At 41.1% G+C, this 144,179-nt stretch overlaps 1 protein-coding gene across 4 annotated transcripts; it reads left to right on the top strand.

Moving 5' to 3' along the window:
- Positions 1 to 29,507: 29,507 nt before the first annotated feature.
- Positions 29,508 to 117,673, top strand: creb1b (cAMP responsive element binding protein 1b). 4 transcript variants are annotated; one of them, XM_072578583.1, is made up of 9 exons: positions 30,152 to 30,336; positions 39,483 to 39,551; positions 67,540 to 67,656; positions 78,024 to 78,167; positions 88,150 to 88,250; positions 104,611 to 104,750; positions 112,745 to 112,927; positions 115,029 to 115,185; positions 116,194 to 117,673. In XM_072578583.1, exons 3-9 carry the CDS (start codon positions 67,552 to 67,554, stop codon positions 116,336 to 116,338), a joined length of 975 nt encoding a protein of 324 aa, XP_072434684.1. In that variant the 5' UTR covers positions 30,152 to 30,336; positions 39,483 to 39,551; positions 67,540 to 67,551; the 3' UTR covers positions 116,339 to 117,673. The 4 variants fall into 4 exon arrangements, with proteins under 4 accessions (XP_072434685.1, XP_072434686.1, XP_072434684.1 ...); XM_072578584.1 differs by lacking the exons at positions 30,152 to 30,336; positions 39,483 to 39,551 and adding an exon at positions 29,508 to 29,590; XM_072578582.1 differs by lacking the exon at positions 39,483 to 39,551.
- Positions 117,674 to 144,179: the final 26,506 nt, after the last annotated feature.

Raw genomic sequence — 144,179 nt, 5'->3', positions numbered from 1 at the left:
CCCAAACCCATGTTCCTAAACATGCTCTGAGTTCATCAGCCTTACCTCCAAGACTCCTTGCATTGAAATATTATACTGCATTTATTTCAGAGTTACTTTATTCTCTGACTTGCTCTGTCTTTTCTAATTAACTTCTTTTCAGATTCTAAAACATCCTCATCTACCTATGTACTCTGCTACTTAGGACTACCCCCCAACATAACAGTTTATAGTCTCCCTTCACAGAATTAACAAACCTCCCCGCTAAGATAATAGTCCCTTTCCAGTACAGGTGAAACCCATCTTTTTTGAACAGTTTTTTTCTGCCCCAGCTAAGATTCCAAGATCCCGAATCCCTTAACTTTACGCCATTAATTTTCAGCCATTAATTTATCTCCTTTATCCTTTTATTCCTTCCCTCATTTGAGCTTGGTACCAGGAGTAAACCAGTGATTACTACTTTTTAGGTTCTCTTTTTTAATCCTCTACCTAACCTCTTATGTTCACTCTGTAAAGCCTTAAACTTTTCCCTAGGTATTAATTCCTCCCAATGTTTACAATAACTGCTGGTTTCTCACTCTCCCCTTTAACGATATGCTTCAAACATTTTGAAATGTCCTTAACCCTGACACCAGGAGAGCATCATTCTTTCCTAGATTTACATTCACTGCTGCAGAATCTCCTGTCTTCTCTTTGGCAGGAGATTCCTTATAACCATTATTCTTTTAAATTTTGTCAAATCCTGCCTAACGTAAGATTCATTCTCAGTGCCCAAGGTCTGACTGCCTCTTCTATTTCCTTCTGAGAGACTACCCTTTTCAACAGTACCCAAAACTGTGTATTTGTTTGAGAGATAAATAGCCACAAGAGACTTCTGAGCTACCTTTTTACCTTTCCTGACAGTCATTCATCTAACTGACTGATCCTGCTGTGTAGCCACTTCTCTAAATTGACTAGCCATTTAACTCTGTCTCGTGTATGCCCCCAATGACATTTAGCCTAAAAAGAAGCAGCTTACAATAGCACCTTATACATAAAATAAACTGCCTTTCTTTACCCAAAGAATTAACATTAAGCATGCAAAAAATAAAAACTAAAAACATTTAAACATATAAATCTTAAATAAAATCAACCACTGAGCTGAACAATCAAATTAAAAACAATTTCTCCTCAAGTGGTCCAGTAGATAGCTTTCAATCTTCTAATAAAGAAAACTCATTCCAGATCTGTCCACGTGTAGGCCTCTTCAAAAGCTCTAGTAAACCAACTCCTACTAACAAAAACTTTCTTCGCAATCTAAAAAACCTCTCTCTAACAATGTAAAATAAAACTCTCCTTCTAAGCATATAATTTTTCTTAAAAAAAAGCCATCCATGTGTAGACCTCTCCAAAAGCTCTGTTAACATAACTCCATTTGAAAAAAACTCCAAGTGATTTTTTTTTGTTTTTGTTTTGTATTTGTGACTCTTAAAAATCCAAAAATTAATCAAAATTAAAATCTTGTCATATAGAAATGTAATAACTGTAAGAAATGTATGAGTAAATCTAGAAGTAAGCTTGCAATCTCAAGAGCAGCTGCAAGATCCATTCTACTCTCAGTCCACCATTTTCAGGGTTTGTAGATCGAGCAGGAGAGCTATCTCTACCTGTTCTGTCATCTTTAATGACTTATGTACATAGGTCTTTATACACCTGCAAACCATTTATAATAGTACCACTTATTTTATACTGATTCTCCATGCATCACTTCACACTTCTCCACACTGAGCTTCATATGACACCTATCCACCCACTTTACCAATGTGACGTTGATATTTTAACACGCTATACTGTCCTCCTCATAGTTTACAATTGTCCCAAGTCAGCAAATTTTGAAACTGTCCCTTGAACGCCAAGCTCAAGATGATTTATATATGGCAGGAAAAGCTAAGTCCCAATACCTTGGTGAACTCCTCCACAAACCTTCTTCTAGCTCACAAAACACCTATTAACCATTAATCTCCATTTCCTAACTGTCAGCGACTTTTGTACCCGCATTGTCCCTTTCATTCGTGACCTCACAGGTTTGTTGTATGTCATTGTCTCAAACGTCTTTTGGAAATCCATGAACTCCTTTAAAGAACTCGAATGAATTAGTTGAACACCATTTCTCTTTGACAAAACTATGGGGATTATTCCAAATTAAAATGAGTTTTTTCTAACTGTGCAGCTATAATCTTTTTAATGATTCTAACACCTTCTCCATGGCAGAACACAAGCTAACTGTCCTATACTTTCCTGTTTTCTGCCCCCATCCTTCTTGTGGGATTATATTTGCCACTTTTCAGTCCAATGGAATTTTTCCTGAATCTGGTAAATTTTGGAACATTAACACTTATGTATCTACAACCACATTATCAAGGTCATCACTAACTAATGTAGTGATACCATCCTTAATTAACAGAGTTGCCCCTTCACTTTTTCATATCTTCCTATTGTTGTGAAACTTGTGCAACTTTACAAGGATGTTGCCAGGATTGGAGGATTTGAGCTATAGGGAGAAGCTAAATAGGCTGGGGCTGTTTTTCCTGGAGCGTCGGAGGCTGAGGTAAACCTTATAGAGGTTTACAAAATTATGAGGGGCATGGATAGGGTAAGTAGACACAGTCTTTTCCCTGGGGTCAGGGAGTCCAGAACTAAAGGTGAGGGGGGAAAGATATAAAAGAGACCTAAGGTGCAGCTTTTTCACGCAGAGGGTGGTACGTGTATGGAATGAGCTGCCAGGGGATGTGGTGGAGGCTGGTACAATTGCAACATTTAAGAGGCATTTGGATGGGTATATGAATAGGAAGGGTTTGGAGGGATATGGGCCAGGTGCTGGCAGGTGGGACTAGATTGGGCTGGGATATCTGGTCGGCATGGACGGGTTGGACCAAAGAGTCTGTTTCCATGCTGTACATCTCTATGACTCTATGACTTTTCTTGAATGTCATTTCCCCCCTCAATATTTCGGAACCAATCCTTGTCATCATACAGCCGTGTCTCCATATTGGTCATAAGATCATATTTATTTACTTCAATGTACTCTATCAATTTGTTTACTTTGCTATGAATGCTATATCATTCCGATGCAAAGTTCTTAGTTTTGTCTTTTTTGTTATCTTTGTAACATCTGGTCTTCATTGTTGGTGTATTCCTATGTGTTTCTCTCTGCCCCTTTCCTGACATTTTCTGACCTGCATTTCCCATATTATGATTTTCCTGTTGTACCTTATCTCTACACCTTTAATATATTACATCTTTTCCCATCTGATCGCTTGCCACTATTATTTCATTTGAAACCCTGTTTACCTCCCTAGATTTAGTTTGCAAGAACAATGGCCGCTGCATGGTTCAGGTAAAGACCATCCCAATGGTAGCAACATATAATTAAAAAATTAAGGGACATACTACTGAGTCCTGTGGGATCCTAATGGAAACAGTTTACAGACACAAATAAGCCTGTTGACCATTAATTTTCGTTTCTAGTCACTGATCTAATTTTGGTCTCAACTTGTCAATTTCATCCAGATTCCACAGGTGTTTAATTTTCTGATCAGTTTTCAATACAGAACTTTGTCAAAGCCATGTCAAAATCCATATAGACCACTACAAGTGTGACACTCTTATTGATCCTTCCTGTTAGCTTCCCAAAAAACTTGATGCAGTTAGTCAGAGTCAACTTTCCCTTTACCAATCAATGCTGATTGTTTTAGATTAATTCATGCTTCCTATCTAAATGATGACTGACATTGTATCTTTCAGACCTTTACCAATAATTTGCACATCACCAAGGTTACACTAATTAGTCTGTAATTGCTGAGTGTATCCCTTCCTCCAGAAGCAGTGTAATATTAGTCTGTAGCCTAAGAGGATTGCAAGATGATATTCAGAGGCTCAGTTGTTTCCTCCCTTGCTTCCTTCAGTAGTCTGACACAAATTTCAGCTGGGCATGGTTACTTCTGTGAAGGTAGATATTAATTTTGTGCACATTAAATTCATAACATTTGTCAAATTGTCCAACGTATGAGCTATAAGGAGAGACTAGAAAACTTGGGTTGTTTTTCTGGAGCAGTGGAGGCTGAAGGAGTCTATAGGGTTATGAGATGCATAGATAGGGTTGACAGTCTGAATCTTTTTCCCAGAATTGAAATGTCTAAAACTAGGGGGCATACATGTAAGATGAGAGGGGGTAAGTTCAAAGGAGATGTGAGGGGCAAGTGTTTTACACAGAGAGTGGTAGGAGTCTGGAATTCTCTGCCAGGGGTGATGGTAGAGGCAGATACGATAGGAGCATTTAAGGGACTTCTAGATAAGTGCATGAATATGCAAGGAATGGAGGGGTATAGACCAAGGGCGGATAGAAGGGATTAATCTAATTTGGTGTCATGTCCAACACAGCATCATTGGCCGAAGAACCAGTTCCTATGCTATACTGTTCTATGCTCTAAAATCCTCAAAATGCAAAATCCACTCATTCCTCATTTCCACTGCACCTGTTACTCCAACAGATTGTTCAAACATGATTTCCTTTTCATAAAAAGATGTTGACTCTGCCTGATAACCTTGAACTTACCCAAGTGTCCTGCTATAATGTGTTCATCTTGTCTTCTATCTCCCTATTTTAATGGATAAAGAAGTCACATTTGCTACCTTCCAATCAAATACAGCCATCAAGAAAGTTTTGGAAAATAAACATCAATGCATCATCTCACTAGCCACTTCTTTTAAGATGGAAAATGTCCTTCAGGACAAGATAACTTGTGAAACATATCTTCCATGATCCTGTTGATTGGCAGGATGAGGGGCTGAATGGCCTACTTCTGCTCTTAATTTATACATTCAGATGCAAACTGAAATTCTATCCTGGCAACTTGCTTTGACTTATTTTGCAAATTCATCTTCCAGCTGTGACCACATGCTATGCTTTCCTCTATTGTCATACTTAGAATCATACAGCATGGAAACAGACCATTGCATCTGACCCATTCATGCTAATCAGATATCCTAAATTAATCTAGTCCCATTTCCCAGCACTTGGCCCATATCCCTCTAAACCTTTCCTATTCACACACCCATCCAGATGCCTTTTAAATGTTGTAATTGTACCCAGCTCCATCTGGCAGCTCATTCCATATACACTCCACCTTCTGTGTGAAAACATTGCCCCTTGGATCCCTTTTAAATCTTTCCCCTCTCATCTTAAAGCTATGCCTTAAAGTTTTGCACTCCTGTACCCTGGGACAAGGGCCTTGGCTATTCATCCTATTCATGCTCCTCATGATTTTATATACCTTATAAGGTCACCCCTCAGCCCATTCAGCCTCCCCCGATAGCTCAAACACTCCAACCCCAGTAACAACCTTGTAACTCTTTTCTGAACCCTTTCAAGTTAACAACATCTTTCCGAGAGCAGAATTGAACATAGTGTTCCAAAAGTGGCCTAATCAATGTCCTGTACAGCCACAGCGTGAATCAATACACTGACCAATGAAGGCAGACAACTTCTTCACCACCCTGTTTACCTGCCATCAGTGCAGCATAAGATCAGCATTACCATTTAAAGCCAGCCAATCACTTATAGTGATCATTAAGACAACAGGCTGAATCAATCAATATAGGTCGGTGCAGTGTGATCGTGGAACAGAGTGCAATAATTGAAATTTGCTGCAGGTGGAACTTTGTAGCAGAAGGGGAAGCAAGTGCTTCTGTTGGCCTCTGGTATTTGTAGTGTTTATGTCACTATAACACATTTAATTTAGTATGCCCATGAAACACAAAGACTGGTGGAGTTGTAAGCCAGAAAAGGGCCAGTATGGTGCCTGGAATATTTGCTAGTGCGATTGTTGGAGAGGGTGCAAACTAATTTGACAAGGGATGGGAACCTAAGATTAGAGAAACAAAAGGGATGGAAGTTTCAGGAATCTGAGCAACATAAGTTATAGTCATAGAGTCATAGTCATAGTCATAGAGATGCACAGCACAGAAACAGACTCTTCGGTCCAACTTGTCCATGCTGATCAGATATCCCAACCCATCTAGTCCCACCTGCTAGCACCCGGCCCATACCCCTCCAAACCATTCCTATTCATATACCCATCCAGATGCCATTTAAATGTTCCAATTGTACTAGCCTCCACCGCTTCCTCTGGGAGCTCATTCCATACACATACCACCTGCTGCGTGAAAACGATGCCCCTTAGGTCTCTTTTATATCTTTCCCCTCCCACCCTAAACCTATGCCGTGAGTTCTGTACTCCCACATCCCAGAGAAAAGACTTTGTCTATTTATCCTATCCATGCCCCTTATGATTTTACAAACCTCTATAAGGTCACCCCTAGTCTCTGTCGCTCCAAGGAAAACACCCCCTGCCTATTCAGCCTCTCCCTGTAGCTCAAATCCTCCAACCCTGGCAACATCCTTGTAAATCTTTACTGAACCCTTTCAAGTTTCACAACATCTTTCTGAAAGGAAGGAGACCAGAATTGCACACAATATTCCAAAATAGGCCTAACCAACATCCTGTACTGCCACAACATGACTTCCCAAGTCCTACACCCAAGTCCAATAAAGGAAAGCATTTGATGGTTGATAGTTTTAGCACGACCTCTCTATTGCACTAACTTACTGAGTATGTATTGGAAATACAAATCCACATATGCTTATAACTCAACCATTTACCAGCAGAAAGCTGTTGAGGCTAGTTTGTTAGATATATTCAGGAGTATATTTAACGAACTGAACATATCTAGTAAACTGGCCTCAAACAGCTTTCTGCTGTAAATAGTTGAGTTATTAGCATGTGGGGATTTGTATTTCCAATACATACTCAGTGAGTTAGTGCAATAGGGAAGTCTTACTAAAACTATACAAGGCACCAGACAGAACACAACTCTGGTCTCCTTATCTCACGAAAGATACAATGGCTTCAGAGGCTGTCTACAGAAGGCTCAATTGGTTGATTCTGGGTATGGATGGATCTTCTTATGAGGAGAGGTTGAATAGGCTTGTACTCATTGTAGTTTAGAAAAATGAGAGGCTTCCTTTGTTTTTAGACACTTTTAGTATGGAAGGGCAAAATGTGTCAGCATGGGCTTGGAGGGCCGAATGGCCTGTTCCTATGGTGTATTGTTCTTTGTTCTTTGACCTTACCACAACCTAGATACTTAGAGTACTTGACTGGGTAGATGCAGAGAGATTTTTTTCCCTTTTTGGGAGAGTCCAGGATCAGATGGCATAGTCTCAGAGTATTTAACATAGTGACAAGGAGAAATTTTATTCTCTCAAAGCAGGGCAAATTCTTTACGACAGAAGGATATTGAGGCCGGATCATTGAGTGTATTCAAAGCTGAGATAGACAGATTTTTAATCAATAAAGGAATCGAGGGTTATGAGGAAAAGGCAAGAAGGTGGACCTGAGCATCCCCAGATTAATCATCATCATTGTCAAATGGCAGAGCAGAGTTCATGGGACAAATAGTCCAATTCTGTTCATATGTCTTCTAGTCGATAAAAAAAACATTCACAGTTCCTGTTCCTCTCATTGCTCTCGAACCAATGTCAATAAGGCACAGCTCAGCAGAACAGCAGTCATGCAATTGTTCTCAGATTCCTTTATGCAAAGTAGGCAAGGAATATGGGAGGCAATGGAGTACTGGTACTAGCGCTGGACTGTTAATCCAGAGACCCAGGTAATGTTCTGAGGACCTGGATTTGAATCCTACCTCAGCAGATGGTGGAATTTGAATTCAATAAAAATCTGGAATTAAGAGTATACAGATAACCATTTGTCGGTTGTTGGAAAAACCCATCTGGTTCACCAATGTTCTTTTTGGGAAGGAAACTGCCATCTTAGCTCATCTGGCCTACATGTGATTCCAAACCCATTGCAATGTTGTTGACTCTTTACTGCCCTCTGGACAAATAGGGACACTCAATAAATGCTGGCCTAGCTAGTGATGCCTACAACCTGTGAATGAATAATCAAAAACATATCCCATCTGACTTGATTCATCCTGTGTAGACTGCAAGGTTACAAGTAAGGAAGCTGCACTTCTAGCAATGTGGAACAGTACATATAATTATCACTACAATATGTGATAAATGGCTGTAATGACCTGTATGGCATTGTACAACAAACTGAAAATTAGAGCAGCCCACATATTATGTGGCCAATTCCTGCAGTAAGATCAAACAAATTCCTCAGCATGAGAACAAATATTTGTTAGCCTCAGAGCAACTCCACCTATACAAAGTGGCCTTCACATTAAGAGCAACTCCCTAACCCACCACCCTAAACAATGGATGGGAGAGTGCTATCATAGCTGAAAAATGTGTTGCTGGAAAAGCGCAGCAGGTCAGGCAGCATCCAAGGAGCAGGAGAATCGACGTTTCGGGCATGAGCCCTTCTTCAGCCCTTTCCAGCCCAACGTCGATTTTCCTGCTCCTTGGATGCTGCCTGACCTGCTGCGCTTTTCCAGCAACACATTTTCAGCTCTGATCTCCAGTATCTGTAGTCCTCACTTTCTCCTAGAGTGCTATCATAAACAAGAATGAAAAACTGGGGGGTGCAACCTCCAATCAGTCGTTTGTTGTTGTTTATATTGGTGGCTATCAGGACTTTTGACTCAGAAATTAGTCTAGTATTTTATTTGGGCTTTGATCAGGCACTGATTTAGATTTTATATGTCAAGTAAGTTTTCCAAGGATTGGCATGTTCAGCAGTCAAAATGAAGCTGCAGCTATTGGCTCCATAAGGTACGTTCCTGTGTCAGCATTCTTTGTGGGAAAAGAGGAACAGGAATGCATTTTCCGATTAATAAGGAGCCTTCAGCTTCCAAAGTATATTCTGCAGCCAGTCAACCCTGCTTTACTGCAATCCCTGATATCATCGTCAGAACCTGAACAGCCTCATTCCCTCCAGCTAATCGTGCCTAATGTAACCTCCTTCCTCAACAATATCAAGGCAACAATTTTTTTTCTTAAAAAGTCATGTAAAGTGTGCTTTTTATTTTTGAAATATGCAAAATAAAAAATCTAGTGTTCTGAGCACATCATAGAAACAGAGAAAATAGGTGCAGGAGGCCATTCGGCCCTTTGAGCCTGCTCCACCATTCATAATGATCATGGCTGAACATCCAAGTCAGTACCCTGTTCCCTTACCAATACCCTTCCGTACACGTTTCTCCCCATACCTTTTGATCCCTTTAGTCCTAAGAACTATATCCAAAACTTTCCTGAAAGTCTTCAGTGTTTTGGGCTCAACAGTTTCCACTGGTGAAACTATTCTCCCAACCTGCACTGTGTATTTAATGTTAACATGCCATAACTTCTACCTTGGTGCTTGTTTGGAGATAAGATTTAAATATCTGGATGTTTCTCATTCCTTTTGGCTTTACTTGTTTTATTTCTGCTGTTTTTGTTGTTCCAGTTTTATAATTAGATTCCCTACAGTATGGAAACAGGCCATTTGGCCAATAAGTCCACATCAACCCCCCAAAAAGTAACCCACTCAGACACATTTCCTTACCCTATATTTACCCATGACTAATGCACCTAACACTATGGGCAATTTTAGCATGGCCAATTCGCCTGAACTGCACATCTTTGGACTGTGGGAGGAAACCCACGCTGACACGGGGAGAATGTGCAAACTCCACACAGTCGCCCAAGGCAGGAATCAAACCCAGGTCCCTGGCACTGAAGCAGCAGTACTAACCACTGAGTCACTCTGCTGCCCAAGTGTGTAACCAAGATGGGGCCACAGAATGGCGACTTTGTATACTTTTCACTGCACACCTGTATTCTGATACTTGAGTACACGTGACAATAAAATCTAATTCTAATGTAATCTAATTCTAAAATTATTTCTTTTGTTTTCTGCACGTACCAAGGGGATGTTCACAGTGGTCACATTCAAGAGGTCTGTCCTGCAAGACATGCCCTCCTCTACCTCTGAGGAAGAGAGCACAATGGCTCGGAGGAAGCATCGGTAACACAGTCAGCCCAGGCGGGCGAATATCCTATGATGTCAGCGCTTCACAGAAATGCACAAACAGATAGATGAGCAGCAGGCAGGTTTGTCGGCAGCACCAGGCAAACTGAAAACCAAGGCTGCAGGACTTGCAGCAAGTCTCCTCTGTGGACAGATGGGCTGCTGCCTTGGAGAGCCAGATCCAGCAGTCTCCATATCAGCTGGATATGAATACAGATCAGCTCCAAATCTCTAACCACTGGGGTCCAAGGTGAGAGCAGACCAAAGGGATCTACATTTCAATCCAATTTCCCCTTACACAGAAAGAGGTATTGGTTGGTGCTGGTAGGCACCCAAAGGAGGAGGAACCACACAGGGGAGGAAACTCTCATTATGCTCCTGCGGTGTTTGAGGCCTTCAACCTCCACCTTCCCTCTCATTCTCATCCCTGTTGGAATTCAAGCTGAGGAAGGTGAACCTGTCTTTGGGCAGGGCACACTCTGGCCCTTTAATTAGAAATCCTGCTTGGGGTGGGGGGAGGGTCAAGCCAATGTCAACAGGCACCAGTATAGGGCAGATTCCCTCCACACTGGCAGTGCACAGTGGGACTGCACTGAGACATAGTGAGAAGGAAAGAAAAAAGATCTTCTGAGGGCACATAGTTGGCACAGGTAGCAAGTTGCCGAACATAAGTTTTCACAATTGTAAACATATATTCGCCTTCCATCATCGTCTGTGCATTTGAGTGTGTGCGCGCCCATCTGACTGTTACTTTGGCAATTATACTCTATTTATCCAGTGAGTCATATATTGTCAAGCATTTGTGGTGTTTATTCATTATCTTGTACAAGTGTACTGTACCTGGATTGGAGATGTGCCATGAGAGTGTGGAGAGGCCTGCACATGCTGAATGCCAGAGTCCAGTGGTGGTGTAGTGGACAGTGAAGAAAATTATTTCAGAGTACCGATGGGCTAAGGAGCGGCAGATAGAGTCTAATTTAGATAAATGTGAGGTGTTTCATTTTGGTAAAACAAATCAAGGCAGGACTTGGACTTATAGAGGTTTATAATATCAAGTGGGGCATGGATAGGGTGAATAACGAAGATCTTTTTCTCAGGGTAGGGGAGTCCAAAACTAGAAGACATAGGTTTAAAGTGAGAGGGGAAAGATATAAAAGGGACCTGAGGGACAACTTTTTTCACAGGAGTGTGTGTGTGTGTATGTGTGTGTGTGTGTGTGTGTGTGTGTGTAATGAGCTGCTTAAAGTAGTGGTAGAGGCTGGTAAAAGTACTACATTTATAAGGCATCTGGATGGGTACATGACGAGGGGGCTTTAGAGAATTGTGAACCAAATGGGACTAGATTAATTTAGGATATCTGGTCAGTGCAGACAATTTGGACTGAAGAGTGTTTCTGTGCTGAACAACTCTGCCTCTGCAAGTTAGGACAGGAGTAGTGGCTGCTGATGTCCAAAGTGGAGGTCTGGTGGAGCAAAGTGACCTGGGCCCACCAGGTGCTTGCTTTGACTTCTATGTTGGGAATTCTTGGTGTCTGGATTCCATCTAACATGGGAATCTGCATATTAGTGAGCAGATTAGGTCATAATGAGGGTGATAGTGAGTGCTAATCCTTGTTATAGGCCTCTTCACTACTCACTAATATGAATTTTGTCTCAACAGCCAAGATTTGATTGAAAAATATGGTTTGTTGCTCCCGATGTAGAGAAATGCCTTGCACAATACATTACACAATTCTCCTAAATTTCTCCTCATTAATCATGTCATTTAGAACCTGGGAAGACTCTGTCCTATGACTCTATGATTAGAAGAAATTTTTTTGTCCCCAAAATTACTGCATTTTCTACATAGCAACAGCAGTTTTATGAAAAAAATGCTTCCTCGGCTGTGTATAGTGTTTTGGGATATCCCGAAGTCAAATACAGTTTACATTTAATTTATTGCACTGAGATAGGCCTTTCTGGTCAATGTCCATGTTTATTTGAAATTTGTCTCATTTCATATTACCTCATCCTATCAACATTTTTTTAATAGTTTTAAAAAATTCATTCATGAGGTGGAGGCATCATTGATTAGGTCAGCATCTATTGCTCACCCCTAATTGCCCAGAGTTAAGAGTCAACCACATTGCTGTGGGACTGGAGTCACATACAAGTCAGACCAGGGAAGGATGTCAGATTTCCCACCCCAAACAATATTAGTGAACCAATAGGATTTTACAATGGTTTTGATTTTAAATACACAACCAACAGTACTTCAATGGTTGGCATTAGACCAACTTTTTATTGAATTTAAATTTCAGCATTTTCCATGGTAAGATACAAACCCATGTCCTCAGAACATTAACCTTGAGATCTGGATTTCCAGGCCAGTGTCAATACCATGATGCCTCAATCTCCCCTGAGGTTATCCCCTAACTTATCAAGCATTGCAGTAAAGTTGTTTTTTTTAAATGCATCTTGCTATTAAGTAATTGTATACAATACTTGGTGTTCGGAATCTAGTTCTAAGTGACCCAAACTATTCCTTGAATTCTAATTTGTTAACACCTACATGTTGCACATAATTTGAACATTTACACTCAAGAACTTCTAGCAGTCATCTGATTTAAGAGATGACATCACTGGGATGGGATATTTATACATTTCATATTTTTCACAAAACAAATGCAGATAAAGTGCTCTCTATATAATAGTTATGGAGGTTAAAATGCTGCGTATAAATGGATGATTTGAAAATTGATGTTATTATTTGCCTGTTGAAGTCATATTATTTGGATTCAGGACACCAGGGAATTAAATTTTTAATCTAAGGCTGGGAACCCTACACCTAGAACATTTCTGGGTACTGCTCACGAGTTGTTGTCATCAGTGATTTTTAAATGTAACTTGCCTCATTTATCCAATATAAGTTTGGTGCTTAATTAACAGTGCCAACAGCAGCTTGAGGCAGGATCCAGAAATTGTGAAAAGGTGAGTAGCAACCTTAACTGGGGTTGACAATCGCTAAGGAGATAGCTTGGGAGAGTTTACAGAGGGCCAGCCTTAACACAGACGGGCAGGTGCAAGGTTCTCAGTTGCCTCTCTTGAGATGTTAACTAAGGCAGTCACTGAAGCATGAGATATTGTTCTTAGTGCCCAGTAAGTAAACTCTAAAACCCCTCCCCACCCCTCCACCAAGACATCAAAGGGCTTAAATTGAGGTTTTACAAAAGTCAGAAGTAGAAGAATGACCAGGAGGACATGGATCCAATATTGCAAAATAGTTCAACGGATCGGTAAGATCTGGGGGAGTGAGTAGTAGCATCACCCTTTGACCAATCTCCAAATCTCAGCCACATATACACTAAGTGAGTAGAGTGAGAGCAAATAGCTCTCCCTTACATGGTCAAAGCAAGTCCTAGTTGAATTACTGCAGAGTTAATCATCCTCCCATATGGGGTAAAACTGAGAAGGAGGCATTCCTGAAGAGCACATCACAAGTGAGCTAAAGGAAGAGAGTAGAGTCAGCTATGGGAAGTCTCCTTCAGAGCAACTTACAAACATCTCAACCAGGATCAGAAATAGGCCATTGGGCCGCTTGAGTCTGCTTCACCACCTGACTGACCTGTTTGTGTTATAAATTCCACAGGTTGACAGAGGACAGATACAGCCAGGCTTTGCTGAGAAAAGAGGCTGCTCATAGAATCATAGAATCCCTACAGTGTAGAAGCAGGCCCTTTGGCCCAACCAGTCCACACCAACCCCCCAAAGAGTATCCCATCCAAACCCATTTCCCTACCTTATTTCTCTACATTTACCCTGACTAATGCAGCCAACCCACACTTCCCTGAACACTATGGCCAATTTCCCATGGCCAGTTCACCTAACCTGCACTCCTTTGGATTGTGGGAGGAAACCAGAATACTGGAGGAAACATACAGACATAGGGAGTATGTGCAAACTCCACACAGACAGTTGCCTGAGACTGGAATTGAACCCAGGTCCCTGGTGCTGTGAGGCAGCAGTGCTAACCGCTGAGCTACTGTGCTGCAAAGATCCCAACTCTGACACTTTGGAACCCCACTCCACTTTGTTACTGCCTCTTTCATTCCATGGTCCTTGGCTCTTCCTGTAGATCTTGAGCCAGGTGAGTTCCTGAATGTTGGAGATCCTTCAGACACCGCGAAGTGATTTGCAGACAATCCAACTCGTGCAGCGTTCACTGTTTTTGCTTAAGATTTCTAGTATTTGCAGGATTTTGCTTTGATCTACAAGTTTATATTGTTTTTCAATGTTCTTCCTTCTAAAATGCATCACCTCACACTTCTCTGCATGGAATCAAATTTGTTGCCCATCAATCCATTCCATCAACTTGTCTATGTCCTTTGGAATTCTACACTGCCTTCCTCAACTACTATCTTCAATTTTTATGTCATCTGCAAACTTTGAAACTGTCCTGCCCACCAAGATCTAGATCATCAATATGTATCAGGAAAAGCAAAGATCCCAATTCTGACACTTTAGAACTCCACTCCACTTTGTTGCTGCTCCTTTCATTCCATGACCATAACTTTCCCTACATCTTCCCTCATAGATCTGTTGTATAGCAATGTCTTAAATGTCCCATGGAAGTTCATGTATACTGCATTAAAGGTGCAATCCTTATTTGAGCCTTTCTGTCACCTCCACAAAACACATTGGCAAATTAGTCATGTACCATTTCCCCTTTAGGAATCCATGCTGACTCTTCCTAATTAACCCACCTTTTCCCTAATAACTCTATCCCAAATAATTGCTTCTAGAAGCCTCTCCATTACTGAAATTAAATTGACAAGATCTATAATTGCCAGCTTATCCTTGCAACCTTTCTTGAACGAGGCCGTAATGTTTGCAACTCTCCAGTCCTCTGGCACTTTCCCCAAACCGAGGGGATACTGAAAGTTTTTGACCAATGCCCCTGTATGTTCCGCTCTCACTTCCTTCAACATCATTGGATACATCCTGGTGTCTTGTAATCTTGAAGTAAGGACAGTCTATCCAACACTTCTTCATTTTTCAATTTTGAATCCTTCTGGAGACAGAGGAGGATGGATCCTCTATCACCATGGCATCGCCCGCTTTGATAATTACAGATGCAGAGTGCTCATTTAATACCTCAGGCATTTCTCCTGCCTCTATGTCTAAATCCCCATTTTCTTGTTTAATTGACCCCACTCGTCCTTTTGCCATTTTAAAAACTAATTTGTATGCCTACAAAAGACTTTGGGACACCTCTTAATGTTGGCTGCCAGTCTTTTATTATAACTTTTCCTTGCATCGCTTATTTAATCTTTCCCCTCCCCATCGGTTCTGAATTGCCTTATGTACTTCACTTTTTCTTCTTTATCTTAATTTGTCTTGCAGGAAGCTCCGGATTTGATTGTTCTAACTTTCCCCATTGAGGGAATATTATTGTTCAGTCACAGTTTCTCCCACCAACCTTGTTCCAATCTATCCTGCCCAGCTCTATTCTTGACCCATTGAATGTAGATTTCTGCTAATTGATATTTCCTATCCTGGACTGACTAATGCCATTCTCTACCATCATCTTGAACCTTACAACATTGATCACTGCCTCCTAGTTGTTCCCCTATTGACACAATCCACTTACCCCACCTAATTTCCAAGAATCAGGCATTGTAGTCATTCATTTCTTGTTGATCTGGACACATATTGCTGCAGGAAATTCTCCAATCTGGGAATTTTTGCCTCTCGTAGATACTTGCAGTAACTCAGTTTATTTTTGGGTATTAAGTTCTCCATGATAACTACTTTATAATATTGACATCTCGTTGTAATTTTCTGGCAGATTTGTTCCTCTGTAGCATTCTCACTCATTGCTAGCTTATAGACATTAATGATGAAGAGCTTATGCCAGAAATGATGACTTTCCTGCTCCTCAGATGCTGTCTGACCTGTTATGCTTTTTCCAGCACCACACTTATCGACTCTGACTCTCCAGCATCTGCAGCGTTCACTGTTTCCTGGCCTATAGACTACACCTAGCAACAATACTGCACAATTTTGTGAGAGTTTGATGGAGAAGTCAATGTTTTGGGTGTAACCCTTCTTCATGTGGAACTGGAACATTGGCAGTTATTTGTACATTCTAAGGAGTCATTTGGGTAAGTTCAATTGTGGTGGACAGTTCTGTTACAAGACTTCAAACTAATTGCAACTTGGGAAGAAAACGTGAAGAATTTACTGGAAACTACAAACAATGAACAGTACTAAAAGATGCTGTTTAACTTAGTTGGTCCAGAATGATGTTTATGCTCAACAATCCTCCGCCTGCCCATCCTCATCTAATCAGCATGAAGTTCAAAGAGCCAAAAGGCCAACTTCTGCTCCTAAGTTCTCCACATGGTGGCCTGGAAATATTACATGTTGTATTAGATTTGAATATCTACAACTCCAAAGTGATTGGCATATATGAAAGCTAAAATTAATTTATCGATGGAATGTGGGTTTTAAAAGTCATCTGATTTTAAACTCAATTGATTCCAATTAAGAGTAATAACCTCATAGGGGTTGGGATAAGGTTGATGATCCATGTGATACTATTCCCCAAGTTATGCTGAAATTGTCTACTCCACCCACTGTTTTATTGAACAAAAACAAAGTGCAATTTGCCACTTCTTGAATCTTTCCTTCTGGTTAGTCTTCAGACATTAAACCTAAACCTACTTTCACTATTTATTTCCCAATTTATTTGTACTCGCCTTTTGCTTCAGTGGTGCCCTTTCACCTGGAACCTGGTCTTTATGTTTATCCATTTTTTTCTGTGCTAAGTTGAAACATTTTGTGTTTGAAAGAGTTAACCTCACCTGGATTCTGTGCAATTTGTCAAAGAGGCCACAATCCGAACACCCTGACATGATCATACATGCATGCATGCATCTGGAGCTCCAGGCTCATGTTTATAGCTAAGTTTTGGCACTGCCAAAGTTAAGGAGTATTCTGGTCTGTTTCTTCCAATTCTATAAGGTTAGTTCACTCAGATTAGGGAAAGTAAAAACTTTCTTCAATGTCAGACTGACATAAGATCATTTGGTTTGAAATATTAATGATATTAGATAGATATAACATTAACTAATATATTGTGGCTGACATCATGCAAATATGTTTCAATTGATATTATAAAATATAGAAAGATGTGTATTTATATAGCATGGCAGCTTTGGATTAAAAAAAAAATGGTTTATAGCCAAATAAATGCCCTTGTAATAAAGGAAGTACAGTAACAAATGGCAAGGTCCCACAAACAACAACATGATAATGTCCAAAGTAATCTTTTTAAGTATATATCTTTTAATATGGGAACTGAGGGATAAATAAAGGCTTGAATACAGGGAGAGAATACAAAAATTAGGAACTGGTTTTCCACAGAAATCAGTGCTGCTGCCACTTCCATTCATAGAATCTCCATAGCGTGGAACCTATTAAAATTAGGAGTAGGAGGAAGCCATATGACCCATCAAGCCTGCTCCACATTCAATACAATCATTGCTGAACTACTGCATCAGCTTTCACTTTCCTGCCATATTCAACAATCTATTGATCTCAGTTTTGAATATACTCAATGACTTCCAAAGATTCACAACCCTTAGTGGAGAAATTTCTCCTCACCTTAATCCTAAATGGCTGACCACCTATCATAAGCTATGAACCACTGGCAGGAGAAATAGTTTTTCAACAGCTACTCCCTTGAGGTTTCAGAAATTGATCAAAGACTCAACAAGATGACCTGTCATTCTTCTAAATTCCAGAATATAGACGCATACAACTCAATCCTGCCTAGTAGGATAGTCCTGAAATTCCAGCAATCTTTCAAATCTTCATTACATCTCCTTTACGACTAGAATGTCGGTCCTTGGGTAAGTAGACCAAAATTGAACAAAGCACTTCATTAATACTCTCACCAAAGCCCTTATATAATTGCAGCACCCTAACTTAAATGTAACTTCTTTATCCTCATTTTCAAGACTTAGCCCCTCTCAAATCTCCAAAATATCTGGTCTATTGTGCATTCCTAATCATTATTTTAAGACACTTTTTTAAAACCTACTTCTTTGACCATGGTTTTGGTCTTCTATTGCCTTACATGGCTTAGCATTGTACTTTGTTTTATAATAATTCTGTGAAGAGTCTTGGAATGTTTCATAACTTTAAAGATACAATAAATTAATATAACTTGCAATTGCATGCCATGCCTGGATGTTCACCTTCCAAGGTTTTGTACTAGGTTCACCAAATCCATCAACACCAACCTTTACTATTCTGTCACTGCTGACAGAAAATCCACTTTTCCATTCTCATCCTACCAAATTGCATAAGTTCACACTTAACCACATTATACTCCATATGCTATCTTTGCATCTAATCAATTAACAAATCAATATTCCTTTGATCCCTCTCACAGCTAACATTGTATCAGTAATAAGTTTGGTGATATTACACTTGATCCCCTCATTTGCAGCAACGATTCACATTTAGGAATCAAAATAAAATTTTTAAATTTCCAGATGACATTGAATTGGGTGTGATAACTAATACAAAAAGAAATGGGATAAGTATAATATATGGGTGATGTGAATACTGGACAGTATGAGGACTTAGTGTTATAGAGTCATATAGCACAAAAACAGACCCTTAAGTCCAACTTGTCCATGCTGAATCAGGTTTCCAAAGCTAAACTAGTCCCAGTTGTTGCATTTGTCCCATATCCCTCTTGCCCTTTCCCATTCGTGTAACTATCTAAATGTCATTTAAAAATTATAATTGTACCTGGATCTACAACTTCTGCTGGCAGTCATTCCACAGATAAACCACCCTCTGTGTGAAAGTTGCCCTTCAGCTCCCTTTTAAATCTTTCTCCTCTCACCTTAAAAATATGTCCTCTTGTTTTGAACTCCCCCACTTTAGGGAAAAGACCTTTGCTACTCACCTTATCAATGCCCCTTATGATTTTATAAACCTTAATAATGTCTCCCTCAACCTCCTGCACTCCAGTGGAAAAAGTCCCAAAGTAACCAGCCTCTCCTTATAACTCAAACTCTCCTGTCCCAGCAACTTTCTGGTAAACCTTTTCTGAACCCTCTCCAATTTAATAATATCCTTCCTATAGCAGGATGACCAGAACTCCAAAAGTGGCTTCACAAACTTCCTGTATAACCTTAATATAATGTCATCAACTCCCATACTCAACGGTCTCAGCACTGAAGGCAAGCATGCTGAATGCCTTCTTAACCAACCTGTCTACCTGCGACGCACCTCTCAAAGATCTATGAACCTGAACCCCTAGGTCTCCCTGTTTGACAACATTACCCAGGGCCCTACCATGATAAGTCCTGCCCTTGTTCATTTTTATCAAAATTGCATTTGAATTGCCAAAATTTATCCAAATTTTATCCATTCGCTACTCCTCAGCCCATTGGCCCAATTGATCAAGATTCCTTTGAATCTTAGGTAAGCTTCTTCACTGTCCACTATATCACCAATTTTGGCGTCATCAGCAAACTTACTAATGATGCCTCCTAAATTCCCATCCAAATCGTTCATCTAATGACAAACAACTGTGGACCCAGCACTGATCCAAGGCCTCTAGTCCGAAAAACAACCCTCTACCAACACTGTCTGTCTCCTACCGTCAAACTAATTTTGTTTCTGATTGCCAAGCTCATCCTGAATCCCTAACTTTACTAATCAGTTTACCATGTGCAGCCTTGTCAAGGCTTTACCAAAGTCCATGTACTCAACATCTACCGTTCTACCCTCAGCTATCTTTTTGATTACATTCTGAAAAAGCTCAATCAAGTTTGTGAGACACAATTTCCCACATCAAAGCTTACATCAAAGCACAAGGCCAGAATCAGATTCTCACCATCGAGTTCAACTTTTACCATTAAATCCTCCCTCCTTATGAGATTACTTTCACACCAGCAAGTGAGAAGCCTATCGGTATCTGTTTTTGCATTTCATTAATTACCCCGCTTGCCAAAATTAAGTTCCTGCAATTGAGATGCTCAGCAGTTCAGAAATTCAGCTGTATAAACCATATACACACCTGGTGACCTTTGCTGCCTCTACTAATGCCTTTGCAAAGCTCCTTTTATTTACTTTAATAACTGCAATAACTACAGTAGTTGCCTCCAAGTTAAGTAAGGCATGATGGATTTCTGGTTAATTGCTCCACCCAATAGCAGCTAGATCATAATTACACTCTAGACATCCAGGGAACTGCCACAAATTTTACATCCTGGACCTCTCACAAGTGTCAGCCACTTGAAAGGCCCTCAGACTTCCAAGGAAGAACGTTGGGCAATAAGGGATAACCCCTCCATAAGATATTGTCAAATTGCCACGAGGAGAGGGACAATGCTGTCCATGCCGCAAACAAGTCCATTGTGGAACAAAACATAGTTTTCCTTAAGGGGAGGCATTGATGCCTTGAATCAGTGCCATCTAATATACCCAGCCAAGGTATTGTCCCATTTCATTGTAGTGACCTGTGTCTTGTACAATCTCAGTCATAAAGGCAAGATCTGTGGGGTGAGAACATGAAAAAATGAGTGGAAATCTCTGAGGAGGAAGATGAGGGTCAAAGTTTGGAGATGGGCTAAGAGGGGTGTCATAGAGAGGAAGACAATTCAATTAGTTTGCTAAGCCCTAGAGTCCAGATATAATATTATCGCCAGCAACATCCAGTATGACTGACCTGTGCTGAGACTTTTTTTATTCCTGCTATGATTTCATTTGTGCACTTGGATGCAGATTTTTGCTCACCGTATGGAACATTTCTCAAGATTTGACTGGATTTGGGTTTGATTGTTTACTTTTTCCTTTTAACTATGAGTCTGATATTCTCACCACCTATGGACAAGCCTTCCTATGGACAGGCATTAGTGCTAAAGTACATGTGACAATGTCAGCACTTCCGTTACCTCATTATCATGGAATGTCTGCATTAAAACTGTCCTTGGACAAAAGATGAGGCCCACTGAGAATGTGTATTGGGTATAAGCAGGCAAGGAAAGAGTTAAGTTCTGACTTTTGTGAAACAAAAGGCTCAGCTGAGCATGACTCAGGTCAGGTAAGAATTTACAGTTAACAATGGGGTGCTGGAGGCAAGGGTGATGAGTTAACCTGATGGAAAAGCCGTCATTATGTTGAGCCATTTAACAATATTGGAAACGCACAGTACTGGGATTAGAGTCCCCTGGGGGGGGTTTGGTTGAGGTTTGAGCCCTCTGTGTTTAATTGGGGTTCGAGTTTTGTGTTTAGTTGGGGTTCGGGTTCTCTGTGTTTAAGTGGGATTCGGGTTCTCTGTGTTTAAATGGGATTCGAGTCCCTGTGAGGAGTAAAGTGAGAAAGGGATTAATGTCCCCTCGTGGCTAAATTTGAGGCTCTGCGAGTCTTCGTTCTGAGAGAAGAGTGGCTTGGATTGCAGTGCCATGTGGTCCGCTGTGAGGGCTTTTTCCTGTAATAAGTGTAATTTCAATGAGAGGATGCAAAATAAAGAGAAATGCTGAAATTAAGGTTGTACTAATATTTGGGTTGAAAAAGGAAAGTTTCAATGTAAATTGTGCCACACTGAGAGTGTTTGAAGTTTAAATATGTTGGTTTGTTAAAATACTGGTTCAGAAAATCCTTTTAAGTAACTGTTTTGCCTTGTTTGAATCAGGATCTCAATTCAATGTGTTTTGTGGGCTATGTAATAGGGCAGATTTTGTTTTTACATTGAAATTGTACAATATTATGTCCTTTTTAAAATTATCAAACTTGCAACCTTAAAACAAATTGATTAAGTGCCTTGAGCCCCTGATTTGTTTCAAATTCTACAATGCCCATTTTTAAAAAAACAGTTGGGTCAGTGGTCATGCTTTAGCCAGATGTGAATATTGTATTACAATAACTTTGCTGCTGTGTTTTTAATGCAGAGTGCTCACAAAAAGAGTGCATTTTTAGTTTGATGTTTTGTTAAGATTTTCTAGAGAATATTAGAACTTGATGTTGAGCTGCTTAACTTCTGTTAATTATATTTAAGACTTCATTGCCCTCCTTCATATTGCAAATTCAAAGAATCTCTACCAAAGTTGCCAAGTAATTCCGACTGTTTTATTTGGGAAGTTTTATTTGGAGAACATATTTTAAAATATTCAGCATTTGTTTCCCATGAACATTTGAGATTTAAATCTGAACTGAAACTGCCTCTTCAATTGCTAAAGCACAAGATACATTTTGTTGTTTTCTTGCTGTTCCAGACTTTTGAAATACTTTTACTAACAGCCTCCACATTAGCCAAGTATCAATTTGTTAAAAGAAAATAATTTATGAATAACCTGAATGGAGGCACCCGAGGGTTTGATTTTAGGACTACTGATTGTTATTTATAATTGACTGAATTGTTTAGGTAGTACAATTTATAAGTTTATGGATTGTATAAAACTTAATAATGTCATAAATAGTGAACAGAGTATAAGACTACAGAATTCAAAGAATGTTGAAATAGGCAGACACCAGTTAGTGGGGTTAAATGTGTGACTGTCTTCATACTGACAACCACCTTGGCAAGGAAGGAATGAGAGAGGACATGCAAAGATACTTTCAGCAGCTAACATCTTCTCTAGGCTTTCTCGATTCACAGGTAAAGCACTCCTTTGGACCACCGTCCACCCCTCCACAACCTGATCTAACAGATTCAATCAGCTTTCCATGAGCACAAAATGTGAAGAAATTAACAGCGGTGAAAAGGAGGCTGGTACACTTTTTGTCAGTGACCTTGCTATGGACATTAAACTATGTGAGCTTTACCTTGTCTTTCGATCATCTAAGGGATATGAAGGTTCACTGATCAAGCTAACATCACAACAGCTCTTCCAGGCTTTGTTACATTTGACAGCAGAGCGGGAGCAGAAGCAGCAAAGAATGCTGCATTCACCTAACATGCAGTTGCAGCTGCTGCACTGCACACTCAGATGCACTAGTATCCTCCATCTGAAGCAACTCTGCAAGGACGGAAGTCTCATCAGTTTTGTGAAGCATTCAACTGCCCTTATCCAAGAATTCAGATTTCTCCGTGGAGTGATGCAGAAGTACAGACTGAATTTTGCTTTCTGGTTGGACTTTACTAAAGGAGATTTTGGAGAACTGGTTCATTTCCATTCGACTTGGAGGGGATGGAGTGGTCACTAAGGATTGTGGATTTAATAACTTTACTGGTGATTTTTTTTCCATATGGGAGGATTCTTCAAATTCTATTTACTGTAATGGACTTTTTGTTGTTATAATCATTGTATGCTGTGTCAATACCTCGCTTAAATTCTGGCTGTCAGAGTCTTATCAAAGCTGGTAGTGTCATCTCGGTGGTTATAATAAAATGATAAAAGGAGGGAATGGGAATGTGTATAGGGTATAGCAGGCAAGGAAAGAGTTAAGTTCTGAGTTTTTGTGAAACAAGAGGCTCAGCTGAGCATGACTCAGATCAGATAAGAACTTACAGTTAACAACGGGGTGCTGGAGGCAAGGGTAATAGGTTAACAAAGTGGAAAACAGTTATTATGTAGAGCCGTTTAACAATATTGGAAGCATTCAGTATGCAAGGTCAGCTGACAAGGGGAAAAGTATCCATTGTATGAATCCAGTTAACAAGGTTAAGAACATTCATTGTATAATAGTAAAGGACTTGGTGTTTGCTATTGATACTCATTGATTGTAACGGTCACCCAATTAATATGTATATTGCCTTATCTGGATGCTCCTCCCTGTAAAATGACTATGTACTTCATTAAGAAACTGCTCTTCCAGAGAAGACCAGGAACCCATGTCCCTGAGCACATGGGCCAAATGTTCTCTCTCTCTCTCCAGGGCCCAGAATAAAGATGAAGGAGGTAGAATTATACTGTGGCTCTCAGCATTCTGCTTCAACTGAGGGGGTGAAACAGGACAACACCGCCAGGAAGTTCACTTATGTCCCATACACCCTCACTATCCCCAAAGTGTTTCAAAATCCAATGGGCCTTCCTTGTATCTTGGCAATGCCTGAACATTCTCACTAACAACACTTGCAATTCCATGGTTGTGAAATGTGGGTACACTCACTCCATTTGGTTCCAAAGTGATGCTACATTGATATTTCTGTTATCCATTTCTTTCCTTAAAAATGTTGTAGTTGGCTTTGAGAACATGTGTAAACAGATGACAGATTCAGACATCCTATAAAGTGCGTGTGGAGGTCTACTAATTTGGCATCTCAGCCCTTGGCTCCTTTTTTATTATTGTTACCCTGGTGTCCCAAAAATCCATCTGTACTGCCTTGTCTGCAATCCGCAATTTATGTGTGTGGTTCCCTGATGGATGAAGCTATTTTCAGTCAGTCACTTTGCTGATTCTGAGAGAGGAATTAGGATGTGTCAATTCAAATGTAGTGCATCTTTTTGCAATATGAAGACACTCCACAGAACCTTCTCTGCTCTACTGAGACACTAAGATAACAATAAATGCTAATACAGTGCAAATGAGGATGTATTTACAAAAGAGCTTAACTTGTAAATCGATTGAACACCAAGGTCACTGATGAGCTTTTAGAAGGATATTTTTTCCCTCTTCATCCCACTACCTCTATATGCTGGCCTCCTCCCAAAGCTTGGGAGAAGGGACCTTGTTGACTTTGAGACTTTGGAGGGAATACACTGGCATTTTGGCTTAAAGGTCACTGGCTGCTGACAGTGTTCTGTACAGATGTAGGCTCACCCTCTTTGGCCTCAGCTTCTGGAGGCAATGGGTCACTGACAAAGGGGAGAGGAGAGGCAGAACACATCTGGATGTACTGAGATGGAGCTATCAGGGTGCCTGTCTGTTGCTTCTCCTCCCTGTGAACACCGCTGGCAACATGGCTACCTCCCTGAGGATGTGGGGAATCTGGAAGGAGGTTGAGGTGCCTTGTAACCTGTTGGCTCGCCACATGCTACGTACCCATAGCTCAAGTAGCAGAGTGCAGGACTCAGTTCATATCTAACCACTAAGGGTTTTGCTGGATCTCGGTCGCCAAGGTAGCTACCACACTTTTCAGGGAGGCTACCAAATGCTCATAGATACTGAACTCATTAAAAACCTGAGTGTGTGGACAGATTCTTCCGTCTTTTGTTCTAGCCTTCAGAGCCCCTCGAGCACATCTGCCTGATGTTCTCCTGCAGGTTATTGCCAAGAACAGAAGTACATTTACTGCATCAGGTCAGGTAGGTGCCTGGTCTCTAGTAGTTCTCAAAGTGTCATGGACTCAGATGTTTCTTCCTCGAATGGCTGTGGATACATGTCAATGATGTGTTCAGCAGTGTATGTCCCGTGGGTCTACTCCACTTAAATTAACACTTAGGTGACTGCCTCTGTCCTGTAGTAGATACATCCCTCGCCTTCCACCTCAGAGATGGTACTGATGCAGACGGTCTCAGGTTGTGGTCTCTTTTGATGTGTAGATTCCAGCATGGCTCTTGTGCCTGAGGAAAAGACAATAAATCATTAATCCGTGAAGATATTCCTCATATGGTGTGGTGACAGGGTTAAATGAAGGACGGGAGAAAGCTTGTGAGGTCAAACAGCCTTTTTCAGTTGTAGACCTTATGTAATTAACCTCTTCTTAATCATAATAATAACATGGGAACACTTACAAAGACCAAAGAGGAAAATGGGTTCCTGATTTAACATCTAATCTGAAAGCCAACACCTGAATGCATTGCTCCCTGTGTACTGGACTACGGTGAGAAGAATCATATTCCTGATGGAGGGCTTTTACCCAAAACGTCGATTTTTCTACTCCTCGGATGCTGCCTGATCTGCTGTACTTTTCCAGCATCACTCTAATCTTGACTCTAAACACCAGCATCTGCAGTACTCACTTTCGCCTGAGAAGAATCATATGGCAACTGCTGCAGGCTTATAACAATCATTATGGTAATTGTAATAAACCAAATATGGCACCACAACAAAGTGCAATTAAACGGCAAGTTTATGTGAATAACGGTTATTCTGCTAGTAGGTATTCAATTAGAACCTCACTAAAGACAAGTAAAGCACCACATAGCCCCAACTAGCTACACACCATTTTAGAATTATTCATGTTATTTTGAAATGGTATTCAGAAATTTGTCTTTTAATTTTGTACTTCTGCATTTTAAAAGATTCAAGGCTGCACGGTAGCTCCGTGGTTAACACTGCTGCCTCACAACACCAGGGAGATGGGTTCAATTCAAGCCTTTGGCAACTGTCTGTGTGGAGTTTGCATATTCTCCCAGTGTCTGCACCGGTTTCCTCCAGTTTCCTCCCACAGTCCAAAGATGTGCGGGTTAAGTGGATTGGTCGTGCTAAATTGCCCATAGTGTCCAGGGATGTGCAGGCTTGGTGGATTAGCCATGTGATGGGATAGGTCTTGGTGGGATGTTCTTCAGAGGGTTGGCGTGGGTACGATAAGCCAATGGTCTGCTTCCACACCATTAGAATTCTATGATTATGCTTTGCTCTGAGTTACCAACAGAAATCAAACAATTATTCAACACTGCTCCACAGTCCAACCTTAATCCTGCATTTAAATAGCATATTTCATGATCATAGGACATCCCAAAAGCTTTGCACCCTATGATGTCAATTTGAAGCATAGTTACTTTTGTAATGTAGGAAATATGGCAGCCATTTTTTCTCACAGCAAGCTCCCACAAACAGTAATGTGACAATGACTAGAAAATCTGTTCTTGCACTGTTGATTATGAGATAAACATTTGTCAGAACACCAAGGAATAATTTCCCACCCTTTTTGAGATCTGCAAAAGAGTACTTCTGCATTTTAAAATATTCAAGGCAGCATAGCACAGTGGTTAGCATTGCCACCTCACAGTACCAGAGATCTGGGTTTGATTCCCGCCTTGAGCAACAGTCTGTATGGAGTTTTCACATTTTCCCCATGTCTGCGTGGGTTTCCTCCCACAGTCTAAAGATATGCAGCTTAGGTGAATTGGCCATGGTAAGTTGCCCATAGTGTTCAGGGATGTGTAGGCTAGGTGCATTAGTCAGGGGAAATATAGAGTAATAGGGGTAGGGGAATGGGTCTGGAGGGTTGGTGTGGACTTGGGCCAAATGATCTGTTTCCACACTGTAGGGATTCAATGAAATGGCCTAACATCTCATCCTCCAATGCAACACTCCCTCAGAACTGCTGCTTCACTATCTCACGAATGACCTTGTGGGGTCAGTCTTTGTTTTTGAGCTCAAGTCCTAAAGTGAAACTTAAGCCCACAGCTACCCGAGTTTGAGGCAAGAATGCTATTCCTTAGCCATATATTGACTACTAGGTCCTAAAGAAGTCATAATGCCACCCAACAAATTTAACTAAAGTATCACTCCCTCATACACTAATCATTCTGATTTAAGAAGACTTAAATCATTCCTCTTATCCAAGCACTTTAGACTTCTTAACCTGACTTCAGGTGGATGCAGAAATCTCGGTTTTTATTGTTCATTCGTGGGACGTGGCTATCATTTGCTGGGCCAGCACTTATTATTACCCATCCTACTTGTCTTTGAGAAATTGTGAGAAGTAATGAGCTGCCTTCTTGAACTGCTACAGTCCATTTGCTGTAGGTGCACCCACAATACTGTCAGAAAGGGAGTTTCAAACTTGACCTAACAATAATGAAGGAATATCAATATATTTTATGATGGTAAGTGGCTTGGTGATGGTGGTGGTGTTGGGGGGGGGGGGGTGGAGATGACAGGTGGTGGTGTTCCCATGTATCTGTTGCCCATGTCCTTGAGGTCACTGAAGATGGTTGAACCTAAGACACTATTCTGAGGAACTCCTGCAGATGTCCTGCACTTGAGATGACTGAATTCCAACAACCATCACCTTTGTTTGTGCAGGTACGATTGCAACCACCAGTTTTCCTTCTGATCTCCACTGACTCCAGATTTGTTCGGGATCTTTGACACAACATGAAGGCAAATGCAGCCTTGATGTCAAGGACAGTCATTATTACCTAATCTCTAGAATTCAGCTTTGTACATTTTGAACCAAGCCTGAAATGAGGTCAGCAGCTGAGTGGCCTTGTGGAACCCAAACTGATCATCAGTGAGCATGTTTTGATAAACAAGCACTGCTCAATGGTACTGTTGATGACACCTTTCATCACTTTACTGACGATCGAGAGTGTACCAACGGTTCATTATAGTTGGGTTGGATTTGTTCTGTTTTGTGTACAGGACATAGCTGGGTAATTTTCCACATTCTTGTCGAGATGCTGGATGTTGGCATGGGGAAGGTATTGGTAATCTTCATTTTTGAATCATTGCAGTCCATGGGGGAATAGGTATATCCACAGCACTGTTAAGAAAAGAATTCCAGGATTTTGACGAGCCACTCTTAAGGAAGTGATATAGTTCCAAGTCAGGATGATTGTGTGGATTTGATTGAAACTTACAGGTGGTGCTATTCTGAACTACTGCCTTAGTCCTATTAGATAATAGAGATTACTGGTTTTTAAAGGCGTTGTCCTAGGAGCCTTGGCATGCTGCTGCAGTGCCTCCATTGTACACACTGCTGCAACTGTGCATGCACAATGGGGATGCCAGTCAAGTCGGCTGTAGAGAATATCATATGGGGAGACAGCATAACAGGGAGGTGTCATCATAGAAATACAGAAGCAGGAGCTACCCATTCAACCCCTTGAGCTTGTTCCACCATTCAATATCATCATGGCTAATCACTGAGTTCAATACCCAAATCCTGCCCTCCCCGCATATCTCTTTATGTTACAAGAGCTAAACCTACTTCCTTCTTGACAACATGACCTTTTGGCCTCAACCATTTTCTATGGTGAAGAGTTCCACGGACTCACCATTCTGGATGAAGAAACTTTTCATCTTACACCAGTGTCTGAGCTGAGATGTCAAATTTCTTTATAAAACATTAAGTTATCTCAGGCATGTGACTTGAAAGAAGTTCTGTGATTTACATATTAATGAATCAAAATCTGCAACCTATTCTAAAAGATGAAAGACTATGCAGCAATCTAGGTTTGTTCAATATACAGCATCAGTGTATGACATTATGATCTTTTGCTATAAATTCAGTGCCCTATGATCCTACTCCACTAGCTACCTGATGATGGAGCAACGCTCCGAAAGCTTGTACTTCCAAATAAACCTGTTGGATTATAACCTGGCGACGTGCGATTTTTAACTTTGTCCACAGTAAAAAGGACTACCCCCCCCCCCCCCCCCCCCCCTTCTTCAACTTTGACTTCTGATTCAGGACTTCCCCCTACTATCTGGAACATCCTTGCTGCCACTAACGTGTCCAGTCGTGTTAGAATTTCAGATGTTCCCGTCACAGAGGTGGAAGAAGGGAATATTACGAAGTAGAAACAGCAATGGTTAGGATGGGGTGGGCGGGAGAGCATGCCATGGGAGGGGGCGAGGTAAACTTCATATACGAGCGAGTTGTGATTTGAAACGGCGTAGGGCGGATCTCCAAGGGAGTCGCATTGCAACAGGGGCGCCGTTTTTAACCACTGTTCTTTTGCAGGGTCTCTACAAGTGAGTAAATATTTAATCCTCTCCAATGAAAACAAACACGGGGGCCAAGGAAAACCGCGCATGCGTACATTTATGCCTGGCCGTGGGGGGGAGGCCGCGGCGCGCACGCGCAGTAACCGGTCGGTTCCGTTAAAGAACCGTTTGCGCGTGCTCACTTTCCTTTGCCGGGGTTCACGTTTGTTTATTTTGTTTTTGTTCATCCCCAGTTACATACCCTGATGGTTGGGGGGGGGGTGAGAGAGAGAAAGAAAAAGGAAAGGGTGTCTGTTTTTTTCTAAAGAAAAGAAGCAGAACTGATGTAGGATGGGATTCGGAACCGATTCAAACAGCGTGTACCTGGCGTGGTTCGGCGCAGCCCCGAGTGGGAACGCGCTGGGGGCGGTTGGAGTTTGAAAAAGGGTTCGGGTGGCTGGGAGGGGAGCGGGGTTGCGCGCCTGCGCAGTTCGATCCGAAAGACGCTCGGGCCCATTGCTGCGGGGTTTCCGCCATGGGGGGTGCGCACGCGCAGTCGCTGGAAGATTGGCGACTGCGCACAAGTAGTTTGTTCCTTCCCTTTCCCCCTCCCCCCACTCCATCTCCTTGCCTTTCCTCTGTCTGCGCCGGGAGCGACTCAGTCAGAGAGAGAGAGAGAGAGAGTGTGAGTGAGTGACGCGGTGGAGGTGTAAGGGACTGACGCGGTGTTTACGTCTCGGTGTGAGTGTCCAGTGGCAGCAGAGAGAGCCGGGGACTTGAGGGAAATAAAACCGGTAAGCGAGATAAATCGAAAGAGAGAGAGATGGGTTGGTGTGGGTGTGGAGGGGCGGTGTTGAGGAGGAGGTGGTGGTGGTGAGTGAACAGCAGCTCGGATCCGAACAATGGCGGCTGGCTTGTTAGAGAACAGGGCTCCGAGATCGGAAGGGGAGAGAGTGAGCGAGAAGGGCTTTCTGGCTCTTCCCCCGTTTCTACTCCAGGAACAGCCTCCAGCAATGTTTACATGGAAATGAAAACACCCCCCTCCTTCCCCCTCAAACCAATCATCCCCCATTCTTCCCCACCCCCCGCTTTGGGGAAAAAAAAAGTCCCCGCCAAAAATCTTGTGCATAAACGACCACAGCCATTTCTTCCTCTTCCCCCCGCCCTCTACCTTTTGGCTTCTAAAGACATTTTAAGAAATGCATCTACCAGAGAAACTGGCTTGTTCCTATTGCAACACCACTTTTCTATACCCCTCTTAATTTGCTGCTTAAAAGAAAATGGGCGTCGCACCACCACTGGCAACAAGAAGTAAGAAGACCACGAGTCGGTGTTTCCTGTGCCATTGCTGTCATCTGTGCACGTTTTCTTTTAAGTCTCCCCCTCTCAAAAAAAATCGCACGTTGCCCTGCCCGTTTTTTTGGGTCTTGGTACGCAAGAACCCCCTGAATCCTGAGGTGCTGAAATGAAATTGGACAAAGCATGTTCCATTATTTGAATTCTTCTAGCAGTGCAGCAATCCCTTTACTAGTCTTCTAAAAGTGAAAGAATGTAGTTCAACCACTGTTACTGATCTTGTATGCTTCTCAGAATTAGCTGCACGAATAACACTTTTGCCATGATGAATGGTGCCACAAACAGCTTTTTTAAAGGGTGAAACTGATATAATTAATGCAAATTGAAAGTTAATAAAGTAGAGTATATTTAAACCCTTGTGACATATCATGGATTTCTTGCACCAGTTCAAAATTAAATTTTTAATGCAATACTTTGAAGGTAGTTGAAATATTTATTGTTTTATAGTAATCCTGTATATCTGATACAGTAACATGAATTCTGAAACAATTAACCAGGTGCAGGTATGCAAATATTCTTTGCATATTTCCTGTGGGATCTTCGTTTTAAATGCTGTGTTGGCCTAGACTTTCCTTTACTGTTTAGTACAGGAATAAACAAAGGACTGACTTGAAGTAATATCACTTCAGTTAGTTTTACCATCAGGCTTTTTGTTAAATGAAGTAATTGCTATTCTCACAATGCAATATTCAGAAGTCTCTTGACATATTTTTGGCTGAATTTTACATGTTTTTTTCTGACATCCTGATGTTATACAGCCAGGTGATGCTGTGCACGTTAGTCAGATTGTGAATCCAAATGGCCCACGTGTAGTAATTATATTTGGTTATTGATGTTTGTTCCAGTCAGTGCTTTAGAAACTCTTTATTTTAATGTGGTTTTTTTTTAGAAGAGATGCATTTACTCTCTTTAGTTACCAGAGCAAGAGTTGATGATGGGGGTCATTTGTCAAAGTTTTTTTTTTAAATGCAGGTAGGTTTTAAGTTAAAGTACAGTATCTATCTTTCAGATATTTTGATCAAAGTATTATTTTATTGTAATCTATCAAATAGAGATTTACTTAAGATACCTTGATGTCTAGTTTGTAACTGCAAAACTCCATGAAAACCCCATGGTCAGTAAATTGGTGAGATTGTAGAACTTGCTGCTTAGAGCCACACAGTGGCTAGGGCATGCACTACGTACAGATCTGTTCAGATCATAACAATCTTCACAGTCTCAATTTAAATGGTTCCCTCTCCTATCAGCAATTTTCACCCTCCCATTTCAATTGGATAATCTAGTGTCATTTGTTCACTAGCTTGATCCATTTTTGAATGAGTTTAAATGTCTTTTTGCTGAGCATTGGGAAGACAGCCCAAGGTCCAAAACTGTAATCTTCCCATCGCCGCCTCCTACTGTATGTTTGTCTGAAACAGATGGTTTCCAGCTTCTGCATTTCTCTTAAGTCCAAGGCTAAACTTCTGATCATGACAGCCACCTACATAATCATTCAAAGTGGCTGCCTCCATCTCAGCCCATGATTGGGTAAAATCTTCACATATGCTTTTATTGCTTCTGTATTCTGCTGAACTGCATCCTATCCTCTACAGTGCTTAACTTATACTCTTTCAAAAACTTGAGCTATTATCCTGTCACCCCACCTAATATTGCCTTTGTTTCAATGGTTGTTTGATATCTCTTACTCTTCTGAAGACCCTTAAAATTATTTTTTTCTGTTTTGAGCTAAGTAAATTCGTTTTGGGATGTCCATAGCTAGCAATTTTAATGACAAGTGTATGACTGAGTATTGTAATTTCAGGAGGTGAGGCTTGGTGATATGAAGCAGGTGATGATACTGTTGTGTATGAGATATAATCTCTACTGTATTTAACACAGATGTCAGTATCAAGAAAGTCTCTGTATTTATATGGATCCAAATTTATTATTAATGAACTCAGGACCATACTTACTTCCTTCCTGTTGCATGCTTCAGTGGTATGTCTAAATCCTGTACTTGGTGTTATTGAAAATGAATGGTTGTAAGATGTATAGGACAATTATTTCAAAATGTAAGGAACATATCCAGGTTGTCCTTGAATTATAGTGTGTGTTCCTTTTCATTTTGATATGTTTTGCAAAGAGCAATCAGACTTGAAGGATTATAGTGTACTAATCCTTGCAGTTAGGGAGATGAAAAGTACATGTTTTTTATGTGGGGTCTTTTCATGGCCACTATATGTAAAGTGCTTTGCAGCCAATGAAATAATTTTATTGAAGTGTGTTAATTGGTTACAACCTTTCCTGCATTACAACAGTTTACATCCAGAAAGGTCCCAGAATCGGCATTGTGATAATAAACAAATAACCTGTTTCACAAATGGTGCTGGAGGAATTTACCTGAGAGTATTCCGCAAGCTGTCCTCTGCTCTTGTTCAAAATTGTGCCTGACGAGAGCTTGAGCGAGTGCATCATTCAAAAAATGGCTTGTTTTAGATTAGATTACTTACAGAGTGGAAACAGGCCCTTCGGCCCAACAAGTCCACACCAACCTCCGAAGAACAACCACCAATACCCATTCCCCTACATTTACCCCTTCACCTAACACTGCGGGCAATTTAGCATGCCAGTTCACTTAACCTGCACATTTTTTGGACTGTGGGAGGAAATCTGAGCACCCAGAGGAAACCCACACAGACACTGAGAATGTGCAAACTCCACACAAACAGTTGCCTGAGGCGGGAATTGAACCCAGGTCTCTGGTGCTGTGAGGCAGCAGTGCGTGCCGCTGTGAGACAGCAGTGCGTGCCACTGTGCCGGCCACTAAATCCTGCACACTCTCTACTGTCCTGGTATGTCAGCCCTAAGGTTTTAGTTGTATATGCAAATAGGAGAGAATTGGAAATTATATCATTGAGACTGTCTATGAATTGTGGATGAATTAGCTTTGATTTTTGTCGTCTTTACTGTTGAGATACACAAGGGGATAATTGTTTGTTGGAATTCTATTGATTCCACTGATTGTGGAAAACCTTCAATTATGAAAGCTAAATGAATAAATTATTGAAAAGCAAATAAAAATTCCTTCCTTAGAAGTTGACTATCCTAGGTATCTTTGGTTTCTATTCTTACTCGTGCAGTTTATGGGCATGTTGAAAAGTTAAAACAAAATTTTTCAGGATTGTGAACTGCACAAAGGAATTTAATAAGTCATTCAGCTTAAGAATGGTTTGATTTTTTTAATATGTAAGTTCATGAGACATGAGGTCCACAAGGGTAAAGATATGTTGATCTTTAAAGGTGGATGAAGAAAAGGATTTGGTGATTATTAATAGTTTACTGATAAGAGTTTCACATAAACATATTACGATCTCCATTTGCTGTAATGATGCTCAAGGGCCTTTGATTGCGAGTTGAAACAAGTTATTCTAACCTTTATACATCTTTGATAAAGCCACCTTGAAATGCTATGTGCAGTTTATCTTCAAAAGAGTAATTGCTTGGTTAAGTGTGACAATAATTCCACAATTTGAGGATCCAAGCTATGAAAGGAGACTCTCAATTGGGCTGTGTTCACAAGAAAAAGATTGAGGCATGATGCATATTTTTAAAACACTGTGTTACATAATGCCTATGCAAATAGGTCACTTAGCTTGCACAGAATGCTAAAACAGGTTGAGAGCGTAAGACTATGACATCTCTGACATGAGGTTAAGAGGTCTGATGTTTATTTCTACCCTCCATAGACTTGTGAATTTATGGAACAGCTTTCCACATAAAGCACTAAGTGCAGTGCTTGTTGGTATCATGAAAATTCAGAAAATTCATCATTTGGGATTGGAGTTGGAATTTACCAATAGAACTGAATATAGATAGGTAGCTGCCTGCTTTTTTTGAGCATATTCCTGAATTTTGAATACCGCTTTGGGAATATGATGTCAGGCCATCATCTTGACCCTCACTAGTAGCTTACAGTTTTCGACCATTGATATTTAGATTTACAATTCTGCAATGGCTTTTTTTTTGTGTGAAAAGCATTTTTGTGTGGGCAGATTATTAGTCTGACTGTCAGCCCTTTTGTTCATGTATTCGGGCTGTACTGGAGAGACTTGAGCACAAAGTCTTTTTAGAGTCATAAAGGTGTACAGCATGGAAACAGACCCTTCGGTCCAACCAGTCCATGCCAACCAGATATCCCAACCCAATCTAGTCCCATCTGCACACGGTCCATATCCCTCCAAACCCTTCCTATTCATGTACCCATCCAGATGCCTCTTAAATGTTGCGATTGTACCAGCCTCCACCATATCCTCTGGCAGCTCATTCCATCTCTTTTACATCTTTTGTGGCACCTTGGTGCAGCACCGTGAATGTTCAGTGGTTGAGAACACCCCTCTTGCCCTCAGGTAGTCATAAAATCTTGTGGCACTACTTTGAATAAAATTAGGAGAGTTCTCCCTGGCTTCATGATCAATGTATGTCCTTGACGCAGCATTAGTAAAGCTGATTATTTGGTTAACACAGTTTGGCTATGGGCTTTGCTTTTCATAAATTGACTGCAGTGTGTCTTTCCATTAAAATTGTGGCTATACTTCAGAAAATATTTTAATAATTACAAAGCATTTTGGGATAACTTGAGGTTTTCAAAAGTGCTGTATAAATACAAGTCTGTTCATTCTGCATTTTTAATGGTCGTGCTGTCTGTTACTTGGCTCTGACCATTCACTCTTTCTGCCTTAGATGGCTTATGCTCTTCTCAGCGTAGCTCTCTAGGATTGTGATAGTATGCAAACATTGTTATCAGGTCAGATTGTAGTTCCCATGTCCTCAAGGAAGGGAAGTGACTCTGCAATCTTTAAATATATTCAGGAGTCAAGTAAGTCAAGCCCTCAGCCCTTATTTTCAAAGATTACTTACCAAGTACTGTTTAGAGAATACATGAATAAAACAGGTCTCAACACACTTTGAACTGAATGCTGAGAGATGTGAGATTGCAGTGTAGGGTCAGTTTTATAGTACTGTGTCCATTTATACTTTATACACTGTGCCATAAACCAATGAGAAGAGCAAAAGCTCTGGTTATAAGGACCTAAATGACGTTATTTTTAAGTCACTAAATATTCAACTCCTTTGAATTGGATGTCCACAGCATGCAGCTTTTAGTTATTTAACAGAAATTGGCTGTCTGGCTCAATTCATAACAATGGTCAGATGGAAACAGAATATGAGCATTGATAAAATGAGGTCTAGTTTTGTATTCGCGTCTTTTCACACTGATACAGACTTAAAGTCTTGTTATACAGTATGAATTCACAGGCTCCTTGATCCGAACATTGGAATTGTGAAGAAAATATACTGCAGCCCTTGTACTGTGCAGGTAGTTATGGTAGGTGTACATGATGCAATAATAATGGAGTTGTTGATGAATCATAGCAACCAATTAGTCTGCTAATTTGCATCAGAGCCAGATAGGATGCAAAGAAAACCTTTGGTGGTGAAGATGTTTGGGAATCGTGCACCAGGGTCACCTGTTCCTCCCAAGCATGGTTCACTAATGATATGATATCTTGTGTACATGTACAGTTTATCCAAAAATATTATTTTCTGAAATAAATCTTTTATATTGGCTCAAGAAAAATCTCTGTTGACCAACCTTCACTTTTTCTACGTTGCTGAACATTTGTTTTTATGGTGAAGGATATGTTTGCACTGTTCAAGCTTTATCAAAAATGTAGTTAAATGCTATGCATGCTAGAAATCTGAACCAACAAAGAAAAAGCTGGAAGTAGTTAGCAGGTCAGGCAACATCTGTACAGAGAAACAGTTAATGTTTCAGTTACGACCTTTCTTTAAAATTTTGGTGAAAGGTCGTCTTGACCTTCTCACCACAGATATTGCTAGACCTGCTGTTTATTTCCTGCTTTCTTTTTGTTTGGAGCTTAAAATAAATTTGAATTTTTACCCCATCTTTTGCATCCTAAAAATATACCTGATTGCAATAAATTGTTTTGAAGTGTAACCAAGGCTTCTCAGTTATCACGTGGCAGCCATTTTATGCACACAACAGCCCTTGAAGCAGCAATCAGATTGATGGATCATTAATTTGTTTTGATGGTGATTATTCAAATACAAATTTTTTTAAAAACTTTTTTTTGATTAAAAGCAGAAAAGGCTGAAACAGCAGGGCAGACAGTATTTGTGGAGTGAGAAACAAAAGTTAATGTTTCAGGTCAGTGACGTTCCATCAAAACTGCAAGATATTTGTGCAGTTTTGAACCAAGTGTGTAACTTTCTTTTTAATTTCATATTTCCAATATCTGCAATGTTATTAGTTAATTTCCCCTCCATTTTGAATGTAGTAGCACATCTGAGGGTTACAACAGGATCTGGACCAGATGGGCCAATGGGCTGAGAAGTGGCAGATAAATGCGAGGAGCTGTAGTTTTATTAGTTTTTTTTTAGATTACTTACAGTGTGGAAACAGGCCCTTCGGCCCAACAAGTCCACACCGCCCCGCCGAAGCGCAACCCACCCATACCCCTACATCTACCCCTTACCTAACACTACGGGCAATTTAGCATGGCCAATTCACCTGACCTGCACATCTTTGTGACTGTGGGAGGAAACCGGAGCACCCGGAGGAAACCCACGCAGACACGGGGAGAATGTGCAAACTCCACACAGACAGTCGCCTGAGGCAGGAATTGAACCTGGGTCTCTGGCGCTGTGAGGCAGCAGTGCTAACCACTGTGCCACCGTGCCGCCCACCACGGTGGCACAGTGCTGTAGTTTAATTTAGATAAGTATGAGGTGTTGCATTTTGGGAAAGCAAATCTTAGCAGGACGTATACGCTTAATGGTAAGGTCCTAGGGAGTGTTGCTGAACAAAGAGACCTTGGAGTGCAGATTCATAGCTCCTTGAAAGTGGAGTCGCAGGTAGATAGGATAGTGAAGAAGGCGTTTGGTATGCTATACTTTATTGGTCAGAGTATTGAGTACAGGAGGTGGGAGGTCATGTTGCTGCTGTACAGGACATTGGTTAGGCCACTGTTGGAATATTGCATGCAGTTCTGGTCTCTTTCCTATCGGAAAGATGTTGTGAAACTTGAAAGGGTTCCCGCGCTGGCCTATTACCTGCCCTCGACCCCCTCATTTCCAACTGCCGCCAGGACATTAACCGCCTCAACCTGTCGACCCCCCTCCCCCACTCCAACCTCTCACCCTCACAACACGCAGCCCTCCAATCCCTCTGCTCTAATCCCAACCTCACCATTAAGCCAGCGGATAAAGGGGGCGCAGTGGTAGTCTGGCGCACTGACCCCTACGCCGCTGAAGCCAAACGCCAACTCGAGGACACCTCTTTCTACTGCCCCCTTGACCATGACCCCACCCCCCATCACCAAACCATCATCTCCCAGACCATACAGAACCTCATCACCTCAGGAGATCTCCCACCCACAGCTTCCAACCTCATAGTCCGGGAACCCCACACTGCCCGGTTCTACCTCCTTCCTAAGATCCACAAGCCTGACCACCCTAGCCGACCCATTGTCTCAGCATGCTCCTGTCCCAATGAACTCATCTCTACCTCGACACTGTCCTATCCCCCCTAGTCCAGAAACTCCCCACATACGTTCGAGACATCACCCACGCCCTCCACCTCCTCCAAGACTTCCGTTTCCCCGGCCCCCAACGCCTCATCTTCACCATGGATATCCAATCCCTCTACGCCTCCATCCGCCATGACCAGGGCCTCCAAGCCCTTCGTTTTTTCCTCTCCAGACATCCCTAACAGTACCCTTCCACTGACACTCTCATTCGTTTGGCTGAACTGGTCCTCGCCCTTAACAAATTCTCCTTTGAATCCTCCCACTTCCTCCAGACCAAAGGCATAGCCATGGGCACTCGTATGGGCCCCAGCTATGCCTGTCTCTTTGTTGGCTATATAGAACAGTTGATCTTCCATAATTACACTGGCACCACTCCCCACCTCTTCCTCCGCTACATTGATGACTGCATTGGCGCCACCTCGTGCTCCCGCGAGGAGGTTGAACAATTCATCAACTTCACCAACACATTCCACCCTGACCTTAAATTTACCTGGACCATCTCTGACACCTCCCTCCCCTTCCTGGACCTCTCCATCTCCATTAGTGACGACCGACTTGACACTGACATTTTTTACAAACCCACCGACTCCTACAGCTACCTGGATTACACCTCTTCCCACCCTATCTCTTGCAAAAATGCCATCCCATATTCCCAATTTCTCCGTCTCCGCCGTATCTGCTCCCAGGAGGACCAGTTCCACCATATAACTTGTTTAATTGCAATTTTTTTTCTTGCTTTTCCAGCATCTGCAGTCCTTGTTTTTACCAATCTGTTCTCTTGGTCAAGTATGGTGCTATCATATAGCTTCAACCATCATGTTGGGTCAATTTGCACAGATCATGATGTTACGTGACAAGCCAGTGTGTATTTGACATCTGATGTTCTCATTCAGTTTTGCCCAAACTGATCTGTTGTATGGTATACAGTGATTCATCAGAATCTGCAGCTGATATCTATCCAGTAACCATCTGTACCTGCTTGTGCTTCCTTCTAGACGTACATTTGTTTGCAAAATAATTCAGCTTCTTAGTGAGAAATCTGCTTGCCCCATGCCTGAGGACAGGTATGTCGCCATCCTTGAATAGAAATATCTTTTGCCTTATGAATTTATTTGTCTGATTATATTCAGTGGTATCTTGTGTTGTATTGTGTAACAGATCCAGTTCTAAATTACTAGTGAGCATGTATTAATCTCAGGTCCTACAAATCTAGTCACCTTTCACAAAAGTGGTCAGCCTTTGGGGGTGGAAAAATGGAAAACTCTGAACTTTTTCAACTGTTCCTCCATAAGTAGGCTAATTTAAAAAGCAATGAAGTGTTCAATCAGCGATGATCATATTGAATGGTAGGCCAGGCTTGACAGGCTGAATGGCCTATACCTGTTGCTATGAACAGGGTGTGTTGCTACCGGGGTTGAAATAAGTTCTGATATTTTCAAATTTAGAAATTCAGTTCTGGTGCCGTACTGGAGCTTAGATTTCTTAGTTTTCAGTCAATATCTTGTGGTAGAGCTCACATGACTATGACAAGCCAAGAGAGACAGTGGTACAATATTGCATTTCTATCCCAAACACTGCCTCCTTTATTGGATGATTATTCATCTTTACAAAGCTTCGTTCTCCAGCCACGTTTTAATTTGGCAAAAAGGTATATTTTTAATACATCAATTCCATATGATTAATGCATTTTGTTATCTTGGCTTTCTCAAAAGGCCACACAGGCCTTTCAAATTATTTAATTAATTTCCTGTAAACACATGGTGTTCCATGCATTAAGTTTGACTGATGCAAAATCTATCACAATATCACTTACTTACATCAGCAAGTGTTTAAGGAACAGAGAGAATTACAAAGTTCAGTGATGTTAATATTCTCCTGTATTAGCTTGCCAAATTTCTCAATATCTTTTGCAGATATGTTTGGGCTTATACTGATTTCTGATTTCAAATGTGTTTGTAACTCTTTTTTTCTGTGAGGATTTGTGGGATTGTATTGAATAATTAATGTGTTAGGGTAAGCCATAATGTGTCAAATATGTCCAAGTGAACTTGATAAAGTAAATCTAGTGTAAGTTATGGTTCCTTTATGACTATCAATAGTCATCATATTACCAGGCAGCATGTAAAATCTATTTATAGTTGCTGTAGGTTTGAACAGGGTGTGTTGCTACTTGGTTGAAATAAGATCTGATATTTTCAAATTTAGAAATTCAGTTCTGGTGCCGTACTGTAGACTTGCTTTTAAACGTGCAGTGTATGTTTTTAATATATATTGAAGTAATTTGGAACACTGTTTAATGTATTAATACAAAAATGCTACTAACAACTCATCTGTTCACCAAAGTCAGTTGATAAAGGATCTGTCTCAGGTGGGTTAAAACCAAAGGTTGGTCAGTAAAACAATAACTGAAGAATGGGAGCCCTTCAGAAAGGACTTAGTTTGGCAACATACAAGAGCTTTATGATTGACTAAAAATTACAGTGAAACAGAAAGAGTCTTATGATGGCTGCCTGGTTCATAATTCAGAAGAGAATCAAGCAACTTAGAGTAAGTACTGAGTAGCATTGAAAAAGCAAATTAAGAGCAGAGAAAACTGTATGAATAGTTCATTAGGTCCCATAAAAGAGAACTCAAATTCTTACAAATGTGAATAGTAAAAAGGGAATCAAAGGAAATTTAGGACTGAAAGGAGATAATCTCTTCGATACAAAAAAAAGACTGGAGTACTAAATAAATACTCTGGCCATAATCTCTTTGTTAGGGGAAGAAATGTCACCATAAAGGAGGAGATATTCGATAAATTGGTACAGGTAAAAATAGATGAAGAGGAGCTACGTAAAAGATTTGTGGCACTCCAAAGTAGAAAAGTTACCTGTTTGGGCCTGGAATATCCCAGATTCCTATAAAGTGGATGAGCTTAAATTGCTGAGACTCTGCTCACAATCTATCTTCTTAGACGGAGCAGAAGCCAAATAGTGGAGGAATTCAGAGGTTACAGCCCTGTTTTTTTTTTACAAATAGGAGAGAAATAAACAGATGACCAACTAAACTTGACTAGCCGTATAAATGCTGTAGCGACAAGAGCAGGTCAGACAGTAGGAATCATGCAGACTTTAACTCACTTCCTAGTTCTCCAAAGCCTCGCCACCATCTACATGGCACAAGTCAGGAGTGTGGTAGAATACTCCCCCTTTGCTTAATGATAGTAGTTCCAACAACACTGAAGAAGCTTGACACCATGCAGTACAAAGCAGTCCACTTGACTGGCCTCACATCCACGCACTCACTACTTCCACCAGCAATATGCAGCAGCAATGCTGCACCATCTGTCAGAAACACTGCAGAGATTCACCAAAGCTCCTTAGACAGCACCTTCAAAGGCAATGACAGCTGCGATATAGAAGGATCAAGGCAGCAAATAAATGGCAATACCACCACCTGCAAATACAGCTCCAAGACATTCATTATCCTGATCTGGAAATACATTGCTGTTCCTTCAGCATTGTGAATCATAATCTTGGAACTCCTTTCATATTAGCATTGTGACAGTACCTATGCCATAGACAGACTGCAGTGATTCGAGAAAGCAGTTCACTAGAACCTTCTAAAAGACCATGCCAGATGGGCAATTAGTGTTTGTCCATCCAATGTTGTCTACGTCCCATCAATGAAAAAAAGTCAAGTCATTCTAGAATGCTTTACACCCAAGTACTGCTTAATGAAGTGTAATTCTGTTCAAGTAGGAAATGCAGCAGCCAGTGTGTAAGCAAGATGAAGTATTACTTAGTGAAAGTATTGTTCAGCATCTGAATCCAAATCCTCTGTACGAAATCCCCTCAGACATGCTCAGAGGGCTCATTCATGTACCAACCATCATTAAGCACAGATATATGCTGCATCACAGTTACAGAATGAGTAGTACCACCAATTTCCCAACAAGACAAAACATGTAAAGTGTAAGGAGAGGGTACCAGATTGGAACTTTACGCGAATGTCATTTTTAATATGGATAGTAAAAGTTCAGTAAATGGTCTTCAGAAACTGATTAAAATACATTCTGTGCTGTAAATATAGGAGGTTGTAAAACCTTAATACTTCCCCTGAAGTCTAATTGGCGTCAGTATTAATTCATATATTTACTGAGTCCCTCAAACTCCAATCTTGCTGAACCAGTTATTGCTTTCTTCACGAAGCTATTCCTACTCCGAACTTGTTTTCTTGTGTGTAGTGCATGTTAATTTCAGATCCAGTCTTTTTTTTTGTAAGCTATCAGTAGCAACACAGAAACAGTACTTTCAGCTTTCTATATGGTTCTGTTAACACTTGTGCAGAAGTACTAAATTTGCAATTGCTACAATATCACTGTGACATTAACTCCAGTTGTTCTATTGGATATCAATCTCTCCCCCCAAGTTTGATCCCATTTATTAAAGTCCTGAAATACTTTTTCAACCATAAGGTGTCAAACATTGCTCAATTGGGAGCTCACTTAGTCTGCACCAAATATATTATTAAGATAGTGCTGAGGGAGGTTTGCATTGTACTGTGCCATCTTTTATATGAAATGTTAAATAAACCTGTCCTTTTAGGTGGAACTAAAATGTTACATTATACTGTTTTTAGGAGTAGAAAAGTTCTTTGGTGTCCTGGCTATTCTTTATCCCTCAACTAACATCACAAAAGTAGGTGAATGGATCATTGCCACTAATGGGTGAGTGCCTGGCTCTTGCCTGCAGTCTACCATGTGGAACCATGAGAAGTTCAGCCATAATGACAAATTGTGAACTGGATTCCTGTTAAGATGGATATCCATGTTTGTTTAATCACAAAATAAAATGGTCTTGGATTCCAATCTTCATTTAGTTAAATACACTGCCAGCTCTCACGAGTGAAGAGTTGTGGTATTCCTAACACTTTGCATTGTTCACAGCATGAGGCATCTCAGATAAATTAAGGGATGCTCAACCAGACTTAGATGAATGCAGTTATTTTGAAGAGTGTTGGCTGCAAGAGTTAGAGTTCTGGAGAGTTAGTCTATGGAGGAATTGAAAACAAGGATGAGAATTTAAATGGATGAAACACTGTTGAGCAGGTGTGAATCATGGAGATGTACAGCACAGTTTAGACCCCTCAGTCTAATTTGTCCATGCTGACCAGATGTCCTAAATTAATCTAGTCCCATTTTCCAGCATTTGGCCCATATCCCTCTAAACCCTTCTCTTCATATGGAACTAGATCATGAAGTCAGCATGACGAAGGTGCAGAGTAGGCACGGTGCAGATGATGAACCCACAGTGACTGGTGGTCTTAGATGCATTTGTTTTAATGCAAGAAGTTTAGTAGGTAAGGCAGATGAACTTAGGGCTTGGATTAGTACCTGGGAGTATAATGTTATTGCTATTACAGAGACTTGGTTGAAGGAAGGGCATGATTGGCAATTAAGTATCCCAGGATATAGATGCTTCAGGTGGGATAGAGAGGGAGGTAAAAGGGGTGGAGGAGTTGCATTACTAGTTGGAGAGGATATCACAGCTGTGCTGAAAAAGGGCACGATGGAGGACTCGAGCAGTGAGGTAATATGGACAGAGCTCAGAAATAGGAAGGGAGTGGTATGAATGTTGGGGCTGTGCTACAGGCCTCCCAACAGCGAGCATGAGATAGAGGTACAAATATGTAAATAGATTATTGGAAGATGTTGTAGCAGCATGGTAGTTGGTTTTAGGAGATTTTAATTTTCCCAACGTTGACTGGAATTCACTTGTTGTTAGAGGTCGAGATGGAGCAGAATTTGTTAGGAGGATTTTCTCGAGTAGTATGCAAATAGTCCAACTTGGGAAGCAGCCATACTGGACCTGGCGTTGGGGAATGAACTCAGCCAGGTGGTTGGAGTTTCAGTAGGGGCTTACTTTGGGAATAGTAATCACAATTCCGTAAGTTTTAGAATACTCATGGACAAAGACGAGAGTGGTCCTAAGGGAGTGCTAAATTGGGGAAAGGCCAACTATACCGAAATTCAGCAGGAGCTGGGGAATGTAGATTGGAAACAGCTGTATGAAGGTGAATCCACATTTGATATGTGGGAGGCTTTTGAAGAGAGGTTGATTAGAGTGCAGGAGAGACATGTCCCTGAGAAAATGTGGGATAGATATGGCAAGATTAGGGAACCATGGATGGCAGGTGCAATTGTGAGACTAGCTAAGAGGAAAAATGAAGTATACATAAGGTCTAGGTGACTGAAGATAGATGAAACTTTGGAAGAATATTGGGAATGTAGGACCAGTCTGAAACTCGGAATTAAGAGGGCTAAAAGTGGTCATGAAATATCTTTAGCAAACGCAATTAAGGAAAATCCCAAAGCCTTTCCTTCATTTATACACATAATATGGAGCAAGAGGGTAACTAGGGAAAGGTAAAAACAAGGACTGCAGATGCTGGAAACTAGTTGTCCTTGATTGGGCCAACCCTTTCCCTAGTTAGGGTCTAAGTTAGAGTGGTGCTGAAAAAGCACAGCAGGTCAGGCAGCATCCGAGGAGCAGGAAAATTGACGTTTTGGGCAAAAGCCCTTCATCAGGAATAGAGGCAGGGTGCCTGCCGAGTGGAGAGATTAAAAAAAAATTCTCCACTCTGCAGGCACCCTGCCTCTATTCCTGATGAAGGGCTTTTGCCCAAAACGTCGATTTTCCTGCTCCTCGGATGCTGCCTGACCTGCTGTGCTTTTCCAGCACCACTCTAATCTAGACCCTAACTAGGAAAAGGGTTGGCCCAATCAAGGACAAAGGAGGAAAGATATGTGGAGTCAGAAAATGGGTGAGATACTTAATAAGCACTTTGCGTTGGTATTCGCCAAGGAGAGGGATCTGACGGATGTTGAGGTTAGATGTTTGATTACTCTAGGTCAAGTCGGCATAAGGAGGGAGGAAGTGTTGGGTATTCCAAAAGGCATTAAGGTGGGCAAGTCCCCAGGTTGGGATGAGATCCATCCTAGGTTACTGAGGGAAGCAAGAGAGGAAATACCTGGTGCCTTAACAGATATCTTTGCAGCATTCTTGAACACAGGTGAGTTCCCAGAGGACTGGAAAATTGCTAATGTTATCCCCTTGTTTAAGAAAAGTAACAGGGATAATCCAGGTAATTATAGACCGGTGAGCCTGATGTCCGGTGTAGGGAAGCTGCTGGCGAAGATACTGAGGAAAGGATCTATTCCACTTTGGAAGAAAATGGACATATCAGTAATAGGAAACATGGTTTTGTGAAGGGAAGGTCATGCCTTACCAAATTAATAGAATGCTTTGAGGAAGTGACAAAGTTGATTGAGGGAAGGGCTGTAAATGTCATATAGATGGACTTCAATAAGAGATTTGATAAGGTTTCCCATGGCAGGCTGATGGAGAAAGTGCATGGGGTCCAGAATGTATTAGCTAGATGGATAAAGAACTGGCTGTGAACAGGAGACAGAATGTAGTAGTGGAAAGGAGTTTATCAAAATGGAGAAGTATGAGCAATGGCGTTCCAGAGGGATCTGTGCTAGGACCACTGTTGTTTGTGAAATACATAAATGATCTGGAGGAAGGTATAGGTGCTCTGATTAGCAGGTTTGCAGATGACACAAAGATTGGTGGAGTAACAGGTAGTGAAGGGGACTGCCAGAGGTTACAGCAGAATATAGATAGATTGGAGAGTTGGGCAGAGAAATGGTAGATGAAGTTCAATCCGGGAAAATGTGAGGAGATGCATTTTGGAAAATCCAATTCAAGAGCAAACAACTGCGGTAAATGGAAAAGCCCTGGTGAAAATTAATGTACAGAGATCTGGGTGTTCAGGTCCATTGTACCCTGAAGATGGCAATGCAAGTTGATAAGAGTTGTCAAGAAGGCATATGGCATGCTTTCCTTAATCGGAAGGGGTATTGAGTACAAAGGTTGGCAGGTCATGTTGCAGTTGTATAATACTTTGGTTCGGCCACATTTGGAATACTGCGACAGTTCTGGTCACTACATTACCAAGAGAATGTGGATGCTTTGGAGAGGATGCAGAGGAGGTTCACCAGGATGTTGCCTGGTATGGAGGGCGCTAGCTATGAAAAGAAGTTAAGTAGATTAGGATTATTTTCATTAGAAAGAAGGAAATTGAGGGGGGATTCTGATTGAGGTCTACAAAATCATGAGAGATATAGACAGGGTGGATAGCAAGAAGCTTTCTTCCCCAGACTATGGGACTCTATTACTAGGGGTCATGAGTTCTAGGTGAATCATAGTGAGAGGGGAAAAGTTTAAGGGAGATATACTTGGAAAGTTCTTGATGCAGAGGGTGGAACAAGTTGCCAGCGAAGGTGGTAGAGGTGGGCACAGTAGCGTCATTTAAGATGTATCTGGACAGGTGCATGAATGGGCAGGGAGCAGAGGGATACAGATGTTTAGAAAATAGGTTTAGATAGATGATCTGCATTGGTGCAGGCTTGGAGCGCTGAAGGGTCTGTTCCTGTTCTGTAATTTTCTTTGTTCTTTGTATACCCATCCAGATAACTCTTAAATGTTGTAATTGTACCAGACTCCACTACTTCCTCTGGTAGCTCGTTCCATACATGCACCACCCTTGGGTCCCGTTTAAATCTTTCCTCTCTCACAATATACCTCCACCCTCTAGTTTTGGATTCACCCACCCCAGAGAAAATACCTTATCTATTTATCCTCATCCATGCCTCTCATGATTTTTTTAAACCTCTCAGCCTCCGACGCTCCAGGGAAAACAGCCCAGCCAAATCAGCCTCCCCCCTCCAACCCCGGCAACACCCTTTTAAATCTTTTCTGAACCCTTTCAAGTTTCACAACATCCTTCTGATCAGATGGAGACCAGAACTGCACAAACTCTTCCAAAGGTGGTCTAACCAATGTCCTATACTGCAGTAACATGACCTTCCAACTCCTATACTCAATGCATTGACCAATAAAAGTAGGCATACCAAATGCCGTCTTCACTTTCCTTCCTACCTCTGACTCCACTTTTGAGGAACTACGAACCTGCACTCCAAGGGCTTTTTGTTCAGCAACACTCCCCAGGACCTTTCCGTTAAGTGTATAAGTCCTCCACTGATTTGCCTTTCCAAAGTGCAGCATCTCACATTTATCTAAATTAAACTCCTTCTGCCACTCCTCGACCCATTGGCCAATCTGATCAAGTTCCCATTGTACTCTTGGGTAACCTTCTTTGCTGTCCACTACAACTCCAATTTTGGTGTCATCTGCAAACTTAATAATCATACTTCCTAATCATACATCCAAATCATTTATCCAAATGACAAAAAGCAGTGGACCCAGCACCAATCCTGTGCACACCACTGATCACAGAACGTATAGATAAGAGCTAGGAGCAAGAATGAGCCTTCTGACCCTTTGAGCCAGTTCCACCATTTAATAAGATCATGGCTGATTTTTTTTTGTGGCCTCAGCTCTGCTTACCTGCCCTATTACCATAATCCTTAATTTCTTTATTGTTCGAAAAGTTATTATCTTAGCTTTGAAAGCATTTACTGAGAGAGCCTCAACTACTTCACTGGGCAGGGAATTCCACAGATTCACACCCCTCTGCGTGAAGACATTCCTCCTCAATTCAGTCCTAAATCTGTTCCCTATAATATTGACTCTATGCCAACTTGTCCTAGTTTCACCCGCTAATGGAAACAACCTCTCTGCTTCTATCTTATCTATTACATTCATAATTTTATATGCTTTTATAAGTTTCCCCCCTCATTCTTCTAAATTCCAATGAATATAATCCCAGTCTTCTCCATCTCTCCTCATAAGCAAACCCCCTCAACCCCCACAGGCCTCCAGTCTGAAAAGCAACCCTGCAGCACCACCCTGTCTTCTATCTTCAAGGCAGTTTTGTATCCAGATGGCTAGTTCTCCTTGTATCCCATGTGATCGAACTTTGCTAACCAGTCTACCATATGGAACCTTGTCACATGACTTACTGAAGTCCATGTAGGTCATGTCAGCTGCTCTGCCGCCCTCAATGAGCAGAATATGTACAGAATGTTATGTGAGTGAAGACTTTGGCATTGGAGTACTTTTACAAAAAGTAGAGTCTTAAAAGCCTTGTGTTAGAATAAACAAGTCTAAAGTAATAATGGCATAGATAAATGTTTTGCAGTAGATAGACTCATGGAGTCATTAAGCATAGAAACGTCTTTCCTATTCAGGTACCTGTCCAAATGTCTTTTTTGAAATTCTATAATTGGACCTGCTTCTAACACTTCTGCTGACAGCTCATTTTATATACACAACGCACTGTGTGGAAAAAGTTGCCCCTCAGATTCCTTTTAAATCTTTCCCCTCTCACCTTAAACTTATGCCCTCTAGTTTCGAACTCCCCTACCCTTGGAAAAGAACTTGACTATTCACCTTATCTATGTCCCTCATGATTTCATAAACTGCTACAAGATTAACTGAGAGTGTGTCAAGTTGGGTGCTGTCACACAGATAGAAACGGGCGCTCTTAGTGATGGCACAGCTATGTGCCCAAAGCCCATTTTGGCATCAGATGTAACATCAAAGTAGCAAACATTGGTTCAGCATCAGAGCTGGAAGTGATGGAAATCACTCAGTAGAGAGTGGAAATTTGAAGTGAGCATTGAAGACAATGGCTTCAATCTTGCTGATGTTTAATTGAAGGAATTCTCCCTATCTGCTACTGGATGTCCAACAGTCTGTTGATTCAGAGAATGGAGGAGTTGAAAAAAGTGGTTTTGAAGTAGAGCTGGGTGTTACCATGTAAAAACTAACACCCATATTTTTAGATTATGTTGCTGAGGGGCAGTGTGTAGACTAAAAATTGGACTCTGCCAAGGATAGATTCTTCTGAGATACCAGGATGCAACTGTGCAGATATGGGAAGAGGGAGCTGCTGCAGGTCATACTCTGGTTACAGTTGCACACTGAAGAATGGGTCTAGACAAATTGCACTGGAAAAGCATTGAACTAGCAGACACTGTGGCAGAGGCTGAACAAGGAATGTTATATTTGTGATATTCATCTTAACATCATTTCTATGTATTTATGTACCTTTGTGGCCTTTTTCGAATGAATCCTTTTAAATTCATTTGTGAAATGGGAGCCTCACCTATTGTCCATCCCTAATTCTGCTTCATAAGGTGGTTCTGAGATGATTGAGAAGAAGATTTTTCTTCACACATTGCAGTCTGCCTGGTACATGTGTTGCAACACTGGTGTTTGATAGGAGGTTCCAGGTCTTTAACCCAGCTGCAGAGACCACATGTGCAGCAAGTGTTGGCTGCTGAAGGAGCTTTAGTTTAGAGTTGATGAGTTGGTATCCAAGTGATGAACAAGGCAGGGAAGGAGGTACCTGGTCAGTGTTTTAGGAGGCAGTCACGTTTGGTCCATGTTCACAAACAGGAGAATGTAATGAAGAGTGATATAGGTATGGGGATCCAGAATTTAGCTTTAGACGAGCCTAAGGTTGTTGGAAAGATGCTTTGAGTCTGTTCCCAAGTATATTTGTATGTAAGTTGGGACACAATTGAAGACAATATAAAATATCTATTCATCAGTTCAAGAAATCTTTGTATATCAGATCTTTAAATTATATCCTTGAATGGGATTATGTTCATAAATACAAACATTACTAAATCAGGCATTTGTAAGTTGGAGACCCCCGGAACTATTCTCTGCAGCAAAGACAGATCCCCGAAAGCTGTGTTGCCTACCTAGTGCCAAGGTTCGGGGTATATCTCTTGGTTGGAGAGAAGCTTTGAGTAGAATGAGAAGGATCCAGTTGTAATCCGATTAATTATCAACGATGTACGATTAAGAAAGAGGTTCATCCCAAGGGATTATGAGCCACTCAGGTGCTACATTTTAGAGGCAGATCCTCGAGAGTAATCATCATTGGTTATAGCCTGAGCTATGTGCAAATTAGAGCCGGTTAGGCAAATTCTTGACTCAAAGATTGGTATGGGTGACAAGTGTTCTGATTTTTGTGGCACTGGCACCATTGTTGAGTAAAGAGACAGTTGTCCTGTTGGGGCAGACTTTGTTGGGACTAGTACTGGATTAGTGGTGCTAGAAGAGCACAGCAGTTCAGGCAGCATCCAAGGAGCAGTGAAATCGACGTTTCGGGCAAAAGCCCTTCATCAGGAATAAAGGCAGTGAGCCTGAAGCGTGGAGAGATAAACTAGAGGAGGGTGGGGGTGGGGAGAGAGTAGCATAGAGTACAATGGGTAAGTGGGGGAGGAGATAAAGGTGATAGGTCAAGGAGGAGAGGGTGGAGTGGATAGGTCGAAAAGGAGATAGGCAGGTCGGACAAGTCAAGGAGACAGTGCTGAGCTGAAAGTTTGAAACTAGGATGAGGTGGGGGAAGGGGAAATGAGGAAGCTGTTGAAGTCCACATTGATGCCCTGGGGTTGAAGTGTTCCGAGGCGGAAGATGAGGCGTTGTTCCTCCAGGCGTCTGGTGGTGAGGGAGCGGCGGTGAAGGAGGCCCAGGACCTCCATGTCCTCGGCAGAGTGGGCAGGGGAGTTGAAATGTTGGGCCACCGGGCGGTTTGGTTGATTGGTGCGGGTGTCTCGGAGATGTTCCGTAAAGCCTCTCAACATTTCAACTCCCCCTCCCACTGTGCCGAGGACATGGAGGTCCTGGGCCTCCTTCGCCGCTCTCTCACCACCAGACGCCTGGAGGAAGAACGCCTCATCTTCCGCCTCTGAACACTTCAACCCCAGGGCATCAATGTGGACTTCAACAGCTTCCTCATTTCCCCTTCCCCCACCTCATCCTAGTTTCAAACTTCCAGCTCAGCATTGTCTCCTTGACTTGTCCGACCTGCCTATCTCCTTTTCGACCTATCCACTCCACCCTCTCCTCCTTGACCTATCACCTTCATCTCCTCCCCCACTTACCCATTGTACTCTATGCTACTCTCTCCCCACCCCCACCCTCCTCTAGCTTATCTCTCCACGCTTCAGGCTCACTGCCTTTATTCCTGATGAAGGGCTTTTGCCCGAAACGTCGATTTCGCTGCTCCTTGGATGCTGCCTGAACTGCTGTGCTCTTCCAGCACCACTAATCCAGTATTTGGTTTTCAGCATCTGCAGTTATTGTTTTTACCACTTTGTTGGGACTAGTGTCCTGCTGAATCATAAAACTAGGATTGTAGATAGAACTAAACATGATCAGATGATGCGTCATGTTTTAAAAAATGAGAGCAGAGGTGCAGGGTAGAGAAGAGGCAAACAAAATGTGTTAAAGGGTAGAAAATATACACAGATGAATGCAACAGAATGTAGGACCAAAGTTAATTAAAATAAGAAGACAAAATCTAATGTTCTTTGCGTGAATGCAGGTAGCATTTGTGATATGGCAGATGAATTGACAGCCTAAATAGAAATATGTGTGTGACTTAGTAAACATTATGGACCTGGGGTTGCAGGTTGACCAAGACTAGGAATTCATTATTTGAGGGTATTCAGAATAGGCAAAATGGAAAAGGACATGGGGTAATTTTGTTAATAAATGTTGTCATTGCAGAGGTGAGTCGTGATTATAGGTGGGACAGCTCATGATGAGTTTGGTGGAAAGAGGTAGGTAGTAGCAAGGGAGGGAAGTTTAGGGTTCTGAAATGTTTGTCTATGAGACAAAGTAAATTGGAAAGTAATGGGAGGTGTTATGGTTGTTTTAATCTACTCATTGGCTGCCAAAATCAAACGAGCAAGGATAATCTCGACGAATCTGTATAATGTGTCAGGGATTGCTTCTTTGAGCAGTATGTTACAGAGCCTACCCCAATTTTAACGCTTGTTATGTGCAGTAAGATTGGATCAATAAGAGATCTCATGGTTAAGGATCCTTGAGGGAGTAGCATTCCCAACATGGTAGAATTTCACATTCACTTGGAGAGGACAACTCTAGTCTCAATCCAGTGTCCTCAATTTAAGTAAGGATAGTTACATGGTATGATTTGGTGTTATCTAAGATTGGCTGGAAAAATAGACTGGGGGGCAAGTCAGTGGATGAGTGGTGGTAAACATTTAAGTAAATAGTTTATATACATAAAGTTACAGTGAAGTGGCAGATAATTCTAACCAATGTTTTGCACTGGTCTTCAGTGAAGGACAGTATAATTATGCCAAATGTATTAGATAAGCAAGGTATTGATAGGAGGAAAGGTCTTGTAATAATCTCTATCACTAGGGGAAAAGTATTTGACGAATTATTGGGACTGAAGGCTGACTGGTCACCAGGACCTGATCCCCTGCATCCAACTAATTTTATAGGAAGTGGATGCAGAGAATGCAAGTATGGTCAAAATATTCCAGAAGACTGTACATCGAAAGAGGGTTCCAGTGTTTGGAAACAGCTAATGTGATACCTTTTGAGAAGGTAAGCAGAAAACTGTAGGCTGATAGTTTAGCATCTTTTGTGGGGAAAGTGCTGGAGTCCATTTTTAAAGAAGAATTGGGACATTTAGGGAAGCTTAACATAAGCAGATTCAGCATTGATTTGAGAAAGGGAAATCATGTTGGACAACGTTTTGACATGACAAGCAGAGTTAATAAACGGGAACCATAGTGTTTTCAGATCTCTAGAAGGCATTTGATCAGGTGCGGTGTAAGATTTTGCACAAGATGGGAGCTCACAGTATGGATTGAGAGTTGTTTAATACACAGATAGTCAAGGTGAATATGACTTTTTCAGGTTGGTACGGCAAAACTATTGGTGTGTCAGAAGGATAATTCCTGGAGCCTCAGTTTATTAACTATCCGTATCAAAGACGTGAAGGAGAGGGCAGAGTGTATTGTATCCATAGATGGTGATGAAGCAGAAATAGGTGGAAGGGACATCTAATGAAGGCAAGGAATCTACATCAGAAGAGTAGGTAGGTTGTGATGAGGCAAAAATCTTGTAAATGGTGTTTAAAGCAGGAAAAGTGTTGGGTCATTTACTTGAGAAGGAAGAATCAAAAGGCAGACCATTATTTAAATGGAAAGATATTCCCAAATAGTGCAGGGTTGAGGGGTCTATATGTTCTTGTGCGTGCACAGTATGTCATTTATGAAGCAAATGAATTTTGGCCCCTGTTGTTAGGGATTCCAAGTTAAGAACTGGAACTTTTGTTCTGCATCTCCTCTAATATTACCTTTTGCGTCCCAGTGACATCTGGGATGCGAAAGGTAATAGGTTCACGTGCCACTCAGAGTGTGGAGTCTCTCTGGGTGGCTGTGCAGCTTAAAGAGAACATGAGTCATCTTAAAACTGTCTTGGATGTTGAGGCTACACCTGGAGTACTGTATACTGATTTGGTCCCTCTATTTAAGAAAGGATGATTAAGCATTGGAAGCAACTCAAAAGTGATTCACTAGGCTGCTTCCTGAGGTGAAGACATTGACTTATCAAGAATAGCTAAACTGATTCGGCCGTTAAACATTTGGAAGAATGAGGTGTGATCTTTATTGAAACATACATGAATTTAAGTAGGTTTGACAAGGTAGATGAGAAGATATTTCCATTAGTGGAGGAGATGTAGTTCGAGAATAAAGGAACACCCATTTAAAGCTGGGATGTGTATGGAATTTCTTCTCCAAAGGTATTGAATGTCTGAAATCTCTGCCATAAAGTTGTGGAGGCTAGATCACAAAAAGTAATTAAGGTGGGGTAGATTTCTTTTTGAAGTATTGGTGAGTTGAAGTCGAAGCTGAGCTGTCACGAAAGAGGAGTTGAAGTCTCAACAGATCATGATTTAGGAGTCAAATGACTGGTTTCTTTTCTTATGTTCTTGGGTTACTTGAAAGCAATATTGTTCACATGTGCTTCTGTCTTTGTACTTTCAGAGATTGTGGGTATTCAATATGCTACCACAGAAGTAAATTTAATGATGTATAAGCTGCCTTGGTTCATTGCATCGTGATTATATTACTGTATTGGAAGTGTCCTGAACTAATAATTTGGAGAAATTAGTTCAAATCAACTGTGGCAGCTAGAGGAATTTATCGTTTAATTAATAAATAAATTTGGGATTAAAAGCTAGTATCAGTAAGGGTGCTTGTTATAAAACTCCACAGCTGTTTTTTTTATTGTCTTTTTAGGGGAGGTATTCTACAATCCTTACACAACCTGATTTACTCTTCTCAGAAATAGCCTAGTAAGCCATCCAATTTTATCAAGGAGGGGGCTGAGCACTATGGGAATGAGAGAGAATAATAAATACTGGAATCGGTGGCAACATCCAAATTCCACTTATTAATTGTAAACAAAAGTATTTTGCTTACCTCTATTTAAAATATGTGTTTAAACTGAACAGCCTAAGAGCAATGATAATTTACATTGATGTGAATTTCAAAATTGACAGCTGTAGTGTTTTAAACGTCAACGTTATTTTTAGGTAGGAGCTGTACTAATTAGTTTACATCTATAACTACACTAAATGCAAGAACATGTCAACATCACTAAAGCAAAATACTGCTGGGAATCTGAAATAAATATCATCTTGTTAATGTTCAGTTATGCTTTTGTGTATGCAACCTTTGTAATCGCCTATAAGCGGTATGGTATGATAGCTTGCAGTAAGCATTGACTACAGCTGAAAGCTAGTTGCATTGTATCCAACTTAGTTCATTTCATTCAATGGTAATCTATAACATTGTTTATTGTAATTTCATTTAATGATAATCTACAACATTGTTTATAGTAATATTGCTGTTTGCTACTTTGTCCTTCTATAAAGGTGGAGGGCTGTTTCAGCATCCTTTAAATTATGACTGATTTTTGCACTGCAGGTTAACTGGATGAAAAGCAAGTAGTTTACTGAATTATAAACTGAAAAATCAAACCTTTGTTGTGCATTAGCTGCTCATCAGTATAGTGAAAGAAAGCTGGTTGCAAGTATTGTGTCAGAAGAGCATGGCTGATACTTTATCTTGACAAATATAGCCACTAGTACAGTTGTCAAACTAATACCTCCATCTCTGTAATTACAAGGGGGAAAATCTGAAGCTAGTAGCAAAAAAGTTAAACTGCTGTATTGCATATGAGTGGGTGATTCTTTTCTCCCCCCCCCCCCCCCCCCGTTCTTGAGGACACTGACTTCATTATTTCATCGATGTAAACTGAAGCTTTACAAAAATAATATTGACTATCACCTAGCTGATATTTTCCATTATTTGCTATGCCTATTGATCGCACAAGCTATTGGTCTGGTGTTCAGTCATTGGCACCTCCAGGGCATTTTTGATTTCTACAGCCGCCATATTTTTAGTGGTGCTAAACTAATGAATGAGCTTTGACTACCCTTATATATTGGTATGCTGTAATACCTTATGGAAGTGTTACAGTATAGAAGGCCGTTCAACCCATTGTGTTCATGCTCCTCTTCCTCAAGAGGAATTTGTATACTGCCACATCCTGCCCTCTTCCCATTTCCCAAACCAATCCCAATCTTTATATATTTAGAATATTGGAACCTTTTTGAGCAACCAATGAGTTAAGGTTTGCATTCCAACCTTAATTTGGTTGCAAAATTTGCACAGCAGTTATATCTCATTTTCACATATGAAGTGTTTCCCTTTCTTGAAAGAACCTTCTATAGTCTTAAATGTCAATTAGTAACATGTGAGAAGCTTTGAGTGCTGACAGTGCATCTTATTTCCCTGATAATGATGAATCAAATGACCTCAATCGTGGACTGTATTTTCTTTTGCTTTATTAAACATGTAGTGCAGTTGCATGTAAGTTCAGCAGCACTTGGACATTTTTAAAATAGAGCAAGGATACATCATATGGTCCCTTGATCATTTGCTTCATCTCCACTTTACCACTCACTGAAATCCTTGATTTCCTGAGAGATCAAAAATTTATCGCTGCCAGGATATGCTTTTTGATGAAATATTCACAGTCCTGTAGGTGGATAATTCCAGAGATTCACATACCTGAGGAAAGAGATTTCTACTCACCTTAGTTCTAAATAATCACTCACTTATACTGGAATTGTACTTCTGTGTTTTAGCCAACCCAGACAGGGGAAGCAATATGTGTCCTACCTTTCCAAGCCCCTTGAGAAACTTGCGTCTTTCTTTATTCTGAAGAATATGCCAAATTTAGTCAGCCTTTCAACTCTCAACCTAACCTTCTGCATTTGTGCTGCACTGTCTCTAAGGCAAGTATATATGGAGACCAAAATTCTTTGTGGTCCTGAGCTCAATCTACTTGCAATGAAGGGCAAGTGTGCCATTTGCCTTCCTAATTTCTTTTGAGTTTGAAGCCTAATTTTGTTCTCCTTTTATAAATATACCCATGTGCTGCTCAATATCAACATTTACAAATTTCTCACTGAGGTTTTGGAGAAAATTTGTAGCTCGGGTTGTGGATCACGTTGTAAGTTTGCTCACTGAGCTGTTAGATTTGTTCTCTGGCGTTTTGCCACTATGCTGGGTAACATCATCAGAGTGTCTTCAGGGAAGCACTGGTGTTCTGTCCTGCTTGCTATTTGTGTGTCTTGGTCTGTTGTGGTGGGTGATATCACTTCTGGTTCTTTTCCTGAGAGGGTGGTAAATGGAGTCTGATTACCAACCTCTCAGGAAAAGAACCAGAAGTGATATCATCCACCACAACAGACCGAGACATGCATACATCAAGCGGGACAGAACACCAGTGCTTCACCGGAGACACACTGATGTTACCCAGCATGGTGGCAAAGCGTCTGACAACAAGTCTATCAGCTCAGCGAGCAAACTTACAACCAAATTTCTCACTTTTTCAAAAAAGCATTGTTTTTCTCGTCTTACTGTCAAAGTGAATATCCTCCTACTCATCCACATATTTGATCTGTCATCTTGTTGCCTACTCACTCAGTCATCTGTCCCTATGCAACCTTTTTGTGCACTCACACCAAATATTCTCACTTGGCTTTATATTCTACTCCTTTCCTAAATATCCTTGGATTTTTGACAACTAAGTATCCATTTCTTATGGGTGGTATGCAATTCTGATAAATGATTTGTCCTCATCTAAATGTAAACAATTGGGAATCTGAAAAATTGTAACTAGCCTTTATTTTCACCAACACGAACTTTTCATGTAAACAAGGATGGCTTGAAATACAGAGCCAATCATGTGGCATTGTGCAGAAGAGCTAAGATTTCAGATTGAAGACATGTAAAGCATTGGAAAATGTCAGAGATATCATGTATTCTTCACTAAAGCTTACTGGTTCTGGTAGTTCTACATTTAAAATTTTGTTTCTTTCTACATAAGCTGCTTAACTGCTGACTATTTCCAGCAATTCTAGTTGTCACAATTTTTCAGCATCTTCAGTATTTTGGCCTTCAAAAGTGAAAAACGTTTAACTTTTAAAAACTTGAATCGGAGGAAATTTGTCTTCAAATTGGATAAGGTGGATCACAGTATGGCTGAGAAAAGCAGCAAAGGGAAGTGCTGCAACTGTTCGCAAAGCAATGCAACAGGAAGTCAGGAAAGGAACTGGCAATAATAAGCAAGTGCCTGAATACAAACAGATATTTTCTTCTTGTTTTGTTCACAACTTAAAGGTGATGATTTCCAAGGTTTGACATGTGAAATGTTAGGTGCTGTGCAATAATGCATTTTAAACAGGTGGCAGGTAGGCTATGCATTCCTTTTGTGGAGAATTCTGCTTCACAGGTACAGGTTGCCTATCATATACATGCTGTGGAGTGAATTTTCAAAAGAACTTCAGCATTTAAGATTGAGTTTGTGTAGGATTAGGATATGTAGTCTGTTGCTTTACTAAGCACAGCATAGTTATGAAACTATACCTGAAGGATTCCTCATGTTGCAGTAAGCTTTCCTGTATTTGTTGGAGGTGGCAGAATTTGTGGGTGGCTCTTGATTATACATCATTAATTCATTTTGTAAAACTTTTTGTCATTAACAAGAGAATTGTCAGTGTTGAAGAAGAGTGCTTTGCCTATTTTTAACACTGCTGATATTTAGCACCCCCAGGGTCGTTGTGGTTTCTGTTGTGAATTTTCCACAGCAATCTCCAGGCTACCTTTATGTTAAAATGTAAAGCAGTCTTCATTCTGCATTGGCACTGAATATTTGTGATGAAAATTGGGGCTAGGGCCCTCTAGTGCAATGTGGAGCAATATCAGACTCCTTAATGATTAATTTAGCACTGGGTTTTAGATTGCAATAACTGTACGATTGCAACAAAGAGGTTCTCTCTTGTTTCAAAGCTACAGATGTAGTGTAAATACACCATGGCATGCTCCTGTTGATTTCTACCAGATAGTAAGCATGTGCCATGATTATTTATGACCCATCTTTTTTGAGTCCAAACAAATTTTTCATGGCCGTCCTTCACAACTAAAAGGAATTGGTTGTTTTGTCCAGTGAATTTGATCTGGAAATAAAAGACCAGTTATTCAACTCACTGACGCAGGCATTCTCCTAAGGATTTTATTTTATTGGAACTGCTTTACTAAATTGAGGTAAGTGAGAGCAGACCACAGTTGTTGTGGCAACTGTAACAGCTTAATGAAATGGCATTCAATGGTACCCATCTGAGCAGCATCTGGAACATTTTAGGATAAGTTTTATCTAGTAATGTTTGTCTGAAGCCTTCCAACTCTTGCCTCATCCATTTTAAACTGTAATTTCATATGATCCTGATCCCTTAAACCTGAACACACTGACAATGATCAAATATTTAAAAATCTGCAAGTAGAACCACCAAAATATTTGCTGCTTCACTATTCATAGAATCGTAGAATTCCTATAGTCTGGAACCAGGCCATTTGGCTCATCGAGCAGAGTACAATGATTTTCCCCTGAGTTTTTTCCATTCTCGATGAACTGGAGTAAAGTTGTGTTGTTACCTAATAATTGATATGTTGTAAGATCCAAGTGTTGACACCCACTGTGTCAGAGAATGAACTGGAGGCAATGCAGGACTTAAAGCACAGGTAGTCAAGTTAGATACTTAATGACCTGCACCAAACATAATTTGTAACAACAACAACATCAAAACCTTCTGACAAAAGTAGACCTTTTCCTCAATCAAATGCAGTGAGCTGTGGAACATTACATCTTTGACAGTGCTTGAATGTATGGTTGACAAGGGAATTGCACAAAATGTTTCTATTCTCATTTAAGCTTGGCACATTCAGCCTTGCAAGAAGACTAGAAATAGTGAAGTATATTGAAATTAGGCAATATTTGTCAACATGTTGTCCAATAAAAACTGTTGGGGAAAAATATATATTCAGACGAAGCTCTAAGTTGTCACTGTAAACAAGAAGGCATTGTCATGGCTGGGATATGCTAGATTCTTTTGGGGGGGGGAGGTGGTTTAATTATTTGCAGTAATAGAATTGCTGAAACTTTTGGCGTGTAATCTGAGAGGATTTGGTCTAAAGGAAATTATCTCATGTTTTGTACCTTTGGTGATCGAAGGTACTCCAATCACACCTCTGGAATCTTTTGTTTAAAAGCAGACATACTTCTTAAATAATGGATTTTATCCTGTTCTTTGAAATAAAAGTAGAGTCCACCGAGGGGAGGGTAAGACTCAGTCTTTGAATAGTGAGGCAGCCCATTATGACACATGAACAGAATGCAAAGCTGAAGGAAATGGTTGGTTGTTCTTCACTGTGTAGTTGTAACGTCTGCTGCAGACCATGACCACCACCCAATTTAAAATTGATCTTGTTCTCTGCCATAACAATAAAGAAGATTGAATTTGAAGTTGTTAATTTTTTTCATAAAATAAAGATGTCATATAGTTCACTTCAATAAAGAGTAAAATGAACTTCTTCAAAGAACTATTTTGTGCCCTTGAGCTAGTTCTCCTCAGTATGCTTTGATTTTTCTGTGGCAGAAAAATTCAACATACTGTTATTGTGTCAGCTGTCCAGGAGCATAGGAACAGGAATATGCCATTCAGGCTGTGGAGTCTACTCCTCCATTCAGTGAGATCATGGCTGATCATCCACCTCAGAGTGATGTTGCAGCTGCAGCCAGACAGGAAAGTGGAAGGTATTCTGCCTCGTTCCTTGTGCCTTACAGGTGATGGAGAGACTTAGAGAATTAGGTGCTGAGCCGCCAGCAGAATGCCCATCCCATGATTGACAGTGCCACATCATTTATGTTGTTGGGCCAATAGATCTTCTGTCAAGAGTCCCACAGGATATTGATTCTGGCTAGCTATGACAGATTTGGCCTTTTTTGTGCTGTAGATCGCTGTGACTTGAAATATGAGTTCAAGTCTTGCTCACAACAATTTGAGCATATAGTCAAGACTGACATTCTTGAGCAGTACTGACAGAGTGTTGTACTTTTTGAGCTGCCGTCTTTTGGACAAGCTGTTAAACCATGTACTACCAAGTATTTAGGCTTTGGATTTGTGGCTTCTCTATTCAGCAACAACCTTGCGTTAACCTTTGCTGTAAAACATGCTGAACAACACTTGATATCAAGCCATGTCCAGAGATATTAGCACATGTGAGTTAAAGTTTGGTCTGAGGTTTGAGAAGTATTTTGAAGGAGTGAGGAGCAGAAAGGTTTATCAGGTGGTGATATCAAGAAAAAAGGTAGAAATAGGGTCATCACTGGTGAAGAGTCAAAAAGCCAGAGTTGAAGGTGTATGGAGTTCACAAAAGATTTTGAGCTGGGAAAACTTAGTGAGAGAAAAGTATAGGCAGGAAACCATTTGGAAATCAGGGTGAGAAATTGATGTGTTACAGTGGAGCAATGAGCAAACTCAGTTATTGGGGCATAACAAGGCAACTTACCAACTTAGCTATCATCTGAAGGAGATCAAATATTTGAACATTGGCATTTCACTTGTTTAGAATTCTGATAATGGGAAATACTTTTTTAAATCATGGAATCCCTACAGTGTGGAAGCAGGCCAGTCGGCATGTTGAATCCACACCGACTCTCCGAAAAGCATTCTACCTCTGCCTACTCCATCCCTGTAACCCTGCATTTTCCATGGCTTATCCACCTAGCCTGCACGTCCCTGGACATCATGGCAATTTAGCACGGCCAATCCACCCAAACTGCACATCTTTGAACAGTGGGAGGAAACCAGAGCACCCAGAGGAAACCCATGCAGACTATAGGAGAATGTGCAAGCTTTACAATCACTCGAGGGTATAATTGAACCCAACTTGCAAACCCTAGCATTTGATTGCCTGTTTATCTTCTCAATTAGTGACTTGTGCAGGAAAGTCTGGAAGCAAAATTAAATAATGGGCCTATAACAAACTAGAACAAAATATTTTGTATTGCACGTAAAGTTGGCTGTAGTTAACAAGTTTCTGGATTAGTGGTGCTGGAAGAGCACAGCAGTTCAGGCAGCATCCAAATAGCTTTGAAATCGACGTTTCGGGCAAAACGTCGATTTCGAAGCTATTTGGATGCTGCCTGAACTGCTGTGCTGTTCCAGCACCACGAATCCAGAATCTGGTTTCCAGCATCTGCAGTCATTGTTTTTACCTTGTATTTAACAAGTGCTTGTACATGCTTCCTTTAATGTTATGAATGACTTCTGTTGATGTACTATGTGGAATAAGATAATTATAGTATTAAATTAATTCAGTTTTAACAAAGCCAAGAAAAATAGTTCTAATCTAAAGATATCTGAACCACTTATGCAAATATGAAATTGTTAAACAGCTGTCACTTTTTCTTGCACAATGTAAGGATAATTTATAAGCATCTGAACAGAGTTTCCCACATACTAACTGACTTCCTCACTGATATGTGCCAGGGATCTCCCTCCATTTAAATTGTCAAAGGAATTGAGAAACTTAAATTGTTCCTAAAGGGACAGACTAATAGTGAAATTTAAAAACAAACACAGTTCGTTAATATTAATTAACTCTTCAAGCACAGGGTTTCCTTTGAGCATGCTTTTCGTTTAAACACATTAAAGTATGGTGTTCACCTAAATTACCAGAACATAATGGTGTTTCAAAATTTTGGGTTGAAATATAAACTTCAAAGTAAATGTAATATTTAATAATGTTTAATCTTTTGTGCAAGGGTAAACATTTGCAGTCAGAAGTCATGTATACCACCTGATTCAGTTGTATTATTAATGTGTGCATTGCACCTTATTTGATATCTTTATTGGTTTTTTAATGAACACTTTATCTTTTCTGAATTCCCACTTTTAACATGGGTGCACTTGTATCTGAGTACTGCACATTTATGGTACATTGTGTGAGCATCAATGTTGTCTATTCCTTTCCAATAGTCTATCAAAGTAGAAGCTTTATAATGAAAAAAAACAGTAGCTACTTTATCCATCCCTTTGTGTACATTCCTGACATTACTTAAAGTTGTTTGCTTCTAGAGGCTGTGCAGATAGTAATATTACACTTATGAATGTGCTCATAACTCTGTAAACTACTCAAAACAGAATCTGTGGAAAACTGGCTTTTGCCTGGATTGCGAGACTAGAACTTACAAACATAGGCTCGAAATTTATCTCAAAACAGCGGAACAGAATCAGATTGGCCATCAATTATTTGCAGTGCCTGATTAATTTCTGTGGCTGCATTATAATTGCACACCAAGGCCAAGAAACTGATGATCAAATACCACCCACCCCCTGGCAGTTCAGTGCTTAGAGTACAGCGTTGTTGGAGATTTTCTGATTTCAGGTGAGATGTTAAACCAGATACTGTACCTGTTTCCTCTCAAGATGTTAAAGATCCCATTGGTTTACTTGAAGTGCCAGGACTTCTCCCTGGTGTCTTAACCAATACATATTCCTTGCCAAAAATCAGGTTATTTGGTTGTTATTGCATTGATTTTTGGGGGGTGGGGGAGGGGGTGACCTTCCTGTTAGCAAATTGGTTGTCACATTTCCCAAATGCCAAGGCTGACTGCACTTAAACTGTTTTCACATTAGATCCGTCAGCTTGTTAAGAGCAAAGTTAAAAATCTCTCAACACCAGCTTATAGTCCAACAGGTTTATTTGGAAGTGTTTCATGTTAAAAGCAAGTCTGTTCATATTTTGATACATCAATGGTAGCTGTTCACTTTCAAATATCAACTGCATTTGATTTGTTGCATTAAGTTCCCATCTCATCAGTTTGAATGGGATATGTGGAATAAAGAGATTCCAGACAAAATCTTTCACTTTTCCCCTCTCTTCAACAAAGGATCATTCAACTTTCTTAAAATCTTGAAATTAAAACTCCAGAATTGTGTCTACCTCCTTTGAAAGCTGACATTTTATCGACCATAATTATAGAAGGCATTGGCAGGATATCTTGCAATGCACAGCTATACTTTAGCAAGTTAGTTGTGCACAAATACACACAGCTTTACATGTGTAATCATCCTTATCTCAAAAAAAAGTTGAGCTCATTGGTCCTGTCAAGCATTTGAATAAATAAGCAAGTAAACTCTGATTGCAAGATTGATAGTGAAGTAGTGACTTACTTAATCAAAAGATTGCAACATTCCTTGCAATGTTTGCAAAACCTTGTCAAAAACTCATCATTGAACTTATTCCATTATTTTTGGTCTGTATTTTCAACTGAAGAAATTAGTTTATCTCTTTGGAGCAAGATGTTTGGTGCCTAATTGGAATTTTATTTTGCTATTCTGAGCAAGAATGTCACAGCCAACTTCCTTGCTGCTGCAGCTGATTTTTATCATAATCAGTAAATGTGAATCCCAAATCCAGGTAGAAAAATTGAGTCCAATTTTGGTTTTGTCTAGCTCTGTTTCTTTCTGTATATGGAGATTGTAAAAGACTTTTATTGAGCAAACCTAATGTTAACAGAACCTATTTGGAGATGAACCATATATTAAAGGATGTATGCACTTAGGCCATAAAAAGTTAAAAGTTGAGAAGTGCTGGAAGCTATGTGAAAATCTATTGGAGTCCAAGGTAATAGTCCAATCCAAAAGTGTAGACTGAAGAGCCAGAGCTGCTAAATGAGTTGCTTTGATATGTAAAAGATCTGACAGCAGAAGATCTGCATGTGTTAATTATCTTGACATCAGAAAGGTTGTGGTTCCAGCTGGTCTCTCTCAGGGGATGGTGGTGGTATTGCAATTAGCTCTGCCTCCTACCATAGGATCTTACTAAATGTGTTCATGATGTTGCAGTGTTGCTTGGTATGTTGAAGTCCGTACTGGAAGACTCACCAAAACTCTGTACATGCTACAGATCAACCCAAGTGAAATGCACAACTGAATTGTCATTGAACAGCCATGTTTGCACTTTTTAAAACAAATTTGAATGTTATATTCTAAACTTGTGCACTTTATAGACTAGTGACAAAGCCAAAGAATCTTCAACGTACTGTGCATAGATCTGCTTATAGCCAGTGTGAAGCCTTTTTCAGCGTATAATCTGTGATCTGTTGGAGAAGTAATTCTGCCTGAGATTGTAGCATGGTGTAGCTTTTTAAACTTGGTACTTGACTTTCACCAGCAACTTCCTTCCTGTTACACTCATCTCAAATTAATATTCTGTTGCTCTCGCTCTATTTCCCTAACCTACTCTCTAGATCTTGAGTTTCTTATTAGATTTCTCTTTTAATTGCAGTGGAAATGTGTTCTACTTTGTTTACCCTGCCTTTTGAATATACCATTTCACAAAGAACAATTTAAATTTAAGGAGCAGATTGCAGCATTGAATTTTTCCTATGAGTTTTGACTTAAATGTTATTTCGCTTGAGGTTTTGTTGCCTTGATACTGAATCAGGAAAATTTGAGTCAATCTAGCCCTGCTCAGAATTGGTAGGTGTCTGTGTCCACATCTGTTTCTGGGATAGAAAAGGGAGGTTGGGGAGTGATGTTGGTACGACAGCTCATTCTGGAAAATACCCAGTGAAAGGAGATGGCTCCGTAATGAACCCCTTCATTTTTTTATTGCAGTGAGATATTTGTTATGGAAGCTGCAAATATTCAGGATGGTCACTTGAAACTCGAATGAAAAAGTCATTAAAACCTGAGAGTTCATCACCTTACACAAAGAGAAACAGAAATAGGGTGAAATTAAAAACTGAAGTATACTTGAGACAGAAGAACTCTGATATCAATCTTGTGCATGTATGTTATATACATTCATCAGCCATTTACTTTATAGTTTGCAGTCCTAAAGAAAATTCATTAGATATGGCATATTTATGTGACTGTCACGAGTCCAGTTAAAATACATTAGTGCATCTACTGAATATAAATTCTATTACAATGGTGCAATGCAGGTATTCAATCTTTTGTGAGAAAAGACTCCCACTTAACATCTGAACCTTTCACTGTGAACAACTCTGTAACTACCAGCTCTATGCCAGCAACATGGTTGGCACAGTTCTTTGCTTTACACTCCCACCCTGCCACTGTCATGTCCCAAGAAACAAATCTGTTCAATATATTGAAGTTATTTAAATTAGTTTCCCTGCTTCTTTCTTCATAACCCAGAAATATTTTTCAAGTATACAATAATTTTTTTTTAAGTTTTGTAAATTACTATTAAACTTGTTTCCAGGAAGTATTCCAAATTGTGCAACAACCCAGTACCTAAAAAGAAATCTCATTTCCCCTTATTTTACCAGTTGTGTTAAATAAATGTCTGGTTATTGATTCTCCTGTCAAAAGTAACGATTTCTCCTTGGCTCATGCTGACCAGATTAATCTAGTCCCAAGTTGCCAGCACTTGGCCCATATCCCTTTAACCTTTCTATTCATATACCCATCCAGATGCCTTTAAATGTCGTAATTGTACCAGCCTCCTCCATTTCCACTGGCTGCTCAAAACATACATGTGCCACCCTTTACATGAAAATGTTGCCCCTTCAGTCACTTTTAAATCTCCCCCTCTCACCCTAAACCTATAGCCTCTAGTTCTGGACTTGTCCAACCCAGGGATAAGACCTTTTCTATTTACCCTATCCATGCTTCTCATGACTTTATAAGCCTCGATAAGGTCACCCCTCAGGCTTCGACGCTCCAGGGAAAACGGCCCCAGCCTATTCAGTCTCTCCCTATAGCACAAACTCTTCAACCCTGGCAACATCCTTGTAAATCTTTTCTGAACTGTTTAAAGTTTCACACATCCTTCTTATATTCAGTTCTCCTTCCCACCCATCATTTGAACGCACCTATTTAATAAGTGTGTAAGTTAGCTCGCTGAGCTTGAAGGTTTGTTTTCAGACGTTTCATCACCATACTAAGTAATGTCATCAGTGAGTGTCTCCAGTGAAGCACTAGTGGTGTATCTCATCTCTCTATTTATAGGTCTTGGTTTCTTAAGGTGGGTTATGTTATTTCCGTTTTTTTCAAAGCAAGGTAGATAGGATGAAAGTCGATGGGTTTATTGATGGTGTTTTGGTTAGAATGCCATGCCTCTAAGAATTCTCATGTGTGTCTTTGTTTTGCCTGTCCTAGAATGTATGTTGTCCCAGTCAAAGTGGTGTCCTTCTTTGTATAGAAACTAATGTAAGACCGCCAAAAGACACAGCCCACTATCACTAGTTTCCATACATACAGAACAAGAAAGACACCACTTTGTGTTGTCCCAGTCACACATTCTAGGACAGGTGAAACAAAGACACGCAGGAGAATTGTTAGAGGTATGGCATTCCATCACTAAACACGTCAATCTAGATCCTACCTACCTTCCCTTTTTAAAAAATACAGAAATGACATCACCCACCTTAAGAAACCAAGAACTATAAAGAGAGAGTTGGGACATACCATCAGCACTTTACTGGAGACTCTCACTGAAGATGTTTCCTGGTATGGTGACAAAATGTCTGAAAACAAACCTCCAAGCTCAGAGAGCTAACTTAGATACTTATCATCAACCTGAGCTACAAATCTTCTCAAAAATCATTAACACCTATTTAATCTCACCATTGCCTTTTCTGTCCTAAGAAAAACTACTGGAATGTAACTTCAGAAACAGAAAGCAGCACATTTTGTCAAATAACTTGCCAAAAAACCTGATGAGAAGTGGGCACCTGCTTTTCCAATGTTGTACTGCCAACTGTAGTGTGTGTTTCTCAGGCCCTTATTCTGTATTTTCTGGTACTGCAGGTAAAGGAAACAATGGATTCCAGTGCAGATGCTCAACATGGTGACACTCCAATTTCAGAAACTGAAACCCACCAGCTAGCAGTTCCGACACAAGCACAGCTTGCAACTATTGCGCAGGTATTTCTCAATGTCCGTAACAAATGACACAAATTGAGACCACAGATAACGCCATTATTCCTAGTTTCAGTTTATTAGTTTTTGAGATTTCCCAAACATGCCTTAGAATGATGAACTAACTGGTACATTGCATATGGAACTCTGCTTTCCCTTAATGAGTTTCAAAGTCCTCTCTGAGAAAGTTTGTTAATCACTGCCAGAGTGATAGTGCCACTTTTTGTCACATTTTCAGTATTTGCGTCTATGGAGAGGAAAATCAAAATAAGTTCCTGTGTCTTGCAGATCCAGTAACAGGCTCAGTAATAGAATTGCCATTGTTCAGTCAGAATGCTATGCATTCAGATACGAAGTGTTGTGGTGTCAGAAGTTGGTTATTTGGATGAGATGTTAAACTAAGATGAACATCCTTCTCGGGTGTGAATTGTTTGAAAAGTTTGGATGGTTTTTCCTACTGTCCCGGTCAATATTAATTTCTCAATAAATATCACTAAAAGACATGATGTGGTTGTTGTCTTGTTGCTGTTTATAGGTACAAATTGCCTGCATTTTTATGCATTAGTGACTGCACTTTATTAGACCATAAGACATAGGAGTGGAAGTAAGGCCATTTGGCCCATCGAGTCCACTCCGCCATTCAGTCATGGCTGATGGGCACTTCAACTCCACTTACCTGCATTCTCCCCGTAGCCCTTAATTCCCCGAGACACCAAGAATCTATCAATCTCTGCCTTGAAGACATTTAGCGTCCCGGCCTCCACTGCGCTCTGCGGCAATGAATTCCACAGGCCCACCACTCTCTGGCTGAAGAAATGTTTCCGCATTTCTGTTCTGAATTTATCCCCTCTAATTCTAAGACTGTGTCCACGGGTCCTAGTTTCCTTACCGAACGGAAACAATCTCCTAGCATCCACCCTTTCCAAGCCATGTATTATCTTGTACGTCTCTATTAAGTCTCCCCTTAATCTTCTAAACTCCAATGAATACTTTGATAAGGTTCCACATGGCAGGCTGTTGGAAAAAATACAGAGGCATGGGATTGTGGGTGATTTAGCAGTTTCAATTACATAACTGCTTTCTGAAAGAAGGCAGTAAGTGGTGGTTGATGGAAAATATTCAGCCTGGAGTCTGGTTACTAGTGGTGTGCCACAAGGATCTGTTTTGGGATCACTGCTGTTTGTCATTTTTATAAATAACTTGGACACAGGCATAGGTGGATGGGTTAGTTAGTAAGTTTGTAGATGACACTAAAGTCGGTGGAGTAGTGGACAGTGTGGAAGAATGTTGCAGGTTGCAGTGGGACTTGGATAAACTGCAGGATTGGGTTGAGGTGGCAAATGGAGTTCAATGCAGATAAATGTGAGGTGATGCACTTTGGGAAGAATAACAGGAAGGCAGAGTACTGGGTCAATGGAAAGATTCTTGGTAGAGTGGATGCGCAGAGGGATCTTGGAGTCCATGTGCATAGATCCCTGAAAGTTGCCACCCAGGCTGATAGTTAAGAAGCCATATGTTGTGTTAAGTTTCATTGGTACAGGGATTGAGTTCTGGAGCCGCAATATTATGCTGCAACTATACAAAACGCTGGTGAGGCCGCACGTGGAATATTGTGTACAGTTCTGGTCCCCATTACAGAAGAATGTGGAAGCATTGGAAAAGGTGCAGAGGAGATTTACCAGATGTTGCCTGATCTGGAGGGAAGGTCTTATGAGGAAAGGCTAAGAGACTTGGGTCTGTTCTCATTGGAGCGAAGAAGGCTAAAAGGGGATTTCATAGAGACATACAAGATGATCAGAGGATTAGATAGGTTGGACAGTGAAAATCTTTATCCTAGGACATGATGTCAGTTTGTATGAGGGGGCATAACTACAAATTGAGGGGTGATAGATTTAAGACAGATGTCAGAGACAGGTTCTTTACTCAGAAGGTGGTACGGGTGTGGAATGCCCTGCCTTCCAGTGTAGTTAACTCAGCTACATTAGGGAGATTTAAACAATCCTTAAATAAGCACATGGATGATGATTGGATAGTGTAGGGGGATGAGCTTAGATTAATTCACAGGTCGGTGCAACATCGAGGGCAGAAGGGCCTGTTCTGCACTGTATTGTTCTATGTTCTATGTTCTAATACAATCCCAGGATCCTCAGCCGTTCCTCATATGTTAGACCTACCATCCCAGGGATCATCCGTGTGAATCTCCGCTGGACACGTTCCAGTGCCAGTATGTCCTTCCTGAGGTGTGGGGACCAAAACTGGACACAGTACTCCAAATGGGGCCTAACCAGAGCTTTATAAAGTCTCAGTAGCACAACGGTGCTTTTATATTCCAACCCTCTTGAGATAAGTGACAACATTGCATTCGCTTTCTTAATCACAGAATCAACCTGCATGTTGACCTTTAGAGAATCCTCGACTAGAACTCCCAGATCCCTTTGTACTTTGGCTTTACGAATTTTCTCACCATTTGGAAAGTAGTCTGTGCTTTTATTCTTTTTGCCAAAGTGCAAGACCTCGCATTTGTTCGCGTTGAATTCTATCAGCCATTTCCTGGACCACTCTCCCAAACTGTCTAGATCCTTCTGCAGCCTCCCCACTTCCTCAATACTACCTGCCTGTCCACCTAACTTCGTATCATCTGCAAACTTTGCTCGAATTTCCCCAGTCCCTTCATCCAGATCATTAATATATAATGCGAACAGCTGTGGCCCCAACACTGAACCCTGTGGGACACCGCTCGTCACCGGCTGCCATTCTGAAAAAGAACCTTTTATCCCAACTCTCTGCCTTCTGTCAGACAGCCAATCCTCAATCCATCCCAGTAGCTCACCTCGAACACCATGGGCCTTCACCTTGCTCAGCAGCCTCCCGTGTGGCACCTTATCAAAGGCCTTTTGGAAGTCTAGATAGACAACGTCCACTGGGTTTCCCTGGTCTAACCTACTTGTCACCTCTTCGAAGAATACCAACAGGTTTGTCAGGCATGACCTCCCTTTACTAAATCCATGTTGACTTGTTCTAATCAGACTCTGCTCTTCTAAGAATTTAGAAACCTCATCCTTAATGATGGATTCTAGAATTTTACCAACAACTGAGGTTAGGCTAATTGGCCTATAATTTTCCATCTTTTGTCTTGATCCTTTCTTGACAATGGAGTTACAACAGCGTTCTTTCAATCATCCGGGACTTTCCCTGACTCCAGTGACTCTTGAAAGATCTCAACCAATGCCTCCGCTATTTCCTCAGCTACCTCTCTTAGAACTCTAGGATGTATCCCATCGGGGCCAGGAGATTTATCAATTTTAAGACTTTTTAGCTTTTCTAGCACTTTCTCTTTTGTAATGGCAACCATACTCAACTCAGCCCCCTGACTCCCTTTAATTGTTGGGATATTACTCATGTCTTCCACTGTGAAAACTGACGCAAAGTACTTGTTAAGTTCTCCTGCTATTTCCTTATCTCCCATCACTAGGCTTCCAGCATCAGTTTGAAGTGGCCCAATGTCTATTTTTGCCTCTCGTTTGTTTCTTATGTATTGAAAGAAACTTTTACCATCATTTCTAATATTACTGGCTAGCCTACCTTCATATTTGATCGTCTCCTTATTACTCTCTTTGTTATCCTCTGTCTGTTTTCGTAGCCTTCCCAATCTTCTGATTTCCCATTACTCTTGGCCACTTTATAGGATCTCTCTTTTTCTTTAATACATTTCCTGGCTTCCTTTGTCAGCCATGGCTGTCTAATCCCTCCCTGGATAATCTTTCTTTTCTTGGGGATGAACATCTGTACAGTGTCCTCAATTATACCTACAAACTCATGCCATTTTTGCTCTACTGTCTTCCCTGCAAGCCTCTCCTTCCAGTCTATTTTTGTCAGTTCCTCTCTCATGTCCTCATAATTACCTTTATTTAACTGTAACACCATTGCATCCGATTTTGCCTTCTCTCTTTCAAACTCCAGACTGAACTCTACCATATTATGATCGCTGCTTCCTAAGGGTTCCCTTACTTTAAGATCTTTTATAAAGTCTGGTTCATTGCAAAGCACTAGGTCCAGAATAGCCTGTTCCCTTGTGGGCTCCATGACAAGCTGTTCCAAAAAGCAATTATTGGCAATTAACCACTTTTATTTCTGGTCCATGAGCTTGTTTTGAGCAAGCATAAGACATTTTTGCAATGTAGTTTATGGAAAAGGCTATATTTGTGTCCAGCTGAATGATTGACCCAACATGTCCAGAGAGTATGTTATTTGAAGCACCATAATTTACTGATATCCAATGTACATCTTACCAGTAAAGAACTTATTTTGTATCTGATCCCAATTCATTTGAAGACAGACCATTTGGGTCGAAGTTTGGAGTCTTTTGTATTCCAAGATGGTTCCTTTTAAGTGAAACACCCTAATGAAACTGATTCCATGTTCTTTCAAAAGCAATTTTTTATCAAGTCAATTTTCCATACAAAGAAAGAGGTTATTGATTTTTATTACCCTAGCCCCTCAATCAATTCAATCCTTCATGGCCAACGTCATCACTGCCATGTATTTCTCTGTCCATCAGAAGACAAATTATGCATACTTGTCATGATAGTTCAAAGCCAACCTGTTTATATTGCTCCATTTTCTACAATAACTTGATTGTGAAAAGTTAAAGGATCAACAATTTCCAGCACATTACAGAAGTACTTACTAGCTATAAAGTGCATTTTGCACATCCTGAGATTGTGAAAGCTATCTCATAAATTCAAATTTCGTTTTGAGTGAACAATAAGCATTACAAGTAAGAACATCATCTTCACTGTCAAATATCTCATTATCACTTACAATCTAGTCTCATTTGCCAGAGATGCTGTCCATGGAGCCATACAAAAGTGTAGGTCATTGACCTCGGACGATAAGGAAAAGATGTTTGAGATCAAAATTGTTATCACCAATCTGGACAGTCTCCATTCAATTCCTAATGCATGAAACAGGACAACCTGTCCATAATTCATCACTAACTGAAAGAAAAGAAGTGCTACTGCAAATTGGTCCTTTGTTAACCTTTTGGACAACCTTTACCTCCTCTCAATCTTTGGTGTTAATTACTCCATGATCCTCACTGTTGAATTGCAGTCTCAAGCACTGGTGCTTGAGACTTTCTGTCTCTTAAAGCAAAGATGTAATTTGTACATCTGGAGCTATGCAGTTTTTAGTGGTGGCATTGGTCCATTCTCTATTATTTTTTTCAAAATATAGTTACACTTTTGAATGCTTCATAGCCATCATGTGCCCTCATGAAAGTTTCAAGCTATATGTCATGGAGCAATGCTTCAAGATGGAGTATCATTCTATTGTATGGATAAGCCTAGCCATGAAAGGGCAAGATTTTGTCTGCTAGGACATGAGATACGTTATCATTCGTCATCCTCTTCCAATTGCACTCTTCCATTTCCCATGTCAATCAGATTGTACAAGCAAGAGTGGTACAATCATATCTCTAGCATCCCAGTCTGGTGTTAGTGACAGTACAATTGATGACAAACAATCGCTGCCCTCAGTCCAAGGTTCTACTCGATGGTGCCATTCGTATATCTTGGGTCAACATCATCCATGGACATAGGACCAACTTTCATGTGTATGCTGATGGCATCCAGCTCCTCCTTATTTATTCCTCATTCTCACTTCAAACTTGTTTATTTTCCTGCAAAAAAATTCTTTTCCCTTCAGTGTTCTTTTTTTTCTCTTCTCTGAATTAATTGACAGTTGCTTTTCCCTACATTACACCAGTGATTACTCTAAAGGCAGATCATTGGCTGTGAAAGCACTTCAGGATATCCTGAGGTTAAGAAGCTCAGGATATAAAATATTCTTCTTTAATAATTAGTCAAAATTGTGTAAAGAAGCTATACACCAACTCTTATTTGTTTTCGTTTTATTCTTCTACACTGATATTAAATTGTTTCTTTGTTTATAATACCTCATTAGTTCAAATCTAAAAGGCATTATTGATCCAAATGTTTACTGATTGTCCTCAAGATCTTGAATCTAAATTTGTGTCTCAGTGGTGTGAAGTCTTGCTGTACCAGACGACCTGTTGCTAGTCTCAGTAAATTCTGTGTTACCATATATATTCCCATTTTCATTATGCACTTCTTGTGTGTCTTTGGCCCCTCTTTTAAAACAGGAGCAAATAATTTTTTGAAATCAGATTGCCTTTTGTAAATGGAGATTTTATTTTTGAAATCCCCACTTCTCCCTCCTCAGAACAAACGCTACTCAAAAGAACTCATCTCTGCCTCCTTTTTTCCCTGTCTTTCTGACTCCTCTTTTTTTTTCCCCCTGTCCTTGAATGTGTTATCACCTTCTAGATTTGTGCCACTTAGTGCTAGAATCTCTTTTTGGATGAAGTTACTTCCTCCTTGGATGAGTTACTACGCTCACAAGTTTGGGCTAAATGCTTTTGGATGAAGTTACTTCTGGTTCAAAGTGGTCGAAATAAATGTTTTTGACTGTATTATATTATTGCCCCATGTTACTTCTGCAGTCTTTGACACAGATAACCAAACTGTCTGCCACCAATCTGGCTCAGTCATTGCCCTGTTTTGTATTGCTGCTCTAACTTGTTTCAATTCTAAGTTGTAGCCAGCTTGTGTATCTCAAAGGCATCTATTTCCCAACTCTCAGCATCACATCTGAGTTCCCCATCAAACATTCATGGTCCTGTCCTTTCCCATTTTTAATTGACAATTTCAACATCAAATCTTGGAATCCCTCCAGTATAGAAGCAGACCATTCTCCCAATCAAGTCCACACTGACCCTCTGAAGAGCAACCCACCCTACCCTAGCCCTGTAACCCTGCACTTCCCATGGATAACCCACCTAGCCTGAACATCCCTGGACAATATGGGTAGTTTAGCATGGCCAATCTACTTGACCTGCACATCTTTGGACTGTAGGGGGAAAGTGGAGCACTCTGAAGAAACTCTAGCAGAAATGAGAATGTGCAAACTTCACACACACAGTTGCCTGAGGGTGGAATTGAACCTGGCTCCCTGGCGCTGTGAGGCAGCAGTGCTCACCATTGTGCCACCCCATATGCAGCCCATACTACAGCACTGTTTTTATTGACCCTTCTTTTGTCTGAGCTGTCAGATACCTGTCTAACACCCAGTCTTGGAAGATAGACAAATTCCTCCAGCCACACATTTAAAGGATTGAAGCCATGCTCATTGGCCCTGCCACAAGCAGTCTACCTTCACCACTGACTCCCTTTCCCTTCCTAGTTACTACCTTGCTCTGAGCCATGTTATGTGCATATTTGATGCCCTGAGACCATACGACGACATGGCTGATCCTGATAATCCTCAAGACCATTTTGCCTGTCTTTTTCCCCATTACCCTTGATTCCTTTACTGATTAAAAATCTTTCTATCTCCGTTTTGAAGATATTTAACAACCTGGCTTCTATAGTTCTCTGGATGTAAAGAGGTCTGTGTAATCACCACACTCTAAGAGAAAAAAATTCTTCCTCATTCCTGCTCTAAATGCACACCCTCTTATTGTGAAATTATGCTTCTAGTGCTCGACTATTGTGCAAGGAAAGCCAACCTTTCCTCATTTATCCCTTCAAATCCTCTAATGATCTTGTGTGTTTCAGTAACGTTGTCTCATCTAAATTTCAGTGCACACAATTCCAAACCAATCTACCTCTTCTTATAAGAAGATCCCTCCATACATGAGAATAGCCTAGCATACTTTCTCTGAGTAGCATACTGCCCTGAATCCCATTATAATTTTCCTTTTGGTAAGGTGTCCAATACAGTTGTTCACAGTATTCCAATTGTGGTCTCACTAGTGTCCTGAATAGTTTTAGCTAGACCTCCCTATTTTCTCAAACTGTTCCCCTTGAAATAAAGGCCAGCATTTCATTTGCCTTTCCAATTACCTGCTGAAGTTGTATGTTGGAATTTTATGATTTATGTATGAGGCTTCTCAGATGCCTCTGCTGTATACTTTCTCCAGTCTTTCTCCATTTATATAATATTCAGCTCCTGTTATTCCTGCCAAAGTGCATAACTTCATATTCACTATATATTTCATCTGCCAAGTTTTTGTCCACTTGATTATCCACACTACTCGTTTTCCTACCTGTTTTTGTCACCTGCAAAGTTGACTACAGTATACAAGTCATTATATATGCACCCAGCACCAGTCCCTTTGGCACTCTAATTTACAACTTGCCATCCTGAAAATGCTCCCAACTTTATTTTGTACTAGTTTGCCAAACCTCTATCCATTCTTATTATACTGCCTCCAGTGCAATGGGCTTTGTTAATATTGAGTAGCCAAATGTGTGGTATCCTACCAAATACCTTCTGTATTCTTTCCACTGCTACCCTTTTGTCTACCCTGTTTGTTACCACCTCAAAGAATTCCAATACATTGGGAATTTTGGATGCATGATTTCTGTTTCATGAAGCCACGCTGACTCTGCTTTATAATTGTCATACTGCATGGAAACAGACTCTTTGGTCCAACATATCTATGCCAATCAGACTTTGCCAACTGACCTAGTCCCACTTGCCAGAATTTGGTCCGTTATCCCTCTAAACTATTCCTATTAACATATCCATCCAGATATCTTTTTAAATGTTGTAATTGTACCCTCCTCCACCACTTCCTTTGGCAGCTCGCTCCATACACACACCACTCTGTATAAAAATGTTATCCTTCCAGTCCTTTTAAAATCTATCTTCTCTCATCTTAAGCCTCTATCCTTTAGTGTTGGACATGACTATTTATTTCCCAACTTCCCTAGCTTCAATGTCCTCTACAGTTAATACTAATGTAAAATTTTCATTTAGTATCTCATTTATCTCCTGTGGTTCCACACACACACAGCCATATTGACCTTTATGGGGCCCTATTCTCCCCCTAGTTACACTTTTGCCCAAAATATGTTATAGAATCCCTTTTGGATTCTCTGTAACTCTATTTACCAAAGCTATCTCATGTCCCCTTTTTACCCTCCTGATTTTCCTCTGAATTGTATTCCTCCTGCCTTTATACTACTCTAGGAATTCATTTGATTGCAACTGTCTATACCTGTCATATGCCTCCTTTTTCTTAACCAGAGCCTCAATTTCACTAGTTATCCAGCATTCCCTACACCTACCAGCCTTGCCCTTCACACTAACAGAAACATACAGTCTCTGAACACTGATTATCTCAGTGTTAAAGACCTCTCCCTTCGCAAACGTCCCTTTATCTGCAAAGAATCTTCCCCCAATCAACTCTTGAAAGTTCCTGTCTAATACCATCAAAATTGGCCTTTCTCCAATTTAAACTTTAGATCAGGTCTATTCTTTTTCTATAACTGTTTTAAAACTATAGAATTATGATCACTTGCCTCAAAATACCCTCCCATTGACACCTTAGTCCTTGCCCTGTCTTATTTCCCAACAGAGAGACAAGTTTTACTCCTCCTCTGGTGGTTACATCAAAATATTCAATAAGAATGTTTGTGTTTTTTTAATAAGTAACACATTCCTCCCCATCCAAGCCCTTAACACTATGACAGTCCTGGTCCATGATTTGAAAGGTAAAATCCCCTACCATTAAAGTCATATTGTGCATTTCTAAATACACTGCTTTTACAAAGCATATGTCAAAGTATGCAAATAACATTTTCCAAACGTTGGATGTTAAACTAACTGGCCTGTATTTACTTGTTTTTGTCTCCTACCTTTTTTAAGTAAATGTGTTACAAGGGCAGTTTTTCAATCTTCTGTGACTTTCCCAAAATCTAAAGATTCTTGGAAGATTTCTGCCACAGCAACACACTGCCTCTGTGTAGCTACTTCCTTTAATATCCTAGGATGCATCTCATTAGCTCCAGTTTGATCCTGAGCTGTTATTTATCTACTCTATTCCCCTCTGTGCATTCCTAAGCTTATTTACCACCAAACCCATATTCGTGCCATTGTCCCATCCAAATTCAACTATTCAAGTGTATTCTTGGTCAGCCTCCCAATCTGTTTTCATTATTCATCTTGTCATAAACTCACCACAGCCTTTCTAATATTTATTTTTGAATAATAGCTTGAATTTGTACTGTGCATCATTGGATTGAAACAATTGACACTGAACCCAGGAAGGGCAAATTAATGGATTAATATAAATCAGTATAGCTCAGTGACCATAGGAGCACCTCCTAGAAGAGTGTTTATGTACATGACCTCAAAATTTCATTTAAATTAAATGAAATTTGTATTCAGCATGTTTCTTTTCCCACTTACAATATCTAATATTTGAATGGAACACTCTAAATTAAGTTATTATTTTTAATGTGGACTAATTGCAGTAATCAAGTTTTTGTATTTGATGTTCCTAGGTAACCATGCCTGGGATCCAATCAACAACAAGTCCAGCAGTAACTTTAGTGCAATTGCCGAATGGGCAGACTGTTCAAGTCCAAGGAGTTATCCAAGCAGCTCAGTCCTCAGTCATACAGTCCCCTCAAGTTCAGACTGTTCAGGTAAGTCCCACATAATGTTACAAAGTGGATGTTATCTTGCTCCAAATTTTAAATGCATGTATGAAGCATGACAAATTAGTTTGAAGTGTAGCTCATATTGTCTAAACATGAGGCTTTTGTTAAAACCTGTGGTCCACAGGTTTGTGAACAAACTTTATTTGTTTTTTCAGTGTTTGTTTTGCACTAATTGAATTTTTCTAGTTATGGTGCAATTCAAGATTTTCTTTGGTTTTTACCATAAGCAAGTTCAATAGATTTTGCCTTGTTCTGAATTTGTCCAATAAATTCCTTGACTATAAGCTCATCTGCATTCTCAAATTATTGTTTAACAGATACACTTTTTATTTTGGAGTGGCGTTCATTAATCAAAATTGTTCACGAGCATGGAATTTTGACATTCAAGTGTTTGATCTTTAATCTTGAATGCACTGTTCAAAATCTTGTTTTGCTCAAGCACTCCTCTTGAAATTTCTCAAGGGCAGATTGTTTATTTTGATGGGCTACTACTTCAATTTCACTAACTCCTTCATTAGTTGATGTTGTCACTCAATACCATTGCCTTCTCTGTTTGTGTTGATGTATGGAGAACTTGAACTCTCTCAGAAGTAGGTTGAGAGAATTATTCAAAATCCTCAATTATCAATTTCTCCAATAATCTTTAAGCCAAAACAGAAGGAAAGTACTACTGAGATGCGATAATCACCAATCCAAATCTTTTTGAAATAAAACTGTACAATGTTAAATTATGCAATTTACTTAGTGTTCAAGGTAAGTATCAAATGCATTTTCCTCCCATTAGTAGCCCCTGAACTCTAGCTTTAGTCTGGACACTCCACATTGATTTGCAAGGAATCTATTGCTGATCTTTTCCTGTTCCCATTAAGATGAGTAAGACTGCTTCTCCAATCACATGTTCTCTCTCATTTTTTGCTGCTGATAATTCACAATCGGCAGCAAGTTTGAGAGAGAACTGGTTTGTGAGTAAATAGAAATGGGCTTGTTCTCATGCCTACACAATAAAAAGGAAAGAAAAGAGTCTTCAAAGTATTTGCCCTAGTGACTGGATTTTCCCAAAGATATCAAGAGAAAAGTCTCCCTGCCTCAATCTATTTTGGGGCTACTTGAATGATTGGTCCTTGACCATTGTACGAAGACAAACAAAGGAAACAGTTCTAACTACTGTTCTAACAGGAGCATCGAAAACTCATAGAAGGCTAAGCTAGACGTCTGTGAAATTAGATAGCATACTGGAAATTATGATTTCCCACAATCATAACAAAGTAATTCATGATGCCTTTCAAATATATCAAACAGGGAGACGTTTCATTTTCAATGATGGCTTCACCATAAAATCTTTTGACGTTTTGTTGTGAAAAATAACTATCTCAGCCGATAAGCTGACTCCCAACAAAGGTTTTGTATGTTTTAAATTTATTGGTCAGTGTAATACTTTTAACAAGCTGCTGGTGGAGATTTGTATCGGCAGACTTCACTTCGAGACATTGGTACAGTGAATCAAGGTTATGTTCTGTGCTCGTAAGCAATCCTATCTCATAGAACAGAGGACTTAACTGTGCATGTGTTTTACAATAATTATAGTTTGCTTAATACTTCAGGATTTTTATAGTGACAGTGGAACTAGATAGTGAGCACAACTTAGATGCAGTTTACAATCCACTCGTGGACGGTACAGAAACTGACTCTTCTGTTCTGTTTATTTGGGCCATGTTGTTTATGCTCTGAGTCTTTCACCTTATTTCAACTAATCCTAAAAACATTCTTGTGTTGTTCACCCTCGCGTTTATCTAGCTTCCCCTTAAATGCAGCTATGCTCTGTTCCCCAACTACTACTTGGGTGAACACATCCTATGGTCCATTTGGAAGAACTCCATGGTCCAGATGTTCATTATTTTGCTCGCCTTGGTGTGCGTAATGACAGATTGATGAGTAAGCGTGGGTGGAGAGGAGGAGATGGTTAGCAGAGTAAGCTTGGATTACATAAACATTTGGAATTAATTACTGGCATAAACAAAGCAGAAGAAAAGAACTGGTAAAGCTAAAACAGTGTTGGTTGAACAGTAGGTGACTCACTTCCCTTGCAGCATGTATTCCCCAGTGTGATTTGTCTGCCTTATTTTAACTGTCTTGAAATTACTTTTCGACAATCTATAATCTGTTGAGATTCTTTAATTTTAATTACACTGGTTTGACATTGTTTTTTCCTTTCTATCCTGATGTAATACTCAACTTTCTTGATTCCTTTAGCTTCCATATTACAATGCATGTCTCATAAACCCAGTTAAATTATAATTTCTGACTAACTAGCTTTTATTAGCAGAGGTAGGGTAGAATCAAAACTCCAGATGAATTCATTGAGCGGAATGAAGAGAATTTCATAGAAGTCTATAACATTCTAAGAGGATTAGACTGGGTAAACACAGGAAGGATGTTTCCAATGCCATCAGGAGTCAGAGCCGGGATCACAATTTAAGATTGCCAGGTAGGTCATTTAGAGCTGAAATGGAGAGAAATATTTTACGGAGAGTGGTGAGCCTGGAGAAGTCTCTGCCACAGAAAGTAGTTGAGGCCAAAAAATTGAATGTGTTTCAGGAAGGAGTTTGATATAGTTCTTGGGGCTAAAGGGATCAAAGAGCATAGGGAGGAAATCTGCTATGATCATGTTGAATGGCAGTGCAACTTTAAAGGCAAAATTGAGACCACCTATTTTCTATATTTTTGTGGGGAAATTGTAGTTAGTATGCATTGGGAAAAGGGATCTTGAGGTTTAGTAGGGGAGCTCCATATCCGTAAGTCAGTCGAAAAATATTGAAAGGAACAAGATGGTGATTATGACAGGATGCCTTTGATGGAGTTCAGTATGAATTATGACTTGAGGTCAGAAAGGAATACATTTCAGAATTAAGCCTGGAGGCAAAGGCAGCGATGGTTCATAGAACAAAATCAGTAACCTTAATGGTGGGCCACATGTGCTTTGAAGCTTAGTTCAGTGTCATGCAGAACAATGAGGTTGCACACTATCTGCTATTGAATTGAAATGTAAGTATTAAAGAAAACAATTGTAGTGTGAATATATTATGACCCACTGTCTCATGTAAAAGATTTGTATCTCACAAATTCAGCACACAGGAGGTGAATATTGGCCCAATATGTCTCATTTGAGAAAGCTATCCTGCCTAATCCGATTTTCCAGCTATTTGTTCAAGGTTTTGTAGCTTATAGTATTGATGCATATGCTAGTGTTAAATGTAATAAGTATTTCTGTCTTAACCACCCACTCAGGGAGTTAGCTATACATAGGCAACAGTCTGAGTCAAATAGTTCTCAACTTGCCTCCTAAATCTTTTACCAATTCACTTTTTAAATCATTGGTTTCTGATAATTAATCTTTGTGCCATGGGAAACAGTTACTTCCTACCTATACGTTCAGAACCCCTCATAATTTTATACAGTTCAATAAATTTCCCCCCGTCTCATCTTTTCAAAAGAAAACTGTCCCAAACTATCCAATCACTTCTCGCAGCTAAATTTATCCATTCTTGACAGCAATGTAATCGATCTCCTCTGTATCCTCTCATGTGATCACTTCTTTCCTGTGATCAGACTATAAACTATAGACAAGATGTGACCTAACTAGTATCTAGTATAGTTGTAGCATATCCTTTCTGATAAACTGGTGGGAGTTGTCACATATTGGGCAGCACGATAGCATAGTGGTTAGCACTGTTGCCTCTCGGTGCCAGAGACCTGGGTTCAAGTCCCGCCTCAGGCAACTGACTGTGTGGAGTTTGCACATTCTCCCCGTGTCTGCGTGGGTTTCCTCCGGGTGCTCCAGTTTCCTCCCACAGTCCAAAAATGTGCAGGTTAGGTGAATTGGCCATACTAAATTGCCTGTAGTGTTAGATGAAGGGGTAAATGTTGGAGAATGGGTCTGGGTGGGTTGCGCTTCGGCGGGTCAATGTGGACTTGTTGGGCCAAAGGGCCTGTTTCCACACTGTAAGTAATCTAATCTAATATTGTGAACAAATTAGAATTGCACACTCTTATGTAAGATCCAAGGTATTAGTCTTTTACTGTTCTTGTGATTTCCAGCAGCTGATTTCATTCTCCTAACAACTGTGTGAGGCATCAAATAGTTTATCTTGATGCAACTAAAATTTCCGCTTTCCATCCAGAGTGGTGTTGGGTGGAGGATTCATTAATTTCAAACTTGTGGGTTGGCAGATGAATGTGAGAAAGGATTGAAAGAAAAATGCACCAGTGTAGTCCATGACAACATTCTCCCGAATTTTCTTACTAACTGCGTGGGCCTCTAGGGAACATTGACCACATCCATAGCAAATGTTGGCTGCTTGAGGAGCTTTGCGTGAGTTGATCAGCTTGAATCCTAGTTGTGGACACTGCAGCACATCAGTGAGGGATAAAAGTACTTTTCGTTTCGGGGGCAGTCAAATCTCATTTCATTTAATTGCATCAGTTTGATCCACAGTGAGAGACAGGGTGGTGTAACTGTGAACGAGGCACATAGAGGGATCTGAAGCTTTAGCTTTGGATGAGCCTCAGCCCATTTCCTCCTCGAAGTACCAGGTGCTTGCTCTCATTGTAGGTGAGCACAGACTGCATTTAGAATGAGTAAACCAATCACAACACTGTGGACAAAGAAAAGAGTAATGTACTTGTGATTGGAAATAGTATAGGAGAATAAATAGTTTCCTGCCCCAAAGATAAGATCCCAAGATTATTTCCTGTGGTGCCAAGGTTCAGGTGATCTTGTCTGGAACAGAACTTGAAGTGGGATGGAAAGGATCCAATTGTTGTCCATGTAGGTACAAAGAACTTGGGAAAGATTAGAAAACAAGCTCTGCTGAAGGCTTGAGAGCAGCTTGGGGCTAAATTTCACAAAAACAGCTACAAAGGCAGCAATCTCTGGAATATTACGTGAAGCATAGGCAAATTAGTGCAATGTTAGTAATATTAGAGAGATGAATGCATGGCTGCAAGATTGGTGTGGGAAAAATGGGTTGAAATTATCGGACACTGGCTAGAAGAGAGAGCTGTACTCTTGGGATGACCTTCATCAGTGTCATGGTGATTCATGTATCTAGGGTTTGTAAATAGGAATTTAAACTAATTCATTTATGGGTGGAGTTTTCAATTGGATAGAGTATTATTTTACAAAATCAAAATCAAAAGCTAATGAGAATAGAAGCATGGAGTAGTGAAGAAATGATTGATGATTATAGTGTGACATGAAGGAGTAGAAAATGTGTTCAGAAGAGTGTAGCAGAAATTAGAGCCAAAGTCTGTAATGTTTTTTAGGGAAGAAAACTGCCAATCGCACCTGTTTGGCCTGTGTGTGACTCCAGACCCATAGACATGTGATTGACTCTTAACTGATCTCTCTGCAATTAGGGATGTACAAGCCTCTTACTGAATGCATGCAACATTTGTATAAAAAAGTGCATGAATTGACAGCAAAAGTGGAAATAAATGACACTGGCTTGATAGACTATTGTGGTGATGTGTTGCAGGGTGACTGGGAACTCAAGGGTATTTAATATTCCAGAATAATAATCAAAGACAAAAGGGAGGTGGGCTAATTTTATTAATAAAAGTAAGATATGTGTGCTGGTGAGTACTTTAATGTATGTGCAATAACTCGTGATGTGTAGTAAGCTTGGGTGAGAGTAAGAAATAGCAAGAGAGAGAATCCTGGGTGGGAGTCGTATTTAGGTACCTGAAGAGCTGAGTCTCAGAACTGAGTAATAAATGAAAACAATGGAAGAGTGTAAGAAAGGTTCTCAGATTGTCATGGGCAATTTTAATTACATTATGGCTGGAAAAATCAGATGTACAAGTGTAACATGGGCATTTGTCAAATGCATCAGGAATTATTTCTTTGCACAGGATATTTTAGAACCATCAATATGTAATGAGGTAGTGTTAACGAGTGATCTCGTAGTTAAGATGTTCTAGGGTAATAGCGATCACACCATGGTAGAATTTCAAATTCATTTTGAAAGAGAGCAACCAATGTTTCAAGCCCGTGTCCTCAAATTAAATAAGGGCAATTACAGAGGAATGAAGAAACTGTTCTCTAAAGCTGGCTAGTAAAATAGACTAGGAGGAATGTTGGTGAAATGAGCAGTGGCAAACCAATAAACATATATTTCATAATAGAGTGAAAGTGATGACTGCAGATACTGGAGATTAGAGTAGAGAGTGTGGTGCTGGAAACGTACAGCAGGTCAGGCAGCCTCCAAGGAACAGGAGAATCTATGTTTCGGGCAAAAGCCCTTCATCAAGAATATATTTTATAATACTGAGCAAAAAGTGTTTTCTTTTAAAAGAAAGACTCAACATGAAGCATGACCCACTGTGGTTAACAGAGGTGGTCAAGGAGAATATCCAGTCAAAACCGAAAGCATACAAAGCAAAAATGAGTGTTAGGGTATAGAATTGGAATTGTTTTAAAAAACAGCATTATGCGACTATAAAGCTAATAAAGAAGGAGAAATTTATTATGAAAGTAAATTGGAAAGAATAGAAAAACAAACAGCAAGAGCATCAGTGGGAATCTAGAAAACAAGAGAGCAACTGAAGTGTGGGATTCTTAGAGGATGCAGCTGGGAATTAATAACTGAATATGAAAGTTGCAGATTATTTAAACCAATATTTTGTTTGGTCTTCACAGTGGAAGACACTAAAAATCTGGAAGATACCTGTAAAGATGCTAGTGGTGGGAAAGATTTTCTAACAGTGTCAATCACGGGACAAAGTATTTGACCAACTCATGGAACTAAAGGCATGCAAATCACTAGGACCTGATAGCCAGCATCCAAGAGTTTTCATGAAATTGCTACAGATGTAGTGGAGGCATCGGTTGAAACATTCCAGAAGGGTTACAGAGATTGGACAATTGCTAATGTGACATCCCTATTCTAAAAGGGAGGGAAGCAGGAAAGTATAGGCTACTTAGCCCAACATCTGTCATTGGGCAAATGCTAGAGTCCATTATTGAGGACCATGTCACAACCCGCTGGGATCGTGCACTGGAAATCAAACCCTACTTCCTGTGGTTGTTAAAGTTTGCCAGATTTTCAGACCCAGATTAGCAAAAAGCGCTGCGTAGTTTCATAGTTGAGAATTACTACTTATTAAATGTAATTAGACTCTTGCTACAGGTAAACAACTATATACCATTGACATAGAACTCTATTAACTGAAGGTCTTATTCTGTTGTAAGTTCCCCCTTACATACAAATAGACATTGGCAGGAGAACAAAAAAAATGGATTACGGGTGAAGAAAAACTGGGACAGAAGTTGGTGATCTTTTCAGAATTGCTGTTGCTATCAAAATGATCTGGTGATCAAAATGCTGCTGCTTGTTTATTCTTCAGATGCTTCCAATGGTTTGCCAGGGATGCAGTGTGGCTGGTTTGTTAATATAAGGTCTTTGCCTTACTGACCAGAAATAGACAATAGGTGCAGGAGTAGGCCATTCTGCCCTTCGAGCCCTATGATCATGGCTGATCATCCTTAATCAGTATCCTGTTCCTGCCTTATCTCCATAACCCTTGATTCCACAATCCTTGAGAGGTCTATCCAACTCTTTCTAAATGAATCCAGAGACTGGGCCTCCACTGCCCTCTGGGGCAGAGCATTCCACACAGCCACCACTCTCTGGGTGAAGAAGTTTCTCCTCATCTCTGTCGTAAATGGTCTACCCCATATTTTTAAGCTATGTCCTCTGGTTCGGCACTCGCCCATCAGCGGAAACATGCTTCCTGCCTCCAGAGTGTCCAATCCTTTAATAGTCTTATGTCTCAATCAGATCCCCTCTCAGTCTTCTAAACTCAAGGGTATACAAGCCCAGTCGCTCCAGTCTTTCAGTGTAAGGTAATCCGGCCATTCCAGGAATTGACCTCATGAACCTACGCTGCACTCCCTCAATTGCCAGAATGCCTTTCCTCAAAATCACAGCTTGCAGCAACTATTGAAGGAAAGATAGACTGGTTTTCTTCAGGCTTAAAGTGGCTTTTACTCTGGAGAACAGAAAGAGAGCTACTGAGCTGCTGGTAGTCTGAAGGCTTCTCAAAATCTTATTAAAAGATGCAAACTGTTCAACTTCCTGAGAACCAGTGACATGGTTGGCGGGCAGAAATCCTTTGTCATTGGTTTTTAGACAAGTGACCAGGTAACAGTCTGATATCTGTTGTCAACCAAATCTTCGTTTGTACACAGCCCTTTGTTTGCAATGAGTGTCATGTTACTGTACTTTTAACCTATACAGAATTTTCTTGCAATCCCTGGTTTTTAAAACTGGTCTTTTCTTTAAAAAGTATTTAAAAGGAAAAATACAGTGAGAAAGACTTAACCCAGTCAAACAGGTACCATGTTTGACAACTTGGCTAGATTTCTTTGAGGATATATCAAGCAGAGTTGATAAAGGGGTCCCAGTAGAATGATTGTATTTGGATTTCTAGATGTATTTGATAAGATGCTATGTAAAAGGTTATTTCGTAGGTTGGTGCTCATGAAGTTGACAGTGGTGTATTCACATGGATTGAAGATTAGTTAACACGACACGTTTGGGGTTAATCAGTCTTTTTCAGTTGGGAAAGACTTGACTAGTCACGTGCACAGACATTAGCCATTGGTCCTCAATTATTTATGATCTGTAATAAGTGATCTGAGGCAAGGGTAGTGTGTGTCTCAATTTGCTGATGGTACAAAACTAGCTAAGAGGGCATGTTGAACAAGCTGCAAGGGGGGTAAAGGTTTTAAGAGTGAGCAAGAAATTGCGACATGGAATTTAACATAGGAAAGTCTGAGATCATGCACTTTGGTAAGAAGAATCAAAAGCAGACCATTTAAATAGAAAGAGACTTCAAAAGGTGCAGTGCAGTGAAGAATGATTTGGTTGTTATGCATGACAGATTAAAAATGTTAGCGTGAAGGTGCAACAACAAGAAAGAAAGAAGGCAAATTAAATACTGGCCTTTAGGGATTGTAGATTAAAAATACGGAAATCTGTTACAGTTGGACGGTGTTGGTGAGGCTGCACTTGGAGTGCTGTGTAACTTTGGTTCTTCTATCTAGGAAAAGGATATGATAGTATTAAGAGTGTTCAAGAGATTCACTAATCTGTTAGATTCACTAATCTGTTTTTTGGATGGAGGGGTTGACTCATGAAGCATGGTTAAAAAATTCAGTCTTTTATTCATTTGGGTTTAGAAAACTGAAGGATGGTCCTTTTGAAATGTACAAGACTCTGAAAGGGTTTGATAGGGTAGATGTTGAGAAAATATTTCTACTAATGAGGAAGCCTTGAACTAGTGAGCATAGTTACAGAATAAAGGGTACTCATTAACACTGGAATACAATGGAGTTTCTTCTGGAGGATAGTGAATGTCTAGAGTTCTGTACCCCAGAGTTCTGAAAGCTAGATTACTGCAAGTACTTGGAATATCAGGAAGTTGAGGGCTCTTGCTGAGTTGGCATGAAAGGCCTGTTGAGGCATGGGGCAGATCAACTTTGGCCGTGTTGGATATCAGGCCAGGCTCGAGTGGCCGAATGGCCTACTTCTGCTCCTGTTTCTCATATTCTCATTGCGCAGCTCTTTAAAAGACCTTACTGAGAACAAATGTACTGCTTAATCTTCTACACTGATAGCTTCAACTGCTTGAAAAGCACTTCACTAGCTATGAAAGGTGTTGTGAGACTTGGAATTTATAAATCATTCTCTGTAAATGCAGACGTTGTTTCTTGTCTGGAGCATACAGTTGATTAGGAAAATATCTGTGAACAAATTCTTAGTTATAACACCTCTTATATTAATCCAACCTTGCTCTGAAAGCTACAGTTTAGCCGATAAGCTATTATTGAGTGTTTATTTTGGGGCTATATTGTAAATTGAAAGAAAAGTGGACAGGAAGGATACTGAGTTTTGTTTTGTTTCAGATCTCTACTATACCTGAAAGTGAGGACTCCCAGGAATCTGTGGATAGCATGACTGACTCTCAGAAACGTAGAGAAATTCTATCGAGACGGCCTTCATACAGGTAACAGCTGATATGGTCTGTTCAGGAATCTCTAATGTTTAAAAGTAATCAGAATATTTAATTCTAACTGATAGCACTATGCCACAAGATTTCACTTTTTTAAAGTAAACTTGCATATGAAACAAATTAAATAATGCAAATGTGATTTAAGTTAACATCAAAGCTTAAAGAATAAAACCACAGGATTTTACCACTTGGAACTAGCAATTGTCCAATGCACAAAACATGTACAGCTTGATTCTAACACCCATGGTAAACATGGATAATGCAATGTGATGGAATGCTTCACAACACACACCAAATATCTCGTGATCATGAAAGATCCCATAGACTTGTCAGCAACTCTTCCCAGACATTAATGAAATGGGGCATCAAACCTCATTTAAACTTTGTAGACTGGTTACAGCTCATGTTTGCTGATCTGGCCTTGCAGCTCCCTCTCAAGTTGCTCCTTTGTGGACTTAACTACTTTTTGTTTGTAGTCTATCATGCTCCTTTCCTGGGTCCATGCTGCTCTGGCCTCAAGTCCACTCCTGGTACTCATTTATGAGTGGAACTCCAACTCCTCATCTGCAGTTGACTTCAACGAGCCAGACCTGCATTGGACTCCCTCAACACTCCACGCCTACTCTTCTACTCTCTCCTCTCGAGAATTCCAATCCTGCTCCGTTGCATCAAGGAAATTATGCTTGGGCACCTTTTGGCCTCACTGTTTCAGCTCAATCCCTCCTGTTCTAACCTTATCAGACAAACATGGGTCTCCTTTTCAGCTGCCATTTCTTTTGTCTTGAGCTGCAGCAATTGAATTACCTTACCATATAACTTTAATCTGTTCGGACTTTAAATTTAGTTTTAAAGTTTAGTGTGAATCATGAGCGAGATGCTTGCAGCACAGAGAACTTGTTATTTGCTCTTTCTCTTAATTAGTTCCAGCTTGAGTGTCTGGTTTGCAAGGAGCTTTGATCTGTAACATCTTTCGCAGCTTTCTCTATAGAACGTCTGAGGTAGCTGGCACATGGGAATGTAACTGTTCACAAGTCAGTGTTCGAGTCAGATAGCACCTGTCTTTCAATATTTCTTCTTTGTTGCTGGATCAAAATCCTGAAAGTTCATATCAGCTCTGTGGGAATACCCACACCACGTGATCTACAGTGGTTTGAGAAGGCAGCTTGCCTCAATGATATTAAGATAAAGCTAATAAATGATAGTAGCAGCCACACTTTGTGAATGAATTCTGAAACATGAAGAGCTACTTTAATCCCATCTTAAGCAGTGGAAATGAGTGCCATTAATTTTCCTACTTCCAATTTTGAGGAAAGTTGAGATGTGCTTACAGAAATATTATGTGGGTTGTTGGCCAAGTAGGTAAAAGGAATTAAACAGAATGTGCTGTAGAAACACAACAGGTCTGGTAGCATCTGTGGATGTACACAATGCTTTGAGTTCAGAATCACTACTTAGGTAGTTGTCTTCTAAATAATATAGACAAGAAAGATTCTGATTCGATCCCTAACCACGTCCTAGCTAAGACAGAAAATGATGATAGCTGTATGGGGCTCCTGAGCAGTTAAGTATGTATTTCATGATTTTCTCTCTCAAATGTCTGTTTATGCTGGGCATTGGGTAGTGAAGTGGGGCTAATTTGTATTATGATCTTTTATACTTTGTATAAACTCCAACTCTCAATGACTGCATGCAAAAGTGACAGATGCTTTGTACACATTTTTTTTTTATTCACAATATGTGGGAATTGTTGCCTTGCACTGTTCCTTGCAAACTGTGGCTGTATATCAGCTGAGAAAGTGCACACACATTCCATTATCCTCTGTCCTGTTCTGTTTTAAATATACTTAGTTTGCGTCAGAACAGTTGAATATAGAGGGCGCAATATTGGATAAGCTAGCATTTAGTTTCCATCCCGAATTGCCTTGAGAAGTTGGTATTGAACTGTATTCCTGAACTCTGAAGTCCATGATGGCTAGCTACACTTGCAGCACTTTCAGCAATGGTGTTCTAGGTTTTGGACTCAACATCAGTAAAGGAGCAGTGTTATGGGTCTACATCAGAATGGTGCAGGGCAGGAAGGGAGTATTCAGATAGTGGTGCTCCCATGCATTTGTTGCAGCTCTCCAAGGTGTTAGAGGTTGCAGGTTTGGTAGATGATGTCTGAATAGCTGTGTTGAGCTGCTGCAGTACATCTTGCAGAAGGTTTACCCAGTTGCTACTGTCAGTAGAACGCAAGTAAATGTTGAAGGTGGTGAATGGGGTGCCACTCATGTGAGGTAAAAACAATGACTGCAGATGCTGAAAACCAAATACTGGATTAGTGGTGCTGGAAGAGCACAGCAGTTCAGGCAGCATCCAACGAGCAGCGAAATCGACGTTTCGGGCAAAAGCCCTTCATCAGGAATAAAGGCAGTGAGCCTGAAGCATGGAGAGATAAGCTAGAGGAGGGTGGGGGTGGGGAGAGAGTAGCATAGTGTACAATGGGTGAGTGAGGGAGGAGATGAAGGTGATAGGTCAAGGAGGGGAGGGTGGAGTGGATAGGTGGAAAAGAAGATAGGCAGGTCGGACAAGTCAAGGAGACAGTAACTGAGCTGGAAGTTTGAAACTAGGATGAGGTGGGGCAAGGGGAAATGAGGAAGCTGTTGAAGTCCACATTGATGCCCTGGGGTTGAAGTGTTCCGAGGCGGAAGATGAGGCGTTGTTCCTCCAGGCGTCTGGTGGTGAGGGAGCGGCGGTGAAGGAGGCCCAGGACCTCCATGTCCTCGGCAGAGTGGGAGGGGGAGTTGAAATGTTGGGCCACGGGGCGGTTTGGTTGATTGGTGCGGGTGTCTCGGAGATGTTCCCTAAAGCGCTCTGCTAGGAGGCGCCCAGTCTCCCCAATGTAGAGGAGACCACATCGGGAGCAACGGATACAATAAATGATATTGGTGGATGTGCAGGTGAAACTTTGATGGATGTGGAAGGCTCCTTTAGGGCCTTGGATAGAGGTGAGGGAGGAGGTGTGGGCACAGGTTTTACAGTTCCTGCGGTGGCAGGGGAAAGTGCCAGAATGGGAGGGTGGGTCGTAGGGGGGGGTGTGGACCTGACCAGGTAGTCACGGAGGGAACGGTCTTTGCGGAAGGCGGAAAGGGGTGGGGAGGGAAATATATCCCTGGTGGTGGGGCCTTTTTGGAGGTGGCGGAAATGTCGGTGGATGATTTGGTTTCTGCGAAGGTTTGTAGGGTGGAAGGTGAGCACCAGGGGCGTTCTGTGAGCTGGTTCGTCCTGGACGATATTCCCCTTCATAAATATTGTTAGAGTCCACTTCATCCAGGCATGTGGAGAGCATTCCATCATAATCCTGATTTGTATTATATGAAATGATGGACATGTTATGGGGAATCAAGAGTTTAAGTACCTCAGAATTACTAGTTTCTGATCTGCTAGTCGCCACTCAGTCCAGTTCAGTTTCTGGTCAATGCAACTATCAGGATGTTGTTAATGGGGGATTCAGCAATGGTAAGGCCATTTAATTTAATGGAGGATATAGTTAAATCCTCTCTGGATGGGGGTGACCATTGCCTGTCACTCGTATGATGCAAATTTTGCTTGCCACTTAACCCAGCCTGATGAAGTTGTCTAGGTCTTGCTGCATGTTGACAAGCTGCTTTAGGAGCTGAGGAATTGGAAATAGTTTGAGCATTTTTAAATAATCAGCAGAAGTCCCCACTTCTGAGTTATTATGGAGAGAAGATCATTGATGAAGCAGAAAAGATGGTTACAATACAGAGGAACTCCTGCAGCAATGTCCTGGGATAAGACAAGAGATCTCCAGCAACTGCAGCCATCTCACTTTGTGCTTCGTGCAACATCAACCATGTGACCCCTCCACCAAACACACACCAATTATCTTGGATTCCAGTTTTTCCAGGGCTCCTTGATGCCAATCTTGGTCAAATGCTGTCTTGATTTCAAAGACTGTTGCACTTAGCTTGGCTGTAGAGGTCTGTTCTTTTGGGCTAATGGTGTAATGCAGTTGGGGACTGAGCAGCTCTGGTAAAATTTACATTAAACATCCATGAACAAATGCTGCTTGATAACATTGTTAGCAACGTCTTCTATTACTTGGTTCATAATCAGGATGATCAAGCGCAGACATTTGAGGCAGTTATTAACAGAGTTGGATTTGACGTGCTTTTGCTGGGTGAGATGTTCCTGGATGATTTATCGAATTGCCACGTATGTACCAGTGTTGTAGATGTACTGTACAGCTTGACTAGGAATTTGGCTAATTTTGAAGGATAAGTCTTCAGTACTTCTGCTGCAACCCTGTCAAGCCCTTCACCTTTGCAATATCCAGTATCCTTCAGTTGTTTCTTGATGTTTCGTGAAGTGAATTGAAATGGCTAAAGACTGATGCAACTGTGCTACTTTGCTCACGCAGAGGCCAAGACAGACATTCCGCTTGGCACTTCTGGCTGAAGATAATTGCAAATGCTTCAGTCTCATCTTTTGCACTGGTGTGCTGGGTTCCCCTGTTATCAAGATTGTGCATTTATGGAGCCAATGATTCGTGGTGTTGTGGTTGCCTGAAACCATTTATGCCCGCCTGGAACAGAACGGCAGAACTTGATTTGATGTATTGTTTATGGGATTGCTTAGCTCTGTCTATTGCAGGCTGCTCCTACTGTCTTGGCATGCCTGTTTTGTAACTTTGCCAGGATGCCACCTCTTGTTTAGGTGTGTGTGTTGCTGCACCTGGCATGCCCTCCTGTACTCTACATTGAGCTAGGAGTGAACCCCAGTTTGGTTATGGTAGAGTGGTGGGATATGCCAGGCCATGAGGTGTTTGGTTGTGGTTGAAAATGGCTGCTCTTCTGATCTGGATGGAGGTCAAATAAATATTTTCCTCTTGGTTCTTTTCCAAATGCTGCACACCCATTCTAACAGAGATGCTGCCCTTTAGGTCTTGGTCAGTTCATCAGTAGTGATGCTACTAAGTTGTTTTTCGTGTGTATTCTGTTTGCTTGCTACATCTGATGCTTAATCCAATCCATGTTCAGCATGGAAAAGAATTTAATCATCAGCTGATGGGGGTGTGACAAGAGGTTTCTTTCCCTATGTGTGACCTGATGCAGAGAGATTTCATGCTGACTATAAATCAATGTATGTCTGATGCCCATGAGACAATAGTTATCGCAGTTTTTTTTTAATGTCAGCATCAAGTTAAACAGCAGCCAGTCACAAAATACATTAGTCTGAGATTAATGTCATTATTTGTGTGCTGTGCCTGAAAGCAAGTCCTTGACTCGTTTTACTAATGCTTCCCTGAGTCATATGTTTAGCAGTTTTTCAGTGGTGTTTGCCATTGCCTTTTACTCTTGGACAGGACATGATTGCAAGGCTCAAGTCTTGCTTAACCAGAATGGGAACTGAGCCCACATTGGTGTTATTTTGAATCACGTGCCAGCAATTAAGCTAATCAGCCCCTGATGAGTTGAATCCATAGTAAACAAAAATTGGGACTTCCTCAGTTGTGTTTTCTCCAACATATTTTCTGTCAGCAGATTAATGAGGGGAATTTTCTTGTTCTAGCGCTTGAATTTGCTCTGATGTTGCTCTATTAAATTGCTTTCCAGCATGTTGGCCCTAAAAAGGAATTTTCTAACTGAGAATACAGCAAATGACAAAATACTCTGCCACTGTTTATAAGTCAGCAAGAAATTAAGAAATAAATTTGTAAGGAGATCTGTTAACAACTGTACGAATATTAGGGTGGTTGTGGTCGAGAATTTTAACTTTGCAAATATAGACTGGGACTGCCATAGTGTTAAAGGTTTAGATGGAGAGGAATTTAAGTATGTACAAAGTTTTCTAGTTCAGTATGTGCATGTACCTACTTTTGGGAAATAAGGCTGGGCAGATGACTGAGGTGTCAATGGGGGAGCACTTTGGGGCCAGCGACCATAATTCTATTAGTTGTAAAATAATTATGGAAAAGGATAGACAGGATCTTCAAATTGGAGTTCTAAATTGGAAAAAGGCCAATTTTGATGATATTAGGCAAGAGCTTTCAAATGTTGCTTGGGGGTGGATGTTCGAAAGTAAAGGGACTGCTAGAAAATGGGAAGCCTTCAGAAATGAGATAACGAGAGTCCAGAGACATATATGTTCCTGTTAGGGTGAAAGGAAAGGCTAGTAGGTAGATGAAATGCTGGGTGACTCGAGGCAGTGATTTTGGTCAAGAGAAAAAAGGAAGCATATGTCAGCAAATCCTTAGAGTATAAAGGCAATAGGAATGTACTTAAGAGAGAAATCAGGAGGGCAAACAGGGTTAAGGAAAATCCAAAGGGACTTTATAAATACATTAAGGACGAAAGGGTAAGTAGAGAGAAAATAGGGCCCCTCAAAGATCAGCAAGACATAATGTGTGGAACCGGAAGAGATGGGGGAGATACTAAATAGTTTTTCATCAATGTTTACTGTGGAGAAGGACGTGAAAGATGCAGAATGTGGGGAAATAGATGTTGACATCTTGATAAATGTCCATATTACAGAAGAGGTGTTCGATGTCTTAAAACAGGCAAAGCTGGATAAATTCCAGGACCTGACCAGGTGTAGCCTAAAGAAATGGGAAGCTAGGAAAGTGATTGATGGTCACCTTGCTGAGATATTTGTATTTTTGATAGTCACAGGTGAGGTGCTAGAAGACTGAAGGTTAGCTAACTTATTGCCACTACTTAAGAAAGGTGGTAACGAAAAGCCAGGGAACTCTTGATCAGGGAGCCTGACATCAGTGATGGGCAAAGTTGTCGGAGGGAATCCTGGGGGACAGGATTTACACGTATTTGGAAAGGCAAGGATTGCTTAGGGATAGTCAGCATAGCTTTGTGTGTAGGAAATCATATCTTGCTAACTTGAGATTCTTTGAAGAAGTAACAAAGAGGATTGAGGGCAGAGCAGTGGATGTGATCTATATGGACTTCAGGAATTCTTTTGACAAGTTTCCTCATGATAGACAGGTTAGCATGGTTTGATTACATGGAATGCAAGGAGAACAAGCCATTTGGATACCGAACTGGCTTGAAGGTAGGTGAGAGGGTGATGTTGAAGGGTTTAATAGAGATACATGTGAGGTGTTGCATTTTGGAAAGGCAAATCAGAGCTGGACTTCTACACTTAATGATAAGATCCTGGGGAGTGGTGCTAACTAAAGAGACCTTGGAGCGCAGGTTCATAGTTTCTTGAAAGTGATATCAGGTAGATAGAATAGTGAAGAAGGCATTTGGTATGCTTTCCTTTACTGATCAGAGCATTGAGTATAGGAGTTGGGTGGTCATGTTGTGGCTGTACAGGATATCGTTTCGGCCACTTTTGGAATAATATGTGCAATTCTGGGTCTCTTAGCCTATTCATGTCCCTCATGATTTTATAAGTTGATGAGGTCTTTTCCCTTGGTTGGGGAATCCAGAACTAGAAGGTGCAGGGTTAGGGTGAGAGAGGAAAGATTTAAAAGGACCTAAGGGGCAACCTTTTCATGCAGAGGATGGTGCGTGTATTGAATGAGCTGCCAGAGGAAGTGGTTTAACATTTTAAAAGGCATCTGGATGGGTACATGAATAAGTAGGGTTTAGAGGGATATGGGCCAAGTGCTAGCAAATAGGACTAGATTAACTTAGAATATCTAGTCAGCATGGATGAGTTGGACCAAAGGACCTGTTTCCGTGCTATACATCTGTGATTCCCAACAGCTAAAAAAGAGGAGTTTGGCTCCAAACATACCTTCAGATCTGTATCAGAGTTATCTTATTAGTCCATGTTTCACAAATCATGTGGATCCAGTGTGGCTTTTCTTCTAAGTTATAAATATTACATCCCAGAGTAATTCACGCAAGTATAATCAGATAAAATTTGGTGCTGAGCTACATGAGGAAGCAGTCTTGCCCCCCATTTGATGCAAGACATAAGGCTTAAGCGATGCTTTAAAGAAGAAAGCGATCGAGACAGTGGCTGGACAGGAAATCGGAGATGTGAAAGAGACGGAATCCGAGAAATGTAGAGTTCTCTGAAGGTTGTAGAAATGCCTAGGTAATGCCAAAAAAGTGTGCTGACGAAGAGTCATACTGGACTCAATGTGATCTCAGTTTCCCACTCCACAGATCCAGCATTCTGTCTTTTCAATGCAAATAAGGATATTGAAGGGAATGACTGGAAACTCCTCTTCCCCATTTCCTGTTAGCCACACTCTGAATTTAAGTACTGTTCATGTTTGACCTGGCTTCCAGCCAATCATAAACATCTGTTTTCTTCTATACATTGTATGACTCAACTTGGAAATATGATGATTAGCTTTAATTACTAACCAGGATATTTGGAGAGAACTTCTGTATTCAACATAACCTACTGTGTTCACATTGTAGCAAAAGGTTTCAGAATATATTATTGTTTGTCATCTAATGACTCAATATTGGAAAGTTGCACATTATTTTACCTGGCTTTACTATGGTACAGTCTTATGAAATGCCACTTAGTAAGTCAAGTGACTAATCATCTGTGGAGGGATAAAAATGAAGATGCGTTCATATAAAATTGACATATCCTGAGGGCCAGTTCAAGCACTCCCAGTGGAGTGGAGTCATTTGTTGGCAGCCTTTATGCCATGTTCCACCTAATAGCAACATCCCAACTGATCCCATAGTGCAACTGGCTTGACAAACAATACAATTTATTTTCTGCTATTTATTTATCATGTTGATTAATTGCTGAATATACTGTCATGAGGATATTGATGTTCTTTCAACAAAATAACAGTAGTTTATTGCACACAAGAGAAAATCAGAGAAAAACAGCAAACTGTCTCAACTGCATAAGAGTATAAAACATAGGAGTGGAAGTAAGGCCATTTGGCCCATCGAGTCCACTCCACCATTTAATCATTGCTGATGGGCATTTCAACTCCACTTATCTGCACTCTCCCCATAGCCGTTAATTCTTTGCGAGATCAAGAACTTATCAATCTCTGCCTTGAAAACATGTAACGTCCCGGCCTACCTGAGCTCCATGGCAATGAATTCCACAGGCCCACCACACTCTGGCTGAAGGAATGTCTCATTTCCATTCTAAATTGACTCCCTCTAATTCTAAGACAGTGCCCAAGGATCCTAGTCTCCCCATCTAACAGAAACAGTTTCCCAGCATCCACCCTTTCTAAGCCATCTTGTAAGTTTCTATTAGATCTCCCCTCAACCTTCTAAACTCTGAGTACAATCCCAGGATCCTCGGCCATTTCATCCGTGTGAATCTCCACTGAACATGTTCCAGTGCCAGTATATCCTGAAGTGTGGGGCCCAAAATTGGACACACTATAAAGCTCGAGATAGGCCCCATTTCGAATAAAGTCTCAGAAGCACATTGCTGCTTTTATATTCCAACCCTCTTGAGATAAATGACAACATTACATATGCTTTCTTAATCTTAGACTCAACCTGCAAGTTAACCTTTCGAGAATCCTGGACTAGCACTGCCAGCATGAACAGTTGCGGCTCCAACACTGAACCCTGTGGGTCACCACATGTCACCGCCTGCCATTCCAAAAAAAAACATTTTATCTCAACTCTTTGCCTTCTCTCAGACAGCCAATCCTCAATCCATGCCAGTAGGTCATCTCGAACACCATGAGCCCTCACCTTACTCAGCAGCCTCCTGTGGCGCACCTTATCAGAGGCCTTTTGGAAGTTTAGATAGATAACATCCACTGGGGTTCCCTGGTGTAACCTACTTGTTACCTCTTCAAAGAATTCAAACAGGTTTGTCAAGCATGACCACCCCTTACTAGATCCATGTTGACTTGTTCTAATCCGACCCTGCACTTCCAAGAATTTAGAAATCTCATCCTAAACAATGAATTCTAGAATTTTACCAACAACCGAGGTTAGACTAATCAGCCTATAATTTTCCATCTTTTGTCTTGATCCTTTCTTGACCAAGGAGGGTACGACAGTGATTTTCCAATCATCTGGGACTTTCCGTGACTCCAGGGACTTTTGAAAGATCACAACCAACGCCTCCACTATTTCCTCAGCCACCTCCCTCAGAACTCTAGGATGTAGCCCAATTGGAGCCAGGAGATTTATCCATTTTTAGACCATTTAGCTTTTTTAGCACTTCCTCTTTTGTAATGGCTACCATACCCAACTCTGCTGCCTGACTCTCCCTAATTGTTAGGATATTACTCATGTCTTCCACTGTGAAGACTGACACAAAGTATTTAAGTTCTTCAGCTATTTCCTTATTTCCCAGCACTAGCCTTCCTGTGTTAGTTTGGAGTGGCCCAATGATTACTTTTACTTCTGATTTGTTTCTTATGTATTGAAATAAACTTTTACTATCATTTCTAATATTACTGGCGAGCCTACCTTCATATTTGATCCTCTCCTTCCTTATTTCTCTCTGTTATCCTCTAATTGTTTTTGTAGTCTTCCCAATCTTCTGATTTCCCAGTGCTCTTGGCCACTTTATAGGCTCTCTTTTTCTTTGATACATTTCCTAACTTTCTTTGTCAGCCATGCTGTCTAATTCCCGCTCCCCACCCAAACCCCAGGATAATCTGCCTTTTCTTTGGGATGAATCTCTTTACTGTGTTCTCAATTACACAGAAACCCCTGCCATGATTGCTTGACTGTCTTCCCCACGAGGCTCTGTTTCCAGTCGATTTTCATCAGTTCCTCTCTCATACCCCTGTAACTACCTTTATTTAACTGGAATGCCATTGCATCCAATTTTGTCTTCTCTCTTTCAAACTGCAGACGGAACTCTACCATATTATGATTGACGCCTCCTAAGTGTTCCCATACTTTAAGATCTTTTATAACGTCTTGCTCATTATTTAGCACTAAGTCTAAAATAGCCTGCTCCCTTGTGGGCTCCATCACAAGTTGTTCCAAAAAGCCAACCTGTAAGCATTCCATGAAGTCTCTTTCTTTGGATCCACCGGCAACATTATTTACCCAGTCCACCTGCATATTGAAATCCCCCATGATCACAGTGACCTTGCCTTTCTGACATGCCTTATCTATTTCCTGGTACATCTTGTGTCCCTGCTCCTGACCACTGTTAGGAGGTCTGTACATAGTTTTTTTGGTCTTTATGGTTCCTCAACTCCACCCACACAGACACCACATCATCTGACCCTATGTCATTCAGTGCCATAATTTAATTTCACTCTTAACTAACAAGGCAACCCCGCCCCCTCTGCTCACCTCCCTGTCTTTTTGATATGTTTTAAGTCCTTGGATGTTTAACTGCCAGTCCTGAACCCCCTGTAACCATGTCTGTGATGCCAACCACATCATAATCATGCACGATGATTTGTGCCGTTAATTCGTCCACTTTGTATGAATACTACGAGCATTTAGGTAAAGCGCCTTAATGCTAATTTTCTTTATCCTCATGATTTCTAACATCTCTAGTAATATGTCCTAAGTTAACCTACCTTTTTGCTGCATTTCCCGTCTGCCTAGAACTTAAACCATGGAAGAAATTGAGTACTGCAGATGCTGGAGATCAGAGTCAATATTAGAGTGGTGCTGGAAAAGCACAGCAGGTCAGGCAGCATCCAAGGAGTAGGAAAATCAACACTTCAGGCAATGACATTTCCTGATGAAGGGCTTTTGCCTGAAATGTCGATTTTTCTACTCCTCTGATGCTACCTGACCTGCTGTGCTTTTCCAGCACCATTCTAATCTTGACTTTGAACTTAAACCCTGCGCACATGCTAATCTGCCTCTGACCTATCACCTGAGTTTCCACCCTTGCCCTTTCCCATCTCACTCAACAGCGTGATTGGGTCCCCTTATCCTTGCTTTTTATCCCACTAGTCTCTGCATTCAAAGGATTTTCCTCCATTTCAGACAACCCCAGCAGAGCGCCACCACCAAATACATCTTCCCCTCTCTCCACCGTCTGCATTTTGCAGGTACCATTCCCTCCAGGAACACTAGTCCATGCCTTGATGACCACAAATACCACCCCACCTTCCTGTGGCACCTTTCCTTGTAACCACAGAAAGTACAACACCTGCTCCTTCAACTCTTCCCTGCTCACCATCCCAGGGCCGAAACAGCCTTTTCAGGTGAAGCAGCATTTCCCCTGTACCTCTTCCAATCTGGTCTATTACATTCACTGCCCCCATTGTGGCCTAGTCTACACTGGAGAAACCAAACTTATACTGAGTTTGCAGATCACCTCCAGTCCATGTGCAAGCATGACTCCAACTGCTCCGTAGCAGGCCATTTTAAAATAGCATCCTGCTCATGTCCACTTGTCTGTCCTCAGCATGCTGCAATGCTCCAGTGAATCACAGTGCAAACTGGAGGAACAACATCTCATCTTCAGACTAGGCACTTTACAACCTTCTGGACTTTAGATTGAGTTCAGCGCCTTTAAATTGTGACTTTATTCCCATTTATTTCCCTTTTGTTGCATTCTTTGTCACTGTGTCCTTTCTCTCCTTCCCCCACACCATCTGTTCTTTCCAGTCTGTCAGTTAGACACACCATTGTTCTGCCGTTCTCATGTTCAATCACTTCATCTGCATTATCAACACCCTTTCTACCTCAGCACTCCAACCCTGCAACTTTTAAAACTTGCATAAATTCTGCCCCCTCCACATTAACTCTGATAAAGACTCATCTAGACTCGAAACATTGGCTTGCTCTTTCCACAGCTGCTTCCTGACCTGCTGTGATTTCCATTATTTATTGTTTTCAGTTCGAATGGTTTCAACAAATTTTTTGCCCCCAGCATTATTTTTTGCAGACACTCAACCTGGTTAAAGTATCATTCCTATCTTCACTCTTCTGTCTCTAACTCTGAGACTGCAAGCACTTCCTTTTAGTGTGTTTCTGCACATTGATCAGATACTCTTTGTACCTGAGACATACAGTTAGGCTACGTTACTGACATTTCTGACTTTTGCCATTGTTAAATAGCTTTCTTGTTGCTATGGATCTTTTCTGCTGAATGGAACCTGCTTCTGTCCGCTCGTCTGTAATCATAAATGCTCACTTAAAAGATACTCAATGATGGGCTCATAGCTATGCAGCATAGAAACAGGCCTTTTGTCCCACTATGTCTATGTTGTTCAACGAACACAAAACTATATTTAATCCCATTTACCTGCACTTGGTCCATTGCTTAGTATGCCCTGCCATTTTAAGGATTCATCCAGATGCTTTTTAACTGTTGTGAGTACCTGCCTCCACCACCCTTTTGGAAAGCATACTCCATATTTGTGCCACTCTCTGGGATGAAAAAACTTTTCTTTGATCTCCTCTAAACCACTTGCTGCTCACTTTAAACTTGTGTCTTCTGGTCTTTGACCTGACTGCCAGGAGGGAAAGGGTCCTCAACCTCCATTGTCTAAGGAAACCAAACCTAGTTTACTCAGCCTGTCCTTTTTCATCTGAGACTTTTCATCCGAGTCAATAGCCTTATGGATCTCCTCTGCACCCTGTTGAGTGCAGTTGCATTTTCCTAATAGTACGGTGACAACATTAACTACTGGATTCCAAAAATAGCAACTTTAAATGGATTACATGCAACCAAAACCCTGATGAGGGTTGCAGATTAGGAAAATTCCAGAGAGCATGTTTAGAATCACTCAAACTCTATCCCAAAACATGAACAAATTTTAAAAAGCATTCAAAATCACAGTCAGAGCTGGTTGCTCTTAAGATGACATGTCTGTGCAAGAGGCAAATAAATTTTTCATAATCTCTTGCAAACTATATGATTCTATTGTGCAAGTATATGAAGAAGTTTGTTTTGCTTCCTGCATTATCTGACCAGGTAGTGTGTCTAATCATTTAGTTTAAGTCATGCGATTTCTTGGAAAGGCTGATTTTACTTAATGCTTCAAGAGAGAGTTTATTATCATTCTTTTTAAAAAGAAAAAGTCACCTTCATAGAACCAAAATCCTGCTTGCTTTTCCCAAAGTTCCCAAATTTGAATAAAATGTTATAATCTTTCATATCTTCAGCAAAATACACCAATGTCAAATTAGATGAACAACCCATTAGAGTTTGCAGGCATTTCATGGAGCAATGCTAATGACATTCTAGGCCCAGTATATGCAGCAAAAAGTCCTCCATGTTGATTTGTAAATGAGTAAATTGGTCGAATTGCTTTTCTTCGGCAAAACATGTCTTTGCAGCTTTGATATCAGATATTTGTCTAAATATTTAATTTATACAAAAGGTTCTCCAAGTTCCAGACTTTACTGGAGAATAAAGAAGTAATCAATTCTAAAGTACCTTCTACGCTGCTTCATAATTAACCATTAGGCAGAGTGCAGAAGGACTGTCCTTTTAACATCCCAAAGCACTTAATTGGTGCCTTATCAGTCAGAATTTGACACTGAGCCATAAGAGGAGATAATTAGGATAGGTGACCACAAGCTTGGTTAGAGAGAGGTTACCAGCCTGAAATGTAAACATTGTGTTTCATTGATGCTAAGTCTTTCAGGCATTTTCTGTTTGAGTTTGGAGCATTTTGCAGGAAGGAATGGAGAAGTTTTGGGAGTAGATTCCAGTGGCAGACTTTGTCATCCTCTGACCATTGGTGACTGACAGAGGTGGGAGAAGCCAAAAGGCCAAAATTTGAGAGCTTACAGTACTTGTGGGGCTATGGGGAGTGGTAAAGTTAGGGAGTAGTGTTGAAAGTGAGATGAGAATTGTAAACGTGAGACTTTACAGGACCCAGTGTAGATCAGGGCATGAGAATGATTGAGCTAAAATTTGGTGCTACTCTGCTTTTAAAAAATGGCTTCAGGGCTTTTTGCTGCTATCAATATTTCTGGAACTCTGTTTTATGCTGCAACTTTAGTTTTTGTCCTGAAATGTCATCTATTAAAAGTTAATCATTAGAACATAGAACAATACAGCACAGAACAGGCCCTTCGGCCCACGATGTTGTGCCGAACTTCTAACCTCGATTAAGCACCCATCCATGTACCTCTCCAAATGCCACTTAAAGGTCGCCAATGATTCTGACTCTACCACTCCCACGGGCAGCGCATTCCATGCCCCCACCACTCTCTGGGTAAAGAACCCACCCCTGACATCTCCCCTATACCTTCCACCCTTCACCTTAAATTTATGTCCCCTTGTAACACTCTGTTGTACCCGGGGGAAAAGTTTCTGACTGTCTACTCTATCTATTCCTCTGATCATCTTATAAACCTCTATCAAGTCACCCCTCATCCTTCGCCGTTCCAACGAGAAAAGGCCGAGAACTCTCAGCCTATCCTCGTACGACCTACTCCATTCCAGGCAACATCCTGGTAAATCTTCTCTGCACCCTCTCCAAAGCTTCCAAATCTTTCCTAAAGTGAGGCGACCAGAACTGCACACAGTACTCCAACTGTGGCCTAACCAAAGTCCTGTACAGCTGCAACATCACTTCACGACTCTTGAATTCAATCCCTCTGCTAATGAACGATAATACTCCATAGGCCTTCTTACAAACTCTATCCACCTGAGTGGCAACCTTCAAAGATCTATGTACATAGACCCCAAGATCCCTCTGTTCCTCCACCTGACTAAGAACCCTACCATTAACCCTGTATTCCGCATTCTTATTTGTTCTTCCAAAATGGACAACCTCACACTTGGCAGGGTTGAACTCCATCTGCCACTCCTCAGCCCAGCTCTGCATCATATCTAAGTCCCTCTGCAGCCGACAACAGCCCTCCTCACTGTCCACAACTCCACCTATCTTCGTATCATCTGCAAATTTACTGACCCACCCTTCGACTCCCTCATCTAAGTCATTAATAAAAATTACAAACAGCAGAGGACCCAGAACTGATCCCTGCGGAACTCCACTTGTAACGGGGCTCCAGGCTGAATATTTACCATCTACCACCACTCTCTGCCTTCGACCGGTTAGCCAGTTTTCTATCCAATTGGCCAAATTTCCCTCTATCCCATGCCTCCTGATTTTCCGCATAAGCCTACCATGGGGAACCTTATCAAATGCCTTACTAAAATCCATGTACACTACATCCACTGCTCTACCCTCATCCACATGCTTGGTCACCTCCTCGAAGAATTCAATAAGACTTGTAAGGCAAGACCTACCCTTCACAAATCCGTGCTGGCTGTCCCTAATCAAGCAGTGTCTTTCCAGATACTCGTAAATCCTATCCCTCAGTACCCTTTCCATTACTTTGCCTACCACAGAAGTAAGATGTTTAATGTTTTGTTTAGTTTGGTAGGATACATTTTAGTGCATCTGTATTTTAGCTTGAGTCTGTTTTATTGAGATTTTCTTTTGTTCCTTTTGATAAATTATCTTGTTGCATTCACTTTTAAGGAAAATCCTGAATGAACTTTCTTCTGATCCCCCTGGTGTGCCAAGAATCGATGAGGAGAAATCAGAAGAAGAGTCTGTCTCAACCGTTACTACAATGACGATGCAGACACCCATCTATCAGACGAGCAGCGGACAATACAGTATGTGCACACTTCAATTCCAACCTGAAAGAAACATTACCAATTGATTACTGTTGTGGCTAGGAACTTTATATCAGCAGAGGTGTGTGTATATTGCTGGGCTGCATTTTTGTTTCATTTACATATGACTACACATGAGAAGCTGGAATATACCACTCCGACCCTTGAGCCTGCTCTGCTATTCGTTAAGATCATGGCTGATCTGGTTACTCCACATTCCTCCCTAATCCTAATTAATCCTTTCATCCACTTGATTATCAAGAATCTGTCTATCATTGCCTTAAAAATATTCCACTTCTGTTACCTTTTGAGTGTGAACTTGCAAAGACTTATGACCCTCTGTGGAAAAAGTTATCTTTTTCTTCATCTTAAATAGGTGACGACTTATTTTGAAACAGTAATCCCGAGGACTAGGTTGTACTACCAAAAAGGAACATCATTTCCACGAGCACCCTTTCAAGGGCCACTTTGTCCCTTTTTGTTTAATGGAAAGGTACCCCAAAAACTATATACAATTAACAATTTTAAAGGTCTTCTCAAACAGCCAATAAAAGCCATATCCTTTACATATACTTAACCTGAGTGAATTATTATCACTGTTATAAAAGCTTTAAAATGTCTTATCAACTGATGAGGGTCAAAGGCATTGTCAACTCTGCGCATTCACCAGCTGTGATTCTCTCTATCTATCTCTCTATCGGCGATACACAAGGCGCAGACTAACTAACTGACATTTCTCACTGAATCCAAGACAGCTTAACACATCTTTTTGGTCTGATGGCCTGGAAACTTCCACAGGCTATTGTTTTTTTAAATTGCCAGTTATCTGGAATGAATCTTCTGAACTGCTAGGCATGTACTGTGGCCATCTATCTCTGCATTTTGTAAAGGTTTCACTCAGTAAGCACTTTACAGTTATCTTCACAGGTAACTGGCTAATTATTTAACTTAAGTCACATGTTTTGTTGGAAAGCTGTTTTAGACTGTCCGTTCAAAAAATGTTTATTGATATCTTTTAAATTAAAAATCACACATGCAAGGTTTCAACCAAAAAATCCATTTTAACACTGCTTTAGAACAGAGTTCCCAAACAATATACAGTTTCATCACCTGCATAGTAACCTTTTGGGATTCATGCATTAGGGCACCCAGATCCTTTTGCATCTCAAAACTCTGCAATCTCTCTCTGGAGAGATTTAGATGATATACTATTTTTGATATATTCTTCCTGTCAAAATGAAGAATTTTACATTTTCCCATATTGTACACAATTTGCTAGATCTTTGCCCACTCACCTGACACATCCAAATCTTTTTGGAACATCCTTATCTTCTCTTTAAAATTTAGTTTCCAACCTATCTCTGTGTTGTCTTTGGTTCTCTTCATCCAATAATTTATATGAAGTGTAAGAAGTTGAAGCTGTGATCCCCGTGACATACCATCACTTGTTATATTTTACCAACCAGAAAATGACACATTTGTCTTCTACTTCCTGTTATCTAGTCTATCTTCTATCCTTGCCAATATGATACCTCCGATGCCATAAACCTTTCGTTTTCGCAGTAAGCATTGAATTGGTACTTTCACATCTAAATAATGGAAGTCTAAGTACAGTGGTTTCATTTCAACCACAGCACACATTTACTGCCTCAGAACACTCCCACAAGTAGCTACTTGCTTTCTTTTCATCTGTACCCAAACTACATCTATAGCATGGTTACCTGAGTTTCTGCAATTGTTTCTGTTTTGTAACTGCCATCATTAATTAAGAGTCATCCCTCCCTCCAACTTATTTGGCTTTCTCTTCTTCTTAAATAACATGTCCTACAATATTTAGGCCCTGATTTATATCATCCTGTATCCTAGCCTCTGTATCGGCAATCAAATTGTACTTCTATCTGTGCTGTCATTTCATCTGTTCTGTTCTGGTTAGCTGTCTGTATTCAGAGATAGAGCCTTAGATTTTGTCCTTATTTTTGTAGCCTTTATCCTTACCTGTCTTATCTGACATTGACTTTGTTAATACCTTGAACCCACTTCCATGAAACTGACAACCGGAAGTGGCAGATTCAAGCCACTACAAATGCTGGAGGAAAGATCACAGAAGCGCTTCACAGGAGGCTCCCAAGCACTGAGGATGTCACCTGGACAGGGGACGAAACGTCTGCAACACAAATTCCCAGCTCGGCGAACAGAACCACAGCAACGAGCACCCGAGCTACAAATCTTCTCTCAAACTTTGAACTATTAGAATATCCTGGGTGCGCACATATCTAACTTCACCTTAAATTGTTTAGTGCCTTTCACCTTAACTTAATGTGTGGCAAGTTCTGTATTCTAAATTCTGTGTTGGTAGAGCCTTTGTGAATTAATTGCAGTTTCGTTTTAGTGTCTTTCATAATACATTACTTTTAAGTTTGGAATCCCCTACTTGTGAAAACGTTTGGGCCTACCCTATCAAACATCTTTAAATTTTAAAAGAATTGCCTGGCCACCTTCAGAAATTCATGCATGTGAACCTCCAGGTCCCTCTGTTTGTGTACATCCTCAAAGTTGTATCATTGGACCTATATTACGTGTCCACATTTCTTCTCAGAAACAAAATTCATAACCTGACAGCAATAATGAACAGTAATAGTGAATGGCAATTGGACACCATTAACTGTTACTTTGGTTTTGTTTTGTTCTACTTCAGCCACTAATGTTGAACTACATTTCAGTGAGCATCGAGTTAATGGTAGCTATGCTTTCACTAAGAGGGGGAACTTCAAGATTGGGGACACATTTTTAAGATGAGAGGAGAGAGATTTTAGAAAGGACATGAGGGGCAAGGTTTTTGTTTACACAGAAGGTGGTTCGCATGTGGAGTGAACTTCCTGAGGAAGTGGAGGGTGTAGTGCACTTAGTGTTTAAAAGACATTAGGTAAGTACATGAATAGGAAAGGTTTGGAGGGATATGGTCCAGGAGCACGTAAGTGGGGCTAGTTTAGTTTGTCATTATGTTCAACATAGACGGGTTGGACCAAAGGGTCTGTTTCCATGCTGTATGACTCCATGCCTCTAGTTCTATCAAGTCACCTCTGTCAGAGCCCCAGTCTATTATGTTTTCTGATGGTTATACCCTCTTCTGGTGTAATGGGTAACTGTAAGGTATATTTAATTAGTGTTCATAACCAAATAACTGAATTTACAGGTTGATAGCTATGATCTTACAGCTTTTACAGAGACATTGGTACAGTGAGATCAATGCTGGGAACTAAATATTCAGTGACTTTTGTAAACAGACATAAAGGATAGTGGGGTAGAGTTGGTACAGGATGGAATAAGTACAAGAGCAAGAAATGAAAAAGGGAAGGTGACATTGATAGTGTTGACAATGAAGGCAAGTAACAAAGGCAGTGCATTAATCACAAGTGACTTTGATCATGTAGATTGGGCTAGTCAGATTAATAGAGGTAGCCAACAGGAAGAGGCTATAGTGCGTACTTTTTTACTTTATCTATTCACAGGATAGCATTTGTTGCCCATCCCTAATTGCCCTTAAGAGTCAACCATATTGCTGTGGGACTGGAGTAACATATAGGCCCGACCAGGAAAGGGCTATAGTTTCCTTCCTTAAAGAATATTAATGACCCAGGTGGGTCATCGTTAGACTGTTAATTCCAGATTTTCTTTTAGTTGAATTGGAATTTCACCATTCGCTATGGTGGAATTTGAACCCATGTCCCCAGAACATTACCTGAGTCTCTGTATTAATAGTCCAATGATAATCCACTAGACTATTGTCTTCCTTAATTTGGTATAGTTTCCTAGAACAATATGTTGTGGACCAGGTTATTTTGGATCTAGTGATCTGTAAGGAGGCATGTTTCATTTATGATGTCAGAATAAAACAGTGACCATAACATGGTAAAATTTAACATTTAGTTAGAGACGAAGGACTTGGGTCAAAAGAATTGTACTGAACTTAAATGAAGGTAATTTCAAAGGAATGAGGGCAGAGCTGGCTAGAGCAGACTGGGAAGAGTTTAGCAGCAAAATCAGTTGAGGACCAATTGTAGACATGTAAGAAAATAGTTTGAGATGCAGCAGAAAAGATTTATCCCAGTAAGGATCATGGATTCTAGGAATGGGATAGGCCACTGTGGTTAACCAGGAAAGCTAATGATAGTGTAATTTTTTTTTAAAGCATACAATGTGGCAAAGATTAGTGGTAAGCCAGAGGATTGGGAATTTTTAAAAAATAACAAAAAGATGTCAAAGAAAGGGGCAGAAAATAAACTTTGAGGATAAACTTGAGAGTACTATCAAGATGGACAGCAAGAGTATAAAATGAAGGAATGTAAAGGGAGAGGGAAGCCAAAGTGAGCATTGATCCATTTGAGAATGATGCTGGGAAAATACTAATTGGTAACCAGGAAATGGCAGATGAGTCTTCACAGTAGAAGACTCTAAAAGCATTCTAAAAATTACTATGCAATCAAGGGACAAAGGGAGCAGCGGAAATAAATACAATAACTATCACTAGAGAAAAAGTGTGAGGGAAACTAATGCAGCTAAAGACCAATAAATCCCTTGGATGGCAATCTGGAAGTAGCAAGCTGCCACAGGGATCAGTGCAGGGGCCACAATATTCATTGGTAACGTGCTTGAGGAAAGAGAATGCACTATAGCTAGGTTTACAGATTACCCAAATGTAGGTGGGAAAGCAAGTGGTGAGAATGACAGAATCTGCAGAGGAACGTGAGCAGGTTAGGCAAGTGGTCAAAAAAATTGACCATTGGAGTGCAATATACAAAAATATGATTTTTGGCAGGAAGAACAGAATCTGAATGTTATTTAACTGAAGAAAGATGACAAAGCTACAGGGGCAGTTGAGAGTCCTTATGCATGAGTCACAAAAAATGATTACGTTTAGTGGTAATAGAGAAGGCAAATGGAATGTTGGCCTTTGTTTTCAATGGGAATAAAGTGTAAAAGTAAGGAGGTTTACTCAAGTTATACAAGGTACTAGTCATACCACAGCTGGGATCTATGAACAGTTTTTGGCCCCTTAAGGAAAGATATAGTGCCATGAAACATAGTCAAGAGAAGATTTACAAGGCTGACACTGTGTTTGGAGGGTCTGTCTTATGGAGAGAGGCTGAGTAAAATGGACCTGTACTCATTGGATTATTTTAAAAATGAGAGGCAACTTTGTTGAAACATGCAAGGTTATTGGGCTTGACAGGATAGATGCACATTGTTTTCCCTTGCAGCAAAGTCTAGGACTAGAGGCCATAATCTCAGAATAAGGGTTGCCCATTAAAGACAGAAATAAAGGTAAATTTCTTCTGAGTGTGGTGATTCTGTGGAATTGTTCACTGTAGAGGCTGGTTCAATAAGTGTATTTGTTGAATGAGACATATTTGTAATCAGGAAGGGAATCAAGGATTGTGGGAAAAAGTCAGGAAAGTGGAGTTGAGGGCTTTCAGATGAGTCACGATCTCACTGAGTGGTGGGGTAGATTCGACAGGTTGAATGGTCTACTTCTGCTGGCATGCCTTATAATTTCTAATGTTGTAGATTAGAACTCTGCCACACTGCTCTACCTATTGTCCATTGAAGCTTCTGTGTAAATTTGACATGACCTTCAATCATATTCTAAAGATATAGAATTAAGGTTTTCAAAATGGTGAAGGGAGTGAACTCAGTTGGGTATGTTATTTGAAATGACAAGGGGCAGAGAGGGCCAAAGAATATGCATGTAAAATACATATGACTAATTGGGCATGCAAATGTGGTTAGCTGCATTACTGATTTACAAAATAAATTTATAAGGTGTTTTTAATCCCTACAGAGTGGAAATATTTGTTGGTTATTTGATCTCAGTTTTCCTGCACATGGTGTGGCACATCTACTAAATGTCAAAAGTCATTTAACAAAAGTCATCAATCTAAAAAGTTAAATCCATTTTCCTCTCTGCAGATGTTTCAGATCCTTGGAGTGATTCCAGCATTTTCTATTTCTCCACACATGATGTCATAAGGGCCACCAAAAAAATTTTGACTTGTAAATCGTTTTGCTGCTATTTGTGGTACCTTGATATGTGCGAAACGACGCCGTAACACAACTTAATATATTGATTTGATCCAAAAAAATGAGTCTTTGCACTTGAAACATTAACTTTGTTTCTGTCTCCACAGATTTTACCAGATCTACTGAATTTATCCAGAGTTTTCTGTTTTTATTTCATATTTTGGCATCCGTGGTATTTTGCTTTTAATTAATAGACTGCTGGGGCTTTTCCTGACTAATTTTCCATATGTTTGTATTCAACAAGCAGTTTGCTAAAAAGCAGATTGTTAATTGTGAGCCACACTGGGGTGTTTCTGAGAAACCAGATTACAAACCATATAAACTTATTCTAATGGTAAATGAGCATTACTTTCTACCTTCACAGACCTTAATCTCTGTCTTTGTATTACAAAAATCTATTTGTCCCACCCAAGTTGCGGTGTCTGCTTCAGATGTAATGAACACGAGATATTTATAACACAATGTTCAGTTTATTTTGTCGAATGTAGCTATGTAGGGCAGGAACTTGGCAAGATTTTCACAGCCACTGTTTCTCGCTTCAAAAATTTAGAATCGACTGGTAACTTTGGAAGTAAAGATGATTGTGACAGCTCATCCTAATAAATAAATTAGGTCTGGGCTGTTAGTACAGTAACTGTATTGACAATGATAGATAATTATATGATCACGCGGTCACAATCCACAGTTATTGTGAATTTAGTGGCCATTGTAATATAAATGTTGTAGAATGTAAGCATTGATAGAGACCTTTCAGCCCATTATCCCCATGACATATCTCTGAAAGGGCCAATTAGCCCTGAAAGTGTTTCCATTTCCCTCTTGAAAGTTACTATTAAACTGCTTCCAGCACCTTTTTATCAGACACCAGTGTGTTCCAAGTCACAAGTTGCTTCATAACAAAAGTCTCCTGGTTCCCATTCCTTTTTGGTTTTTTTTTGTTAATTATCTTCAGTATGACACTTCTGGTTTAGACCAGAACCCAAGCCAGAGATGCTCACATCCCATGAGTGAATTTTTAAAAATTCCCCTTGATTCTCTTTGCTCTAAGGAAGACAATCCCAGTTCCTCCATAGTGAATGGTCAACGTGCATTCTTCTTGTATCATGTTCTTAAGAGGATTAGTGCAAATGCCTGGAGGTGCCATTGTCAACCCTCAGTTCAAATCAACCTCTTCTCTCCTATTAACCTTCTAGCCAACTTGGATTTCTCAAATTGTGCTTGAGAAGGGAGTCCAAATAAAAATTGTCATTGATAATCTATCCAATCCAGCTGGAAGTGGAGCAGTCCAGTGCTGAGAACACTTTATGGGTTGAACACTTCTCTATCTGGTTGAAGCACCAGGAAAGTTGAAGAGAAGGTCTTGCATTGCTCCCTATTAACAGCTAAATGAAACCTGCCTACTTTTAATATTAGATGTAACATTTAATGCTTTTATGTAGAGCCCGTACTTGAAACTTTCAATAGATGTTTGTTTTCTGACAATATTCTGGTTTGTTAATACAATGTTCCAGTTCTGTCTTCGTGTGCATTGCCATTTCTCCCTGTTTTGGCATTGGTGGCTTAAGCTGCCTTGGTTCGAAGGTTTGGAATTCCCTTTTCTAAACCTTGCCACCTTGAACTTTTTTCCCTTCCTTTAAGGAATTCCTTGACACCTTCCTGTCTTTGATCGAGCGTTTGACCACTTATCCTAATATCTCCTTAGTCTCCAATGACACTGCTGTAAAGCACCTCAGCTTTTTAATGTGTTAACTTGTATTCATGTAGTACATTTTTTATTGTTGCTGATTGAAATTTTAACTAATAGAGACATTGCAGAAATATACAGTGTGACAAAGAGGCTTTGCAAAGTTGTTGTGATTTTAAGTTCTTGTATTTTATTTAATGCTTCCATTGACCTTGTACTTTACTCTTGTCAGTTGCTATCACACAGGGGGGAGCAATTCAGCTGGCCAACAATGGTACAGATGGAGTGCAAGGACTCCAGACACTAACAATGACCAATGCAGCTACAGCCCAGGGTGGAGCAGCCATTGTACAGTATGCACAGAGCCCTGATGGACAGCAAATCTTTGTGCCAGGCAGCCAAGTGCTTGTACAAGGTGAGTTGTTTTGTCAGGTGCTTTTCACTAACAAAAGGTTTCCGTTTCTCCTACAATGCCGAAAGCGTGCCTCTGATAGACTAATTTGCTGTGGAGCCTGCAAGTCTAAAGAATTAGATTGAGATCGCTTTTGCCAGAGGCCATTCTGTTGAGATGGTGGATACTTGTCTGAGCTTTGTTGAATCATTCAATTTGGTGCTAAGAAAAATGTCACGATGTTTAATAATACCAGTGTGTACTACAGCACAGTGATGCGCAGCCGAAAGCAGGAACCTGACATGAAAAATATTGCAAGTCTTAAGTTTATATTGTGTGATTCTGTGGCCAATATATCAATAGAACTTTTACAAACTCGGTTCAAGTATTGGTTTTGTCATATGGTGAAGAGCTTTGCAAAGAGGCAGCTGCATTTTCCGTTATCAATCAGGTTAATGTTGAAAATGTACTTTTCCTCAATGAGATTAGCAGCAGTATGTTAATGGAGTATAAGCATTAAGTGATGTTTGTGCATTTTGAATAAAGCTTGGTGGAGCCAGATAAAGGCAGTAGCAAGAATTATATTCTGTATCGGCTGTCACAACATTTTAATATTTTCAACTCCTCATTTAAATTTTTCTTTGAAATGTAGCAGCTAAATACAAGTGGAAGTAACCATGGATCATGAAGGCTTAGCTGTAATGGCCCTCAAAACTTTGTGACATATTGTTTCCTTAAAAACTGACTGAAAGAATTCTGGAACAATGGGAATGTAGTTGGCAAACAAAGACACTTTCAAGAAAAGGAAAATTATATATCTAAGGTGGTAAATTGATGAATTGAGAGTGGACCTTTTAAAGAAAGATTGTTTGCCACAGGTAATGTTGTGAAGTAACAAAAAGTTGCCTCAGTTAAGTGAGCTATTTATAGTGCATGGTGGTGGGACAAGTCACCGAGAGATGATCATTTGATTGAAAAAGCAAAAGTCTGATCACATGAAAGAAATTAGCTTGGAGTGGATGAGGGAATTGAGGTAATGTGCAGTCTCTAACAAGGGAGCAGCACGGTCGCTCAGTGGTTAGCACTGCTGTCTCTCAGCGCAAGGGGTTTGGGGTCAATTCCACCCTCAAGTGACTTTCTATGGAGTTTTCACGTTCTACCGGTGTCTGCATGGGTTTCCTCCAGGTGCACCAGTTTTCTTCCACAGTCGAAAGATGTGCAGCTTAGGTGGATCGGCCATGCTAAATTGCCCAATGCATGCTGGCTCGGTGTATTAGCCATGGGAAATGCAGGGTTATGGGGACAGGGTAGGGGGTGGGCTGCCCTTCGGAGTGTCAGTGTGGAATTGATGGGCCGAATGGCCTGTTTCCACACAGGGTTTCTGTGAGGACTGGTGGTTATCATTTTAACCTTGCTAGTCCCAGGGCATCACGGCATGGTTATAATCTAATAGCTCAGCACAAAAAAATGAAAAATATTAAGATTGGACTTTATTCAGCCTTGTATCATTGACACCATTAAAGCAAGTGACTGCGGCCTTGAACTGAAAACAGTGCCATTAATTGGATTAATACTGGGTCCCGGATATGAGAGCACATACCACTCAGGTAATCTGAAATGCTAGGGCTCAGAACAAAATTAAACTCCTGACTTAAGTATAACACAGTACATTTACACCCCCAGCCCAAGTCTGTTGCAGGCACTACATGTTAAGTACTCAAGAAAATAAATGAAGAAATTCAACATTCAGAAGTAAGTAGTTGTAGAATTCTGATCTGGATAAATGGAGTTCCTTAAGTAATTAGTAATCAGAGATGTGCTAACCAGTTGTCTGTAGTATCAATGCAAAGGAAAAGTCGCCATAGTCCCAGAGGATCATAGGGCTGCTCTCTGATTAGATAAAAATGACTAGTAATGAGTTTAACCTGAGGGTCATTGTACCTCTGGTGAGGGGTGGGGTTGAGCAGGTGGGATCTTTTCTGGTAGCCTGAGCCAATGCTACTGCATCGCAAACCAGCTGTTGAGCTCACTGAGCTAACCGACCCCAATTAATGTGTTCGGATATTAACAAAGTTAACATCTGTATGCCTGTTGTCTCTTGATGTTAATCTTTTTTTCTACTCAGGTGCTGCTGGAGATGTCCAAACCTATCAGATCCGTACAACTCCTAACTCCACTGCTGGCCAGGGAATGGTTATGGCATCTTCACCAGTCCTGCAAAGCCAGCCCCAGAATGCTGAAGAAACCACTCGTAAACGTGAAATCCGCCTCATGAAAAACAGGTAGTTTCCCTTTCCTTTGATCCTGTAAACTGCTGGCTCTGTCCTCATTGGAATGACCTTTCAGGTCAGCTAAAAGAAATTTGTGACAGTGGTGGGTGGGGGTTGTTGATGGATCAAAGTACTACCTGGCGTAACCACGTCTTAGCTCTGTGCTAGTTACACTGATCTCACCTGAGACAACAGTTGCTGCAATTGGTCTTACCATCCTTATAGTCGAGTCATTTAGCTCGACCTCCTGGTCTTCATCGCTAAATCATGAATCCTGTGGCAATGGCAGAGTGCAAGCATCAGATGAGAGGAAAATAAGATTTCGCTGTGATGTCCGACATGCTCAACATTTATTTGATATCGGACGGTACTAGTCCATGGTGCTGCAGAGAACTATTCAGCCAGGCTTGTCTCTGCCAACTTTTGGCTAAAGTAAATTGAATCTGTCTTACTGTTATCTGTCCCTGCATAGAAGATTTAATAGGGTCTGACTGAGATATTCCCTGTGGCTAAAAATCCCCTGTAAATGAACATTTCTTAAAAAGAAATTACATGAATGTGTTTTCCCACTTTTTTTGTTTTAAATTGATTACTCCTTGTTGCTGAAATCGCAACCAAAAAAATTTTTCCCATTTGTCCCTCTCAATTTAGTTTCTATGTCAATATAGTTTCCTTTAGTTTTCTCTTCTACAGTGAACGTGGTACCAAATCTGTTAAATGTATTGTATTTAAATTGTCAAACTCATTCATTTTGATTCTAAAGAGTTATTTAAAGCAGAAAAGGAAGACGTTTAGGAAAGACATTCCAGGGCTTATGACCTGGACGCCTGAAGACAGGGTTGCTCATGGTGAGATGAAACAAGCAGTCAAGAGTTAACAAGCATCACAGTCTTGAGAGTGGTAGGGTTTGCGGAACATGTCAGCTTGAGTCCCTGCTTTAAGTTGGGGATATGAAGGAAAGGGAGCAGGGAGTAATGTTGTCTGCTTGTACTGATTTCTTGCTTTTTCCACATTTTTCAGGGAAGCAGCTCGAGAGTGCCGTCGCAAGAAGAAAGAATATGTGAAATGCTTGGAGAATCGGGTTGCTGTTCTGGAAAATCAAAACAAGACGCTCATTGAGGAACTGAAGGCACTCAAAGACCTGTATTGCCATAAATCCGACTAGCACGCCATTGTCATTCCTGCGAATGATTAACAGACTTGCCCCAAAAGACTATTGGCATGAGCTGGGCGACTCTGCTACCTTTTCTAACGATTTCTCCTCCATGGGAAAAAAAAGTTTAAAAAAACTGCATGGATGCAGTTCCGGCAGCTGCATGCCCATGCACCAGGGGATCATGCATCGGATCGTGGGATCCAGCCTGGTCAAATCTTTCTCTGTTCCAAACTCAAGATAGCGTGGAACCTGGTTTGGGCAATTTTTTTTTCACATGAACATTTTTATATACAAACTAACTTATCGGTACAAAAAAATCCTTGTCTAGCGTGACCAGGAAAGATCACAAGCAAACATTTTCGTTTATAGAATGTCTTTTTCACCTCCCTCCTCCACCCCCATCATTCTTTTTTTTCTCTTCTCCTTGTTGCTCTGGGGTGCAATGTTGCTGCAATCATCCCTTTGGGGTAAGAGTTGTGTCGCCTCAACCTTGTTTTTGTGGCACCTTCGGGCCTGTACAGTTAAAGGCACACACTCGTGAGGCAACGCGGATGGCTATGCAGTCGTCTTCTCACCAAGCCATTTGTACGATGCATCAGATTGCAACCCAGCGACAATACAAAACCACACCATATAATGTTGCATCAGAGGGGTTGGCCTATGTTGGAACTGAAGATCCCTTTTATCCAGAGTTGTGGATCTTGTGCACCTAAACTGCTTTGCTTACTGGCCATTCAATTAATCACATTTTTTAGTCTGAGCTTAAATTTTAAAAGTTGTGTTGGTTTGCATTATATACATATATATATTATATATATATATATATTTTCCTCTCTCTTTCTAAATGGTGTTGTGATCCAGCCAGACCGTTCTGTCAATCAAACTGAGCTGACTGAACCCCTGCGTGAGGCTGGAAGGAATGTTAAGTTGTGTATTTATCATTCAACAAGAAAAAGTATGTGAGGGACTGAACCATAAAACCAATTAATGCTGTAAAACAGCACCCTGAACGAAGTGGGTGTAAAGTGCTGATTTTTTTTTTTGGGTGGGGCAGACGAATTGTTGTGAAACTGGTCACCTTGTTTGATGCCTTTGCACTGTATTAATAACACTTTACATTTTTATACTGTATATATATTTCTAAAAGAAGTGTGACTCTGCAAGGAAAATATAGAACTAGAAAAGGCTAAAGGTTTGTGATACAACCCCTTCACCACTCTCAGTAGAGAGAGCATTGCTGTTGCATCAATTTGAGGCTCAGCACCTTGATTCCACCCTCCCCACCCCACCCTACCCCCTGACCCTGCAAAATAAACTAGCCCAGTGCAAATTTTAAAAGAGCAATCTAATTTTTTTTTGTTTTGTTTTAATACTGAAGCTGTTATATTACAAAAAAAAACGTGCTCCAAAGGAGGTTACAAAGTGAACTTTACGCACCAGTACTTCGAAAAGGTCAATGTTTGGAGGAAGGATAATGCCCACCCTAAGTGACCATTTAAGAATTTCTCTGTGCATTGTGTAATTTGAATCGTGCAAGTTAAGCAGTTCTAGCTTCTGTCAAATAGTAATCTTGACCCAGATCAAATTTGGCACTGAAGTCAAAATCAAGTTCAGTAATTTTACTGCCTGAATAACACCTTCCATTTCCTTTACGTACCACTGAACTCTATCATGACAAGGATTGTATTCAACACAGCCAACCTGTTTTCACCCACACATTGTCCCCATTATCAGCTTTTTTTTCCCTGGTTTACTATCAGCCATCCCTCTGTCTGATGTCGCTCTATCTTTCTGGGCTCTGTGTTTCAATAATCAACTCTCACCCCTATCCCACCACCACCACCCCGAAGTCATCAAGTGCAAACACCATCTTTTCTTAGCTACCATCAGTTCTCATGAAGTGTAAGTGGACTAGAAACATCAATTCTGTTTCTCTCCATAGATACTGCATAATATGCTGGTTTACAGGTAGGGCTAAGAAAGTAGAACAAAGGAAATTGCTTATATGGAGAGCTGGTGCTAATGAGATGAATGGAATGACCTTCTGCACTGTAACAATTCCATGATTTGGGGAAAACCTTTAAATTGTAGTCACCGTTTTAATGTAGGAAATAGTGTTTTGCACGTAGCAAGATTCTGCAGCAATGTGATAATATTTATTTTGTGATGTTGATTGAGAAATTGAATTGTTCAAGGTATTTCCTTAGTTGCCTTTTTGATAGTAACAAGGGTGTCTTATGTTCCCTCTAAGGATGGTCACAACCTTCTGCACCTGCAAAATAGCTTTTATTTTTGCAAGTCAAGTTATAAACTGAAATGCAATACTGAACATGTTTCAGAAATGATTGAAAATTTCAAACAGAAACTACCTATATACTTGAAGGGAAGCATTTTGCAAAACAGTGATGCAAGGGGACAATTTTATGAACTAATATCTTTTTTTAAGGAATCAGTGCAGATACATGGAGCAGATTGCCCTTCTATACTGTATGATTTGATGACAACCCCATTTGCAAAGACAATACAGTTGGAAAGCAAAATATAAAAGTCTCCTTTTAAAGTTCAAAGAAAGTTGACCTTTTAAAAAATATTTCCATTGCTTCTGATTGCACAACAGCCGTTCTGCCCTGGAGACCCAGTTGAGACTGCCTGTCTCTGGTAGAATTTATAATTACTTAATTCAGTGAGCAACTTTCTTTCAGGTCAATTCATCATCTGATTCTCACTTCCAACAACCGGAAAGCTTTACAATTTCCTCACACCTTACAAAGGAAACTTCAAAAGACCATTTTTATTTCTTTTGCTTTCCCCATATTTAAAAAAAAAATTCAGTTTTAAATCAAGCATTTATGTTTTTAATAGGGATGGCAAAATAAAAACAGGAAAACTGAAGTTCTTACACTGGGGCATATGATGTGAAAGGGTTGTAGAAGCATAGAAGAATTCAGTGAAAGAAAAAAGGAAATTGAATAAATACAGAAAGCAAACATTTGTAGTGCTATGTGGAAAGTGTGGGTGTGTGAGACTAATTGAATTGCTCTTTCAAACCACCAGCCCTGGCATGATGGGACAAGGAGCCACCACCTGCGTGCTGTACAATGCTATTGTGTCTGAGTTTGTCTCCTCAGTGATTATTTTATCACTCGTATTCTGAGCTGGTGCTTAAAAATAACCGGTGGTTGGTGGAAAAAGCTTAAGGTTTTTCGGTTCACGGTCTGTGTCTTGGGGTGTAAAGTGACTAATCGGCTATTTCCAGGATGTTCGCTCACGACTCAGTAGCAGGGGGTGTTTTGAAAATCTTGACAATAGCTCTGCCTCTTGCCTAACTTCCAAACAATAAGGATTCATTTTTGTACTTGGATGACGGTATGTTTTCCCTGGTTCTCTTTCAGCAGCCACAAACAATTTTCCTCTTGCATTAGACAATCACTCGTTGAATCATACAGTCAAAAGGGCCACAGTCCCGCGCTCCAGCTCTTTTTCTTGTCACCCCGCAATTTTTTTTCCTTTTCAAGTGTATATGCAGTTCATCTCGCTTGTGATTTTTTTAGCTAGCTGCCTTGAATTTGTGTCTTCTGGTTTATGTAACTTGGCAGTGTCCCCCTAATTAATCCATTGAAATATTCATGAGTTCCTGAACAGCATCCAGTATTCTACCTGCCCCCCTCCACCCCCCCCCCCCAAAACTTTTCATCAGTTTGTCTGACCATATGAAGCATCAGAATGCATGCATATAAATATCTAGTAGGAGTTATTGTATTTTATTGTGAATTTTAGTATTGCCTGATTTTCCCTTTCCCTAACCCAAGCTAAATTTAATGACCCTACAAACTAGATTGACTAAGATTAATTAACACAGCAGCAATAAAAACTTACTTTTACTGCCCTATATAATCTTAGCCCTGGAGGACTGTTGTGAGTGATATAGTGATAATGTCCCTACCTCTGGGCTAGAGGGCTTGGGTTCAAGTCTCACTTGCCTTGATCATGTGCCATGACATGTCTAAATGGGATAGCTTGCAGAATGGCTATGATTGAAAAGGTGATAAACTAGTTTTCTGGAGAGCCCTGTATAATTTCCAGAACTTAATAGCAACACCAGGTTAAATATAGTGGTGTAACATTAACATCAGAAATTACACTGTTGGAGTTTTCGGAGACACTAGTTGGTGGTTTTCTGAAAATTCACATTATTTTGAGCTTTTAAGATTATACCCCAATGGGAATTCCCTTCAGTAAACTCATTTCTCTTCCAAACACATTCCTTCACATATATTCATTAAACTTCTGGGCACTTCTTCTGATAGATCCTTAGGTGGTGAAAACTGGTTTTTGATTTTTTACAAAACTTTGCTAAACATCCCAAAGGTGCTTTGTTTTGGTTAAATAAAACAAAGTAATTTATTGCAAGCTTTAGTGCTATGAAGATTGTTTTAAATGATGTCACGTCAGGAATAATGCTCACATGCACCATCACCTGTTTAGATTCTATCACCAAAAAAGGATGGTGAAGTTCCTCACTCAGACATTTGCTTCTTCATAGTAATTAGTTGAAACCATGCATCTAAAGGTACCATACAATAATTTTGTTTGAATGCTTCAAAGTTGTGCTTAGGGGTTCTACATTGAGCTGAAGAAGAATGTAAAAGTTTTGGTAAGTTGAAAATTCCCCAAAGGATGCTGAAATCAGTATCAACTCCAAAGTTCATGTATCAGTTCTGATCTTACTGTAATAGCACCAAAAACCCAATTGGTAACTGGAAAGATATTTTTCAGAAGAGTTCATTAGTTCATTTCAAAAGATCAGAAGTTAAAGCTATGAGAATTATTGGGACTCATGGATTTTTTAGGTATCTGCTGTGGGTTAGTTTTTAGCGTTCACCCCTGAGTTAGAAGTTTGTTGGTTCAAAACCCAATTATAGATATGCATACAAGGTAGTGTAGTGTGAGACAGTATTGCAGTGTTGGGCATAATGTCATTGGGATAAGATACTCTGTTAAGTCCCACTTGCTCTTACGTGTGTGTGTGTATATATATATATATATATATATATTATATATTTAAAACCCTGGTGACACTACTTTGAACCCTGGTGACACTACTTTGAAGAGGAACAAGCAATTAATTCCTGGTGCCCTGGATAATGTGTTCCTCTAATACTGAGGAATAAACATTAGCTCATCACATTGCTGTGTTTGAGAATGTACAGTGCACAAATTATTTACCAGATCTGTGACATTACAACAGTGTCGACACTGCAGAACTGCTTTGGTCCTGTGGATGCTATTTAAAAAGTACTAAAGTAATGTATGATTTGGGGATGCCGGTGTTGGACTGGGGTGTACAAAGTTAAAAATCACACAACACCAGGTTATAGTCCAACAGGTTTAATTGGAAGCACACTGGCTTTCGGAGCGACGCTCCTTCATCAGGTGATAGTCACCTGACAATCACCTGATGAAGGAGCGTCGCTCCAAAAGCTCGTGTGCTTCCAGTTAAACCTGTTGGACTATAACCTGGTGTTGTGTAAAGTAATGTATGTTTTCCAAAGTTATTTCTTCATTCAGAGTTTTCTTGGGAAAAAACAAGTGTTTTGTTCAATATCTGAAATTTGTAGTGAGGTGCCACTGTCGTTCCCTCATGGGACCTTAGTGATCCTGAGAGAAATAAATTTCATGCATTTTGAGTCCCCATAGTATCCAATAGTTTGGCAGCATTCCTCAAAATGGCCTTTGAATATAGTCGCATCAAGGAAGCAGCACCGTTGGTGTGTTAAGAGGTGGAGCTCTATCTCCACAGTGTGCTGTATCTATATAATCTGCATTTAAAATAATGTCCTTGGTTGCAAAAGAGAACTTCTAAGAGTATTCAGCACTTTCATTTCTTGCCTTTACTCTGCAGTGATGTAAAATAATGTCCCAATTTGAATTTAGAAATTGCACCCATGGAGAGATTCAGCAGCTGGAGTAAACTGGAAGAAATGGGGTTTATTGGGGAGAGGCTGAATTGAGACCTCGACTCTTCAGTATATCACCTGGCTGAGGGGCGAACTTTTCAGCAGCAGCAGGTCAGGGTTTACTCCAGTTTGAAAAGTAATAGTGATGTCACAGGAAGGATGACCGTCTTGACTGCTGACTATTGCTGCTTTATTTCTTCCTCTGATTTTGTAACTATATACAAAAATTACTTATGTGAAGTCAACAAGTGCCTGAGAAAACTATTTTATGAAAATTAATTTGCATTGGCACTTAATGGTAGGTGACTGACAGGGCAGTTCTCACTGTCTCTTAAGGCAAGATGTTCAATGTGTGAACTCCAAAATGCTGTTTGTGTCCTTGATGAGACTACCTAAATGTGGTTATCAAGATTTCAAAGATTGGTATACGATGGTGTATCTATGAGATTAAGAATTTTGTAGCTAGTATATTTATAAATGTAATTTCCAACAATTTAAATATGCAGAGAGGGAATTAAGTAACTGCCAGGCAATGAAACAACAGGCAAGTCATCTGTATTTAGTTCTGAAGACTATGAAAGTGATACATTATCTGAGGGTTGCAACCACAGCCAAGGTCATGGCAGCATGGCTTGTGATATGAGGCTATAATGGTATTGCTTCCACAAAAACAATTGGCAAGCAGAGCCCCTAAAGTAGTATTCTTTTTGGATGATATCCTGTGCTGTGTGCAAGTGAATGTCGAAATATGAATGAGATGAATGTGTAATTGGCAGGAATACTTCAGATTCCAGAGGCATCAGCTCCAACTGATGAGGTTGGTTGGTTGGTCGGTCACAATCTAATAAGGTAGAATGACAACCCTTGACATCAAGGTTACGTTTAACTGAATGTGGGATCAAAAAGCCCTAACAAAACTGGAATCCATGCGAATTAGGGTGAAAGCTCTGCTGGTTGGAGTCATACCTGACACCTAAGAAGACTGTTACGGTTGTTGGAAGTCAGTATCCTGAGACTGTGATAAGTGTCCTAGGCCAGCCATTTTCAGCTGCTTTATTAATGATGATAGAACAATGTTCATGACCATTTATGATGACTCAGACACCAAAACAGTCCAATGTAACAAGATCTGGACAATATCCAGTCTGAGTGTGACTGGTAGCAAGTAACATTTGATAGACACACATGCCAGGCAATGACCACCTCCAATAAGAGATAGTCTAATCACTGTACCTTGACATTCAATGATGATGTCATCAGTACCCTTGTGGGGTTATTATCAACTGAACTTGCTGCGTAAACATAATGGCTACATGAGCAGTTCAGGGGCTAGGATTACTATTGTGAGTTACTTTACCTCCTGACTGAATGAAGCCTGACAGTTATCTACAAGGCGCAAGTCAGGAATTTTGTGGAATACTTCGCACCATTCAGGACAAAGTAGTCTGCTTGATTGGCACAATATCCACAAATATCCATTCCCTCCACCACTTATACTCAGTAGCAGCAGTGTGTACGATCTACAAGATTTACTGTAGAAGTTCACCAAAGATCCTGAGACAATATCTACCAAACACACGACCCCCTACCATCTAGAAGGACAAGGGCAGCAGATACGTGGAAACACAACCACCTGCATGTTTCCCCTTTGAAGCTACTCACCATCCTGACTGGGAAATATGTCTCTGGGTCAAAATCCTGGAATTCCCTCCTTAATGGCATTGTGGGTCAACACATCACATGGACTGCAGCATTTCAAGAAGGCAGCTCACCACCGCCTTTAAGGGTAACCTGGGATGGGCAATAAATGCTGGCCAGCCAGCAATACGCATGTCCCAAAAATAAAAACACACCTGTGTGGAAGTTGGGATCTGTCTGGAGTAGGCAGGTTGAAGCCAAATAGGTGCCAGGAACAATTTGCTTTTAATGCAATTTGCTAATGCTGTTGGTGTGGGTTGGAATGAAGTGGGCAGCTGGGAGAGAATCAGAAGATGGGACTGGTGAGGAATACCAAGGTCCACACCATAATGGGAGAAATGGAGATCAGGCAATACTCTTGTAGGAAATTAAATGGGTTCAAAGTAAACAGGAAAGTAATAAAGTCCAAACTGGCAATATTGGTATGTATGTGAATGTGTAGAGTATGGCAAATAAGTTTGGTGACATCCATCCAGGGGTTTGCTGTGATAATAACGAAGAGCTAGCTCAAAGATGTGCAAGATTGGCTATTAAATATTCCGTGATAGAAGGTTTTCAAGAAAGGAAGGAGGAGATTGCAGTGTTGGAGAGAGAAGGTGCATCAGAGCTGTCAAGATTTGGCTAGGCCTAAGGAGCAATTGCTCATCCACTAACTAATGGAAAGATGTAGGTGAGCAAATTTGCAAGGAAGCTAGGGTTGCAAGTGTGGACTTATCATAATGGGGAATATTTAATTATGCAAATATAGAAATGGATGGTAGTCGTATAAAAAGAAAGATGTGTTCGGGTTCAAGAAAAAAAAATCTGCAGCAGTATGTTTCCAGTCCAGTGAGAAAGGAGACACTGCTGGACCTGGCTTTTGGAAATGAATTGGATTAAGCAGTCTGGGGGGATCATTTGGGCAACGGCAACAGTGATCTTTGAATCATAAGGTAAAGTTGACTATGGAAAAGATTCAGAATATGAGTAAGAATAGATAACTTGGGATAAGCCAATGAGGTGAGAATGGATCTGACATGGATAAATTGACAGGCATCACTCACTGAAATGCTGCTATCTTCAAAGAGCATATAGTTTATGTGAAGTCGAGGCCTTTTACCTCACACATTAAAATTAGGGCAAATAAATCCAGAAAATCTCCAGATGACAATCGAACTACAGATTAAGAAGACCAAAACTCATGCTTGTGGCAAATGTTACATAGATAATATACAATGGAGAACTGGGCTTAATATAGAAGGTTCAGGGGCAGTTGGAAATTAAATGAGAGGCAAAGAGAGAGTATGTGAAGACAGCTGACAAAAACAATCCAAAAGACTTCTATCAGCATATACGTAATGGAACAGGAGCCATTGCTAAGGTATAAAATGAATACTTTGAATCTCTCTTTAACAAGGTAGAAAATCCTGCGTAGATTTGGTGAAAGAGGAGATGGTTCAGACACTTGGGGTTTGAACTCGAGAAGGAAGAAGTACTGCGTAGGCAGTTTACATTTCTGCTGTAGGGCTGATGCCTGAAATATCAATTCTGCTGAACCTCGGATGTTGCCTGACCTGTTGTGCTTTTCTAGTGCCACATTTTTCGACTCTGATCTCCAGCATCTGCAGTCCTCACTTTCTCCCAGTTTGTACTTATCTGGTTGTGGCTCCTGACCAATATGAGATGCATCCAAAGATAGTAACAAAAGCATGAAAATTGAGAAAATGGATCATTTTCCAATCTCCCTTAGACTTGGTTGGGGGACTGGAAAATTATAAGTGTTACACTCTTGTTCGAAAAGGATGCAAAGGTGAGCTCAGCAACTACAGGCCAGACCATAACCTCAGTTCTGAGGACATTTCTACAAATAGATTATTTGAGACAAGATGAATAGTCACTTTGACAGGTCATTGAGGGAAGCCAGCAAGGCTAGCTGAATACGGAATTGTGCTTAGCTAACTAGCTATGGTAAGAGACAGAGGTGCTGAAGGTAATGTTTCTGTGACATGCATTTACTTTCAGAAGGCATTTGATAAAGTGATGCACAACAGATTTCTGACCAAAACTCTAGCTCATGAAATAAAAGAGACAGCAGGGACAAAACTGCCTGAATAGCAGGAAACAGAATGAACTGGTTGATGTCCCTACGTACTCGAGGGAAAGATTACAGTGAGATTCCCTGAGGATCAGTTTTAGGACTCCAGCTGTTTCTGATATAGGTATATATATGTGACCACAGCCAAGAGAACGGGGCACGATTTCAAAATTAGTGGAAGATATCAAAAGGACGTGGATTTGTAGAATGAAGACAAAATTGCAGATTAAATTTAAGGCAGAGAAATGTGAAGTGCCTCTATTCATAGAAATAAAGCATTTAAAACCGAACATACTCTGGAGCTGAAGGTGGTGCAGGAACAGAAAGATATGGGGATACATGCATAATTTGCTGGAATCTGTACTGAAAACAAAAATGTTGGAGATCACAGGAGGTCAGGCAATATCTGTGAAGAGAGCAAGCTAACGTTTTGAGTCTAGATGGTAAAGAAAAAGGAGGAAGCATATGTCAGGTATAGACAGGATAGATCGAGTATAAAGATAGCTGGAGTATACTTAAAACAGAAATCAGGAGGGCAAAAAGGGGACATAAGATAGCCTTAGCAAATAGAGTTAAGGAGAATCCAAACGGTAACTAAGGAGAGAATAGGGCCCCTCGAAGATTAGTAAGGCAGCCTTTGTGTGGAGCCGCAGAAAGGGGACATGAAGTAGCTTTGGCAAATAGAATTAAGGAGAATCCAAAGGGTTTTTACAAATAAATTAAGGACAAAAGGGTAACTAGGGAGAGAATAGGGCCCCTCAAAGATCAGCAAGGCAGCCTTTGTGTGGAGCCACAGAAGATGGGGGAGATACTAAATGAATATTTTCCATCAGTATTTACTGTGAAAAAGGATATGGAAGATATAGAAAGTAGGGAAATAGATGGTGACACCTTGCAAAATGTCCATATTACAGAGGAGGAAGTGCTGGATGTCTTGAAACGCATAAATGTGGATAAATCCCCAGGACCTGATCAGGTGTACCCGAGAACTCTGGGAAATTAGGGAAGTGATTGCTGGGCCTCTTGCTGAGATATTTGTATCATCGATAGTCACAGGTGAGGTGCTGGAAGACTGGAGGTTGGCACATGTGCCACTGTTTAAGAAGGGCGGTAAAGACAAGCCAGCGAACTATAGCCAAGTGAGCCTGATCTCTGTAGTGGGCAAGTTGTTGGAGGGAATCCTGAGGGACAGGATATACATGTATTTGGAAAGGCAAGGACTGATTAGGGATAGTCAACATGGTTTTGTGTGTGGGAAATCATGTCTCACAAACTTGACTGAGTTTTTTGAAGAAGTAACAAAGAGGATTGAGGGCAGAGCTGTAGATGTGATCTATGTGGACTTCAGTAAGGCGTTCGACAAGGTTCCCCGTGAGAGACTGGTGAGCAAGGTTAGATCTCATGAAGTACAGGGAGAACTTGCTATTTGGATACAGAACTGGCTCAAAGGTAGAAGGCAGAGGGTGGTGGTGCAGGGTTGTTTTTCAGACTGGTGGCCTGTGACTAGTGGAGTGCCACAAGGATTGGTGCTGGGTCCACTACTTTTCATCATTTATATAAATGATTTGGATGTGAGTAAAAGAGGTACAGTTAGTAAGTTTGCAGATGACACCAAAGTTGGAGGTGTAGTGGACAGCGAAGAAGGTTACCTTGATCAGATGGGCCAATAGGCTGAGAAATGGCAGATGGACTTTAATTTAGATAAATGCGAGGTGCTGCATTTTGGGAAAACAAATCTTAGCAGGACTTATACACTTAATGGTAAGGTCCTAGGGAGTGTTGCTCAACAAAGACTTTGGAGTGCAGATTCATAGCTCCTTGAAAGTGGAGTCGCAGGTAGATAGAGTCATAGAGATATACAGCCTGGAAACAGACCCTTTGGTCCAACCTGTCCACGCCGACCAGATATCCCAATCCAATCTGGTCCCACCTGCCAGCACACGGCCCATATCCCTCCAAACCCTTCCTATTTATATACCCATCCAAATGCCTCTTAAATGTTGCAATTGTACCAGCCTCCACCACTTCCTCTGGCAGCTCATTCCATACACATACCACCCTCTGCGTGAAAAAGTTGCCCCTTAGGTCTCTTCTATGTCTTTCCCCTCTCATCCTAAAACTATGCCCTCTAGTTCTGGACTCCCCAACCCTAGGGAAAAGACTTTGTCTATTTATCCTATTCTTGCCCCTCATAATTTTGTAAACCTCTATAAGGTCACCCCTTAGCCTCCGATGCTCCAGGGAGAACAGCCCCAGTCTGTTCAGCCTCTCCCTGTAGCTCAAATCCTCCAACCCTGGCAACATCCTTGTAAATCTTTTCTGAACCCTTTCAAGTTTCACAACATCTTTCTGATAGGAAGGAGGCCAGAATTGCATGCAATAGTCCAACAGTGGCCTAACCAATGTCCTGTACAGCCGCAACATGACCTCCCAACTCCTGTACTCAATACTCTGACCAATAAAAGAAAGCATACCAAATGCCTTCTTCACTATCCTATCTACCTGCGACTCCACTTTCAAGGAGCTATGAACCTGCACTCCAAGGTCTCTTTGTTCAGCAACACTCTCCAGGACCTTACCATTAAGTGTATTAGTCCTGCTAAGATTTGCTTTCCCAATATGTAGCACCTCGTGTTTATCTGAATTAAACTCCATCTGCCACTCCTCAGCCTATTGGCCCATCTGGTCCAGATCCTGTTGTAATCTGAGGTAACCATCTTTGCTGTCCACTACACCTCCAATTTTGGTGTCATCTGCAAACTTACTAACTGTACCTCTCATGCTCGCATCCAAATCATTTATGTAGATGACAAAAAGTAGAGGACCCAGCACCCTTCTTACCCTTCCTGGTGTTAACCCATCTCTATGACTGTATCTGAGACTTTCCCCCCTTCCTATAACTGCCATCCATCACATACTGTTAGATAGTGAAGAAGGCATTTGGTATGCTTTCCTTTATTGGTCAGAATATTGAATACAGGAGTTGGGAGGTCATGTTGCAGCTGTACATGACGTTGGTTCGGCCCCTGTTGGAATATTGCGTGCAATTCTGGTCTCCTTCCTATCTGAAAGATGTTGTGAAACTTGAAAAGGTTCAGGAAAGATGTTGCCAGAGTTGGAGGATTTGAGCTAAAGGGAGAGGTTGAATAAGCTAGGGCTGTTTTCCCTGGAGTATTGGCGGCTGAGGGGGTGACCTTATACAGGTTTATAAAGTCATGAGGGGCATGGATAGGATAAATAGACAAAGTCTTTACCCTGGAGTAGGGGAGTTTAGAACTAGAGGGCATAGGTTTAGGGTGAGGGGGGAAAGATATAAAAGAGACCTAAGGGGCAACATTTTCACTGAGAGGGTGGTACATGTTTGCAATGAGCTACCAGAGGAAGTGATGGAGTCTAATACAATTGCAACATTTAAAAGGCATCTGGATGGGTATATGAATAGGAAGGGTTTGGAGGGATATGGGCTGGGTGCTGGCAGGTGGGACTAGATTGGGTTGGGATATCTGGTCGACATGGACAAGTTTGACTGAAGGGTTTGTTTCTGTGCTGTATATCTTTATGACTCTATGACTTTTCGCCAGAGCCCTTCATCTTTCTGATTGAGGATTTTCTGACTGAAACAGTATCACTGATTTTCCTGTCTCCTTGTAGTATTTCCTGCGTTTTTTGCTTTTATGTTGACATGGACCCTTGAAAATTCACTTGGCAACGATCTCTTCATTTGGGGGAGGTCAGTGGATACAATGGACATGTTTAAGGTGAGAGAGGATTCAGCCAATTGAAATCGATGGTGGCTGGGGATGGGATGGACGTCTTTCTGGGAAAGAAACAGAGAGCCTTCAGACTGTCCTGGCTTGGGGTAAGGAGATGTCATCAGTGTAGAACAAAGTTTACACATATACCAGGAAAAAAGACACATGTTCAGTACAGTGGCATCTGGGCCGCACGGTGGCACAGTGCTTAGCACTGCTGCCTCACAGCACCAGAGACCCATGTTCAATTCCCGCCTCAGTCTGTGTGGAGTTTGCACATTCTCCCCGTGTATGCGTGGGTTTCCTCCGGATGCTCCGGTTTCCTCCCCCAGTCCAAAAATGTGCAGGCCAGGTGAATTGGCCGTGCTAAATTGCCCCTAGTGTTAGATGAAGGGGTAAATGTAGGAGAATGGGTCTGGGTGGGCTGGTCTTCGGAGGGTCAGCGTGGACATGTTGGGCCGAAGGGCCTGTTTCCACACTGTAAGTAATCTAAGCTGTTTAAGTGGCAGGGGGTGCTTGCAGGAGAATTGTGGACATAAGCAGATGTAGGTAGCAAGAGATGAGACAAGACGAGAAACAAGAAATCAAAATGGGAAGACATCAGTTCTGTAGGTCAATGATAGGCTGAAATGGTGGAATTACAAGGGCTGTTTCTAATTCCTGATGAAGGGCTTTTGCCCTAAACATTGATTTTCCTGCTCCTAGGATGCTGCCTGACCTGCTGTGCTTTTCCAGCAGAACTCTAATCTAGACTCTGGTTTCCAGCAGCTGCAGTCCTTGTTTTTAGCTCATTGACACACCCACTTTGACTTGACTGAGGACAACTCCCCTTACTCATAGAGATGTGGCCAAATGGCACTCAGCAACATGTTCATCCTCGTGACTAATCACTGCTGATGACCAGGACAAGCCGCCTGGCTTTGTGTCTGCGCTAAAAGCCAAGTTGAGATAATAATACTGTATGTCCAGTATCTCTGGCTGTGGGAAGGGGGATGGCAAACTGCTAAAAGGCAAAGCAGGGATGCTGTGAGCGTAACGCGAATTGAGAAAGCAAGTGAGTATCTCCTGAGATGCACACTTACCCGCTCTGTGAGTGAGCAGAATGCCCTGTCCCTGTGCCAAGCATTTCAAAGATGGTGCCTGCTCCAAAGTGCAGCACAAAACTCCAGAGATGTATTGTAAGTGGATCAGAGATGTGTCCAGATGGAGCAGGGAGGCTGGCACTTGTCAGATGCCAGCACCTGTGGGCATGGAGTGTATGCATGTGCCCTGATACATTGGTCCTGGGTAAACAAGATGGAGGTCCCAAGGAGCAATAGCAAGTCAGGCTCGCCAGTACCCACTCAAAATTCTATGTCAGTAATTCTTGGCACCTAGTTTCTGTCTAGCGTCTGAGAGATTGCATACTGAGAGAGCAAGATTAAATAAAAATTAAGGTGATAATGAGCAAAACTCACCAAGTTGCCCCAACTCGAGAGACTCGCTCTTTGATGTCCAGTGCTTAGTTTGAAAGCAAAGCTTGTTGCTCCCCATGTCAGGGCCTGGGTAGATTTCATGCCAAATACTAGTCAAGTGGAACACCACTCATCAGCTTCTTCGTGAAGTAACCTTGGAGATTGCACAAAGCCCAGATATTTTCCTTGTTATCTCTTGCCCAAGTGTACAACCAAGAGAAAATGTTGTATCCAGTTGCAAGAATGTAAATAACCCTTCCACATCTTACATACTATGGCTTATCGTGTGGCACTTAGTTGATACGTTTTCCTCTAACTTCACATTTGATTTGATTTACTTATTGACGCGTGCATCTTGTTACAAAATACGGTGGGAAGTGTTGTTGCAACTCTCCGGTGCCATCTCAAAAGACCTAAAAGTAAACCAAAACATAAAATAAAAAGGCAGAAAAATGAAGAAGCCAAGTGTGCAACTTTACAGTCCTCCTTGTTAAGTGCTCTGTAATGGGCCAGGTGGCCAGGCATGAGTCCCCTTTGCTGCCACCCATTGGCATGAAAGTCATTACTCCTCAGCACCTCCAGCGAGGTCCTCACCACTGCAGATGCCATCGATTCTACCAGGTACCACACTGGCCCCAACTGAACTCCGCTGCTATGAGGCTGCTTTGAGCAACACCTCACCGATACAGTGGCTGCTGATACTGCTGGGTCTCAAACTGGGCCCAAAAACATCACTGCCACTTCCGTGAATTTGCGCTGGACACAGATGCCACCATAAGCCAAAACTCTCTCCGACGCTGCTGCCATGAGTTCACACTACTGGACCCACTCGAGTCTGCGCTGCCGGGCCCACTCAAATCCGTGCTGCTGGGCCCACTCAAGTCTACACTGCCAGGCCCACTCGAGTTCACACTGCTGGGCCTACTCAAGACCTCAGTGCTGGGCCCACGCAAGTCCGTGCTGCTGGGCCTATTCAAGACTTCACTGCTGGGCCCATCTGAGTCTGCGCTGCTGGGACTATTCAAGACCTCACTGCTGGGCCCACTCAAGTCCATGCTGCTGGGCCCACTCGAGTCTGCATTGCTGGGCCTACTTGCTGCCAGTGCAGTCACCTCAAATGAACTCTTCAACAAGTGGTAAGTAAAATAAAATAGAAGAGAGAGAACAGAGAGCAAAAAGATGTGGACCCACCCAGTAAACTCTGTGCTTCTGAGAAAGTATATTTCTGTCAGTATAGAGGTCATTAGATAGCTATGGAGAAAGCAGGCCATTCAAGCCCTCTGTATTCATACATCCAATCCACCATCAGAATATTCAATATAATCTATGGTTCAGATGTGGCAGCCTCTGGAAAGCCCACTGTTTATTGTCTACCCATAGTTTGCACTTGAGAAGGTAGTGTTCAACTGTCTTCTTGAACCTCTGCAGTCCATCTGGTGAAGAAAGTCTCGGAGTATAGTTCTGTAGGAACATCCATGTTTAGACCCAGTAAAGTAACAGAGAATACGTGTCCAGGTGAGGAAGATGTATGATTTGAAGGAGGCAGTGGTGTCCATTAACACTTGTGTGTTTCAATTAGTAGACACTGTGGGTAGGACAGACTTCTGACTCAGCAAGATGGCGGTGATTCTGTAGAACTGCCGTGGACAGCCTTACCCTTTTACCTTTTTGTCTAACAGCCAAGGCATACTGGTGTTTTTTGCCATCCCTAACCAACTTATGTGATGGAATTTTTAGTTTAAAAACCTTACAGAACACATATTTGTTACTATTTGGGAGTGGGAAGGATGCCAAAGGAGAAAGGAGCAAGTAAACAGCAGTAGAGAGGACACTCCCCTGCAGCACCGACCACACCAGAGACTGCAGCAGCAGCAGCCGCCTCTCCTGAAGCTCCCAGGGACCTGACAGACTCTCAGGAATTGGCTGCGGCGATGGACAGACTTACCTTGAAAGTTGGGGCTGTGATCGAGGAGATCTGTGGGAAGATTCATGCCCATGTCCAGCCTATCGTATCCATGCTACAGAAGCATGAGCAGGAGATCCAGGGCCTCGGGGAGAGGATGGAGGAGGTGGAGGGTCGAACTAAGGCCTTGAAAGCTGTGATGGAGTCCTCATCCAGTCAGATCCAGGTGCTGGATCGAGAGGTGCGGGCCTTGCAAAGCCATATTGATGACCTGGAAAATCGAGGTCGGAGGTTAAATCTCCGAATTGTTGGGCACCCTGAAGGTGAGCAGCCAGTCAGCTGCTTTTGAAAGCTGGCTGCTGAAGGTTTTGGGCCTTCACATCGATTCCAGCAGGCTGCAGATTGAAAGGGCGTATCGAGTTACAGTGCACAGGTCAGGCGCAGTGCAGTGCCCCCGCCCGGTTCGAGTGCACTTCCACTCACATAAGGACAAGCAAAAAGTCATAAAAGCTTCCAGATCTCTGGAAAAAGATCTGCAGACACTGCTGTACAAGGGGTCAAAAATCATGTTTTTCCTGGATTTCTCTGCACCTGTAATTCGAAAGAGGAAGTCCTTCGATGAAGTTACAAAGTGGCTGAGGAACCTGGGCATCCAGTACTCCAGGAGATACTCCGTAGTGCTCCAGGTAAAGCTAAAAACCTTGTGGACTCTTTAAAATAGACGGATTGGCCTGAAGAATATGGTTAATGTTTGTTCTCTTTTCCTTCTTTGCCCATGTCTTCCCTTCCTGGTTGTTTATTCCTTTCTTTCTCCCTCATAATTTCTTTTTTTTGGAAAGGGGGGAAAAAAACTTGGAATAAGTTGTTCCTTTTTTTTTAATAACTGGATTTTCTGATGGGAAATTTTGTGGCTGTTCTTTGTTGTCTCCCCTTTTTTTTTGTTTGTTCTGTTTCTCTTTTAGTCACAAGTAAGGGTGTCATGAAGCCAGGGGTGGGTGGAGTGCTCATCCTGACTTTATCTTTTTTCTGTTGATTTAAGCATCATCTCCTTGTTTTTTTTTCTGGCCTAAGGCTGGGGCAGAGTCCGGGTTTGAAGGAGGTGATGGGTAGGGTGAGTGCCCCCTATGGGCAGGGGGAAGAGTCTTCCATTCAAGGTTTTATAGTTGGGAATTTTTGTAGTTTTTTGGAAGTAATAGTTGTTCATAGTTATGATAGAGTAGTTTTTGTATATATAGTTCTTCGACTCTATGAGTCTTTATTTACATGTGCTCGGCGCTCTGTAAGCAGGATTCTCCCTCCAAGGGGTTCAAGGGTCTCTGCAAGGGGATATAGCTCAGTGTCTTGTTAAATGGTGCACCTGGATTATTAAGGGAAGTCATTCACCTATTAAAAGGAAAAAAGTGCTTTCTAGCCTTAAGAGAGAAAGGGTTGATATCGCTTTGTTGCAGGAAACCCATCTTGAAGATGGGGAACACCTGAAATAACAACAGTGGGTTATGATCGGGTTTTCTTTTCATCCTTTACTACTAAAAGTAAGGGAGTGGCAGTACTTATCCAGAACAATCTTCCGTTCACATTATTAGAGCAGGTGAATGATGAGCAGGGACGGTTTGTGATACTTAAAGCCCTGATACATGGGGAGGAATTTGGCATTTTAAACGTTTACTGTCCTCCTCCAGCACATCCCCTCAAATGTTTGATTAGTGCTTTCTCTAAGTTCAGTGCTTTTGGAACATGGCACTTTATTATAGTGGGGGATTTTAATTGTCTTTTGGATCTGACAGTGGATAGGATGCCTTGTGAGCCCCCAACTATTTCTTTGCAGGCCAAGCAGGTGGTTGACTTATGCGAGGAGTTGGGGCTGGTGGATTATTGGAGAGGTCTTCACCCTACCGGCAGGGACTTCACCTTTTTTTTTTCTGGGTCCCTCGGCCCTTCTGGATTCGATTATGGGCTGTAGAATTGGGAATATAGCTATCTCTGATCATGCAGCAGTATATTTGGAGGTTAAGGCCAAGAGTGAAGGGCTAGGTTTGTGGTACTGGCATTTGGACCCTTTTCTCCTTAAGGATTCCAAATTTGTGGAATACTTTTTGAAGGAGTTTCAGGAATTCTTGACTATCAACTCAGGCACGGCTAGTAGTCCTTCTATGCTATGGGAGACCGCTAAGGCCTTTGCTAGGGGATTAGCTATTTCATTTTTGGCTAGCTGGAAACGACAGAAGGAGGAACAGCAGCGTCTACTTGAAACTCGGTTGAAAGCTGCCGAGGCAGCACATTTTGCACGGCCTTCGGTGACTAAGCTACAGCGGATCACGGCCCTCCGGGCTGCCTTGAATTCAATACTGACACAAAACGCAAAAAAGAACTTGCCTTTGCTAGATAAAGGCTGTTCGAATATGGGGATAGGCCAGGGAAGTATTTAGCGTACCTGACTAGGAAAAAGCGTGCTCCCCAATCCATTACTGCAATCAGAGACAGTGCCGGGGTCCTTACATACGATGCTAAAAAGATTAATGAGGCTTTTCGGAGTTTTTACTCTTTGTATTGTATTAGTCTGAAGGTTGCAAGGACAGGAGGGCTAAAATGGAGACTTTTTTAAGAACCTGGACCTCCCAGGGGTAACCTTGGAACAGGCCTCTCTCCTTAATGTCCCCTTGACAGTTCAGGAAATACAGGAGGCAGCTAGGCAACTTCAGAATGGGAAAGCGCCTGACCCTGATGGTCTTCCAAGTGAGTTTTATAAGGAGTTTATAGGGATTTTGTCAGGGTCGATGTTGGAGATGTACAATCACTCCTATATGCATGAATGCTTACCACCATCTTTGAGAGAAGCTAATATTTCCTTAATTCTTAAGAAGGGGAAGGTTCCTGAGGATTGTGCCTCATACAGGCCCATCCCTCTATTAAATTCAGATTTCAAGATTCTGTCCTAGATCGTGGTGCTGAGATTGGAAAAGGTGTTGCCCCATATTGTTAAAGAGGACCAGACAGGCTTTATAAGGGGCCATAGGTCCTCTAATAATATTAGAAGGTTGTTAAATATGGTCCAAGTTTGTCAGCAATGATCGATTCAGGGGTTGGTGATTGCCTTCGATGCAGAGAAAGCATTTAACCAGGTGGAATGGCCGTATCTTTTTTATGTCTTCGAACAGTTTGCATTGGGTGGGGTCTTTGCTCGGTAAGTGTAGGGTTTATATCGCCACCCTCTGGCCATGGTCATCACCAACGGGGTGAAGTCTGAGAATTTGAGGATTGGGAGGGGTAAGGCTGCCCCTTCTCACCGTCGTTGTTTACGTTGGTGATAGAGCCACTGGCAGAACGTCCACATAACCGCTCCGGAAGTGGGATCGAGGGCACACAAGATTACACTGTACGCGGATAATGTCCTTCTGTTTTTATCAAACCCGATGACCTCCATACCCCATTTGATACAATGTATCAATTCATTTGGGGCTATTGCAGGATATAAGATTTACTTTGCAAAATCGGAGGCTATGCCTTTGGGAAACCTTAAGGATGTACCAGAAGTTGAAGGTGGCCCGAAGTTCCCTTTTAAGTGGTCACGGGCAGGGTTCTGGTACCTAGGCATTTTTATTACCCCCAAGTTTGATCTGTTATTTCAGACTAACTTTGCTCACTTGCTCAACAATATTAGACGAGATCTCCAGAGATGGGCGGCTCTTCCAATTTCATGGCTGGGCCGAATATCTCTCATTAAGATGAATGTTCTTCCTCGTTTGCTTTATCCCATGTGTATGCTTTCTATAATGTTTCCCAGGTCAACGCTGCGGAAGCTTATGGGATGGTTTGGTTCTTTTGTCTGGCATCGTGGGCGGCCCCTCATCAAACTTACTAAATTGCAGTTGCCTCAAGAAGGGGGAGGAGTTGATTTCCCAGACATCAGGAGGTATCAATTGAGTTTCCTGCTGTCCTTTGTCTGTGATTGGGTAGGTAATGATCTGAACACAATATGGCTGGATATTGAGGCCTCCCAGGCAAAGTGCCCTCTTATTAACCTGTTGTTCATGGATAAGATGAGGACAGTTGTGGACCACCACCGGAACCCCATTGTCATTAGTACAGTCAAGACATGGAGGGCGATGTGTCAGAGTGAGGGTTGTTTGTTCAAGACTTCGCCACTTATACCTATAGTTGGCATGCCAGGGTTCCGACCAGGGATGATGGACTCAGGGTTCAAACTATGGGCAGTGAGAGGAGTTTCTAGTTTGGGAGACTTGTTTGAGGGGAAGGTTATATGTCTTTTGAGCAACTGAGCCGCAAATACGGGTTACCTAGCAGCGATCTTTTCCATTTTTTTCAGGTTAGGGAATTTATCCAGAAGAAGACTATGCTGCTCACTAAGCCCTATAAGCCCAATACAGAGAGGTTGTTGCTACGTTCCACAAGCACCCTTTCGGTTAGTGCCCTCTATCGCCTGCTGGGTGGCAGGGCCTGGCAGGATATTAACCGGTTATGCGAGGTCTGGGAACAAGAGCTAGGAGTGGAGATCTCTTCTGAAACATGGGAGAACATATTAGGGCGGCACGGTGGCACAGTGGTTAGCACTGCTGCCTCACAGCACCAGAGACCTGGGTTCAATTCCCGACTCAGGCGACTGACTGTGTGGAGTTTGCACATTCTCCCCGTGTCTGCATGGGTTTTCTCCGGGTGCTCCGGTTTCCTCCCACAGTCCAAAGGTGTGCACGTCAGGTGAATTGGCCATGCTAAATTGCCCATAGCGTTAGGTAAAGGAGTAAATGTACGGGAATGGGTGGGTTACACTTCGGTGGGTCGATGTGGACTTGTTGGGCTGAAGGGCCTGTTTCCACACTGTAAGTAATCTAATCTAATATGGAAGAATGCTCGAAAGATCTCAATCTGTAATAGGATATGCTATGCAATTAAAAGTTCTGCACAGCGTTCATCTGGCACCAGACCATCTGGCAAAGTTTAAAAAAGGGGCATCTTCAGTGTGCCCCAAATGTAAAATAAGTGCAGGTTCTCTTACCCATTGCTTCTGGACATGCCACAGGCTCTGTGTTTATTGGAGCACTGTGGAGGGAGAGGTAGGGAGGGTATTGAGGTATCTGCCACAAATTCACCTGCACCTCCACACACATCATCTATTGCATCTGCTGCACCTGATGTGGCCTCCTCTATATTGGGGAGACAGGCCGCCTACTTGCGGAACGTTTCAGAGAACACCTCTGGGACACCCGGACCAACCAACCCAACCACCCCATAGCCCAACACTTCAACTCCCCCTCCCACTCCACCAAGGACATGCAGATCCTTGGACTCCTCCATCGCCAGACCATAGCAACACGACGGCTGGAGGAAGAGCGCCTCATCTTCTGCCTAGGAACCCTCCACTCACAAGGGATGAACTCAGATTTCTCCAGTTTCCTCATTTCCCCTCCCCCCCCACTTTGTCTCAGTCCCAACCCTCGAACTCAGCACTACCTTCCTAACCTGCAATCTTCTTCCTGACCTCTCCGCCCCCACCCCACTCCGGCCTATCACCCTCACCTTAACCTCCTTCCACCTATCGCATTTCCAACGCCCCTCCCCCAAGTCCCTCCTCCCTACCTTTTAACTTAGCCTGCTTGGCACACTCTCCACATTCCTGAAGAAGGACTCATGCCCGAAATGTCGATCCTCCTGCTCCTTGGATGCTGCCTGACCTCCTGCGCTTTTCCAGCAACACATTTTCAGTATTGAGGACTGAAGTCAAAGTAGACCCGATATCTCTCCTCTTAGGTCTACCAAATTTACCATCTTTAGACGGGCATGGGAAGAAACTATTTAATATTCTTGCATACTGTGCACGAAAGAATATTCTGATGAATTGGCCATCTGAGAACCCGCCGGGCTTGCTGGGATGGCAGAAATTAGTTATGGAGCACGTTCCCTTGGACTTTTTTACAAACATGGTGCACCACACAACAGACCATTTTTATAAGACATGGCAGCCCTACTTGAGTGATTTGGATATAGATTTGTCAGTTATCTTAACTAGGGTGTTTGTTTAACCAAGATGGTTAGATTTGTCAAGAGGGGGTCTTCTGAGTTAATACGGGTATAGATGCAATGCTCCCATTCCTTTGTTTGGGAACTTTACGCTGAGCATAGCTGTTCTGTATTTTGTGGGTTTTTTGTTTTTCTTTGCTTTTTTTTTGATTTATTAGTTATTTACTTATTTATCAGTGTTGCTTAGCACAGTGTTGGGTTTGTTTTGTATTATAGGATAGGTTAGTAGCTAGCAGATAGTGGTTGTATTGTAATTTGTGTTTCTTTTTCTTTTTATTATACTGATATTTGTTATTGATTGTATTTTTCAATAATTTTATAAGTTCGTAAAGTTAAAAATATTTGCTAATAAATATATTTACAAAAAGAAACAACCTTCTAACCTAATTTTAAATAATTTTGGTGCAACACGCTAGCCTGGCTCAGTATATATAATTTCGGGGAGGCAAAGTCTAATGTTATTTTCACTAGACAAGCAATCCAGAGACTCAGGTAATAGTCTGGGGACTGGGTTCGAACTCCAATGTGGCAGATGGTGAAATTTGAATTCAATAAAAAATTCGGGATTAACAATCTAATGGTGACCATGAAACCATTGTTGATTGTCAGGAAACACCCATACAGATCACAAATGTGCCTTCGGGCAGGAAACTGTTGTCCTTACCTGGTCATGCCTACACGTGACTCGGTGGTTGACTCTGAATCGACCTGTGAAATGGGCAAACCAGTCAGTTGTAACAATTGCTAGAAAGTCTCAAAAAGAAATGAAATGAACCTGGATGTCACATGTATTGCAACGGTTCAAGAAGTCATTTCATCGCCACTTTCTTAAGGGCAACAGGGACTGGAAATAAGTCTGGCCCAGCCAGTGATGCCCACATCCCATGAGGTACATGCAGTATACATTATGTTGTAATGCAGTATACATTATGTTGTAATGTATACTGCATGAGAAAAAAAAAATCCAATGTGACCTCTCCATAGTCTAGCTAAAACGAATTGAGAATTGAACACAAGACCAAGATATTCATTTGGCTGCCTGTTCTTTCTTCCATTGCTCTCCAGCTCTGAGGGAGTGAGACTAGAATCAATAGTTTGTGGTTACAAGTTGTACAACTATCTGAAGAAATGGAGAAAGCCAAGTGGTAGGAAAGTGCCACTAATCGCTAAGCAAACCTCGAAAGTTGTGGGGACCAAAGAACTGCTGTGGTCGAAATGGAAAGTGAATGGGAGAGTCAAGGCAAATTGGTTTCTTTGCCGTGAGTGTAGACACAATGGACCAAATGGCCTGCTCCTCTCTGATCTCATTGTATGAATCCGCATCATTCTGTAAACCCCATTTCCTGCTATGGCACGGTCATATGGAGGCAGAGAATATTATCGTGTGGTAAATATATTTTCAGCTTGGACGTTTTGGAAAGATAATACTTTGGAGGGCTAATGACATAAGCTGTTGTTGTGTGTTCTACACATTTGTAAGTGAAGCATGGTCTGTTTCAAGGGAAAGGTCTTTTTCTTAATATCAAACAGCTGCAATTTATTGTCGTGGACTTTGTGGTATTTTCAAGGCTTTTCGTGTGTGAGGGGAGGGAAAGGTTCATTACTCTGACTACCTCATCCAACCCCAAGCTGGGCTGGGGAGTTGAAGTAAGAGTGAAGCTTTTGGCAGTGCTGCCTTAAAGCACTTGGCACTGTCTTATAGGTGCTAGCACATGGTTAACATCAGCAAGAAATAGGGCCAAAGAAAATTTGGCATTTATTAAACCAATATACTTCTCAAAGCAGCTTAGTCAGATAAATATGTTTAAAATGTAGTTATGGTTATAATTTAGGAAGTGCAACAGGCAATTTACACACAGCGAAACCCATGAACAGCAAATTAATAATGAATGGATTATTGTGATCAATAATGTGATGGCATCAATGTGGACTTCACCAGCTTCCTCATTTCCCCTCCCCCTACCTTCTCCCAGTTCTAACCTTTCAGCTCAGCACCGTCTTCATGACCTGTCCCACCTGTCAACCTTCCTCCCCACCTATCCGCTCCACCCTCCCCGCTGACCTATCACCATCACCCCCACCTCCATCCACCTATCACACTCTCATCTACCTCACCCCCAGCCCCAAGCCCCCTCTCACTTATCTCTCCACCTCCGAGGTTCCCAGCCTCAGTTCTGATAAAGGGCTTTGCCCGAAATGTCGATTTTCCTGCTCCTCAGGTGCTGCCTGATCTACTGTGCTTTTCCAGCACCGCTCCAATCTGGATTATTGTGATACTGAGAAGGATATAAATTTGACCAGAACGACACGACTAACCCAACTGCTCTTCTTGAAAATAATGGTCAAGTGAGCCCTTGGTTTACAACATTTTATCTGAAAGGTAGCACTTCTGACTGTGCGGCATTCCCTCAACACTCTACTGGAACGTCACCCTGGATCACAGGCTGAAGGCTCTGCTGTTAGAATTCAAGCCACGACTCTCAAGGCAGCTATGTTCCCACTGAGCCAAGGCTGAGAACTGAGGCATTCACAGATACAACACTTACAAAGGGCATTTACTTTCATTCACTGAAGGTTTTCCATCTGCGTATGGCCATCAACATCCCCTCGAGCCTCCTGTTACAGCTACAATTTCAAAATGCTCACATGTTTGAATTCCACAGCCTCTTCCATCCGCGTCTCTCTCCAGCCTTATAACCCTGTCCCAATTCCATGTTTCCCTCCATTGCCCTCTGTGTAACCCTGAGATCTAAAGCCCACCACTGGTGACCAGGCCTTCAAAGCTCTGTAACCTCCTTAAACTCTGCCTCTCCACTTCCCATTCCTCTAAGATGCTCTGTAAAGCCTGCCTATTTAGCGTGGCCTTTGGTCACTCAAATGAATACCTCAGTATAATATTTGGCCTGATTACGCTCGAATGTTTTCTCCCCCGGTTTGCAAAGTATGAAGAAAGACGGGAATTTTATTTTTTTTTGCTGAGCAGTGCTATTTATTATTTTTTTTGCTGTGTGATCAAACAGTCCTGTTTATTTTTTTTAATTTTTTTTTATTTTTCTTTTTTTAAGTTTATTTTTTCTTTAACCCCCACACTACTGCCTAAGTGCGGTAGTGCTTATTAAGATGGGAATTTTATTGTGCAGTACCATTTTACTATCAACAGATGGTGCTATTTTGCAAATTAATTGTGACGACGCTGCACTTGAGAAATGGTTCCTGGTGCTAGATTGAATGTAGTGGCTTTCACAATGACTAGTTCTCGCAAAAGCAAAGCAAGGATAAAGTACCCTTCAAATGTGTTTACTGTCAATAATGTATCCAATTTTCATATGCTGAGACCTCCCCGTCAGCAATGCTATAAATTGGTTTTGCTGACAGACCTCACCAAAAAGATGGTACATCCAAAAGTGCAGTTTTCCCTCAGGACTGCACTGGAGTGTCCGCCTAGAATTGTTTGTCTTTGAATTAGAGTCATAGAGATGGACAGCATGGAGACAGACCCTTTGGTCCAACCCATCCATGCCGACCAGATGTCCCAACCCAATCTAGTCCCACCTGCCAGCACCCGGCCCATATCCCTCCAAACCCTTCCTATTCATATACCCATCTAAATGCCTTTTAAATGTTGTAATTGTACCAGCCTCCACCACTTCCTCTGGCAGCTCATTCCATACACGTACCACCCTTTGCATGAAAAAGTTGCCCCTTAGCTCCCTTTTATATCTTTCCCCTCTCACCCTAAACCTATGCCCTCTAACTATGGACTCCCTGACCCCAGGGAAAAGACTTTGTCTATTTATCCTATCCGTGCCCCTCATAATTTTGTAAATCTCTATAAGGTCACCCCTCAGCCTCCGACACTCCAGGGAAAACAACCCCAGCCTATTCAGCCTCTCCCTATAGCTCACATCCTCCAAACCTGGCAACATCCTTGTAAATCTTTTCTGACCTTTCAAGTTTCACAACATCTTTCCGATAGGAAGGAGGCCAGAAATGCACGCAATAGTCCAACAGTGGCCGAACCAATGTCCTGTACAGCCGCAACTGTCCTCCCAACTCCTATACTCAATACTCTGACCGATAAAAGAAAGCATACCAAATGCCTTCTTCGCTATCCTATCTCCCTGCGACTCCATTTTCAAGGAGCTATGAACCTGCACTCCAAGGTCTCTTTGTTCAGCAACACTCTCTGGGACCTTACCATTAAGTGTATAAGTCCTGCTAAGATTTGCTTTCCCAAAATGCAACACCTCGCATTTATCTGAATTAAACTCCATCTGCCACTTCTTGGCCCACTGGCCCAGCTGGTAAAGATTCTGTTGTAATCTAAGGTAACCTTCTTCTCTGTCCACTACACATCCACTTCTGGTGTCATCTGCAAAGTTACTAACCATGCTCCAAATCACTTATATAAATGGCATAAAGTAGAGGACCCAGCACCGATCCTTGTGGCACTCCACTAGTCACAAGCTTCCAGTCTGAAAAACAGCCCTCCACCACCACCCTCTGTCTTCTATCTTTGAGCCAGTTCTGTATCCAAATGACTCGTTCTCCCTGTATTCCATGAGATCTAACCTTGCTAATCAGTCTCCCATGGGGAACCTTGTCGAACGCCTTACTGAAGTCCATATGGATCATGTCTACTGCTCTGCCCTCATCAATCCTCCTTGCTACTTCTTCAAAAAACGCAATCAAGTTTGTGAGACATTATTTCTCACGCACAAAGCCATGTTGACTTACCCTAATCAGTCCTTGTCTTTCCAAATACAAGTACATCTTTTCCCTCAGGATTCCCTCCAACAACTTGCCCACTACCGAAGTCAGGCTCACCAATCTATAGTTCCCTGGCTTGTCTTTACCACCCTTCTTAAACAGAGGCACCACGTTTGCCAACCTCCAGTCTTCCGGCACCTCACTTGTGACCATCGATGATACAAATATCTCAGCAAGAGGCTCAGTAATCACTTCTCTAGCTTCTCACA

The sequence above is a fragment of the Chiloscyllium punctatum genome, chromosome 10 (assembly GCF_047496795.1).
Source record: "Chiloscyllium punctatum isolate Juve2018m chromosome 10, sChiPun1.3, whole genome shotgun sequence".
Lineage (NCBI taxonomy): Eukaryota > Metazoa > Chordata > Chondrichthyes > Orectolobiformes > Hemiscylliidae > Chiloscyllium > Chiloscyllium punctatum.
Note: the sequence above shows the minus strand (reverse complement) of the source record. Positions and strands in the feature narration are given on the sequence as shown.

Coding starts and splice junctions, on each gene's coding strand:
- creb1b (XM_072578584.1), top strand. CDS start 67,552: ATGGATTCCAGTGCAGATGCTCAACATGGTGACACTCCAATTTCAGAA. Junction 67,657..78,023: donor AGCTTGCAACTATTGCGCAG/GTATTTCTCAAT, acceptor TGATGTTCCTAG/GTAACCATGCCTGGGATCCA. Junction 115,186..116,193: donor ATCCGCCTCATGAAAAACAG/GTAGTTTCCCTT, acceptor CACATTTTTCAG/GGAAGCAGCTCGAGAGTGCC.